Consider the following 133,033-nt stretch of genomic DNA (forward strand, 5'->3'; position numbering starts at 1 on the left):
TTTAGAAGCATTGGCAGAAGAGAAAGAAACATATCCAGAAAGAAGAGAAACGTGGGGTTGGATGATCTGATTCAGCAGAAGTAGAATTGAGCACCTCTGCATAAAAAAGCTGTTGATTAAAAACAGTTCAAATTGCCTGAAGACAACAACAAACCAAAGTAGGATTCAGTTGCAGCAAGGAGTTCTCCCCTAATTTTTTGAAACTTGACAATTGAAGTTTCTTTCTTTCTCACTGAACAGAAACAGATATACTAGTGGGTCATCTAGGTTAGGGGCTCTTACACCTTCTCCTTTGGGGAGGTATAGTGTTCTGATCAAGGGAAGTACATACTGTAGTACCACTCTATTCTGCCTTTGTCCGACCACACCTGCAACACTGGGTCCATTTCTGGGCACCACAATTTAAGAAGGATGTTGACAAGCTGGAACATGAGCAGAGAAGGGAGACCAAGATGATAAAGGAAACCAAGCCTTGTGAAGAATGGTTGAAGGAGTTGGGTATGTTCAGCCTGGATAAGAAGAGACTGAGGGGAGGTGTGATAGCCATCTTCAAATATCTAAAGGGCTATTGAGGGGGTCAGCAAACTTTTTCAGCAGGGGGCCGGTCCACTGTCCCTCAGACTTTGTGGGGTGCCGGACTATATTTTGGAAAAAAATAATAATGAACGAATTCCTATGCCTCACAAATAAACCAGAGATGCATTTTAAATAAAAAGACACATTCTACTCATGTAAAAACACGCTGATTCCCGGACCGTCCGCGGGCCGCATTTAGAAGGCGATTGGGCCGCATCCGACCCCCGGGCCTTAGTTTGGGGACCCCTGGGCTATTGCATGGAAGATGGAGGGAGTGTATTTTCTCCTGCTCCGGAGGCTAGGACCTGAACCAATTCAAGCTACAAGAAAGGAGATTCCAACTAAACATCAGGAAGAACTTTATGACAGTAAGTGCTGTTTGACAGTGGAACAGACTCCCATCAGAGGTGGCAGATTCTCCTTCCTTGGAGGTTTTAAAGCAGAAGTTTGCTGGCCACCTGTCATGGATGCTTTCGTTGGGATTCCTGCATTGCAGGGGGTTGCACTAGATGACCCACAGGGTCCCTTCCAACCCTACAATTCTATGATTCTAGATTCTATGATCCTTGCCACCAGACCCAGCTTCTCATGCAGGACACCTCCATAGATTGCCCTGCCCTGCCCTGCTCAGAAGTGTCCAATGAGTTCATTCTACACAGCTGAATTACATTACCCACATCCTGTTCATTCACAGAATTTCACAGCCTGCTTTTCTCTAGAAGTGATGTCAGACTAGGGGTGTGATCAGCAGTAAACAGGTGAGATATAAGGACCTGGGGAAAGCAGTAGGTAGAGGGACAATTAAGGAGTGGAAAGGCATCTACGCAACTTGAAGCAGGATGAGGCAGCGTAAGTAGTTGAGGCTGCTGGAGGGCACTCCGTTGCATGCATGTTTCCTTGGAAGGCAGTGTGGAGAGATGGATTGGGTGGTTGAGAAGTTTATCTGGGCTGAGCTAGTGGAGGGGAAGTCTTCTTCAATAAGCTGGTCTGTGGTGTGTGTGTTATGAGTGGGACAAAATGTTGAGGCAAGTGTTTGGGGAGATGGGAGGTAGGGCAGGTTCTGGATGTTTCCTAGAGAAAAGCCAGCAAGGGAAAGTTGTACAGTGGCTTGTGACTCTTCCAGTGCTGAGTTCTCTCAGTGGTGGGAGCAGAGTTGCCAACACATCTGTGATTTGTCATACTGAACAGCACTGGCGAGGTGGATTCTTGTTTGGGTGCTCGAGTAGAAGCAGAGATGTTTTTGTTTTTATTTTTAAAAAATCTACCCAAGGTGAGATGTCATTGCTGGATTCCTGGATTCTTCTGTTGCTATGCAAGATTTTTCTTTGAACCTTTGGGGCATAGTCGACCTGTGTATAAACAAAGGGCAAGGGTGTTTATCATGCTTTGCCCACTGTGATGAGTTAAACAAAACAAAAAAAAAGTTTGAGAATGCCTGAGGGCCTGCTGGGATGTCAACAAGGCTGTGCATGCTTATAGCAGGGGAGCCCTGGATTCCAGCAACAGAAGGCTGAGCATTTAAAGCACATTCCTCTCACCCCCCCCCCAAGGAGTCCTGGGAACAGTAGCTTGTTAAGGGTGCTGGGAATTGTAGCTTGGTAGCCATGTGCTTTAGATGTGCATTAAATGTGCATGGTTGCAGGGCTTGTGTGACTGTCTGACGAGCAGCAATTAAACAGGTGGTGCTCCCTTGGTGTGGAAATGTACAAGCAGAGGAACTCTGCCATGGGGGTGGGGAATGGAAGTGAGGATTTTGTTTTCCTCCTGGCAAGACTCCCATTCTTCTACATTTTCTTTTGCTAGCAGGAGTTCTGGACTTGGGACAGAACTGAGAGGCTCTAGGGAATTTTGGTGTTGGAATTTGGTTTGTAATTTAGGGTGTCGTTACGGTTTTGGGTCTCCCACCCAAACATGAAGTGCATTGCTCTTTTGAAACCCAGGTCTGCCCCCCTTTCTTGCATTTGTGGTTTTGTAAGCTGATGATCTGACCCACTCCCATCTCGCTAGAATGATGAGAGCTGTGGGGGTTTTATGGTCACTTAAAGCACGTGGCTCACCCCCTCCCCTCAAGATGTAATTTGTTAATGGTGCTGAGAACTGTAACTCTCAGGAGGAAACTACAGTTCTCAGGAATCTTGGGTGAGGGAAGAATATGCTATAAATGTACTTTAAATGTATGGTGTGTGCACAGCCTTTTGTATATGGTGTTAGTTTGCCTAGAATACCAAGGAAATGCAGGCCAGCCCTATCATGAGGCGGAATGAGGCAGGTGCTGAGGGTCAAGGGGCAGTGGTTAAGTGTTGGAGAATGAAGCTGTGCTCCTTAAAGTAGCCTGCTATCCCCAAGTGTGGTAGAGGACACTATCCCATGGAGCAGACTGCCCATTTGGCTACTGTACATGAAGTATATGTCTGTGTGTGCACCATCTTGCCCTTTGCCTCAGGCAGCAAAATGTCTTGGATCAGCCCCCGAGATCGAGTGGGCCCGGCGCATACCGTGTGCACGTGACATCACATGTGCAACACGCGTGTGGGATGTCACACGTATCGCACTTTGCATGCATGTGACATCCCGCACGCAATGCATGTGCGACGTCACATCATCTGGAGACGGCCGAGCGCTCTGGAGGAGCCAGCCACCAAAGTTGTGCTACACTCGGCTCCACGCTCAGCCTCCTTCACACTGAGGGGAGCTGAAGGGGCATGAGTTGGTATGAGGGGGAGCTCAATTGATGAAGTATTCAGAGAATTTGGCCAGGAAACTTCATGTGACACTGCATGTGACAAGGTAGGCAGCCTTGACTTGAACTTCACCATAGCTCTGACCTCACCAAGGTATTCGGCCTTATCTGCTCCTGGTAAAAGTTGGTGCTGAAATTCCACTGTTCCTTCTTGCCTGGCGGAGGGGGAAAGTCCCTCTTGACTGTCTCTGCTTCTGGGCACAAATAAGCAAAGTAGCTTCACATGTCTTGTGACAGCTACCTCTCAGGAGGGGAAATGTTGTCACTCTGCTACTCTGCCCCGTCCCATTTGATGCATGACATCTTGCAGCCACATTACCTGACTCACATTCCTAGGACGGGTTTGTGTGTGTGTGTGTGTGTGACACCCACCCTTACCTGTTGCTACCAGCAATCTGTCTCTTTGGTTTCTCATGTGACGGGTGCTGGGGGAGTGTCTGTTGGGTGATTGGAGGAAAAATGGCAGGAAATAACCCGTAAGTGCAGCCTGGCAACATATTTATCAATTTTTCTTCTCACAGCTGCATTCTTTTCTCATTCAAAACAGCCCCCCCCCCCTTTTAAAAAGATGTTTTGATAATCCCAGATTATTGTTTTTCATCTTTACTACAATCATACATGTCTGAAAAAGTTATTCTGGGTTTTTTTTTGTAGCCTGGTTACCAAAAAAGAAGGAAATAAAATAAAGCTAAAACCCACCCGCCCCTCCAGTATTCTGATACTAGAGGGCAGAAGTGACAGAAAGATACAGATTTTTGACCTACGCTTTAGTTGTGTGTTAGTTCCCAAGAAATTCCAAGGCCCATCTTAGGGCAATACCTTTATGAGGCCAACCCAAAAGTCAACAAATAATGTGCAAGATGAAAACTCTGTGGCTTTGTCTCCAGCCAACTTTTCCTCCTTGCTTTGTGCCTGAGGAAGAGTTCTGCTAAATGCATTGGGGGGGGGGGGAGCCCCATTGTACAAACAGAAGTTCTTGCACTGAGCTAAGTTCCACTGATGGGATTTGTTAGTTGAACCCATCCAATAATATATATATTTAAAAGTAAGTGCAGGCAACAGCTAGGGATGGAAGGATCTGTCTATTTCCGGTCTGTTTTATATACACATTTTATCTCAACGTGCACATTTCTAAACCTTTTCTTCCCTAAACTATGGGAGGTATCCGATGTACTTGTTCTGTTAGTGCAAGGATGCAATAGAACCTCCTGCCCTTTCCTCGCTCCACACCCTCCCCAAATCTGCTCTGAAGGGTTTGGGGATCCCCTACAACAGGGGCCATATGGTGCGGGGGGAGGAAAGTTATATTGTGGAAGCAGAAATCCTTGCACTTAAAAAACAAAACCCCTCTACTTTTCTTGATGCATTTTGGAATGTTTTTTGAACTGAGAATTGCAAATTTGGAAAAGTAAGGAACTTGAAACTTAATGGTGTTCAGGTGCATGTATTAATCGAGGAGGTACAAATTAGGTTAGATTGAATGGCATTTTCCTCCAACTGCATATATAGATTATGGTAGCCAGTACATACAAATATTTCCTCCCCACTTTTACTCCATGTGCCTAGAAAATGAACACTGAGTTTCCTCTACCCATTAATTTACAGTTCCCTTCCTGAATGACGATTCCTCTATTCAGAAAACTTTTCTAATTTCTGTTCTGAGTCACCCAGAAGGCTTTGGTACATGAGTATAAGTTTTGAGAATAAGTCTTTTGCAAGAGGAAACCACCCATCTACAACACTTCCCATTGAAAAAACTCTTAGTACCCCAAGAGGGCTATTTAAATTCAGGATAGGAAGAACCCTTGAGAAATTTGAAGCAGATTTCCAATTGAATTTCATCCATTTACCGGTATTTTGTATGTTTGATGTCACACTATTTTGAAAAGCATTTATTATAGTTTTGAAAACTAGGTCTACTCTGGTGGCATATACTGTGGAAGCTCACCTTATAGGGCCAGGCTGTTTATTTTCCTGTCAGTTTTATATTTATTTCAGTTATATTTACCCTCTCTTCATGGGGCTCAGGTTGACTTCCAGCCCCTTCTTATTTTGTGAAGGCACAGGAAGCCACCACCTTTATGGTTTGAGTCTGGTCTATGTCTGGGTGGGTAATCCCTTAGTAGGACTGGGCAAATCTGTCAATGCTGGTTTCTCATTTTTCCAATATAAAGTTCAGTTCAACATCAATTGGCTTTAAAAAAAATGCTATTGTGAAAATTCATTAAAAAAATTAGTGCAAATTTATCTCATTGGTATGAAATTTTGTCAATTATATACATTTTTGCACCCCTTAATACAATATATTTTATGCTATTTTCACCATTGCATGCATTGATATGCATAATCTACCTTCCTATATACTTTTTGTACACATCACTTGGCTGGAGAACTACACCGCAAAATTAGGCAAAGTGCAAATTTCAAGGAAAGGCTTCGTTCAATTCCTGTATTGTTTCAGAAAGTGTGAATTAGGCAGGTGTGTCTTTAAAGTCAAACTGAATTCAATTTCTCCCCACTCCTACCTACTGGGAACCAACCATAGGTATGCTGCTTGGATTCCATTACAGAAGAAAGGCGGAATATAACATTTAAATAAAAGGATGGATGGATGGATGAAAGGAGACATTCTCGTGATCCTTTTTTTTTTTTTTTTTGCAGTGAACCATTTATTTTTACAACCAGGTTATGTTTTGCTGGAAGTAAACTGGTTGAAAATAGAGTTCCAGAGTAAAACTGTTGTGACTGAGCATCCAATTGCATAAACAATATTTTGAAGCTTTGTTGATGCTGCATGCAGCCCGATGGAATTCTTATATGATAAACTCATAATGAGCAATATGTAATTCAAAATGGTCATGAGGAACAACCCCAAATTCATCCAGAACTATATTGGTGTCTCAATAGGTTTCTCTTGAAACTGGGCTTTGAAAAACCTGGCTAAAGTTTGTACTTTCTACTTTCCTGCTACCAGAAAATGATATTTCAGCCTTCCAATGCCTAACATAACATTTATAATTAAAGACTTCACCAGTCTGTAGGGGTTTATTTGCTGCAAAGCATGGAGAAAAGATACCTAGACATATGAAAATGTTGAGGTGCATGTTTATCTTCAACACCTTTAAATCTTGCTCTCTGTGTGTGCACTGCGGAAGCTTCAGTAAAGCTGTTAGGCTTTTACACTGCCCATTATATCGAGATTCAAGAAAAGAGCTGATTGAACCGATTCTGAGGAAACTGCCTGGTAGCATAGATGATACCTATACCAGACTTCTCCTAGCAGATAAAGACCCCGAAATCACCAGGGCTGTGGCAAAGTACTGTTACATCGCGACTAGAATCAGACGAGTAGTGATGTCAACAATAGACTTCGAACTTTAACCCCGATGGAACGATAATAGTTAGCAGAGACCAATGAATTTAAATTTTAAACACTAAAAGGCTGAAATTTGGCTTGAGTGTGGGCGTCGGTTCCATGAACTGGCCCGCATTCCTGTTTTTGTTTGTGGCATAACACAACTTACACTACTATGTGGTTTTATAAATTGCTTTCTGGTCCTTGACCGTAATAAAGATTTTACAGCTGTTAGGCTCACCAACACGAAACACACATTCTCTGTTTATACACTATATACATGTTGCAACGTAGGAGCCAACTTCTAGGGGTCAAGGTCCCTTTGCCCCTCAATAAAATATTTGAGGGAATTGAAGGGCATTGCCATTCAAATGGTGTGTGCTCATCAATACATTTGCTGAATTATTTCTTTAGAGCAGTGATTCTAGTCAGTATTCGGTCTTTTACTGTCAGTTATTTTACTATCTTGTCCAACTAACCAAGGATTTCCGTTTACACAATGGGATTTCCTCCCTCTCCTCCCCACCTGCATGCCTTGCGTCATTCCAAAACCAGCTGCAGGGTGTCAGGGGAAAGCCTAGAGGAGATCTAGGGAGAATGTTCTGTTGCTCAAGCAGAAATTCTCCCACCAATGGAACTATTGCCTTGGATACTACCTTTACTATTTCCATGTTCAAAACAAAATAAAAAAATTCCTTCCAGTAGCACCTTTGAGACCAACTAAGTTTGTTCTTGGTATGAGCTTTCGTGTGCAAGCACACTTCTTCAGATATGCACACGAACGCTCATACCAAGAACAAACTTAGTTGGTCTCTAAGGTTCTACTGGAAGGAGTTTTTTTTTTTTTTTTTGACTATGGCAGACCAACACGGCTACCTACCTGTAACTGGAACTATTTCCATGTTGGCCTTCTTGTGTGGAGATTAAGGCCATTAAAGCACCCATCCTATGGATACGCTCTTGAGAGTAAACTCTGGTGAATGCCATGTGACTTCCTTCTGAAGAAGTGTGAAATAGCAATTCACTGCACAATTTGTCTCAGTGTTAAGTCTGATGACGCAATCCTTATGTTTTTACAGGAAGGCACACATTTGTATATGTGGTGTCACTGATGACTGTACTTTGCAGTTTGAGTCAGGGATGCCCCACTGAGGCTGGACCGACATGTGCAGAAGAACTGCCCAATGCCATCTCCATTATCAGTCGCTTGAAGAAATGCCTGAGGGATCTTTACAAGACCTTAGTGGTATGTACGACAATGAATCACCCGCTTTCTGTGTCACTGCCTTCCTTTCTCTCTCCAAGGGGACCCTTCCTTCCACTCGGCTGAGAGTACAATTTAGTAGAGCCATTCCAGATGTTGAAGATTGTGGGGCCAGCAAAGAAATGTGCTTTGGTAAACTGGACCACCAGCTCAGCCACGAGTTACTGGCATTGTTGGCAAATGCTGATGGCTAGGGTGTCAGCTGAAATAGATCCAAATATTTTGGTTTGACTGGAATCGCTGACTAAAATTACGTACTATCTAACATTTAGTTGGCTTAATGCTGCTGGCCATGCGCTCCTGTGTCTCCGAGCAGCAGGCAGTGTCCTGTGTGGTGCACATGACTTCCAGGGCAGGATCAGTACCAATTTGTCCTATATTGCAGCAGCAGCAGCAACAGCAACAGCAACAGCTTCTAGATACTAAGAATGACCTCAGGTTTTTGAGTCATCATGCATAAGTATCCAAAACATCCACGCACAAGAGGGAGGTATCAACAGCCCCACATTTCGCAGAAGTAAAAAAATAAAATAAAAAATTTAGGGGAGTAAATTAAGGGGGTTTAACCCTCTTCCAAATGGCTAAGGGAGGACTGAACATGCTCAGTTAGTATGGAATCCTGGCTATTGAGTTGGGTTTTTTGTTTTTTTTAATACAAAATACTTAGTGGGAATAGGAATGGCTTGGAGTGGCTGGAACCTTGAACAGAAGCATGTCACACAGCAACATATTGTTGTAGGTCTCCCTTGTCCCTGATTTTCCATATACAAAGTCCTGCTTGTTCCCACATTCTGCAGTCATTAGGACATCAGCAGTGGAAGGTCAGGCATGATCTGAAGCATGGGGGACTTGCTTCCAAGTGAATGTGTTCAGGATTGGACTGACAGCCTTTAAGCTTCATACCTCGACCTTCCCACTACAATCTTGTGTGACGGGCCATTATTTCCCCACTCTTACAATTCATAGCTTTGGAAGGAAACAAGAGGTTGTTGGGTTCGGTCCTCTTTCACAACTCCCATCTGTTTCCACCTCCAGCCTATCAATCTGTAGAATCTACAGCGAGTTATTTTGGAGAACAAATAGCTCCACTTCACATGACTCAACAGAAAAACACAAACCACGAGTTGCAAAGGATGGCAGTTCTGCTGCCCTAGTGAACATTCCTTCCTGACTCTACTAGAGATGATGAATCAGATCCTAAATATAAGCAAAGTCCCTTCACCCTTATTGCATTTGTGGGATGGTGACTCCTTTAACACCCTTATTGAGTCTACAGGTGAATTGTTGAGTCCAGACCACAGGCAACTCTGCTGACAGGACTGCATTGGCTCTCAACATTTTACTAAAGTTTGTGGGGGGGGGGAAATAGGAATACTAAGTTGTAATAAAATCTTTCAGCTGTTTTAGCAGAGGAGGGGAAGCACATCAAATTTCATAAAAGTAGAAATAGTTTCAAATGCTTGAAAGACAAATAATATATAACTTATTTTTCACAATTAAAATTGGTTCATGCCAGCTCCGGAATCCAAGTTTTATTTTGTTTTTCAAATTTTCAGGATGATGGTTATGGAGGCAGAGAGCTCAGAGGACCTGTGTGCATCCTGAGAAACAATGGCATTGTGTCCCAGCCCACCGACCTGGTAAGGAGGCATTTGGCAAGAGGAAGAGTGGGCCAAGTATCTGTGTCTAGGGCAGGAATGGGCAAATCTGTCAGTTTTGGTTTCTCCTACTTTTTCATTATATTATTTCAGTATTATGTTCAGTTCTCCACATTTTCACATCAATTTGCAATTTCTTTTTAAACAACTTTGCCTAACATACATTTTTTTTTTGCAAAGCAGTATATATTTCAAGGGATACGGGTGGTGCTTTGGGTTAAACCACAGAGCCTAGGACTTGCTGATCAGAAGGTTGGCGGTTCGAATCCCCGCGATGGGGTGAGCTCCCGTTGCTCGGTCCCAGCTCCTGCCCACCTAGCAGTTCGAAAGCATGTCAAAGTGCAAGTAGATAAATAGGTACCGCTCCGGCGGGAAGGTAAACGCCGTTTCCATGCACTGCTCTGGTTTGCCAGAAGCGGCTTTGTCATGCTGGCCACATGACCCAGAAGCTGTGTGCCGGCTCGCTCGGCCAGTAACGTGAGATGAGCGCCGCAACCCCAGAGTCAGACACGACTGGACCTAATGGTCAGGGGCCCCTTTACCTTTACCTATATATTTCAAAGCAGATGGAGAAAAGTTTTCCTCCCTCTCTCATAGCGCTAGAATGCACTGACATCCAAATAAATGTTGGAAGATTTAGGACAGATAAAAGAAAGTAATTCTTCATACAGCATATAGTTAAATTTTGGAACTTCCTCACTTGGGAGGCAGTGATGGCCCCCAAATCTGGATGGTTTTAAGAGAGGCTAAGACAGATTAATGGAGGTTAAGGCTATCAATGGCTACTAACTATGATGGCTCTGCTCTGCCTCCTCAGTTGGAGGTAGCAATGCTTCTGAATACCAGGGGAAATGCTCTTGTGCTCAGAGCCTGCGTGTAGGTTTCCCACGGGCATCTAGTTGGCCATTGTGAGACCAGGATGCTGGACTATATGGGCTCAGGACAAATTCTAGGGGTGCCAGTTTCAACAGGAGGTAGGAATTTGGTAGTTTCATAGAAAATAGTATCTGAATGGGAGTTGCATGTTTTGTCCTGTTGTGGAGGCAAAAAAAACATACAGTCATACCTTGGATCCCGAACGCCTTGTTACTCAGATGTTTTGGCTCCCGAACGCCGCAAACCCAGAAGTGACTGTTCTGGTTTGCGAATGTTCTTTGGAACCCAAACGTCTGATGGGGCTTCCATGGCTTCTGATTGGCTGCAGGAGCTTCCTGCAGCCAATCGGAAGCCGTGCTTTGGTTTCCAAATGTTTTGGAAGTCGAACGGACTTCCAGAACAGATTCCATTCAGCTTCCAAGGTACGACTGTACTTACCAAAGCTGTGTCTTCTATGCCTCTGTTAACAGCATGGCACCTCAGCCCTGTCCTGAATCTGAGAGTTCTAACTAACCATGAACACTGCGCTTAACATTTCCAAAATGCAATCTGGCCGTGTTTGCACATTTTACACATAGCTGCTTAAATAGACTACGTACTCAGTAAAGGTGTCCATCTTTCTTGTGTGACAGGGCACCATTGACACGAGACTGTGTCAGTACACAAAATGCTTCCAGCATTATGCAGGGATCATCAGACCTATTGGCAGCAGAATGAGACCCAACATCCATAGGCAAACTGAATATTGCCAGAAGTACCTCAACCAGCTAGAAAACACTGTCAAGAAAATGAAGGTAAAAGAGCCGCTCCTTCAGGGCTTGCTTGTGAAACAGGCATTCCACAGTTGGTATATGATGCTCCCAGGATAACAACCTGTAGTTACATTAAACATCTCATTCCAGGGTGTTTCTTCCACAGATAGATGCGGATGATCAAGAGTTGGACAGGCTTCCTATGTTCCTCTGTGGGACTGGGAATGCCACCCCATATATGCAGCATTGCAACTCCCCCCCCCCCTTTTCCTGGCAAATGTATCAGGAGTATCTTTTCCCAGCAAGAATACAAAGTAATGGGGGAAATAACTACTGAATTTCTGCCTTTTAGCTGTTAATTGGACCAAAGTTCTGCCTGAAAAATGATGGACACCCCATTTGCCCATTACCGTCATCCTGAAAAGGGAAACCTAATTTTGGGTCCTAACTGATCCTTTAAACTTGTAAATGTTACAGGTGCACATAATGGAAATCTTTAATATTCAGATTTTTTAAAAAAGAATCATGTGTGAAGAATCTGAAACAGATTTCCAAGTTTATGAGACCATTAATCTGATTGCGAGACCCAACAGTCCTATATGTGGAGCATAGGAGCCAACTCCTAGCGGCCGAGGTCCCTTTGCTCCCCCCAATAAAATATTTGAGGGGTTTCCCCCAAAAAGGTTAATGAACATTAGCCTTCAAATGGTGCACTGTGTCTTGTGATCGATTATGCTGGGCGGGGCTTGCATTTATTTAAGTTGGCATTCCTGATGTGGAATGCTCTCCTACTTCAGTTGCAGGTGCTATTGCATGCTGGACATGCTGCATTTGTATGGTTGTGCTTTGACATTTGACTCAGGTTCTTCATGCCTTTCATTTCCAGCTCCTGCCCACAGCCCCATGTTCTGCTGCTTCCTGCAGAATCTCCTGGACTTTCACTGATCAATGGGACGAGCTCACTAAAGGACCCCGCCTCGCCCAGGAGCTGCTGGAGTATTTGGAGCACCTCAAATTTTCCTGCAGCTGAGATGACAAGGGCACATTCATGTGCAGACTCCTAACCGTGGACTGAGTGGGTACATAATGATTGCCTCAGCCTCCATATGTATGATTTGACCTTTGTCCAGAAGGTGGGATGTAGAGATGCCGTGAGGCTCTTCGCAAGAAGAGGGACAGTGCCTATGTGTCTGTGTGCAGGAGGCGTTCAAGCACTACGCTATACAAAACTGGGTCTCAGAGTGCGTGTCTGTGTACGGGAGGCAGCGTTGCAGTCATGCATCTTGAAGTGCAGAAACTCATCATTGCAGCCCCAATATCTATAGCCCGCAAGGAGAGTCCACATACGCACATACCCAAAGGTCACCAGTACCCAGCAGTAGTTTAGTGGTACCCTCTGAAGCACAGTCAGTCTTCATGGTCACTCCCTATAGCCACACCCCTAAAGAACAAACATGAATTTTTGACCAGATGTTACAGCTTCAATACAAAGCCAGCTTTTTCCTCATTCCCCACTCCTCCTGCTTCGTTGTGGAATCAAACACTGGCTCCCAATTTTGTGACATTTTGATTGGCGATAGAAAAATGACTCTGGAAATATATATTTTTAGGTTGCAGCTAAAGCCTTAGCCATGCATATTCATCTTGCAACCCACCTCTTCCTTTGCTTATTTGGTGGGTTTCTCTCTGAGAAAAACTTATTTATTTGGCATGTGGAGGACTGGCAAATAGCACCCCAGGAGATATCATCATCTCTGCTGCGGTGCCTGTTTTGCTAAGCATTTTCACAGAGTTAATTAGATTCACTGTTGGTCATTTGTTGTTAATATTCTTAGCTTACAGTTTAATGATGCTTTAATGATTTGATTGCATACTACTATGATTTTTTAATGAGCCGGTAGCATATAATTATATTGCACACCACCATTATAGATACATATGTATATTTATGAGTTATATTTTTTTATAAATAAAATAAAGTAGAATTTCTTGGTCATAAAGCTGAAATGTTAAATGTTAAAAGTGGTGGAGATTTCAAGCAATGGATTTGATGTAACCAATTTCAAGCCACAGATTTGCTTGACAGATTTCATGTAACAGTCTTCAGCTGCCAAGTTCTACTGCCAATAGGCAATGAGGACGTTATACGTTTGGTATGTGTCAACAAATGATTGGTTAATTAAGGCCACAGTATGCTGCAATTGGCTGGGTTACCCTCATGAATCCGGTGCATGGCCCTATTGGCTACCAACTGGTTAACCTATTTATGTACGATGATAATAAATTAATAATAATATTAATAATGTATTTTATTTTTTATTGTAATATCTTGTATAATATGAAGTTGAACATTGTGTAATATCAGTTTTTTAAATAAATAAATAAATAAATCAACTGAAGTATGTATAAAGAAATATCCAGCTGCACTTACATTGTGATGTTGGAGTCTGAAATTTTTAAATAAACTCAAATGCTTTTCTATGTGTCTGACTCCAGGAATATAACACTTTTTCCATTAGAAAATTATATGTGCTCCCTTCATTCTGGGGTCATTTGTCCACCTTTGGTCTCCACCCTGCACTCAGCTCTCACCTGTGGCTCCTAGAAGCTGTCAGCATGCGACAGTGACCACACCCTGGGAACAGCTTTGACTGGCCAGCTAAACCAGGTGAGGGCAGCTGATGGGTCTCAAACCCTTGGTGAGTCAGGGACTTCCCCTGCATGCAAAGACAGGCTCCAGGCAGATTGAGTGGATGAGACCAACAGCAGGTTCAACAGTCAAGAAGGCAGGTTTTTTGAAGTGAGGGTCAGGTCAACCTAGGAAGGTAGCCAGCCCGTCTAAGAGAAGGAAAACTCTTCTCTTGCGCGATATCTTCAGGAGAAGAAAAGGCTAAGGAGTAAATCCTATATAAACCAGGAACAGAGTCCCTGAGATGGTTGGAAGGTGCCTCATACAGTTCTTTCCAGCAACTCCTGCAGCCAAACGTATTGCTTTCCTTTCCTTTGGATCACATCAGTAAGGCCAAGGGGGCGGGGCTTGTTGTCTGGGCAGCCAAGCCCCCCCCCCCATACACTGCCCAGGCTTACTCTTTGCGGAGGTCACTTTGGTGCTGCTAACACAGTGGTTTGACTTCGCCGTTGGAGGCACACTCCATTTTCTCTTGAGATAGACGGATGCCAACGACAATTCATCTAATTCTGAGATGAATTGGGGGATGCGGGAAGCTTTCTAAATTAGCATCATTAACAAGGGATGGCCTAGGAAAGATAGGCTAAAGAGGCCTCCCTGTATTTTCACAACCCTTATTAGAGCAAGTGGCTCACTAGTCATGCTCTCCACTCCAGGAGGACCTAGCACTCCATCAGAGGAGGACCTAGCACTCGCTGAAGGGAACTATATGGAGCAAGAGATGGAGTTAGGTAGCAGCAAGGCCAAACCAGGCCAGTCAAGCCTTACAGCATCCCAGCTGCCACCATATCTGATAGACAGACCAGGATCAGAGGCAGAAGCTGAGCCACTTCCAAGCCTGAAGGACCACAGGCACATGAAGGTACAGTGATCTTGACCTCAGACTGTGGACCTTGGACCTTAGTCTCTGGTCTATCCTGTAAGTGTGCTCTGACTCCTGACATCCTTGTCTCCTGAAGCAAGGAAAAGCATAAAGGGCTCCCCCCCCCCGTTTTAGGCTCTGGGTTGTCCTTTTTTGCTCCAACTCTGCCCACTATGGGCATACAGGCCATGACACAATCCGCTGAGGGAATGTGGTGGTAGGTTCCCTTCCTTGGTCTGGAGAATCATTTAATTGGCCAAGCCTTCACTTGCAGCCTAAAGCAACACAACACAGGCACACTTCTGCCTCAGACATGGCAGTAACACAGTCCCGTGAGCCAATATAGTTTCGGTTTATTCCATATGAAGGCAAAATGGAAGGGGCTGAATGGTTTGTTGCAGTGGTTACATGGGGAAGAGGAGGAGGAGGAGGTGGAACTCTCGACAGGGGAGACCTCCTTTCCAGCCTGTTGCATAAATGGGAGCAGGTGGATTGCTCAGTGATACAAAGGAAGGACAAAAAAAATCACTGAAAAATGACAAGGGAGAGGGAAACCAGCTTTTTTATATTAAAAAAGGCATAGGAATGGGAGGATAAAATTATAATGCAAAAGAATAAAATGAGGGGAAATACCAAAGGAACATGTTACAGCCACTTGCACAAGGCTTCATGTGTAAAAAGTGAAGGTTGAGCCAGGGGCAATCCTGTGGGTGTCTGGCAGAAGCTGACAGGAGCAAGGTGGAGAACATTATGCTGCCTGTGGGTTGTTGATGCGCCCCATGAAGACTGGGAACCCATTATCCCTCATCACTGCAACAAGGAAGGGCTGAGACACTTCAAAGATATTGGCTGTGCGTGCCAGGGAGACGACTGTGGCAGCGGCCGCTTCCACTCCTTCTTCGTTGATTTCCAGCACAGCCCTGTGGTGAACACTGGACACGGCCAATTCATCATCCGTGGAGATCTCGCACAGATCGGCATCGTAGAAAAAGCCAAAATCTGAAAGAGAAAGTTGGATTAAATGCATAAAGATAATATTGGATAAAACCTGGACCCTCTTTTCCTTTGGCTGGAAACGGGCTTCAAAGCAGAGCTGCGGGGGAAGAGATCCCTGTACATGCCTGCGAACATTGTAGTAGTTCCAACACGATGCTTTCCCATAATTCGCTAGAGGTAGAATTAAAATGGAGGTTCCACACAGCATCCAATAGTGTTACATTAACCAGTAGTGCCCTTCCCCAAAGAAAAGATCCTCTTATAATGTTTACTTAAAAGTATTTCCCAGTCAGCAAAAGTCCCCAGCAACATTAATTAAAAGCTTCCCCTTTGCAGGTTTAGCCCAATTTATTTCTTCTTGTTTTAGCATAGGTAGGAAATTAGTGATGCATGTCTCCTGAATTAGCCAGATTCTCAATCTCTCTCTCTCTCTCTCTCTCTCTCTCTCTCTCTCTCTCTCTCACTCTCTCTCTCTGTGTGTGTGTGTGTGTGTGAGAGAGAGAGAGAGAGAGAAAGAATTGGTTTCCTTCAATTATTGTTTCCCCCTCTTCTTTCTTTATTAGCACCACAGCACTATTTCACACACACAAACACAGAACACCCCAAGAGGAAAAGACGTTGGCTAATCTAGAAGCAGACACAGGAATCTTTAAAAGGCATCGTGCTTTGCTTAGCCACACTGGATAGGTTGACAGGGCAATTCTTTTACAGCAAATATATGGTAGCAAATCAGGCCTCTGGGGAGAAGAAAGGACAGAAGGACAATACTGTTAATACTGGAATACATTGGGGTTGGTGGCTTCCAGCTGAGGCATTTATTGTGCAATAACTATGCCCTGTTAACTCATATTTAATGGAGGGCTCATATGACATGGTTCTTGTCCTGTAAACCACCACCCATGTTTTCCCAGTGCTGCTTCTATCTGTTTTTCTTACCCCAAGAAATCTAGTTTGGGGAGAAGGAGTGGAGTAGAAGAACTATCTCTCTGCAGTTGAGGACACTTAAAGCCATGCATGCAGCCAGTCCTGCTCTGTGAACAATGGTGTGAAATCAGCTTCTTCATGGGCTTGAGTGAATTAAATATACTGGTGATAGGGTGGTGGAGTGTGGGGGTTAGCGTTCCTTTCTATCACTGACACAACCTATCCTTCATGCTGAAAAGGAGCAATGCTTCTTTGCCTTTAGCTCATTTCTCCTCTCTCCAGCTTTATTTTTCTTACCCATATCCCCAATTATGTCCATGAGGTTCTGGGAAGTGTCCGCCTTGAATTTGGGTAGGTACACCACGGTAGGCTTGAAATGGGTGCTCTCCAGCTTGGTCATCACTGACTTGAAGACAACTGGGCTGAGTCGCTCCTCCACCTCGGTGAGATTTTGAGTTATGGAACGGGGCATGATGATGACCAGGCTCATGTTGTTAGACAGCTGCAGTCGGCCAACCTAGCAAATTAAACACCATCAGTCTCCTGCCTTTCTCCCATATTCTCGTGCACCCTGCTTTACAGGAGCACCCCACTTTTTCCAATGCTGTATTGGTCGAAACACAAGATTCCCCCGATTATAGATCCCACACACTGTTAAATCGAGATCTCTTTGAAACTATATCTACGTACTGTAAGTATCTGGTATGGTCCAGTGCTTTTTACAATCTAAAAAACAAACAAACCACAAAACCAGATGCAGCTTCTGAACTCATCTCACAATGAACAACTCACTGGGCAACCAGCACCACTTGTTGAGAAGGGTGTGAGATCCTTTTACAAAAATGACTGAAGTTAAAAGCCAGATGCACTGACCCATTGCACCACCTGGAGAGTAAGCCATCACACACACACACACACACACAAACACACACACACACACCAAGATCTAGGTTTGGGGCAAGTACCACAGCTGATATTTAAAATCACAAAATATGAAGCAAAATAAAGCATGGGAATATAGGCTGCTGGACCTTTAAAATATGCCCCTCCAAATGAGTTCCAAAATGTGCTCTTAAAAGTTTCTTCCCAAAGTTCCCCTTTTCCCCCCAGCAGAGGAAAAGACCACACATTTGGCAAGGTAAAAAAAAAAACACAAAAAACTTTACTTACAAACTCTCCAAAGGTCAGATTCATGAGCTTCAAAAAAGTCGCAAAGGCAGTAAAGCTTAGCTTAGTTACAAAGTGGTGAAAGTTCCTAAATTATTGGTATAGAAACTCAAGAGTGGCTTGGTTTGAGCAACCAGCTCAAACCTCTTCACATGTGGCAGGGACAATAGACTTGCTTATCTATTTCCTCCCAAGGCAAGGGGAAATGACCTAGAAGAAAACTGGTAGGACTGCTTCCACCATGGCATTAAACCCTTCATGCATTAATTAGACGTAAACTTGTTGCTTATATTAGACTGGCTATCCCACACTTAGGTTTTATACAAACCAGAATTGGGGAGAAACTGTGGCTTATATTCAGACCAATATGGTATAGCTCTAATTTGCTGCTTTCCATTTTCCCTCCTCCTCCCCCCTTTCCCTTTTATATTTGGAAAAGAAGAAAGAGTTCCGTGTTGGCTCAACAGAGTAAAGTTAACACACATACACAAATCATAAAATGGTTATTTATGTAAGGAACACTAAGCCTGTTTGGTGTTCATTCTCCTGTTGGATATGGGTTGCATGTTTTGGATTTTGGTGACTTTTTGGATGACTGCAATATATTTGTTCTGTATTGTTCTAATTGTTACTTGATTGAACTGTATTTTTGTGTTTTATTTTCTGTTCTACAAATTGCTATGGGATTTCCACCAGCTGCGAGAAGCAACTGACAAACCAAACTAGCCTAAGTCTTTACAGATGTGACCCAGTTCAACAGCAGGAGCAACTGTTCAAGGAGAAACCCAAGACAGGCACAAGATAGTCAAGCTGGTGGGACCACCAAAGAACAGGAATGCCTTAGGAGCTGAGGGTGTAAGAGCATCCCTGCACTGCAAGTTTCAACAAGTGTGAAACCAGTTTAACTTTAAGAAACCTGGAAACTGTAGTTTTGCTAGGAACGAAAGCAATTCTTACCACCTTAGAACTACAGTTCCCAAGGTTCTTGGATGGGACTCCTAAACATTAAGCCCAGCTGACTAGTTTTTGCTTCTATAGGTATGTTCATTGCATTAATAATTTTTTTAAAAAAATATATTGCTTTCTTTGTTGCAAGCCATCCTTACTAGAGTGTATGAACCAGGTCTTAGAAATTGAAAAAGTAAGCCTCTCCCAATCCCCATAGGCATTACCTTAGCCTGCAGGCTGTGGTCAATGAAGGAGGCCATTGGGTATTTCTTACTCATCATCATTTGAACATCGATGGGAGCTGGGCCTGGGCGGTAGAATTTTCCCTTATTTGTGTTTTTCTTTACAAACATTTCCTTCCACTTGGCTGAAAAGATGAAGAGCTTGGATCAGCTTATTGAGGCATAAACACCAGAAGAGCTCTGCTTGAATCCAACTAAAAAGTACACATTACAACCATAGGCCTCCAGGAAGCTTCACAAGCACAACATATAGGCATTATGCCTAGTGGCTATCATCACCACCGTCATCCCCATTTATATGCTGCTTTCTCCCCAGACTGAGGTTTACAGTTAAAACTATAAAAACACAAATATTCCATCCCCATGTCTTGGGGCAGTGAGTTCCACAGCTTAACTATGTGCTGCATTAAGAAGTACATCCTTTTGTCTTCCCCGAGAATCCTGCTAAGAAGTTTTGTTGGATGACGACATGTCTAGTATCATGAGAATCCACCCTGTCATCAGGTTGCAGAGTAAGTTATGCATTTTTGAAGACTGAAAGAAAAAGACACTATACCTCAAATTTAATTAATCTGCATCTGTAGGGGTAATGTTAAAGAAAGGCCCTGAACTTTCCTACTCACTCCTCTTTATACGTTTCACAACCTGGCATTGATGAAGCACAGTTCTGTCCCTACTAGAGTCACAGCTTGCCTTTTCCAGCCAAATACTGGCTACTTCCAGAATGGATTTGTGCTCGCCAAGCACCATTGTTACTAATTGTTATGGAGCAGGGAGGATCTACACTACTCCCCCCCTATATATATATATATATATATATATAGAGAGAGAGAGAGAGAGAGAGAGAGAGAGAGAGAGAGAGAGTAGTGTATGTGTGTGTATATATATGTATGTATGTAGATATATATAAGCATTCCCCTTTCCAGCTAGTATTTTTGTTTGGGTATGCATAAAGTGAGGATTCTGGTTGCAGGAGTGTCAAGAGCCCAGCATGTCTACATCTTTTGTGGAAGGCCATCTATTGTGTGGGATAAGAGCTAATAAGTCATATTCCTGTTGCTGGCTTCATTGCCTTCCACTTGTGGGGAGACCTCTCTACCAGTGTAGGCTCCCTGTGCAGTTAAGAATCCTAGAAGATGGGGGCTATATGTACGTAGCCCATCATCTTTCTCATCAGTCACACTTCTATTGGTTGTGGGCTTCGTATTTCTATATCATATATCTCGATTTTTGTTGAGATAAGTCAACCGATGGGAGGTCTCTTGAAATTTAAAGTGATATAAAAGCTCAATAATGGTGGGGCCTCGAGAAATGCAATGGTGTGGGGGAAAGGGGGCTAACTGGAATCTGCCTGGGGACCAGTGTTTCAGGAATTGAGTGCCAAAGGGTAAGGAAGCCAAACTGGCTTTGGGTGAGCAGTCCCTCTGGATCAGATGTTGGGTGACAGGAGACCCTAGAACCTTTCTACTTACAGTGGAAGTAGACAGCATTGAGGAGTATCATCTTGGCATCAGAATCCAGCTCATTCACAATCTTCTTGATCTTCTTGTTAGTATTTTGGCTCACCCAACTGTTGATGTCCGTCACATCCTGGTTGCTGTTATTAGTAAGGTGAGCCAGTTTGGTTTTATAGAACATCCTTGTCAGGTTGCGAAAATCATTTCCCAAGGGGAGAGCTGCGTATCAAGAAAAAAACCAAAGACAGAAAAATACTCCCTTGAGACATACGGTACTGCTTGCTCTTGTGGGTTATCTTGAGAGGACTCCTTAACCAATGCTAAACGGCAGGTATTTACAGAGCTGGCTATCATGGCTGTGGAACACATGGACATTTTCAGTAGTGGCAGGTCTGGTGGTGTTGCAGACCTGCCTTCCTGGCATTGCTGCTGCTGCTTATCTGGATGGGCTTTGGGCGCAGGGCAGTGGTGGGGTCAAGGGTGCAAGGTTGCACCTGCAGGACCACTAATCTAGCAGCCTCGCTGTTGCAACTGCAATGTCACAACCTTCAATGGTCATGCTGGTGCACATGTGCTGCTCCAATCTTGCTACCCTACCTCACCCTGCTAAGTAGCGATCAGGGCTGTCTTAAACATATTTTGCGGCGCCAGGGTGCAAAAATCCGCCCGGCACTCCCCCTGCTTTCTGGACGGAGCTGCTGCAGCCAAGGCTCGGTCGGATGCCAGGTGCTGGCGACAAGGAGGGGGTTACAAATCAAATCAAATGGCCAGCGACTCTGCCGAGCCGATTTCTTTGTTGCCTGCATTGCCCTCCCTGCTCACATGCTGCCCTCCGTCTCCAGCAAGGCGACTAAAATTTGGGAGGCAGAGAAAGGGAAGGAGGAAAGTTAAGGCTGGCAACCGCTGGGCACCCAAGTGGCAAACCTCTGCGGGTGGCTCACGAAAGCCTGTCCGGGGACCCGGAGCACCTGCTCGCTTTGGTCCTGTGCCGCGAAGGCACCTTAAGACTTTGACGACGATTCCGCCGTCAGACGCTGGGCAGGAGGGTGGGGAGTTGGGGTGGAGAGCCGGCCTGCAGCAGAAGAGCCCGCTGCGGCACTCTGACTGGTGGGCGGGCTCTTCCCTGGACTCAACTCTCGGGCCCCCGACTCTCGGCCTGGCACCCCTGAGAGAACGGCACCCGGGTGCCCCGCACCCCTAGCGCTTATGGGTAAGATGGCCCTGGTAGCGATGCCAGTGCCAGGAGAGCAGCTCTGCCCGACCACACATGCCCCTCCTAAACATGTTCCCACCATGTTTTCACAGGTCAGCCAGCCATATATTTAAAAGGCATAAATTGGTAGTTGACAACCATAACCAATTTAAACATTCCTTCCAGTAGCACCTTAGAGACCAACTAAGTTTGTTATTGGTATGAGCTTTCGTGTGCATGCACACTTCTTCAGATGTGTGCTACTGGAAGGATTTATTATTATTATTATTATTTTGTTTCGACTACGGCAGACCAACATGGCTACCTACCTGTAATTTAAACATGATTTATTTATTTTTTAGGTTCGTGTGAGTGGGGGTGTTATATAGGAATTGGCTAGCCATATAATTTCCTGTAGCAGCAGGTATTAACTAGGATCCTGCTCACAGATCCATCTATTACAACCTCCTGGTCTCATGAATGTTTATTATTTCTGCTCTACCGCCATACTTCATATGGGAGAGTTGAGATGTGCACCAGGACAGACTCAAATCAAGTTTATTAGCACTGCAGGAGGGGGATGCTTTAGCCCAGAGACTGGTAACCACAAGAGATTGAATATCTGATGTAAACAGTTTGGGGAATTCAGCTATAAAAAGGGTAAAGGACCCCTGGACAGTTAAGCCCAGTCAAAGGCGACTATGGGGTGCGGCGCTCATCTCACTTTCAGGCCGAGGGAGCTGGCATTTGTCCACAGACAGCTTTCCGGGTCCTGTGGCCAACATGACTAAACTACTTCTGGCGCTACTTCTATTTGCACTGGTGCTAAGTTGGCAGAAGCTGGGACAGAGCAACAGGAGCTCACCACTGTCAAGTGGATTCAAACCACCAACTTTCTGATCAGCAAGTCAAAGAGGCTCAGTGGTTTAGACCGCAGCGCCACCCTAACCCTTTAATTCAGCTATAATCCATAAATGGAGAATATGGAGAACATTTCAGCCATGTTCCATAGCTATAAAACCAATTTCCACAGATGTTTTCTGTTTTGAAACACACATCTGTCAGTGTGAATAAGACCTTACCTGAGAGAAGACGGTGTGTGGGGAAAGACGGCGTATGGGAATCTTGAACCTGGTAGTTTACTCACCTGGTTGGAAAAACATTGCATTGGCAGAGGTAAATGCCTCTGATTTCTGGAGACTCTCTAGTGCTCTATGGACACATGTGAATCCTTCAGGATAGAAGAGCAGCCTCTCAAGACGGTCCTTGGTTTGACTGCAGGTGCCTGGATGGCAAAGACAGGGTTGTGAGGAGCAGGTATCTGTCCTTGCATAGGCCATGGCTTCCCTTAATTTAGTGAGGAACCTATTAAGGAGTGAGTGACAACCCGCCCCACAACACCAACAGGACCAGGAAGAGAGCAGAGTGACTCAAGGGAAAGTGGGGTGCTGGCCATTGGTTATGTCCCCTCTAGCTCAGACCTGTCACTGACCCGAGGAAGCATTTGCCAAGCTGTGCTGAGCTGAGGCATCCATTGTTGCTTTTTGTAACACACGCTGGCACTTTTGGTTTGAGTGACGGAGCAGGTAAGAAGGAAAGCGGGGGAAATAAATTGAATTAATGATAATATATGAGGGGCTGGAGGTCCACCAGGTGAAGCTGAGAAGGAAAAGGACATGCTGAAGCTCTGGCAACACCATTTAGGGAAATAATAATGATATTAAATCATGTGGCTGGCATGTGCTGCAGTTTCTCATTGCCAGAGGAGCAATTATGCTGTACTTTGTACCTCTTGATATGTGCCCGTTTTTCTACACAGAGATTATTTCCATGCAGGGGAAAAAAAACCATATCAGATGCAGAGGTCTTAAGCCTGAAGTGATGATGTATGTATGGCCTTACCCAGCAATAGGTTGGAGAGCATCACTGCGACACTGAAGGGTGAAAAGATCAAGTTAGAGTCATGCTTCTCATGTCGGATTGCTGCTTTATAGAACTCCACAGAAAATTCAGTTAGAGCCTCAAACAACTTCTTTTCATCCTCTGTAGTGGCACGAACACACGTGGCCCATGGATTAATGCGTGGTTGGCACTGTTTGGATGTGCAAGGGGTACTTGCCGTTGCCTCTGGTATTGTTGTGGTTGGCTGTGCTGTGTTTGTGGCCCCAGCAGGCAGCTCTGTGTCATCCAGACATTCCTTGACACCAACCTCAGAGATTCTTGACTGTTTACATTCATTGTCCTCTGCTTCCCCATCTCTTTTGTTAGATGCAACTTCCAAACGAGTAGCTTCCTTTTGCTCATGACTCCCTTCTCTCTCACCTTCTTCTTCCAGCTTAGCATTATCTTCATTTTCAACTGGAATCCCCTGTCAAATAGTGTTAGCAATATACCATAATAGATGATGGTTAAAAATGCCATTTCAAATACTGCTTGATATATAAGAGGATATATCTTAGATAAGAGGTATAAAGGTAAAGGTACCCCTAACTGTTAGGTCCAGTAGTGGACGACTCTGGGGTTGTGGTGCTCATCTCGCTCTATAGGCCGAGGGAGCTGGCGTTTGTCCACAGACAGCTTCCGGGTCGTGTGGCCAGCATGACTAAGCTGCTTCTGGCGAACCAGAGCAGTGCACGGAAACGCCGTTTACCTTCCCGCTGGAGCGGTACCTATTTATCTACTTGCACTTTGGCGTGCTTTTGAACTGCTAGGTGGGTAGGAGCTGGGACCGAACAATGGAGCTCACCCCGTTGCGGGGATTCAAACCGCTGACCTTCTGATCGGCAAGCCCTAGGCTCAGTGGTTTAGACCACAGCACCACCCGCGTCCCTATTTAAGAGGTATACAGGAAGCTAAAGCAACAACAAATGTGACAAAAATACACAATGCAATATTAATACAAATTACTAATAAATCTATTCTTCCCTTCTTTTGACACAGCTCCCCACCCAACACCTCTCAGCTTCCTGACTCTTACCCAGGACTCTACCCATCCACCCTCACTCTCACCCAGGGCCCAGACAAGCTCACAAATCACCCCCAAAATCTCCCCAAAAAGAGGGTTCTTGGAACCTGCTGGCATCACCCTAGTTTCACCCTCTAAAGTTGCTTTTACTGGCAGGCACCAGGGTTGATGGAGCTGCCACATGCTGCCCACAGCTGTGTAGCTTGGTTCAACGCTATACAAAACGTGTTCAAAATCACTATTATACTGTTACAAGCTATCTCAATCTCCGAGTGGAGGGCAATTCTAGGCATTCCATGGTGGGTGCTTGCCCAGGTTTTTGTTTCCTTGGAATGAAGGCCAGCAGAGCCTAAGATGGGGCAGGGGGAGGGGCTCACAGCACTTACTCCCTAACTGATCTTGCTTCCTCATTAGGTTTCCAGGTGAGCCCCAGAGCCCAGCACCAAGCAAACATGTATCTGAAACATGTCTCTGTCTATCTACCTTCTTGCTCAGCTCACACACAACTACTCTTCCATTGTTCTTCTAACTACCAGCCAGGTGGGAAAGGGGAAGACCCATCCATTTGCTCTAGGCAGTGAGCAGCTTCTTTGGTAATACTAATGAGTGTACTTAAGCTAAGGCCATTATCTTACAGTTGGCTGGTTAGAACAGAATCCTCTATCAGATCTTACCCTTAATGGATACAGGACCCCAAGAGCTGGAAGGGACTAAAGGCATCATACAGACTGACTCACACACACACACACACCCCCACTCACAACAATACTTAGACCATAAATCAATGTTATTTTGGGTGGTGCAATTATTAAATGTGCTTCTTATTCAAATATAAATAATCTTAATCTGATCTTAATCTGGATCAGCTCTAGCAGCCAGAGCACTCTTGTCTTTTGTTGGAGATTGTGGTGGTGGAGTTGTATATCAGAGCTACCTCAGAGGTACCTTAATCATGCTGATAGCATTTAGATTAATTACTGAAAAGATATGTAAGAGTACAGCTGAGAGAGACTAGAAAGCTGAGTGTTAAAATTCAATAATTAGGGTACAAATCTCTAACGCAAAGCAAAAAGAAAAAGAAATCCTGATTAGCATTCTCAGACAACAACTAAAGTATAAACTAAACAGGAAGCAAAGGTGAAAGAAGTAATTCCCAGCAAAAGGCCACTTCCAAATTTTCCTAGGATTAATATTCACACCTGAGGGTACCAAATGTTAAACCACTTGCTGAGGAAGTGCCATGTTCCGGTTTCCTTGTTGTTGTTGTTGTTGCTGCTGCTAGTGGCCCGGGTTGGCTCTTCCGTAACCTCAGGACCCTGAAAGGAAGGACAATGTGCTTGAGGTTGCAGTGGATTGCTTTATGAAGATGTCTGCCAAAAGTTCGGCAGCTGCGAAAAAGGGGGAAATTCTATGCTGGGGATCATTAGGAAATGAAATGAAAATAAAAATGTTTACAGCACAATGCCATTATAGAAAAATGTAGTGTGACTGCATTTGGAATACCGTGTGCAGTTCTGGTCTCCTCACCTTGAAAAGAATACTGTTGACTTGGGAAAGGTTCAGAAAAGGGCAACTAAAATGATCAAGCAGATGGAGTGACTCCAGTCTGAAGAAACATTGCAGCTTCCAGGACTTTTTAGTTTGGAGAAAAGGCAAGTAAGAGGTGGCATGATAGAAGTTTATAATATTATGCATGTTAAGGCGAAAGATTTCTTTCACTCTCTGGTAACACTAGAACTCGTAGACATATAGCCAAGCTGAACGTTGTCAGATTCAGGGCAGATAAAAGAAAGTACTTTTTCATTATGGAATTTGCTCCTGGACCTCACTGCTGGACGACGAACTTAGACTTGGACTCAGAATGCATAAAACTGAGTGGTACATAGGAAGACAAAGTGAAAAAAAACACCACAGCAGATGAATTACATGGCTAAGAATGAGCTGAGATTATCCAAGAAGATACACACCCCACACATCTTCTTTTTGAAAACAGGGTAAGCATAGCCCTTAGGGCAGAAAGCACCACACATCTCAGGACTGGGCAAGCAAATGGGCATTCCTCCAAGTGAGTTGGACCTGTGAGGTTTGTTCATGCTGGCACTGGGGTCTCCATGTGCTGGGAGATGGAGGTGGAGTCAATGCTGGCTCAGTATCCAACTTTCTGTAAGGACCTTCCCAGAAGGCAGAGTTTTCTGACAGGAGGAGGAGGAGGTGGTGGCTACACTTTAGGGAGTTCATGACTAGAGGTGTCTGATAACACAGGGGTGTAATACCTCTCTGTCAACCTGCTTGGACTCTTCCCAGGATCCAGCTCCTGTCTCCCTTGATCACTGGCCTCCTCCTCTGGCTCAGACATTACTTGGAGGCCCAATTTCACCTCCCCCCAACCTGCTAGGATCCTCCTCTGAGCCATCAACCTCCCACTCTCTCCTCAGGATCTGACCATCCTTTCCATGACATGTCCACAGGGCTCGTGACACCCAGGAGCCAGTGATGGCCACGAGCTTGGATATTGCTTATACCCTGCCTCTCTGACTGGGATGCCCCATCCACTCTGGCCAGCTTCCAACACAGTGAAACATTCTGACATTAAAACTTCCTGATACAGGGCTACCTTCAAATATCTGCAGAAAGTTGTATAGTTGTTTCACTCTTTGACATCTGATGGGAGGGCATTCCACAGAGAAGGCCCTCTGCCTGGTTCCCTGTAACTTCACTTCTTGCAGTGAGGGAACCACCAGAAGGCCCTCGGAGCTGGACCTCAAGCTGGTTCAGGCAGGTCAGTTAACTCCCCATTCAAATCAATGCCCCTTCAGTGAATTTACTTACCATCAATTACCCACCCTGATGACCCTTCACAGTTGATTAATTTACAATTAATTTCTGACCCCAATTGTGCCCTAGAGGAGTCCCTCTCCAATTAACCCTCAATGCCCTCCAATCCCCACTGCCTCAAAAGAAAGCAAAACCTCAATCCTGGGCTTATTTTCCTGCCCAGGCAATAGAGCCCAGTTCTCCTTGCCTCCTACTTAAAAGGAGAAACTTGGATGGGAGAGAAGGATCTTGGAAAGGCAGTTGCTGTCCACTCAGTGTTCCACCAGCCAGGCTGCCTTGTATTTCCTTCACATACCTGTACGTTCCTCCTCATTGCAGTACTGAGGTTGTCAATGGAGCCTCAAAATAATGTGGCTTTAAAAATAACCCCAAACCTGAGCATGTGCATATTGATTTTTATAGAGTTTGGAGGGCTCTTTCATGAGGCATAAAGGCGCCATAAACTCTGGGAACAGGGAGCACCACCGTTTCTCCAGAAGCCACTGAAAGACTCCCATAGCTTTGCTGCTCTCATTGGCTTCAGCATCCCATGTGTTAAACATAAGCAGGACAAGGAGGAGCCTGCTGGGAGCTGGTTCAGCACTGCAATCTGAATGTGGATCCTAAACTGTCCTGGGGCCCTGCTGGACACACCTGTAGCAGCGACAGATTCCCACAACAGGCTATAGGTTTTGAGAGTTCGTTGTTCCAAACACAACTTGAAAACCAGGAAGTAACAGTGGTAAGGTTAGGCAAGGTATGAACCAGGAATCTCCCAGTCGGCATCTCGGCATGACTCCAGCGCTCCTTGGGACTGATATGTGTCCAGGTCAGAAGCCCTCTGCAACCAGTAGAAGGACTATAACCAAAACAAAGTAGTGCAGGCCAGGCAGGTGGGGGGAGGCAAGAGTGCATTTCAAAGGTGCAGCTTTGTCCTGCATGTTAGATTTCTAAAGGAGAACTAACAGTACTTCCCATTACCCTCCTCTTCCTGAACATATTTTCCCTAAAGCAAGTCCTCTGCAATTTGAGGGGAGTGAACTTTCAAATAAGCATGCTGTGGATTATTTAGGACAGGGGTGGACAATATTTTGTCAAGGGCCACATTTCCTCAGGGAATAAACTGTCTGGGGTTTCTACGTGTCAGTGGTGGGCGGGACGGAAGCTGACAGTGGGCGGGGTCAGAGCCCAAAGTGGGCATTCTATGCCCTTTTAAAATGTGGGGTGTTTTTTTTGGGGGGGGGTTATTGGGCTGTTGTTTTTATTTTGATTATATATTTTGTGGTTTTACATTCTGATTTTGTTCTGTGAACTGCCTTCAGACCTCTGGGTATAGGGTGGTATATAAATTCTGTAAATAATAATAAAATAAATAACACAACCATTGCCTCTTCCTCCTTGTCTAGCAGGCTGCAGGGAGAGGAATGGCTTGCTGTTGTCTTTCTGAAGCTGGGGAGGTGTATGTAATAACAGAACCGCAGAGCTGGAAACAAGGCCAGTTGAAGATACTTGGCTGCTTGAAAGAGAACAACGAATGTTGCCTCCTCCCCAAGTCAAGGTGCATAAATAACTACCCAAGACTGGGCAAGTTGCTTCGGCACCTGAGGCAGAACATCCCACAAGGAGCCCTCCCTCTCCTGGCAGCAAAAATGCACTAATAAGTTGTTAAATAAATAACCCATCTCCTGCTTTTCATGGCACTCCAAACCACTCTGCCTAATATTAGGGAGCAGGGGTGGGCCTGATTGGAAGGTAACCTAAGATGTCATCTAGTCCAATCCCTTTCTGGGTTGCTCACACCTCTGCTACTCACCTGTGAGAAGCTTGGTATCAGAGTTGCGGCCAGGCCTAGGAGGATCAGCCAGATCTTCATGGTGGCAGAAATCCTGCCAAAGAAAGACACTTGTATTTAATCCCGCAAAGAAGATGAATGCACTTGCTCCCTGCATGGGACCAACACAGTTCCTCACTGGAGAAATTTCTGAAGAATATCGGCTACAGTCAGCTGCTTCCTCTCCTTGCCCCCCTTCTCTGGCTGCTTGTAGGCTCAGCTCTCCCATCTTTCGCAATCTCGGATCACATGCCTAAAGAAAACATTAGATTCACTGACTTCGGGGGAATTCCAGTTCCCTAGTTCCCCTGGCTTGAGAGGAAATCATTAGAAGATGTGGTGAAATAAGAAAACTGTCAAAGGAGGGGAGGGCCGAGGACAGAAGGACTTCTCAAGTGGAAAATAAAGAGTTCAAGAAATTACCTTCTCTGTGGGGAATTCGTCAAGCGATATGGCCCAACTGTTGTGACATGCCTTATCTACTTTCTGAGTGGATCGTGGGGGAGGGAAAAAGGGGGGTTATTTATATGTCATTGGTTGGCTGCAGGCAGAAGTTAGTTAAAAATTAAGGATTAATTCTCCAAAAGACGAGAATTCCTGTAAATCATGAGGCAGGAATGGGAGCAGGCCAGCCTGGGGATAAAGAGGATTTTATTCATTTGTGGTAGGAGTGAACTAAGACGAAGGAATAATCGGTCATGGCTGCCACCTGCCAATATTACTAGAGAAATGTTTTAGGACAGGAGTCTTTTTAGATCTCCTCTTGTTTCTGTTCAATTATTGGAAAAACAAAACCTATTCATCAGACCCAGTGTCTGTATATTTAATCATGGTTAGGATGCTATATGCCAGAAAATGGAAAGATAATCATAAATCTAATGACAGGTGGGTAGCCGTGTTGGTCTGCCATGTTGTCAACAGGTTTTCCACACCTATCAGCTGATCACCCATTCCCACCACCCTTCTGAGTAATACCCCTCCCCACTCCCTCACTATATTTAAGGATCTGGTGACTTCTGTTTCAGTGTATCTGAAGAAGTGTGCATGCACACGAAAGCTCATACCAAGAACAAACTCAGTTGGTCTCTAAGGTGCTACTGGAAAGAATTTCCTATTTTGTTCCTAATGAATTCAATTTGATAAGGAAATTTCAGGAGCAATTTGGTATAAATAAAGTTGGCTGTAATAAGAGAAGTATAGAAGTATTCGATGGTTCAAAGTTGGTTACATAACATATTAAGAAGATGTGAGGAATTTCAGGGAAGAGAGTTTATTTTAGGTATATGTGATCAAACAGCTTCCCCAAAGTGGTGGTCCGGGTTGCAGTAAGCAAGGCTTGACTCCTGTAGTGTAGCATTTCTCAAACTGGTATAAACAGGGCAGCTACAAGAAAACAGCTCCAAAAAATAGGAACTGCACCCCACAAGTACAGAAAAAGGATAATATTTGTTTCACATTTGTATATGCTAATTATATGAGGGAGGAGAGTTATTTGCTTGTTTTTGTTTTTGTTTTGTTGTGTATTTTGTGTTCTCATTTTGCATTTTTATGTTGGGAACTACCCTGCAGCCTTCAGATGTAGAGCAGTTTACAAATTTTAATAATAATAATAATAATAATAATAATAATAATAATAATAATAATAATAATAATAAACTGGTGCCATCCTGACATTTTGTGTTGTCTGGAGCTCACAGCAGCTGTAGTCTCCAAATGTATGGAGACCATCAGGTTGGAAAAGGTTGCTATATGAGTATATCTGAGCTCTGCAAGTCACATACCTACGGTAAGTCACATCTCTCACCTTTATGCCCGAGAGCAGTTGAGGAAAGTTAGGCCAGTGCAGGCTTCCTTGTTCTTTCACTCATGAGAAGACTTTGCTAGAATAAAGATTTCCAACGTTTGTAATAAGTGTATGTTTTGTGGATAGAATCATAGAATCATAGTTCTCTGTATGGACAACAAGCATTTGCTTTCCCTGAGCTCTTTCTGTTCATACCTTTGTCAATGGGCTTCCATGCACAGCTGCTGTCCAAAAATGAGCTTCCTCACCTCTTTGGTGATGGGGAACAGCTGTAGTTCAGAGGGAGAGCATCTGCTTCACATGCTCCTCTGCTCTTTAAACACATGCACATCTGGTCTGCTCCTTTGGCCTTACTAGCAGAAACCAAGCAGAAGGTGAGTTGAAACTGAAAGTACATATTCGTGCATTGCATAAAGTCCAGCCTCCTGGTTGCTGGAAATGACGTAGGTCTTTAGCTCCTGGTTCCCCTGCCTGCCTGGAACACTCTGTGCTACTCACTTTGCCTTGTTGAGACTATGCTGCATGTTGGACCCTGCTCTCTTTGGTAAGTATTTTGAGAAAACGGACTGAGATCCTAGCTCCTGAAGCCCCCCAGGAGCAATAGAGCATGTCCCCGCCCCTTTTGCTGCAAAAAGAGCAGCACTTGTTGCCATCAGCAGAGCACTGATACCTCTTCCCAGGAGGGATGGCAACCAGCCATCATATTGCAGGTGCCATTGGGGCCTTTTATGGTAAAAACTGGATCTAACAGTAAGTCTGGCCCACCGAGGGGAGAGCAACTCTGTCCAGAAACACCACATTGCCCCGTCAGACAAATCACCCGCTGACAACACCTCCATCTTTTCTGGATTGAACATGAGTTTACTAGCCCTCATCCAGGCCCTAACTGAACCTAGGCACCAATTCAGCACTTCCACATCCTCCTCTGAATGTGCCAAAAAGGAGAAAAAGAGCTGGGTATCATCAACATACCAGCAACACCAGACAGACTCCAAATCACGCTTTCAACTCTTTCACAATGTGTGATCTCATCTGTTTTTCTCCCCGCATTTGGCACAGAGGTGTAATTTGGGGTGGTCAAAAAACAACAACACTTGTTGCTCGCTCCTCCTCGCACTGAGATGGCAGCATGGCCCAAGTTTGATTTGCTTGGGAGGAGAGAGAGAGCTGGAGACTGGTGCCATTTTTGCAACATTTGCTTTACCTACAAATAATCAAGTTGAAGAATACATGAAGGCAAATGGCATGTGCAACGGAAACTGCCCTACTTCAGATCCCAAGGGAAAGATCCTGCCCCTCCAAAATATTTTCACTGGTTCCCAGCTTTTTGTCGTTTCGCTGTGTCCTCAGGGACTACATTGTTAATGTGAAGTCCCGTTTGGCTGGTACTCTGCGCATGCCCTGAAATTAAGTATCTATTTTGGCCCCGCTTTGAGAAATGAGTGCAGCGATGTTGCAAATGAATAAGAGAAAGCAACATTGTTTAAAGTCAAGTCTCTTCCCACAGCAGGATCTGTGCAGCGAACTACAATTTAAATGCAAGCTGAATTATTCCCCGCTACCTTTGCCATGAGGGGACGCAGGTGACCGAGGGGATGCGGGTGGCGCTGTGGGTTAAACCACTGAGCTTGCTGATCAGAAGGTCTGCGGTTCGAATCCCCACAATGGGGTGAGCTCAAGTTGCTCTGTCCCAGCTCCTGCCAACCTAGCAGTTCGAAAGCACGTCCAAGTACAAGTAGATAAATAGGTACTGCTCTGGCGGGAAGGTAAACGGCGTTTCTGTGCACTGCTCTGGTTCGCCAGAAGCAGCTTAGTCATGCTGGCCACATGACCTGGAAGCTGCACGCCGGCTCCCTCGGCCAAGATGAGCGCCGCAACCCCAGAGTTGTCCACGACTGGTCCTAATAGTCAGGGGTCCCTTTACCTTTACCTTACCTTTGCCATAGCTAATACAAGTGGAACCTTAATATATCCCTTAGTTTTAATGATATATGTTCTCTGGAAAGCAGCTGCTGTTAGTTGGGCAGCTTGGTCGCCAGATGTAGGCCAGGAGGAGTCACCAGAGCTGAGACATGGCATCTCCCTTTCAGCATCAGGACTGAACCTTTGCAATGAAGAGCACATGTAAGACACATTTCCCTCACCAGAACCACAGAGACTTCTCACACATCACAGTTTAGAGGAGACAGAGCTAATAAATTCAAGAATTTCCAGGTTTCAGCTGCTGCAGAATTTTCTAGAGATTAACCACTTCACCTTCAAAATAAAAATGGTAGTATTAAGGATGCTTCTTAAATATGTGCTTAATATAATATTTATATTGTGCACTCTCTTTAAAAAAGCATGCTTAACACCAGTACTTTTATTTTGGAGGAAAAGCAGCCATGGGTCCCCTGATCTGGCCTGAACTCTGGATTTGTATCTGGGTTTCCAACTCACTTTCTCCCCTTGTTTGTACCACCACCCCACACACCCCGCCAAAAATGTGCTGTTTCAGCACTTTAATGCTGAAAAGACTTCACCTCCCAAATAAGTTATGATGATGCTATGGGCTCACCCAGTTGCCAACATGCAGGCAACCCGATTCACACTAGACACATAATGCAAGCTATTTCCATGGGCCATGCAAACGGGCAAGTGACCGGGGTGGGCTCAGTGGGGGCTACAAGTACTTGAGACACTGAATGTAGGAATGCCATTCCTTCTCAGGCCAAGCTCCTTTGCCTTATACAGGCACATGTTTGGCAAAATTTCAACAGGCCAGGCTCTTTCTTTTAATATTGTGTCAGCTCCATGGCAGGGGGAAAAAAACTGCTTCTCTGGAGTGTGTGGGGTGTGTGTTGGGGGGTGGGGTGGAGGTGGTGAGAAACACACACTAAACAGCAAAGGTTTCCATGCAAAATATTCTGCAAGCAGGGCCTGTCTGACTCATCTTGTAGCTCTCTCAGAAACATCTCAAAAATGCAACCCACCCTTTGTCCATGTGCGCCTTAAAGAAGCAAGCACAGTTGCTGCAAAGAGCTTCCTGTGGCTGGTGATTGCAACATATCAACTATTAGGATAGTTTGGAGCCGATCACAGCAGGTGATTAAGCTGGATTGGTAGGCAATTTGTCCAGTCTTCAAAACTTTGGCAGAATGTGTGGGATGTAGAACAGGACACTTGCGATGCAAATAATTATTATAAAAAGCAGGCATTCAGATCGGCGTCACCATGCTAATTAAAATATGAAGACAGAAGCCATTGTCAATGCGGCTGTACATATTTAGCACCAAGGTTGTGGTATTCTCTGCAAGCCCCTCGTTCTAGGTTGCCTTGCATAGGCACCGGGTGCCTGGGGCCTTAAGTGTTCCAGCCCCCACAACATTCCCCATGAAGGGGCCGGGCACCCACAAATTTTTGTGCCAGCGCATGCGTGCACACATGATGTGCGCATGCTGACATCAGGCATGCTGATAGGTGGGCTGACATCAAACGCCTGCGTGTGTGCAATGGGAGCATCCCTGGGAACACAGGGCTCCAGGGCCAAGCCAGTGGACCTGTTGCCCTGTACATTTTTTCCATCGAGGAGACTTTGCTGCCTGAGTTCTCTGGCATAAAGTAATAGGATTCTATGTGAGGGGCACCACTGCCCACCATTCGGCGGACATCAAGGCTGTATACACACTCCTGTTTACTCCGCACTCAGTGAACTCCCTTGTGTGTACATATCTGTATGTGTTTTGCCGCCTGAGGCGACAAGGGCATGTGCGTCTGTGGCTGAGGATGATGTATGGCTACTTGCCTTTCTAACAGAAACACCTGACTTATCCTTAGGGCAAATTGGAATGACTTACACAACCAAGAGACAGTATTTGTAGAAGGAACACCAGAGAAGTCCCATGACTAAGGTCACGGTTGGGGACAGGCGGAGGTGTCTCTGCTGTGATTGTCCTTGCACAAAAGCATCTGGTGGGAAACAGGGATAGGAGCAGACAGACACACCATTAAAGGAGGAAATGGAAGCACAAAAAGGGGAGAGCTTTTGACATGAGGTAATTGATCAGGTCAACTACAAGGGTGGGAATAAAACCAATTTTTTTTAGTCCCCATTTTAGAACAAATGCCTTGTCAATGAGCCGAAAGAACATGCCCTTGACTGATAAGAAACTGGGATCTCAGCAGACAATCCCTCTATTCCAAGTCAAATAAACTATAGCACAAGTCTGCAAGCTTTTATTGCCTCGGGCCGGTGTCTCCAATGATGATCGCGTGGTGGGCCAGAGGGTGGGGGAGTGCACACCTGCATGCGTGTGCACACGCTAATTCTGGCGCACTTCCGGGTCAGAGGAGCAACTGAAATAGCGTTTGCGCATGCATAGGAGGCCCCTGCGCATGTGCACAAGCTATTTCTGGTGCTGCTCTGATCCGGAAGTGGGTCCCTGTGCTGCACTGCACCAGTAAGAGTGGGTGGCAGGGGGCAGCGGCAGCAGGGGTCACCGCAGGCCAGATAAACGAGGGTCTCAGGCCTTATCTACAGTATAAGCTTACTTGCCCTGTCCATACTTAACTTTGCTCTGCATTACTGGGTCCAGGCCTTCCAGGTTCATATCTGAACATTTGTTTGTTTGTTTGTTTGTTTCCCTGGTGCTTTCCTTGTGAAACCCTGCACTTTACTGCTGAGTTGGAGCAAACATCAATCCATGGACTAAAATTGCCCTTTGTTTTGATTCAGTGTTTAATAGCGGGTTTTCGTGCGGAAAGTGGTGGGGTAAAAAAGAAAGTGCTCAGAAACGAAAATGCGGACCTGTGCCTAGAAAGTGCAAGGCAAAAGGTAAGTTTAGACGAGCCCTAGGCAAGAGTGGTGGTGATAGTAACAAGATGGGAAACATATTGTCAATGGTCTACGCTGCAGGGTGGGATAGTGGCCCCCGCTGCCATACTTGTCTCCACTGCTCATGTCACTGCAGCATTTGTCAGTGAAGAGGGAACTGCTGCTCAGGACCGATTGGCTCTAAACAGTGATGTCTCAAGAAATATCTTTGTGACATGAAGTATGCCCAGGCCTAGTGTTGTTTTCCTTTTATCCTTGTGTGCTTGATAAAGTTGCACTAAAATGCAGAAGAAATTAATTTGCTGTTTGTAGGACTGAGGGGAAAATTTGATTCAGTTTACATTTAAAGGGGAAGCTCCCTAATCTGCACTTTCCAAAGCAATTCCACAGCTATCCTTCAAAGTTCACACGTCTCTGAATTTTGCAATGTAGCTCTCCAGCCAAGTAACGTGTGCAAAAATGCATATCCCAGGGCAAAGTGTGTGTGTGTGTGTGTGTGTGTGTGTGTGTGTGTGTGTGTAACATAAAAATGTGTGTATTCATGAAAACAACACCCAAAAATGCATAACGTATGGGAACATTGCTTTAGAATAAAGTACGTATGATAGGCGAAATTGCATACAAACATGTATGTGTGCTGGGGAAAATTAACACTAAGATGCTGAGTAACTTTCATTAGAACTTTTACACATGAACGTGAAGAACTGAAATTAAGACTAGAAAATGAGAAACTCAAACTGACAGATTTGCCCATCCCTCCTTATTTGTCCCTATTCACTTTGGGGATAAATGTCACATAGCTGTTTCCCTCCATTCTTTTGGTTGTGGATAATCAAAAGCACATTGAAAATTTCAGATCACAGTTATGTAGTGCATCCCTATGCTTGCCTACTCAGAAGCAAGTCCCTAGTAAGTGTGTTTAGCATTGCAACTGTAGGATCGCTGGACTGCAGTACACAGCTGCCTACTGCTAACTAGTGGTTTGAGACTCTTAATCTCAGGGTCATGGGTTCGAGCCCCATGTTGGGTGAAAGGTTCCTGCATTGCATGGGGTTGGACTAGATGATTGCGGGGTGCCTTCCTTTTTGCCAATTAATATTTATTGTGTCCCCCCCCCAGTTATTTAACAAATCAGAGCCAAATGACATCAAATTTAATACAACATTTCCAAAAAGTTGACTTCATCAGGCAAGGCCTTCCTCCACCTGCCTTGTTCCACCCTCTAGTCTCTGCTTCTCAATTTGTATTGTATTATTTGATGTACTATGGCTTGCCGTCGTTTTATTTATTGTAGTTTAGAAATCATTTATTGTAACTGTTAAGAGTGAATCTCTGTTTAACTTTTGTATGCTGATATTATTATTTTATACTATTCTAATGATTGTTGAATTTTTTTTATGTACCGGTAGATTGCTTATTTTAAAGTTATGTTTTATTATCACATTTTTGTATTTCATTAGATTGTTATAAGATGTACATTTTTTGTTTTTTCAGCTTGTAAACCACCTTGAGTATTGTAAGATAGAAAGATGCTATACAAATTTAAAATGATGATGATGATGATCCTAGATGCGTCCCTGTCCCCCCCCCCCACTGCTGCGTGATGTTACATATTTGTCTCTGACTCACAATTCTCTCCTTATATTCAAGTCCCTTTATCCAATAGCTGTTGGTTCACCAATTGCTGCTCATACATTTACAAAACAATATTATATACCTTTAAAGAACAAAAGAGGCTACACGTCCCCCCCCCACCTATCTATTTTATACCCTTGAAGTCCCTTCCAACTCTATGATTCTATGATACACAGAGCCTTGGTGACAAAAGCAACTTCTGGCAAGTATTTCAAGAGATGCAAGCAGGTGCTGTTTGACTGGGATTGTGCAGCCTGTGAAAATTAGCAGGTCGTTCAGCTCTGATGTCTCTAGTCCTGGGAACACTTGAACTGCCTGAAACCTGCCTAACTGGGTTCTTTGCCAGCCGCTGCCAGCCAAGTTATGGAAAAGTTCAAAATGGCTGTTGCCTAATAGTGACAGAGTTTGAAAATAAATAAATATTTATTTTCAAACTCTGTCATGATTAGGCAACAGCCATTTTGAACTTTTCCATATGTCTCAAATAGGCTTCTATATGTGAAAGCAACACAGCTGAGTCCCCCCCACCCTACCCCACTTCTGTGAGGCGTGGCATCCCTTTCTTGGAAACAGACACTGCCCCATTCATTTTAGTTAAGACCAATTTGGTGGCCGCAGAATGTGGTAGACAGTGACTCAGGAGGCTTCAACTGCCAAAATGTTTTCAAAGCAGAGAGGATGGTCCACAATGTTCTGAAGGGTGCCTGCCTGAGTTATGTTTAGCACCCCTGCCCTACACTTTCCGACCCTTCTTCGCCTATTCCCCCCTTTCCTAGTTAACTAGTTATTTTTGGTAGATTGTTGTGTGAACTGAGGTACTTCAGCCATATTTCAGTCTCCTCTAGGTTGGCTCTGCATCCTATGAAGCAGATGGCAGTGAGGGGCAGATATCCAGCTGCTTTTAAGGATGATTGCTTCAACTGTGCCAGGCCCTGTCTTTTTATTCGGTACACAATATACACCCAAAGCACATTCAAAGCACCAGTTACAGGTAGGTAGCCGTGTTGGTCTGCCATAGTCAAAACAAAATAAATAATAATAAAAATCCTTCTTCAGAGGTATCTGAAGAAGTGTGCATGCACACGAAAGCTCATACCAAGAACAAACCTAGTTGGTCTCTAAGGTGCTACTGGAAGGATTCTTTTATTTTTTATTTTGTTTTGACATTCAAAGCACATTATTCACCTCAAAGGATTCTGGGTACTGTAGTTCATCCCTCACAGAGTTACTGTTCCCGACAACTCTTAGTAACACACATAAGTCTTTGAGTGCTTTAAATATATAGCATGTACACAGCCTCAAATGTAACTGCTTTTACACTCATGCTGCCATGCTATCTTTATTACATATGTTGAAGGGGGGGGGGATGTTGTTTGAAGAATGTGAGGATCCTCACATTCAGGTAAGCTAAGTTTTGAATCGGTGTGTGACTTCTTCACAGCCATGTCTTTGAGTTTTTCTCTGCAGCCATAAGGACTAGAAACACACACTTTGTATATAAGGAAAGGGGGGTATTCTACGGGTTGTTGTTTTTTTAAGCCTCAAGCCGTTTGATTGGGGATAAAACCCTGAGAGATGGCACCCTTGTATTATAGACTGCCACACATCACCATCCATGCACAAGAGGGAAGTACTAGCAGGCTTGGAGGAGCCCCAAGATTTGCAGAAGTACAAACTATTTTTAAGAGAAAAGAAGAAGAAAACCCAAAGGGGCAAAACCCTAAAACAACCCAGTGAGGACTAAGGACAGTGGCACAGAATGCTGAGTGTCTGGGAGGAGGGGATCTAGTAAGAACGGAGGGGCACCTTGAAAGCTCCAATTCCACTCTTTCCCCCTGGAAAGTAGCAACCCCCAAGTCTGATGGTAATCTGAAATATTAAAAAGAAAACAAGCTTTTATGCAATAGGTTGTTTTTTTGCATCCAGTGTGTGCATGTCATACATGATGCAAATATGGTTCACTTTAGGAAGTGATTCCGATTAGCTGAAGGGAGTTTATTTTGGAATCGGTGCTGCTCATGCATGCGGCGGGCGGGGAAATCCAGATCCTAACCCAGAGAGAGCTTTTGCCCGCTCTTCCGAAAGGAAAACCCTCTCCTCGCATCTCGAGGCTCACTCTCTCCGAGGCGCAGCAGGAGCGCAACTTGCAGCCAGCCAACCGGCGCACCGAGAAGCAGCGGCAGGAGGAGGAGCCTCGGAAGGCGCTCCTGGAGCGGCTTCAAGCGAAGATGGCGCCGGCAGCCCGCCGGGTTGCGAAGGTAGGCACGGTGGGCGTTGCGCCAGATCCCCGACCTTCTCGGTCCCGCGCAGCTGCTCTTTCACGGCCTCTGGCGATCTGCTGTTTAGGAAGGGCTGAGAGGCGGGCTTGTGAAGGCGGGATGTTCGAGGGGAGGGAGGGACACTTGCCCCTCTAGTCTTGCCGCCGCTTTGATCCAGCGACGGTTCCCGTCTTAGGATCGGGTTGCCTCTTTTCTGCCGGGGAAGGTTTCATGGACCCTCCACAGCTGGCCAGGTGACGGGCGAAGCGTATCTCGTCGCAGCACCGCTAGGCTGAGCCAAGGCTATACCTCTCGAATGCCTGCCTGCCTGCCGCGCAGTTGCCCAGAGCATGGAAGGTGGAAGGGGAAGGTGGTGATATGCGTACTTGAACATATAGAAATGCATAGGTAATAACGTGCTTTTTTGGGGGGGAGGGGTGCAACCTGCCCATCTCTCACTGTTAAAAACAATCAAAATCCCTTTAGAGAGATTTGTAAAACAAAAATAAAAATGGTGAGATGGGCAACAGACAGCAAACCCTTAAGTGCAACTTTATTGGATAACATTTGTTATTAAGGTGCAGTTCTGAATTCATTGTGGAACAGATAAGCATATGTCAAAAACTACCTACAGTTTGGTAGTTTAGTGAAGGTGCTGGGAATTGTGTATCTGAAGAGTAAACTACTGTTCCCAGGATGATGGTGATTATTATTATTATTATTATTATTTTAGCAGGGGAAATGTTGACTACAATTTTCAAACAGACTGAAGCTGAAATACTGGTTTGAAGGGGAAATGTCTGAAGGAGGGAGGCTGTGTAGCTGCCAATTCAGTTGCAGTGGAAAAATAGCTTTCAGTTTCTGTTACTGTTAGTTTAGAAGCTCGGAAAGAGCAAGGAAATTGCGCAAAAATAAAATGCTGTTGGCAGCATGTCAGTTGTCCTGTGGACGAGAAAAGCCATAAATTTTGAGAAAGGAGATATGCCTGCTGTTATGATCTAAACTTCTTGAGGAAGTTTCTGTCAATGAATTGAAACTTAAGAGGCAAGGAAGAGAGGGCAGGCCAAGGCACAGCTGGGACCAAATTAGGAAAGATCTTCCTCACTTTTAGAAACGTACTGATACCCAAGATTAATATTTTGCTATCTTTTTTGTAAGGCAGCTTGTGACTTGTTTGAGTGAGGGGAAGAGAGACAAAAATAAAGGTGGCGGATATAACTGATTTACAGGAAGTTACAGGTAGGTAGCCGTGTTGGTCTGCCATAGTCAAAACAAAATAAAAAATAAAATAAATCCTTCCAGTAGCACCTTAGAGACTTTAGTTGGTCTCTAAGGTGCTACTGGAAGGATTTTTTTTATTTTTTATTTTGTTTTGATTTACAGGAAGTAAATGACACAAACACAGATCCTGTGTCAAGCATTTGGGACACCTGACATGTGGAAATGGAGGGTGAGGGTCTCACTTGTTCTTGCCTCCAAGTCCTCCATGATACAGCATGAGTAGAAGACCAAAATGAAGGTGTTCAGAAGTTTTATGCAGACATTGGCAGCATTGAGATGTCACAAACCATGGTTTGCCCAGGAAGGAGAGGTGAAAGAAATTGGTGGCAGAGTATCGGAGATGGGAAAAATACTTTGAGACACGTGAGGATGGGATATGAAAAATATAAAAGAAAAAGTCGTCTCCACTTAGTGCCTCTGTATCAGCAAATTCTTCCTAGAAGTGGGAGGCTGTCAGAATACCTTCTGAATAAATGTCTGTACTTAGCTTGAGGAAAGCCGAGCTCTGGTGCTCCTTGCTATAAGTGAAAATACTAGGCAGGAATGAAATAATTTACAAAGATGGATTATATACCTGTAGAAAATGATGTCAGTAATGCCAGTGGATTATGCTAAACTCTGCCTCTATTTTGTGGCTGGTGGGCCTCTGTAATTTTCAGGCAAGTGGTCCTCACTGGAGGTGAAAAGTTTGAGATCCCTTTGTCCAACAGGATGGCCATGCTTTGCTGGGCAATTGTCACCACTAGGCCTGGGACCATCTTTTTGCTTTTTCAGGAGCTGGATGGAATTAAGAAGTCTGGGTTCCGCTGCCTTCGGGATGTTGAAGTAGATGTGAACAATGTCCTGCTGTGGAAGGGACTTCTAGTGCCGGTGAGTTTAGGGAAGGCAAGGAAATGGCTGGGCCTGAATAGCCTCAAAGGCTCATAGAGAGCAATGGCTCATAGAGAGAGCTTGGCCTTTGGGGTAGGGTGAAGTGACTGCCTCAGGCAATGTATTTGAGCATCGTTAAAAGGCAGCACCGTATCATTTTATTTTACAGAGGAGGATCCAGATTTTCCTCTCGCCTTGAGGTAGCAGAAAGGGTCTGCTTGAGCCTGGGCTTTTACTTTTTTTAGATCCCCACAGCCCACCTACAGGGAAGCACCATTTGCTAGCCGCACTGTGAGGTGACTACTGCCCTTTCCTGTCCTTGTGCTCAGGATGACCCCCCTTACAACAAAGGCGCCTTCCGGATTGAGGTCAGCTTTCCAAGCGAGTACCCCCTCAAGCCTCCCAAGGTCACTTTCAAGACTCAGATCTACCACCCCAACGTGGATGAGAAGGGCCAGGTGTGCTTGCCGATCGTCAGCAATGAGAACTGGAGACCTTCCACCAATGCAAAGCAAGGTAGGGCCAAGAAAGCTGTGTGTGTCAGTGCGCAGGGAGAGCCAGCCGGCTGTTGGATGGCCACGGCTCATCTGTCCATTCTGCTGCTGCTGCTCACTCACTCTCTCTCTCTCTCCTTTACGTTATTACATACGTTATGCTCTTTTCTGACCCTCCTACCCTTTTCTGACCCACAGTGATCGCGGAACTGATAGCACTGGTGAATAAACCTGATCCAGATCACCCTTTGCGCGCTGACTTGGCCGACGAGTTTATCCAGGACCGCAAGCGCTTTTTGTCCAAAGCTGAAGAGCAGACCAGCAAATTCAGTGAGAAGCGGCCATGCGAATGACCTGCTGCCCTCCTGAACCACTACCTGCCTCACTGGCTGGCTGGGGAACCTTCCACATAGGCACGGTCCCAGTGGGATGAAATGCAAGTGGGACCACGGAAGCTGTCCCCACCATTGCATTATCAATAAAGGAATGTACACGGTGGGGTCCTGCATTGCTCTGGCTCATGACACTAATTCTGCACCTGAGGGGGAGGAGACTTCAGCCCTGGGGAGGAGAGACTTTGGTTTGGACTCTGCTCTTGGAAGTGAAATGTTGTGCTTTCTCCTTGCATTCGTTGGGGTTTGGATGACCTTTCTTGCTTTCTTACAGTTTTGCTTTTCACTTTAACACCGTACCCTGCTCTAAACATTCCTGGGGAGAGGCACAAATGACTTTCTTTAGTTTGTCCAAGGCAGCTTTCTCATTGGGCATTTACTGTAGAACACTTTGTCACCCATTTTTTACATGACATGTGCATGCCATTTGTGATCAAAATGCCCTCCCCCCATGTTTTCCCTGTTCATCTTCCTTCCCTGCCTCCTCCTCCAAGCTAAAAAAATAACAATCAAACTTTTTTTTTTTTAAAAAAAAACAACAAATGATGGAGCAGCTCTACAATTTCCTCAGACGATCTGTTATGCAGGTGTTCTGGTCTTTTGCAGGCTGGTGATAGGCTGTACAGTCTGTGCTGTAACCACTTCCTTCTTGATAGTTTGGATCTCAAAAATCAACTTGGCATTTTAATTCTTCCCTTTCCAAATAGAACTGCCTTGCAGGTATTTCTTGTCTCTCTCTGACCCCAAATTGGAGGGAGAGGAGAAAACATCATAATCATGAGTTCAGTGAGGAAAGGGAATCAAAATCTCCCCCCACCTGCAACATTTGGGGTTGAGGAAAGGGGGGGGGACTGCCTCTGTTTCCAGATTTCTAACACTCTCTGAGCAGCCACTCCACTTCCACATTAAAACACAGCAGTGAGGACTGAGTGCTGCTAATTGTCCACATCCGGAACTGGAAGCAGAGATGGCCAGTGGCCACTGGGACTCTTGGGACAGAAGGCAGAGGGAGCAGTAAGTGGAGTCAGAGCCTTTGATAGGCGAAGGCAACTCATTTTAGTTTTGACCACATCCTCCTTCCTGCTGAGTCCTACAAGGGTAACACTGAGTCTAAGAAGGGGGAAGCTGGCTGATAGGAGCACTCCCTGGACTGGTTGTAAGAAGGTAGGCAGGTGGGGGACAGGTTGAGGGCAGACTGAAGTTGGTGGGCCAAAGCACCATTCTCCCTAATGGGCAACACTCCACTGTCTGGAAGCACCCTAACTTAACTTAGCTTGGAGATTTTGAAATAGGTAAGTAATGATGTGATGAGTGAGCTGGAAGGCTCTTCCAAGCAGAACAGGGCAGAGATGTGGAGCTGGCAAGCAATTGGCCTATGTTGCCAAAAAACTGAAGTTAGATTTTATTTTATTTTTAAGCCACTTAAGCTGTTCTGTTCTAAGCAGAACATATTTAAAGGCAAGTTCTTGCTTCAGTGGGATCTTACTCCCCAGGAAATGGTGGCTTCTCATTTTTGGAATGCCTTGCACATGTATATGTGAGTACAGTAAATGCATTTCCTAATAAAAATGTTCTTCCTTCTGTTGTGGCAGCTGGTCTTTCTCATTCTCTCTCTGCTGGACCTGTTGCTGTTGGGGTTATCTGGCCATATTCCTACCTGGCCACAGTCTCTCATGGCAGCTTGTTTGCTAAACCTTTTCCTAGTGTGCTATCCTAACAGCCTGATCTTAGCCGTGCCTACTCCAAGTTGCACAGGGACTTTTGTGCTTAGGACTGAAGCATCTGTTTGGGAGTAACTGAATACTGTGGGGCTTCCTCCCTAGTAAGCAGGCATCGGATGAGGTGTTTTCTCTGTACGCTGCACAGCTCTAGTGTGCCTTGTGCTTAATATCTTTAAGGAGAGCTGTTCATACTATCTACTTGGTAACCCCACCATTGATTGATGGGGCTTGAACTGTAGTTTGCTTTTGGGGGGCGGGCAGGAATCACAGACACTGCCTAGTTGCCTTGGACTTCAAGCAGTTGTGCTTTAATGATGCTCGGTAAGGAGAAGTGAGCAAGGTTAAAGAGAAGCGCAGCACGGGTTGGAGGAGGACTTGCCAGCATTTGCAGCCAAGTGAATAGTACGTGAAATGGGCAGTGGTAATTTTCTGGAGAGACTTCCTTGTTCCACACCATGCCCGTTTATGACAGAGACTTTTGGTTCCTTGGAGGCCAGATTGCTGAAGGTGACTAGAAGCACCTACAGGACAGAGTTAACGACCCCTTTCCCCCACACATCTCAAAAGCACACCGGCAGAAAGTCTGTGTATAGCCGACTTAAATGCTAGAGCAAAAGCCACTTTCGTTTGATCCAGTGCAGCACACAAGAAATGGCAGAATAGAGACCAGGGGACACCCCATGCCGCCTTCTCTCTGAAAAGCAAAAAAAGAAAATCCTGAATCTTGAGTCCACTTTAGCATAAGAGAAGCTGTAATTTCCATTGCAGAGGAGGAGAATCCAAAAGGGTTGGAGGGGCATCTTACCTGCAAATAAGATACAGATGGACCACACCCATAATCTGCATCAAAAAACCCACTGGTTTGTTTGCCCTGGTTGGGTTGGAGGGGGAGACCAGTAGTAGGATTATGGTTAGCAATGCCCCTTGCTTCCAAATGTTGTCTCCCACTATCCCATCACCAGTGCTGCCCTCAATTGTCACTTCACACACACTCTTATGCTGGGCACCCACTTTCAGCTCATAACCTCCCATTTTAAGCCCTCTCCCCACTAGCCACTGCCAGACCTCCAAAAGCTTCTTGCATGCCAGAACACCTGCCACCAGCCAAAACAGCTATCCATCATCACCCAGTCCTGCCACCTTTAATGCCCCTGTCATCCAAATATCCTTTTCTACTGACCAGATATCACCAACCAACCCTTGGCTGCAGACGCCATATGCTTTGATATATTTGCTGCTAATCTAAAATGGGGTGTGGGGCTAATTTGAGACATGCAATTGGTGGGTCATCCCTTTGTTCTGTGCACATCATTCCCAAGCTCTGGAGGTGGTTCAGCAAATTGTGTAGCATGAGGTAGGGAGGCCAAAGACCTCACTGGGGAAGTCGCAGGACTCAATAAGATAATTCTGTTTGGCAGCCCTGATTTAAACCATGGCTCTGTCTTCGACATCCTCCTTGAGCTTTTTATAATTTACCGCTCTGTAAGCCACCTTGGGTGCTTCAAGTTGAAACTGTAAGGCATGGTATAAATGTTAAAATAAGGTTGCTTCCAGAGATGTGATAATGACTGAGCCAGTGTCCTGTCCCCCATTTCTACTAGCCGTTACATATATAAAAAAGGTAAAGGACCCCGGATGGTTAAGTCCAGTCAAAGGGAACTATGGGGTTGCAGTGCCCATCTCGCTTTCAGGCAGAGGGAGCCAGTGTTTGTCCACAGACAGCTTTCCTTGTCATGTGGCCAGCACAACTAAACTGCTTCTGGTGCAACAGAACACCATGACAGAAGCCAGAGCACAAGGAAATGCTGTTTACCTTCCTGCTGCAGCGGTACCTGTTTATCTACTTGCACTGGCATGCTTTCGAACTGCTAGGTTGGCAGGAGCTGGGACAGAGCAACGGGAGCTCACCCCGTCAAGGGGATTCAAACTGCGAACTTTCTGATCGGCAAGCCCAAGAGGCTCTGTGGTTTAGATCACAGCACCATCCGTGTCCCCTACTGGCCATTATATTACATTCTCACTTAGTGAAGAGGTCCTCCATGGAGCCTTCTCACCTGTTCTGCCAAACCTTCCCTCCAACTTCCAGTAAGCCTCAAATGCAAGCCTGCTTTCCGTTCTCATTTCTTCTTGGTCTTCACAAGCCCTTTCTGCACCAGGCTGCGATAAAGCTCCTGGACGTAGGTGTAGATGCATTTGCTGTCAGGGACACTCATGTGCACCATGTCGGACACATCCAGAAGCTGGGCACAGTCAGCAAGCTCCCTGGGAAGAAGATGTCAAAGAGCATCCAGATTTAGCTTGCCACCTTTTTCACCTTCACAGATGCTACAGGGAATCTCTTGAACATAACACTCTTAAACCAAAAAAACTGTCAAGCCGCCCCACCCCTTTGACTTCGGAAAGTTGGCACGGGATGGAAGAGGACTGTGATCCAAAGCGGGGGTGGTGGTGGTGGTGGTAAACGTGCAGTGCTTTGGGTGCTGAATTCCAACTCCCATCATCCTTGGCTGTGCTGGTTGGGGCTGCTGGTAGTGGGAACCCAGCAACACCTGGACGGCAACAGGTTCCCCGCTCATGAACAAACCATAGCCCATATAATACATTACATGCTAGGGTACAGATGGCGAGATGTCCCTATTAGTGCTTTTTGACTCTGGCTTGGTTTACGCCATGTTCCTCAGGCAGGTGCAGAAGGTGTAAAGAGACCAGAGGTTGTGGACTACAGCTCCCTACGACTGGCATGGCATAGGAAAGGCTGTCCTACTACCAAACAAGCCTATTTGCATGCAGAGATTGCCTTCCGAGGCCCTTCTCCAGCTTCCCCTGCTTCCAGAGGTCAAGTGACAGGAGAAAAAGCTTCCTTGGGTATAGCGCCCTGTTTCTGCCCCCCCCCCCCCCCTTTGATATTTCTTTGGTGCAAAGTGAAGACCTGTTCATTTGCCCAAGTGTTGTTGTTGCACTCTGATATTAACCTGTGCTGAAATGTACAACTGTTGCTTTGTTGTTTTATGTTGCTCGGTTGTTTGAAATGGTTTAGCTGTGCTTTGAATTGCTGTTATCCACACTTAACTTTTCCCCCACAGTTTCCAGGCACAAGTCCACACTTTATTTTTTTTTTTATAAGAATTTATTGGCATTTTTCTATAACAAACATATACCCACACCCACACCTACAATTAAACAAATGCAAAACAGATAAAACAAATACAAACAATGTCAAGCTTTCTTATTGCATCTTTCTAGAAAAAAAAAATTTCTAATTCCATATCTTGACTTTTGACTTCCCCTGCCTTTTCACCTTCGAGTTTGTATCCTTGATCTATTTTATAACCATTTCTCCTACAAAAAAAAAACCATTAACTTCAATTGTATAATTACATTCAATTATATCTTCAACATTTACTAAAAATGCATCATCATAATAATACCTCACCATTTAATCTTCTAAATCCATAAACTTAATCCACTTAAATTCACTTTGCTTATACTCCACCTCATAGATCTTCGCAAATCATTCGCATCTAATCTATCTCTTCTATCCTTAAGGTTGCTGCTAGTAACGTAAAAACTTGAAATATCTCCTTTCATGTTCAAATAAAAAATATAACAAAATGTTGTTGACAGTATTCACCCTCCGATTTCAATTTACCATATCAGGCTGCTTAGAGTTTACTTAATGCTTCACCCCACACCCCCTCTGTCCATTATTCTTCTCCTGATGGCATCAGCACTGAACTTCCATATCTCTTCCCTCTCCAAGCGTCCACAGATCCAGGCACAGTCCAAACCTCTCCTTGCCGCGAGTTCAGAGGTGTCCCTCTCATCATCTCTCAGCTTCTTCGGTTCTTTGTAACATTCCTTTTCTTCTTGCAGATGCCTTAATTCTCTGTCCCTGGCCCCCGAGCTCACACCTCGGGGACTGGATATACGAAATCTTAACGTCGCCTTGGGGCTGCCACCCCCAAAAGGCGATTTTCTTCTCCGAAGTAGCTCATTCATTTCACTCCATCTTTGCATCCATCCTCTCAGCTCTTTGGCAAGGCTTTCTTCCAAAGTATCAAAAGTTTTGTAAGCCTCCTCTGTGGGCAATTGGTTCCATTTCAGACCCCCACACAAGACTTTGACTTTTCTATAAAGCAGTTCCACCTTCAAGGCAGTGAGTCTCTGTTCGTCCGTTAGTCCAGAGTTCAGTGCCAGTTCAAGGACGAAACCCAGCATACTGGCAGAGGAGGAGGAAGCGGGTGTCATATTTCTACTCCCCTCTTTGTTCGTCGCCATTTTCCTGAACTGGAGCGCAAATACCGCAACTTTAAAAGGAGATATTTTCCTCTAGTTAACTTCCCAAAAGAAAAGTTTGCCAGTCTCCTGTGTCAATTTTAAATACATTGTAACCAGTTCTGTAGCAGCAATCACTCAAATTGGTTAGATTCTTGAGCTCGAAGGGAGGGAGGGCAGGCTGCCATTCTCCTTCCCCCCGGATCGTTCCAAAAGCACAATTTCTAATCAAATTCTTTACTCACGACCACCGGGTTCTTTTAGCTCCATTCTTCACAGGTAGAACTTGGACGCTCACCGCGGGCTCTGTCGCCGCATTTGCATCCCGGTTGGGGCATGTCCCCGAAGCCCGGCTCCGTTTGCCCTTCACCCCCACTCCCCCTTTACAGGGGGGGCAAGGGAAGGGTTCAGAGCCTCCGCGGGCGCAGCCGGGGAGCCCAGGGTGCGGGACGCTCTTCCCGCACCCCAACCGGAGCCGCGCGCTGCGGTAGCGCGGCTCCTAACCCCCGGGATGGACAAGGCGCTTCGGACCCGAAGCAGCCTTCGACCACCCGGCGATGGCGTCGCCGCCGGAAGTCCACAAGTCCACACTTTAAAGCTTAGTGTCTGAGTGCCCCCCCTTTTTTTGCTTTGGCATTTTCCCAGTGAAAGCCAGTTCTTTAAATCTGAATCTGAGCAAACAACAATCTGTGGAAAACACAAATTGATGTTTGTTGCACTTCAGCTTTAAAGAGTGGGCTTTTGCGAGGACACGGAGCTTTAAAGTGTGGGCCTGTGCCTGGAAAGAGCGGACTTGGGGGGGGGGGAGGTAAGTGTAGATAAGGCCTAAATGTTGTTACATGTACCAGGCAGAGGGCCTTCTCGGTAGTAGTGCCTGCCCTGTGGAACGCCCTCCCATCAGATGTCAAGGAAATAAACAACTATCTGACTTTTAGAAGGCATCTGAAGTCAGCCCTATTTAGGGAAGTTTTTAATATTTGATATTTTATCGCCTTTTATTCTGTTGGGAGCCGCTCAGAGTGGCTGGGGAAACCCAGCCAGATGGGTGGGGTAATAATAATAATAATAATAATAATAATAATAACAACAACAACAATAATTTATTTGTACCCCACCCATCTGGCTGAGCTTCCCCAACCATTCTGGGCGGCTCCCAAACGAATGTTAAAACAATACAGTATTAAATATTAAAAACGTCCCTAAACAGGGCTGCCTTCAGATGTCTCTTAAAAATAGGATATCTGCTTATTTCCTTGACATCTGATGGAAGGGTGTTCCACAGGGTGGGTGCCACTACCGAAAAGGCCCTCTGTCTGGTTCCCTGTAACCTCACCTCTCGCAATGAGGGAACCGCCAGAAGGCCCTCGGCGCTGGATCTCAGTGTTGGGGCTGAACGATGGGGGTGGAGACGCTCCTTCAGGTATACAGGTACAGTATAAATTTGTTTACATGTTCACTGCAGCAAACAGCAATGCACCCACAATCACCAGGATGTGGGTATGTGAAAGTGTGGCCTGGCTCTTCCACCCAACCCAACCTGCCCTATGGTTGTGGCGTCCTGGGGTCTGGGAAGGTGCTCACTCTGCAGTGGAGAAGGCCAGAGTGAAGTTCTCTTTGCGGTTTGCTGGGTCAAGTGCAGCGTAGTCAAACGCATCTGGGAAGAATTTGTGGATGAGAGCGCAGAAGGCCATGCCACTGCTCCAGCTGGAGGAGAAATTCTGGATGTCCACGTGCTGGGAATGAGAAAGAGAAACATAAACAGGGCCCACCTGTCTTCTCTCCTTGGGCTTATACTCAATCTCTACACCCCACAACCCAGCAGCTGCAACAGGCGTTTATTATTATTATTATTATTATTATTATTATTATTATTATTATCAGAATGTCTACACTAGTTTGCTTATTTGTCCATCCCATTTATGTCCCTCCTTTCTTCCAATCATTTCAGGATCATGTGAATGGAGTTCTCATTTTTAAAAAAATCTTTATAACAACCCTGTGACGTAGGTCAGGCACCAAATGATCATCAGGACTGAGTGGGATTGGAAACATCCAAACCAACTCATGAATATGCATCTGTTTGCGCTGAAGATGTCTGGTACAGCTGTGGTCATGGCATTACCATGTATAATACTGAAATGGTTGGGAAAGGCAGGTTTTCTTCACAGTTAAAAGACTGCCGTACAAATGTGTAGAAGGAACGACTGCTGAATCTGTAATAAATAAAATTACTTGCCTGCTTAGCAAGTGTCTTAAAGTCAGGAAAAAAGACTTGCACGATTGTTAGTGTCTACCAAAGCCCCTTTAAAGCCAAACAGCAGTTCAGACTGCTTTTGCTCCTTGATAATCAGTTGTGGGAATACAGTATTGTAATTACTGCTTTGAAACAGAAGTTCGGAAGTGACCAAATGGAACTTGAAAGATGCATTACTATTTGCTTAGATGATTTTTTTTATTATTATTTATATTAAAAAAACCTAACAACCTGTGGGTGGAAATCCCATGAATTTGTCATTGTGGCTGGCACCTCTGTGTAGAGAGAATCTCAGGTTTGGTTTATAGGTACATTTTCTCCAACAGTTTGCTTTTGGCAAGATTGCACTGTTCTGGGGTGTGTATTTGTGTGTGTGTGAGAGAGAGTGAGACAAATAGTGCTACTATTTTGAGGAATTACAAAATGTATCTGAGGGTGATAAGCACAGAGTATTAACATAAACCTGAGGTTACGTTGTGCCTATTTATAACCCACCACAATCTGAAGTGTAGGGAAATGGTAGCAGTTACATAGCCCTTCTAGAACGTTCCAAGTGCTTCATTTTTCATGGACATTTTCTCAATTTCCAGTGAGGTTGCCATGTCAGTCTGTTGCAGCAAACACCACAAAGAGTCTTCGGGCATCTTTAAGGAATTTATCAGGGCAGCAGTGTAGCAGTTCATAAAAGCTTATGCCATAACACATTTGTTAGTCTTTAAAGATGCCGCATGATTCGGCTGGGTCTGCAGTCTCTCAGCAACACTTCAGACAAGCCTGTATGGTCAGTAATTTTATGTCAAGGCACTCCAACACGCATTGCAGGGATCACCAGCCTTTGGGATCAATGGGCACATTTCAAATTTTTGAGAGTGCTGTGGCTGCTAGTCATAAAATGACTGGCATGGGGGGCATGGCCTAACACAAAATGAGAGAGACAGCCACCTTTGACAACCTGTTGGGACTGATTGTGGAGATCACACAATCTTGATCACACACTGATGCTGATGCAATCTAATAAGAACAGGGAACATTCCTCTGTACCAGAAAAAAAAATACACACACATTTCACAAGAAATCATCTTATTGTCATATAACAGCTGATCACACACACACACAAGTTGCATGATCAACACCATCCTCACAAGGGAAATGAGGGTGCCTGCTGCATCCCTGAGGAACAGTGGGGTCATGAGCTGAAGGACCACTTAAGGAGGCATTGAGTTTCAGAGTTTATACAGACTCATTACCTCATAGCCACGGGTCTTTGCCTGGCACCACTCCAGCAACATGGTCTTCACTGTGTTGGCACCTCCTGTCTTCTTGATATTGGGGGCAGGACCGGTTGCAGCCCTTTGGAAGGGAAGGAGGGAAATGACCAAAAGAGGGAGAAGATAATGAGTGACTAGAGCCAGAATAAAGACATGCTTCTCAGGAATCCACAGACTATATAGAATTTAACTGATTTGATTTACATTTCCTCATTCTTCTCTACTGGACAGCATTGGGGGCACAGATCTGCCTCTTTAGGATGAATTCCTATAACCTCAGGCTAGATGGATAAATGCAGGCCTTTGTCCAGCTCTTGGGGATCTCCCCTGGCTACACCCCTCACCATCCTTTCCTTGAGAGCTTTTGTCTGACTGGAATGTGCCCTTGAACTCTGATAATGCCTCTTGTTTACCTGGCTGCAGAGTGATGTGCATGAACAGAACCTGCTGGCTTCTTTGCTGTTGAAATGTAGCCTACAAGAGCCCCATCTTTTGCTCTACCCACTATTCCCTCTTGCCCCATTTACCCCTGGAACGTGGAACCTGGAATGTTGTCCACACAATAATAAGGTTCCTCGTCTGCGGCCTTTTCTCTAGTTGATTGCGTAGATTCTTATCTATTCACTGATCTGCCCAAGAGAAACCTCTTTATCCAGGCCAGTTGTAGGTTTGAGGGCCACCAGGGCAAAGTGTCTTTTGCTGGGTCCCCTCCTCTCTCTGTGTCCCCTGGCCAGAGGCGCCATCTTCTCAAGACGATTGAGGGGGCCCAATGCGACGTCCCAATGCCACATGAGACGTTTCAAGGAGCCAGTGATGTAGCTGAACACCCTCTGAACATTGAGGGGGCCCAGCCACCTCAAAAACAAAACAAAACAAAACAAAACAAAACAAAACAAAACAAAACAACAAAACAAAACGTTGAGGGGTCCCAAACAGCTTTGGCCCCAGAAAAAGCAGGAACAAGAAACAAAAAACTAACTCTGACTGGCCAGAACATGGGAAGTCTTTTAAAAATATATAAATTGGAATGTATAATTAGCTTTATTATTTGTGTTATGATGTGGCAAGATTTGGCATTGTATCAATTGGAGTATTATTAATGAAAAATTAATAAAAATCATATATATATAAACTGCTTCGGCCCCTAGGAGTTGGTGCACTTGCCTTTGGCAGGCTTAGCTGGTTGTGGTGGCAGTACTCCAAGCAGTGCTGCTGCATGTCTAGGTCTTCTTACAATGTCCCAGAGCAATGCTTAGATGTGGGGACACTGTGTGAAATGAAGAGGGTGACTAGATCCAGCCACCTGTGGCAGAGGCAAGGAATCAAAAACTGAGGGTGGTTCAGGGCAGCATACAGCAGTGCCAGAATGCTGAGGGCCCTGGCAGTTACCTGAGAAGGACAGGTGGTGATGCTGGCCCTGCACTTTCTCTTTAACATGGAAGAATCTGTTTTGCAGTCTCTTACAAAGCTATCTTTTAAAGCTGCCTTCTCTACCTTGTTAGGCTGTCCGTGCACCAGAATAAATAACATGCTATAGTTCAGGCCTCTTTTTTTAGATAACGATTTTTAATATTTTGTCTATTGATTTTAATTATTGCACTGCTTTTATTCTTGTGCTCCTCCTGGAAATGTTTATGTGACAGGCAGTAAATAAACATTTTGCACTATCTAGGAGTTGTAGCAGAAGGAAGCATGCATGCGCTACACAGGAAGTACAAAGGCTGTGGGGCAATGAAGAAAGAGAGAGAAAGAGGATTGCAATGGAGGCACCCAGTGGTGCAGTCCCAGGCTTACCCTCCAAACTTATCCATGATGGCCTTGCGGGACTGAGCTCTGGGTGGCATACGAGGCCTCGTCATCTCCCTTCTGTCAAAAGTGGGCCTCTTCTTCTTCTCCTCCTTGGCAGCGGCTGCTCCCTCAGCAGCTGGCAGTTGCTCTTGATCCCGCTTTGGGACTGCTTCAGTGCTGAGAACCAAAAGCAAGTAAACAAACAAGCAAACCCAAGAAGGCTGAGAGGTATTGGATGAGGCCATGGCAGTAGGTAGACCTGTGATCCCCTCTCAGTCTAGCACTTCTCAAAATAGGAGGAGGAGGAGGAAAGGCCAAGATGGCGGCCAGGAGAAGGCCCTTCCTCTCACCACTCATGGAAAAGCATCCCCATCAGTCCTGACGAGAGCCACTCTGAGGGAAGGGGTAAATATTATAATGGTAGTGGTCCTCCATGGCAAGAGCGGGAGACCTATGGTGCTCCAGATGTGGTTGGACCCTCATCAGCCCCAGCCAGCATGGCCAATGGTCAGGGGTGATCTGGAGGTCTGCAAGTTCTCCATCATTGCTCAGTATAGTTTTTGCTGGCTTAAAATCTCAACCTGGTGCTCTTTGCAGGGCAATGTTTAAAGTTCCAGTCCCCAGGCCCAAGACACAGGGCTGTGGTGGTGGTCTTCCCCCCTCACACCCCAAATCTCTGGTCCCTTTCTCCAACCATATATCTATCATTGCTTACAAGGTGTCTGGGTGCATTGCAAAATGCAGTGCTGGTGAGACCTCAGCAACCTGGCATCTTAATATGCCCAGAGGCACACTATGGACATTTGCGTGTTGTGGGCTTGTGACTGCCTGGAGCCCGTTAAGTACCTAGCAGCACTCCTCCATGAGGCAACAGTTATTGTTCAGAATCTTTGTCATCACCATCATTGCTGAGCTGTGCTTTCTGTGTACGTTGCCCCATGGTAGGAAGGGGTCACACAACACAGCTCTACTAGGCCAGGGTTGCTCTCAGAGACTCTGTCTCACCTGGTGCTGTTCCCCGTGGCAGCTTCAGGGGCAGTTGGGCCTGAAGGAGTGCTTCCTAGATGAAATTACAGAAAGTTATACCTTTTAACAAATCACACTTGTGAGAAATGGCATGAGGAGAGGGGAAGCAACACAGAGACACCCAATGCTTCTCCACCACGGTTCTCAGCATTGCCTCTGCACCCATCCCCAACTTGTGAAATGTGACTGAAGACTGTGAGGGATCCCATGCAGTCATGCAGGGAATTCCCATATGTAGGAAGTGAAGCTACTGCTTGCTTTCAGTTATGCCTTCAGAATGATGAGGGCTAGAAACATGCTTTAAATAAAATAAAATTGAGTTTCTCAGGATTCTGTGTCTGTTGCCAGATTCCATGTAAGGTACCTTTTCAATCAATAAATCAAGAGTGCCACCTAGAGCTTTAATCTCAAGTGTATTTCGTAAATGGGGAACCATTTTTTTTGGCTCAGATTCTTCTCAGGGACAGATTCTTCTCAGGATCAGCCTTGCAGGCCCAGTCTGAGAACTGAGTGGGGGCCAGACACCTGTCAATCCTGTGATGTCACTGTGATGGTATATAACTGACAGGCAGGCAGGGCAGACCACCTGTCAAAATCCACTCTGTGGCTTTGCAAAGTATCCTTTGATCCTTTAAAGGAGACAGGAGCTGCTTCAAACAGCACTGCTTCGAACAGGTGGATGGCAACAGTGGAGAACTGTGACCTTGAATAAGTGGGTGTGGCAGCCGTGGTTCACCTCCCAGGCCCAATTAAAAGAAAAGGGAAAGGGTTTTAATCTCTGCTCATCAGCTCATGAGAGAATATTAAATCCTGCTGCCTAGACTGTGTGATCCTGCTGGGAATAGGGCAGCACAACCTAGGCAGGATTAAAACCTGTCCTCCCGCCCATCGACTGATGTCACTGGTTATGTCAGCCAATGGGTGGGCTTGGCCTGGTGAAAACAGCCAGGCAGGTCAAGATTGGCCCATAGGCTGCAAGTTCCCCCACCTCTGCTTTAAATTTTCAGTGTGCTGAATCATATTTTCCTTACCCGTCTCCACGTTTTTGAACTCTGTGGGGCTTTGTGGGCTCTGTTCAGGAGAACTTGGAGAGAATTCTGGCCAGAATTCTTCTTCCTCCTCTGGTTCTGGCGAGAGAGGCTCATCTGAAGTGCTGTGAGTTTGGCCCTACATGAACAAGAGAGAAGGGACAGGCCAAAACACATTTTCAGTGTCGTTATTGTAAGCTCCACTGTCTTGTGGGATAAGGAGTATACCCTACATTAATCTGGAGTGAAGTCCAACATCTAGGGCTGAGTGCTGTATCAATACATCGTCCCCAATTGGTTTGAAGTCCACATCGTGATAACGGTTTCATAAGATTTGACATAATTTCATTATATTTGACATGGCGATCAACTGTGAATCACAGTGTGTGTGCGCTATGTAAAAAAAAATCATGATGTGGGGGAAACCAAGAAGCCGATCATCACTTCTCTCATGATTCCTGCTACTCCTGTTGCTCTGTACTATAAAATAACAGTTGTAACAATATGTTAACAGTAAGTAAAAGTATATTGGTTTTAGACCCCTAAGCAGGAGCAGTTGCCAAGACATTACCCCATTCATTTTTGCATAGTTCCATCCTTATTTCAGACATTGTGATATATCGGTACATTGTGATGTTTAGTTGATGATATATTACAATGTTGAAAACCAGCGGTATCGCCCAGCACCACCAACAACCAATTGTAAGCTGCCTTGGGGCCATATGCTTTAAGACAGAACAAAAACCTTATAAATAAGCCAAGCCCTGTGGATAGTCTCCACAAATTGTAGGGCGAGACATTTACCTTGTTTACCATTCCCACAGCATATCTCTGTTCTTTCCTGCATCCTCAGTGTTTCCCAGAAACTATTTTGAAACCTGGTGCCTTAGCTTTGCAAAGGAGCCACTTACACACGGAGACAGAAACGAGTGGCTTACACAATTGTATGTGCATAAATTCCTCCTAAAATCAGTCTCGCTTGTCTTCTGTTTTTCTTTCTGGCTCAGACGGCTGGTCCAGCCCCCTGGCAGTTTCATGGCCTGCTTTGCTTTTGCGTCTGGCCACTGCTGGGTTGGGGGACCAGCCAGAAATCCCATGGACACCAGCTTGAGTTCCAATATGGGGTTAAAGGCAGCATATAAAGCTACTAGCTAACTATTGGGAGTCGCATGCTAATGGAAATACAAAAGGTCTCATGGAACCTTGAAGACAAAGAGGTGCAATGGACCTACACAGAATTGGGGTGCTGGCTGGGGCGGATGGGAGTTGTAGTCCAAAACATCTGGAGCAGTGAAGGCTGCTATAAAGGAAAGAAACTAACATATACCTGTAAGCTAACAGAGAGCAAGACAAGCCAGCCAGGGGAATGATATGCACAAGACAGGGCGTGAAATGCACTCTGTTCCCACCTCTGCGCTGGAAGTGCTGGTGTTTCTTTCCAAGGCATCAGCTTTTGCTCCTTTCTCTTCCTGCGGTTCTTCTGGTGTTCCAGAAACCTCAGCTTTTTCCTTGGGCTCTGCTCCAGAGACACCCACGGCCACTGTATCCTCAGAGGCTGCCTGGTTGGTTTCTCCGGCTTCCTCTGCTTTCTCTTTGGTCTCAGATCCCAGCATCTCCTCGGCCCCCGGAGCCTTTCCTGCAGGCTCATTGTCATCCTTGGTCTTCTTCCCAGCAGCAGCCTCTGTTTTCCCAGCCTCAGTCTCTCCATGAGCCTCAACCTGAGCATCTCCTGACTCGCTCTGTTGCTCCAGTCCATTGATCTGCTGGCTCTCCTCCTGCTGCTTCTTAGTGCCTTCGGCCTCCATGGTGTCAAGTTCCTCTGGCTGCTTCAGTGGAGGATGAAGCTGGTGGCCTCTTCCAGCTCCAGTTCTGGAAATTCACAGGGCAAGGGACAAAACGTGAAAATCAGAGGGCTAAAATATGTCACTCTTTGATACCAACTGATGCAACTATTAGGGCAGGCACACGGTATACATTTTACGCGGAGCACATTTAAAGTGCATATTTAAAGCCAGCATAGCAAAATGGCTAGGAATGATGGGAGTTGTAGTCCAGCAAATATCTGGAAAGCTATGAATTCCCACATCCCTGCTATAAACCTTTTGGAATACAAATACTTCCTTCTCAAGTTTCACCAAGAATTCCACCAGCAGTACTTGGGGGGGGGGGAGAGCAAAAGGGATGCCCTCTGCTGGGTGTATGTTATAAATAGTCTTTAAGAGCTATGGAAATATTAAGCTACACAGTAGGAGCCCAGCCAGGCCAGGGGTCTTGCTGTGTGTGATATAACTATGTGAGAAGGTAATTACACTTGAGGCAGTGAACATAGATTCTTGTTTCACGCATGGTGCTGCTTTAAATGTCTCTGTCGCATAAGGAAATGGTGTGACTGCGCCTTCCCCACAATGTGGTAGGCAATAATTTTCAGCCAGAAGGTAATATAGAATACTTGGGTGTTTTAGAACAGTGTTTTTCAACCTTTTTTGGGCAAAGGCACACTTGTTTCATGAAAAAAATCACGAGGCACACCACCATAAGAAAATGTTAAAAAATTTAACTCTGTGCCTATATTGACTATATATAAAGTAATTCTCTTGAATAGGAATCAAATAAACAATTTTTTCCAACGGCACACCAGGCAACATCTCGCGGCACACTAGTGTGCCGCGGAACAGTGGTTGAAAAACACTGTTTTAGAATAGCATCTGGATAAGCTCCTTGCTTCACAAATTCCAGCGAAGGGTGCACTGCATTGATGTGAATCAACCTGTGTTGAAGCAGCCTAGCTTATAGTTCAGGAATCCGGTGGGCTCAAAAGTATGGCTTTTGCGTAGATCCTGCCCAACACGTGTCCTAATCCAGCTTCTTTCTATGGAGACAGGCAGAGCTACGCAGAAGGCTAAATTAGTCACGAGAATCCATGGCAAGCCTTGCACCAGGACTGTGCCAATACGTGTTGCTGCCCAAGGTGGAGCAGCAAATGGTGAGCCCTCTCCTCAAGTCGAGGTACATAATGGTCTCAAAAGCTGGATGAGTTATTCTGAGCATGTGGGGCAGCAAATCCTCTGAGCACCCCTTCCAGACAGAAAATATATTACAATAAATAAATTAAGTAACTAAAAATGTGCCGCCCATTCATAATAACACCCAAAATCAGCTGCCTCAGGCAGCCACCTTACTCTTGGGCCAGCCCTGCAAAACAGCAGCCACCTATCTGAAGCAGGACTTCACAGATCCTTTAAGGCTTGGAGGCAGGGGCGAGCCCCTACCCACTCTTTTCTTGTCACTTAGTAAATCATCTTTAAATAAAACCTGCTGACAAATGCCAGGAGCAGCCAGTGATTCAGGGATGTAACGTGCAAGAGGAAATTATAGGGAGAAGGGGCAGGTGAGCTACGCTGTCACCTGCTAAAAATAACCCTCTGACATTTTCAGATACAGTCAAGAGGTCAGGATGCCCAGCACATCTGAGCCAAGAGTGGCTCAGTCTTCCTAAGGCAATGATCTTACATGTTCTTACCCGGGAATAAGTCCCATTGAACTCTGTGGGACTTGTGATTATGTATGTATGTATGTATGTATGTATGTATTCATTCATTCATTACATTCATATCCCATCTCTCCTCCAGGAAGCTCAAGGTGGTCCATATACCCCTCCCCATTTTATCCTCACAACAACTCTGTGAGGTAGGCAAGGCTGAGATTGAATGAGTGACTGGCCCAAAGTCACCCAGGGAGCTTCACAGCCGAGTGGGGATTTGAACCCTGGTCTCCCAGGTCCTAGTCCAACACCACTATACCACTAAGCACTACCTGTGTGTAGGATTGCAGTGAAAATGAACGGGCTCTTTCAGTTAAGGAGGCCCCATATTCTTATCACTCTTCTGTAGCTCTTGTGCCATCTTACAGTGCTGTTAAGGAACCATGTTTGGGGTTTGTGTTTGGAGGGGAGGGGAGGGGGGGTTGATTGAGGTATGGGTGGGAATATTGACATTAAGACTGTGTGTGTGTGTGTGTGTGTGTGTGTGTGTGGATGGAATTGGCTGGCTAATGCATTTAGATTGCTGGGTTGAATCACATTCACCCCAGACTTCAGTTTACTGACAATTTGTTTTCACTACTCCTCAAATAAACACTCTTGTCATGAACGTTGCTTCGTTGTCAGTGCAGCCCACGCTTAAAGGGTTTGAACACCGACCCCAGTTCTTTAACGCTTCTGCAGTGCTGTTAGCACAGTAAAGGACTGTCACAGTTGGTCTGTGGAAAGCATTCTGACACTTTCAGCGAAGTGGAAGAGGAAGCTCTTATACAGGAAATGAGGATTAAAGGCAGCTCTGTTGCCAGCTAAAACTGTGCAATTTATCCAATAAAGCTGTATCGGCAGCTGCAGTATAAAGACATCTGAGCAGTTATGCAGAAACAATCGCCTACACCCCTCCAGTCCTTCCTGGTCAGCCCCTGCTGTGATCTCATGTTCCTACAAATGTCCCTCAGTCTTATCGTCACCCACCGGTTGCTATTCCATTCTTGGATTTCCTACAGACACCTACACAATTCATTGGCACCCTGAATTCTCACACAATGGCAACTTAGGAAGCTGCCTTATACTGAGTCAGACCATTGACTGACCTAGCTTAGTGTTGTCAACACTGACTGTAAGTGACTCTTTGGGATTTCAGACAGGGATCTGCCAGTCCTGCCCGGTGATGCCAGGGATTGAACCTGGGACCTTGTGCAGGACAAGCAAAACACCTAAGGGGATGGAACAACTCCTCTATGAAGAAAGATGACAACATCTGGGGCTTTTGGGTTTGCAGAAAAGGCGAGTAACATGATAGAGGTGTGCAAAATTATGCACAGTGCAGGAAAGCAGACAGAGAAAAGTTTTTCTCTCTCTCATAACACTAAAACCTGAATGTGAGATTCAGGATAGACAAAAGAAAGTACATCTTCCCACAGTTAATTGTTAAAACTATGGAATTTGCTCCCACAAGAGACAGTGATGGCCACCTTCCATCCTTGCTTTGTCTGAAATTGTTTGGTGTTCTTCAGACATGGGAATCTGCTGAACTAGACCGACTGCGAATACTATACAAGCATTTTTTCCCCTCAGAGGTGCTCAGTGGTGGCATGGCTGAGTGATGGGAGCAACTTCGGGTGGATAAAATGAAGAAAGGAACCCTTCAAACCAGTATGGCTGACCAGTCACAATGAATAAGAAGGTTTTCCTAGAATTGAAGGAAATAGGATTGTTAGCTGCTGTTTGAGCTCATGGATAATGGGGTGAACTCAGGAATTTTGGGGCTCTGCATCAAGTTTGCCTTGATTAGCGCTGCCTCAGCTGATTTCCCTGTAGAGCTGAAAAGCTGAAAAACCCCCAGAGACCCTCCTAAAACGCCTTCCATCAAATTAAACTGCTCATTAAGAACAAAGGAAGATGCCTTACACCAGTCAAACCAACGGTTGTCCAAGGTTTTAGACAGAGGTCTTTTCTAGCTCTTCTTGGAGTTGAGTGACTAGATGAAAAAGAAGCCAGGGCCCCTATACCTTGAATAGTAGTGTGAAAGAGGAAATTTATGTAACTATACCTGCTGAATCCCCTCCTTTTCACCTGGGCAGCCTAACCAGGAGATTCTGGGAGTTAAACCTGGGACTTTTCTCACATAATGCATTTGGCCTTCCAATGAGCGACAGGCCTTCCCCAATTCACAGACTGCCCTTGATGTTCAGGGAGCAAGGGAGCAAATGTTTGGCATGGCCTTTGGCCATTGGCCATATATACAAAGGATGCCTCTTTGGGTTTGCGTCATTCACAGTCTGCCTCCGCAATCAGAGGCAGCATCCTTCTGGGTACCACTGGCTGGAAACCACGGGGGTGGGGGTGGGGACAGTGCTGTTCTGCTCTTATCCTGCTTGCAGGCTCCCCACAGGCATCTGGTTGGCCACTGTCAGGACAGAGACATCTTTCCCATTGGTCTTAGTGGTTCATTGCGCCAGGGCACTGGCCTCTCAGGAGTGCCCTAGCAAGTGGGGGAGCTGCGCGGCTTTGCCGACAGCCTCCCCTTTCCCTGCACGCCCGCCAACTGCGCCCCGCCAACTATATGGCTGGCGGGCACGCAGCATCCCTCCCAAGCCTCTGCATCTGCTAAAGATGGGGTTGTTGTCCTCCTTCATGGAGAAAGGTGGTGCGCAGCCTTCCCAGGCGCCCCGACGCAGGAGAGCATGTCTGCCAACACATTTTCCTGCCGTCACGCCAGGGATCGGGGTGGTGGGGGAGGCAGAGGACATTTTTCACCGCCCCCTCCCTTGTTTTGGAGTTGCTGGGGGGGGGTGCCGGAGGGATTTTTGCACCACGGCACCAGATATGCTTAAGACGGCCCTGCATGGGCCTGATCCACCAGGGCTGTTCTTATGTTCATAACCAGATTGAGCCTGAGGAACTTTGGCATCTCTGCTCATCTTTTCCCTGTTAATATAGGTAGTGGGTGACTGTACATCTTCCAAGATTTTGAAATGGATTATTGGAGGCATAAGAAAACTAGTCGGCCCGTTGAGATTTATTCAAGCTCAGCTCCTTGTACTACCAGATAGTTGGAGGCAGATCATGAAGGCTGAATTATACGCACTTTCCTGAGAGTAAGCCCCAATGGAAGGTGTTTCCAGACGGGGTTTATTGTGAGATCTCTGTTCTTCATGCATGCAAGGTCTTAGCAGCCAATTTGTTGCCATTAAAACGCCAGCCTATATATCCCATTTCATCTGAAGTTACCTCTCCCAGGGAAAAGCTGGTAAATAAAAAAACCCCAACAACCCGAAACCCCAGCTCTGTTGCCAATATCCCATTTGCAATATCTCAGTGTCTCGTTTGCAAATTAAGCCTCTGTCTGGAAGCAGGCTGTCTCCAAGTACCTTAATTCCCAATACATACAAATAATGATAATAGGATTTTCTTGGCTTGCTGGCATATGTGCATTTGGAATCAAATAATGGTTTAGGGCAATTGTGGCCAATATGTTTAAACCAGGCCAATATGTTTAAACCAGAGCCAGCTCCCACCAGCCTCAGCCAACACTGCCAATGGTCAAGGATGATGGGAGTTGAGGGGGGGGCAACAATGACTGGCAGGCCCCATATTGGCTACCCCTGCTTGAACCCACTGTGCAACAGCCAGAAATTCAGCAGGTGCAGTATTGCACATTCCTGCATCTTTCCACCAGAAACCACTTTAAACTGTGACAGGCAAAAATTCAGAAGGTGAAGAAATAGAACCTTTGCCCATAAAAAAACGAGACAACTCTAATATTCATTTTAGGGAAACCTACCCAGTCTTTCATTGACTCCCAATTTAAGGCAAAGCACTTAAGACAACAGGGTTTAAAAGAGCATCATAAAAGCAATCTGCTGAAGTGTCGTAATGTTCAGATTGTGGGACTGTGAACTGGGAGACCAGGTTAAAATCGCCACTCAGCCAGTCACCACCTCTTAACCTAACCTGCCTCACAGGGTTGTTGTGAGGGTGAAATGGGGTGTGGGGAGAACCATGTACACCACCTTGAGCCCCTTGGAAGAAGCAGGTGGTATAGACGTTAAATAAATAAATACGAGGAGCAGATGTAAAAATAGGTTATATTAAAAAGCCTAGGGGTCTTTGGCAACTAAATAGCATCAGCGTAGACACCAGGTAAGCCTCTTTCTGGGAGTCTATTCCAGTGAGGGAGTCACCGCTGAAAAGGCCCCTTCCACGCCTGAAGAAGGGCCCCACACAGCCTCATCTGTAGCCCTACTTTTGTGGCTGTTTCTGCTCCTTGGGCCCTGAATGAACAGGAGAGCAATGCACAGGGCGGACTTTCCTTCCACCTCTATCATTCTCTCTTGAGTGTCCAGGAGCTGTACTTGGGACCTGAATATGGCTCCAGAGCCACCATTTGGCCATCCCCAGTGGCAGAGGAACCCTCTCCAGCACCCGGGGCGGCGCATGTGCGGCACCCCGTATGGACTGCGCATGTGCGGCACCCCACGCACGTGCACTCCGTACAGGATGCCGCACACGCGCAGTCTGTACAGGCTGCCACTTGCGCACGGCGACTGTACGGACGGCACAAGAGAGCAGCAGCCCGTACGGACGCTGCGCCCTTGGCTGCTCTACACCTGGGGGGTGGCAGGGACCATCTTGTTGCCCCTCCCAGAGTGGCACCCGGGGCGCTCCGCCCCCCCTTCCTACGCCCCTGGCCATCCCGGCATGTTTGCAGAATGAACACTTATCTAGACACATGCACACAAACAGTTCTTTTCGAGTACTGAACCCCTACAGTGGGCTGCTGGGAAAAGAGGGGGCTTTGGAAATGAGGCTGCACCTACCAAGCTGGTCTTCTGTTCGGTCTCTCCCTTGCTCTCTCCTTCTCCTGCTTCCTCCTCCTGGCCTCCTCTCAGCCTCTCTTCCCCCCTCCACTGTGCATGCTGTGCCTTTTCTCATTGTTTACTACTCTGTTGATACACCCACCCTCCCTACTGTGATGGGTAACTGGATGCTCCTATTTTTATCAGGAGGCCAACAGGTGCCTCTTTCAATCACAGCTCCCACTTCTCAGAAGGGGCAGATGGAGCCAGGGCAAGGTGAAGAGAAGTCAGTTCTCCCAGCAGCCTCTGAGCAACTCCTGTGTTGGTGAAGAGAACTACAGGAAACATTTTTCTCCCCTATAGGGGAGAGTGCTGTCTAGTGTCCGCTAGAGACCCGATGCCTTGAGGCACTGCCCACGTGGAGGTACATTGGGAACGAGATGTATTTCATTGGTGGCAAAAGTCCTGGAGCTCTTAGCAACAGGGCTACTCTTTATGAAGCATGAGGCATTTAGATGAAACGCAGAAGAGAGGGATTCAGAGACCACTCAGATGAAAAGAAATGGAGCCAGCAGAAAAGAATGAAACAATACTTTGAAGAGAGCACACATGAAACAAATGAAAATCAGGAAGATCAAAATTTTAATAAGGAATGGGGGAAATTTATAACTTATCTTAAATACCATTGTAAACAGTTAAAATCATTAGTAGGATTGGAATATCACTTGTAGTTTAATGGTGAATTTTGGATACAATGGAGAGATAAAAGATTTGATTTATTATAAAGATGCAGCAGCAAATGACTAACGGTAGGAAGTCCAAGAGATTCCTTGGAATCTTGTTTTTATGTTGTATGTTGGATATGTGACTGTAAAATTTTAATCTGAAAAACCAAATACATAAATTCCTAGTTCCTTTTAAAAAAAAGTTGCAATGCACTGGCTGAAATTAGGATTGCAATTTGTATACCCATGCTGTCAAAACCTAAATAAATAAGAACAGAAATCTGGGGTTCTGTTTTCATATCTGGGCCTGGAAGAAGGCTGGAACAGGCTGCTTCTTTATGCCTCATTTCTCCACTCTCTCACATTATATATTATATTGTTCCCACAGCAAGGCCCTAGGACCATCTCTGTCCTAGGAAGGTGAGGAAATTCTACAGGAGCAGAATGTTTGGAGGCAAGCTGAGATATAGCTGCTTCATAAAGGCACATTTCCATCTGGGCCAAGGTGTTTGTTCATCCTTGGGATGGGGTGAGACTTGTATAGGTCCTAAACCGGCTCGGCACAAGACAACAGTATTTTGCTGTGATATGAGAGCAAAGCAGCCGTCTGCTGAAATGGCTGTGTGGCATGTGGTATGTTGGAAGCACCCACTCTTCTAAGAAGTAAGAGCAAGCAAGCCTTGTGGTCTGAACCTATCCCCCCCCCCAAAAAAAGCTGGTCAGAAATGGCACTGAATTCAACGGAATTTAATGACTAGCAAATTTATTTAGGGTTGCAACCTTATTTCCATAAAGGGACAGATTATATAGATAATGCTTAACCATATAGAAAATTTACTAATAGCCTAGGGACAAGACCCCAAAGCATTTTAATATTCTGACCTGAGCAGTCCCTAGGAATAGAATCCCAGTCTGTGTCAATCCAGCTTCCTCTGGGAAAGATCTTCCTCAATGACAGAGACCTAAAGAATGTTTCGTTGGCAACACAAGCTACACAAATATTGCCACTGTCCTTTTTTGCATCTTTCACAGCCTGACAGAGCATGTTTCCTATAAACATTGCTATGGGAACTAAACTGTGATAGTTCTTAGTTGGGAGAAACCCATGGTTCGAACGCCTTGTTTGCCAAGGACTTTATCCTTTCTAAGCCTGTTTTAAAATGTCTTCCTAGGGTGACAGTGAAAACCTGGTGAAAACTGTGGGATTAACCTCTTCATCACAACACCCACTCAATCCACTCAAGTAAACACTCTTCCCACCGCATGTTTTCATTTCTGAAGCAGCTCTGACCTCTTGTGGCCAAATAGAGACTGAATGGGTCCCTAAACCAGGGTTGTAACAGGAGCAGGAAGGGGGGGTGTATAGTGAGAAGGAAGAATTGGACTGTGCTTCAAACAGCAGACAGTCCTACATTTAAATATCACATGGCCCTTTGTAACCTTCAATAGGACTGGCAGATTTGGTAATGTATTGTGAAGCTTTTTGTTTTATCCTGGTTGCACAAACTGTGTTTGTGAGTGTAGGATATGTCTGGGAAATCTGTCAGGGCAGAAGAAGACTCACTTGTGACCAGTGCTGTATATCCAATAGCTAATAAAGGCACAGGAGAAAAGAACAAGAAAAGTTGTTTATGTTCTGTCTGACTGATTTGCTGTGTGATTTATGTTAGGTCTCCTCCCTTTTCCACCATGCCTGTTTTTTTTCCTAAGTAAATGGAGAGTAACCAAAGTGATCGAGAGGGAGCTTCCCATCAAGGCAGGAGACATTGTTGGCTCATGGCAGAAGTTGCTTTATTCACTGCTTGCATAACAAAGCAACACAAAGGTGGGTTCAAATTTGTTTCCAAACAAAATAAGAACCAAACTGCTGCATGGCTAAATATAACCATGTAGCAAAGAGTTGACTCCTGCCAAATTGTTGAAAAATGCCTCAAGAAACGTCAGCGCTTGCACTGCTTTGGCCCACAAGCAGACAAGATTCCAAGTAGCTGGAAAGAAAACCAAGCCAATTTGTCACTTGGGTGTCAAAATTCAGCCTTGATGAAAATAACTCTAGTGACACACTTCATACAATTCACCTAAAAGCTTGGCAGCTGTCTGCGCTCAAGTCATGAATGGAAATAAATGACTGCAATTTGCCCAATCTAGATTTCCCAGCTCAATATAGCAGGCTTCCATGTTACAACTGTTACAATCTGAAAATGGCCAGAAATCCTTCGAAAGCAAGTGTGAATTCAACCCACAAATGCAAAGAATGTCACCAGAGTTCCACACCAGTTTCACTATTAATGGCTGTCCTGTTTAAGTCAGTTAAGCCAATGATGTAAATATGTCATCAGTTGAGCAACCAAGTACAGCACAGGCCTTTTTCTGAATACAGTGGTACCTCGGGTTAAGAACTTAATTTGTTCTGGAGGTCCGTTCTTAACCTGAAACTGTTGTTAACCTGAAGCACCACTTTAGCTAATGGGGCCTCCCGCTGCTGCTGTGCCACCAGAGCACGATTTCTGTTCTTATCCTGAAGCAAAGTTCTTAACCTGAAGCGTTATTTCTGGGTTAGCGGAGTTTGTAACCTGAAGCGTATGTAACCCGAGGTACCACTGTACATAGTGTTCAGGTCTTTGGCAATGGTATACTTACGATGAGATAAATATGAACCCTGGGATAACATCGCTGTTTCCTTCTTTGGCATTGTGGCACCATGTATTGTGGTGAATGTCAAGGGGTGGGTGGAAATCAGAGGACTACAATGTGCTTCAGGTTTGTGTTGCACTGTATGGTCTCTAAGGCTTGCATCACTTAGGCATCCGATTCTCGAAACTGCTACTGAATTAGAAATGAATATTAGCTTATCCTGTAACAAAAATGGCTGTCCCTTACCACGGTGCTTTATTTTCTTCAAACCTTGTCAACAGTATTTTTGCCAAGTTTGTGTGGTCACAGAGTGCGCTGCACATTAAATACTTTCAACGCGAAAGAGAAAGGCAAAAAAGAAATGAGTCATGTAGCATCTAAAACACTAACAAGTTTCAGGAACCTGGATCCACTTCATCAAATGCATGAAATTATATCCTCCGCTAGCAGATTACATATCTATGAACACATGTGGGTGCAAAGGAAACAAATATTTGTTTTATTTATTTAATTTTTTTCTAACTTATTACTTTTATATACCACCTTTTTTCTTCCAAGTTGCTCAAGGTAGTGTACATGATTCTCCTCCTCCCCCTTTCACCCTCACCCTGTGAGGTAGGTTAGGCTAAGAGATGGTGACTGGCCCAAGGTCACCCAGTGAGCTTCAGTTACACACAAAGCAACAAAGCTAGACTCTAGCGGCAACTCATATACAGTGGTACCTCAGATTAAGAACTTAATTCACTCTGGAGGTCCATTCTTAGCCTGAAACTGTTCTTAACCTGAGGTACCACTTTAGCTAATGGGGCCTCCTGCTGCCGCTGCGCTGCTGCTGCTGCATGATTTCTGTTCTCATCCTGAAGCAAAGTTCTTAACCCGAGGTACTATTTCTGGATTAGCAGAGTCTGTAACCTGAAGCATCTGTAACCCGAGGTACCACTGTAAACAAGGTGAACTGCCTTGTACCAAGTCAGACTATTTGTCTACCTCCTTCTGTATAGTCTACTAGAATTGGCTGCTACACCATCTGCTACTACAGAGCCTTTTAACAGGATCCAGGGACTGAACCTGGGATGTTTTGTGTGTAAAGGAAGTGCTGTACCATGGAGCAATGGCTCCACCCCAAATCATCTTGCTGGTATGACATCAGTTTTTGTTTCAGCCAGAATACGAACAGCATGACGCAGGAGCAATCTAGCTGAGTTCACACATACAACCTTAGTGGAACTAACACACCATTTTTGTCCCCAGACTGTTTTTGTGTCATTTTATGTTTTACAGGGGTCATTTGCCCATTTCAGGGCAGTGCATCGAGAACTGGGCAAACACAGCTTCTGTCTGTGCCCACCTCATTTCCCATTGCAGAAACAAATCAGCCACAAGCCAAATCAAATTTCATCCAACACTGACCGACAGCAAACTTGGAATGCGGAGAAGCATCTAGCCTCAGAAAGTAATTGTGCAGACAGTCTGTCCTCTCTAGGCTGTCTCGTTACAGGTTCAGAAAAGCAGAGCAAGGGCTCTTCATAAAAGGATGAATCTGCAGAGAGCTCCAGCTCAGTTAAGCAGCAGGGCATAAGCTACATCAGAGCCAGGAGCCCAGGGTAAAGTTTTAAAGTCTCAAAATTAATAGCATTTCCCCAGACATTATGGCTCATATTTTCAGATTTCAAAGTCCTGGATTTGTTTTTCATGCAGACAAGTCATTAGGTTTGCCCTAGTCCTGAGAAGACAGTGTCCAATCAGAACTTTGAGGTATAGGTGGCACATTAGAGTTGGAATATAGATTTTCCTGTTTTTCTTCAAAGTCATATGTTCTGTTTCTACTTTAATATGGCTGCTGATCCTTTTCTTCCTTCTAACACCATCAGGACAGAATACATAAAAGGCTGATAAACAAAGAACCTTTTCTGACTGTACTGGCTTGCTCCTTTTGGGGCCAGTATCACCAAATATCTGGGCATTTTCCAGTTGTGCCTTCAGTGACTTAATACCTGCCACACTCCTTCTGTCCTTTTTCAGGGGATTATCACACAGATGCCTCCAGGGATTTCTGTTAGGCAATCATGAATTTTGGGCATGCTTCCAGAAATCTGTAGGAGAGTAAGAACATCTACTTGCACTTGATAAAAGAAATGGAAAGGTTTAGGATGGTTATGTTTCCAAAGGTGTCGGCTTATGAATATAGCTTTTTCTTTAAGCCTGCATATAAGATCAGTGAAACTATATTAATGTCCAGGTCCGATATTAAAAGCTTGCTTCAGGAGCTGACCAAACAAAAAACAAACAAAAGCACACCTAACTTTACATGTTTTATAACCTATTATAAATGTTTGCTTTCTGAGAAGTCTTGTTGTTCAGTGTAGTAGGCAGCACACAGCACAAGCCTGTGCATATTTACTCAGAAGTAAGACTACTACCGGTAAATCTAAAGGGCCATAGTCAAATAAATATTCATACAATCATAGCCTTTAAAGCTGCTGGAATATGAAAAGAACTTACTGCATTCCTATTTCAGATGGAAATAAACATGCAATTCCTTTTTAGAAAGTAATCTGTTGAAAATCCATTTGCACTCACAACTGCCCAAGTGTCTTTTATTATTTTCTAGCTAGGTAAACAACAGCAAGTCCGGTGGGTCTACTGTAAGTAAAAATGAGTACCACCCATGGAGTACTTAAATATGTAAATCAAACTGTTTCCCCTCTCCTTTTGATAAGTTATCAAACAAATGTTTGAAAGGCAGCATATTTATTTCATCTTATAATTCGTTGCTGTAATGAATTAAGAAATAGCGCGCGCGCGCGTGTTGCACCTTTCAGCTTCTGCTGGATTTCATAAAAATAAACACATAAAGAGGTGGAGGGAAAACCCCTCCTGTGAACTGCTGCGTTTTCTTGTTGCCTAGCAGTGCTCCATGCATTTTTATTTGTAACCCTTCGGCCTGCGTTTCCAGACAAAGGCAGACAAGAAACGCACTAAATAATACACAAGGTAAATAATGCAGGCATGAGGCAAGAAGCCCCTCCGCGGTGGGCGATGACGTAGCCGCTTCTAATCCCTTGACAGCTCAACTGAGGAAATCCCGCCTCCTCCCCAACGTCCATCACCCCCTCCTGAACTCTATGGCAACACTGGCCGTGGTCCCTCTCTGGGGAAAAGGAAAAACAGGCTGCCTAGAAAGGCATTATATCTGCCAGGAAGTCTCTATGGTTTCCCTGAAAGGCGCGCTGCGGAAGCGCCTGTTCCTCGTGCTTCCGGTTGATATCTGCGGCTGGAGGTGAGCGTTGCTCGTGGTGAGGTAGACATGCTGTCCAACTGGCGGGAGTTGATGGGCAGAGCAGCCCAGGCGGGGGGGGGGGGCGGGGCGGGGGAGGGGAGAGGACGGGAGCTGCCTCCCGTGCGCGTGTACGAGAGGGGTGTACGAGAGGGTGGGGGTTCACCCGGGCTCTGAGGAATGAGGGCGGTGCGGGTGTCAGGTTGGGAAGCAGTGAGCCGGCGGGATGGACGTTGCCACTTTTCGTTTTGGAAAGCAAACAGAGCAGCAGCTCCTGTGCTGTCCTTTTGGGTCCATATTCCCACGTTCCCTCACCCCAAGCAGTGGTCTTCTGCATCCAGGTCAGACATCCCCTAATGCAGGAAACCTCTGGCCCTCCAGATGTTGCTGCACAGTAGCTTCCATCATCTCTGGCTATGGGCTGACTATCTGAAGGGCTCCCTGTCCCTGCTTTAGTGGGTCAGCGTCTGTTCTTGCCACAGGCTCACGGCACTGATCTTGTTAGGTGGGGCACGAACCAGCTCACACTTAACCGCCCTTTTACTGCCAGGACTGCAGATGGACCTGACCACTGAAAAAACTGAACAGCATTCTAAAATACCGACTAAGTGGCAGCCTTGTTGATAATGTGTAAATACAGTGGTATCTCGGGTTACAGACGCTTCAGGTTACGGACTCCACTAACCCAGAAATAGTACCTCGGGTTAAGAACTTTGCTTCAGGATGAGAACAGAAATCTGGCAGCGGCGCCGCAGCGGCAGTGGGAGGCCCCATTAACTAAAGTGGTGCTTCAGGTTAAGAACGATTTCAGGTTAAGAACGGACTTCCGTAACGAATTAAGTACGTAACCAGAGGTACCACTGTGGAGTCATTGGGTTCTGATCTTTTGTGTTCTCCAGCAGTGTCAAAGACAAATACTTGAATGTGTGATGGATCCTGTGAGGGCTCAGCAGCTGGCGGCTGAGTTGGAAGTGGAGATGATGGCTGATATGTACAACAGGTACCGACTAACCACAAGCATGAGGGCACTCCTCAGTGGTGCTCATTTGAAATGTGCAGCATAAGAGCTATGAAAACAATACGGGCACTGTATGCTGTGACTTGTGTTTTGCTTCTCTCCAGGTACCCCAGACTTTCCAAGATTGTCCTTCTCCCACCAAAATGTACTATTTTAGGACCTATACCTTACTAGACATTGTACAGAACATATTATTAATGTATACCACCCTTCATCCAAAGATCACAGGGTGGTTCACAACATAGAAACACAGGATAACATCATTTAATTGCTTTATAAAAAAAATATCTGATCAAGGCTTCATGTGGTTGAATTGGGAAGCTCACAAGTAGGACATACACGCAAAGCATCCTTCCCTGTTGTCAGTCTAGCACCTGGTGTTCGCAGGGGTACTATATTTGAACATAGAAGTTTTATTTAACCATAGTCGTTGACAGATCTCGGTGTCATAACCTGGTGTCCATCATTGCATCTTCTGCCTGAGAATTCCTTATTGGGTAAAATATTTCCTTTTGTCCATCCTGAACCTACTGTATGTTAGTTTCATTGGGTAACACTGAATTTCAGTATAATTAGAAATGGCAAAAGATCACTCTGTTCATTCAAAATTTGATAAGTCTCTACCATGTTCCGCTTAGCTCAATTTAAAAACCCCAAGTGCTCTAGTTGCTGCTTGCTAAGTGATCTAGCTGGCCCTGCGCAGGGGAAATTATATCACAAATTATGCTTTTATTGTGTTTTTATTATTATGCTCCATAAAATGTGTTCTTAATGTTGTATACTACCCTGGGATCTTTTGATAAAGGGTGGTATTTAAATTGAATTAATAATAATAATAGACATCCAGACAGACAAAGGTGGGGATTTCAACAATTGGTTTAAAACATGCTCTGCCACCTTTTTGTTTTTAAGCACCAACGATCTGGCTTAAATGGAACCTATTCCTTTTATACAGGCCCAACTAATCCAAAGACATTCCCCAGTGCCTGTCAAATCCAAAGCCCTCCTTCAAATGCCACCATTTCATGCATGCATTGAGACCACACAGCTGTTCCTGTCTGTGCATGTCAGAGAAAGCTACTTTGAAGTTCTTGACTCTAAGCCTCTTAGCTAGCAACCTAAATTTCTCTTTCAGGATCACACAACTACTTTTCTCTGTGTCACTAGTGCCAACGTGCACTATGGCCACTGACTCCTCCCCAGCAGTGTCTGCCAGGCTATCTAGATGCTGTAAAACCTCCACAACATTTCCACGTGGCAGACAGTTCACTCTGCAATCTGCATAACAGTCACATCCCCCATTATCTATATCTCTAATGATTGAATCACCCACTACCAGGATAACCCTGTCTCCACCTGGAGGTGTATCCTTGGCATCAGAGGATAACAGCTTATACCCCAATGACTGGGTCATTCTAAGAGATCATTTTCCTCTTGCTCAGAGTGGTGCACTCCTTCCCCTAGAGAGTCATTCTTATGCCAGCAGGGGAGTTGTCACCTTGGGACACAGCATGCCCCCAGAGGCCTTGTCCACCAACCTCTTTGCCTCTCTTGGCTTTAGTTCAGGTCATCTACCTTGCCCTCAAGGGAACAAACTGAGGACCAGGAGCTCATTTTACCAAGCACACATCCATTACTTTTATCCAAAAGGAAGATAGCTGTACGTGTGGCATTCTGTACAATTTATTGTTTGTTTACTTGGGAGCTTGGGACGTGTTAGGTCACTAAGGGGCAGGCCAAAGTATTTTGCCCTGACCTCATCCTGCTGCTGAACTCACTCCCTGATGAGGCATCCACAGGGGCTCTCCTCTTGCTTGTGGACCAGGCTCCATGGTTAGGTGGTTCCAGATTTATGTCCCTGGCTAGCTTTCCCCACTTGCTAATGCAGCTAGTTAGATCAGGAGGTCCTCATTTGAAAAACACCAAGTTGTAACACAACTGCTGGGCTTGTTTAAATTCCGGTCAGTAGGAATTTGGAAGGGGGGGTGAATTTAGGTCATTTTAACACCCTGGATATGGAGATGTATTTATTTTTTAATCAGGGGGTGGACAGTGATTAAGTGGGGATTAACTAGCTGTGAAAGTTTGCTTTTAAAACTGAAAATAGCTTTTAACTGGAATATACGGAGCTGAAGCCAATTGTTTGACTTTAGCTTGTATGCTGCACTTAATAACCTTAAAGCAGTGCTACACTGCACTTGTACTGTGGCTTTTTAAAGTGCAAGTTACTCCGTAGTCTTTAAGTTGTAAGTTACACTTTAGCTTTGAAAACCTGAACTAGTTTTATTTAAACTGAACTGAAACTTTCAGCTGAATCTTGCCCTTGCGCATTAGCTTCTATACTGTCCTTTTCTACCATCCTTTTTAACTGAAGTCTATACTATACTGACCTTGATCTAAAAGTTAAGCCCGCTTTTTAAAATCTAGGCTTACTCTGTCACTAGTTTATTTTTGTTATTTATTTATGTATTATTTGTTTAAACAATTTGTATACTGCTTACGTTCAATACTCTCTAAGCAGTTTAAAAAGAGACAATCCAAAAATAAGTATAAATTAGAACTATACAATCAAACTACAATTAAAATGCCTGCTGGATTTTTTTTTGATTTTTTTTTTTTAGTCCTCAGAGGTTCAGCTGGGATGGGGCCTGTCTGACCTCAAGTGGAAGAAGTTCCATAAGATTGGGCCCATAATACTAATGGCAATACTGGTGGATACATGCCTTGCATCTGAGCCTTAGGGAACCATTAACAGTGACTTCCCCAAAGTGATTTCCTCAGTGATTAGACAGGAATCTAAGCCATTAGATGGTCCTTCAGGTATTCTGGACCAAAATGGTTAAGGGTTACTCTGTTGCATGGGGAATCATAAATCTGAGGTTGATTTTATGTTGTTGTTTAATACCACCTCTCTAAAATTGAATTTTTACCTAGGTTTCTGGTATACTGTGGCCCTGCTTGAGTAGAAATGAAAGCTAGGTTTCTACAGACTTACTACAGTACTGCTAGAATTTATAGCTCCTGAGTTCTAAGTTTTGCAGGATTAAGCTCTTAGCACACAGTGGTCTTACTGTGTTGTTTAAACCCATGATTTATATAAAAGGATCGTACTTACGGTACCCTGTAGTTGCTCAGCTGTTTAATTCGCTTGTTGGCTTGACACTGGAGCAGAGACACTTTGTTGCAGGGAATCTTTCAGGCACCAAATAAGGCAAAGGAGTCAAGCAGACACTCTGACTACCACAGTCTTCGGCTGGAGGAAAAACATTTATTGAGATTTTTCTAGCCTGGAAGGCATGCAGTCTGATCCTATGCACATTTATTTGAATGTTCGCTGGGGGCTTATACCCAAGTAAGTGTGGAGGGACTGTAGCCATGCAAACTGATTCCATGCATGTTTATTTGGATGTAGCAGCTTAGATGTCCCTGAAGCTGGTTGGCTACTCAAAAACACTCCTTCTCTACCTTAATATACGTCTTAATCATTTCACTGTAAAGTGGACTTTGTGTTCCTGACAAAATGATTGCCTAGGGCTCAGTCTGTTAGTTTTTAAATGTGTCTGACAATATTGTATGTGTTTGTACAATTGGTTAGAATTGTAAACTGATATGTTATGTTTGGGAAATAACTTGCAGCACATTCCTAACCATGTCTACTCAGAAAGTAAACCCTATTGAATTTAATGGGTCTTACTCTCAGGTAAACAGGGTTAGAATTATAGCTTTAGAATCTTACACCTGATCTGCTGAAGAAATAGTCTAATTGACAGAAGTTCCCTGCAGTATGTGAAGGATGTCATTTGGGAGAGACAGTTGAAGGATGATGAGGGTTGTAAGAGAGACAGAGAGGAGGAGGATTAGGAGGAGGAAGTTAGAGTGGTGATCAAGGGGTTATAGGGGAAAGTTGCCTGAGTGGAATTGTTTACAGGTAAGATTATGCAGACAGAAGATTGGAACTTGCTGCAGTAGAGAAATAGAGGTGTGTTAACAAGTTTCTTTAATCCCAAAGTTCATGATGCTGATTGACATTCGGTAGTCGTTATTCTGTGAACCACCCTGAAACCTTGTGATGAAGAGCAGTGTATGAATTTAGTAGATAATACATAAAATAATAGAGTTTTGCAACTGAATGCTTCGGGGTTTTTTTTTTTTTTTTTTACTAATAAGGTACTGTCCTTTATCCCTATATCCTGGGGCAAAATTGGCAGCAGGTGAGTGAAGTGGTGCTGCCCATTTTGCCAGAGTGTCAGGCAGATTAGGAAGTCCGGAACTGAGATAAACCAGGTTAATCTGTTCTGTGGAGTTATGTACACTTCCTAAGGGACACCAGACTTTGCACGTGTTCAGAACAGCAGAGGCAAGGCTATTGGTAGCCTCAAGAGTGGCATCTCCTGCTTGAAGTGGCAGGTTGCAGAACTTTGGCACTGATGAAAACGCAGATAGATTTCTTTAGGATGACTGTGTTGGTGATCATTAGAATTTGGGTGGTGGTAGGGGAGAAACATCATGGTTTTTTAGGCATTGATAGAGAGCTTTTAGGCAAGAACTGTGGCGTGCTTGTTTTAGCTGAATTATAAATAAAGCCAGCTCGGAACAGCCAAAAGATGGCCACTTCCTTCTGCTCACGCTCTGTTATTTCCTTGCTGTGCCCCAGAATGACCAATGCCTGCCATCGCAAATGCGTCCCTCCACACTACAAGGAGGCTGAGCTGTCCAAGGGAGAGTCTGTGTGCCTGGATCGCTGCGTCTCCAAGTATTTGGACATCCATGAGCGCATGGGCAAGAAGCTGACGGAGCTCTCGATGCAGGATGAGGAGCTGATGAAGAGGATGCAGCAGGGGGCTGGGCCGGCGTAGCACAAATAAACACAAACACACACTTTGGATAATGGACAACATGCCCATGTGCTTACCACCCCCTTTCCCCTACTTTGTGCCTGGACTCTGTTGATCCCTCCTTTTGCCAATAAAATGTTGAACATTGTGTTATCTGTTAACGACCAGGTATGCTGGAGTTTTCGTCTTTCCTTTCTAGGCCTGATGGAAGATGGGGGGCAGTCTGCGATTCTCTTGCCAAGGGAGATCCTCTTCACCTGTGGGGTCCGATAGAGCTTTCTTGTGCCAGCACATAAAGTTGGAGGCTGCAGAGAGACTGAATGCCTTTTGGCACATTCCGTTCTTCTGGGTGGATTCACTTTCCTAAAAGCCGGTTTCGCAGGTGGTTTTGGTGACTTCTTGCTGCTCTCTTGCAATAGCAGAACGGTGGTAGAAGCAGAGTTTATAACCTTTCTTATTTAGGTAATGCTTCAATTACAAGACATGCTATTTAGACTAAAAGAGTTGAAATGCAGTCCAGTGTTTCCCGCCCATGGCCCCCTTCTGGTTTCCTTCCTGTGGCCTCCCCATGGCTGCAGCTGGGGCGGGGCAGCCCCCCCAATAAGTCAAAATCATTATAAATCTGAAGTTCTGCCCCCCTAACAAAAGCCTGCCTCCCTAACAAATTCTGGCTATGCCCATGCCCCCCTCCCCAGTCGTCCTAGTAGAAAAAATGTTTTGTTTGTAAATAGAACTTTTTTAATAATTTAAACAAAATACAATTACATAAAATGATAGGAACATAATGAAATATTGTTGAAGCAGAAAAACAGAATCAGAGAGCTGGAAGGGACCCCAAGGGTTATCTTTTTGCAACCCTCTGCAATGCAGGAAACTCAACTAAAGCATCCATGGCAGATAGCCACCCAACCTCTGCTTAGAAACCTCCAAGGAAGTAGAGTCCACAACCGCCTGAGGAAGATCCACCTTCCACGTATTATTATAAGTTAACACTTATTTGACCCCAGTTATTTGACACAGGGGGAAACCTACAGATACAGTCCAAAAGGCGCACATGGAGTTCTGTATATATGGGGAAGTTTTAAAATGCAAATGGTCTGCACTGACCTGGTGCAAAAATATATTGTCATCCGGAGGAACCCTTGCTGCCTAGATAAAACGCTATAGCACGTGTGGCCTCCCCCCCCCCCACTTACCTGGGAGTAAGGTGCACTGAACTCGGTGCAGCTTTCCTCTGAGTAGACAGTTATTTACTAGATGCAAGTCAGCACCAGACCCCGATCAGCTAGGTGCTGTGGTGGATTTCACCCTGCGCCTTGCAGAGTCGGGCCAACAGTGTCAACGGACTCAGCAACCCTTGGCAACATCCAAAGGCCCTGATCCACTAGGCGCTGGGATGGATTGCACTCTGTGCCTTGCAGAGTCAGGCCCAGGCTGCCACCAGGTCCAGCACTGGTGGCAGCAAGAAGCAGCTCTGGCTCGCCCAGCCCTACCCATTGCCACCCCACCACTGCACTTAACTGACCTGGGGGTTCTGGATCGTGGTCTCTACTGGTCAAAGCAGGAGCCTTAGCGATCGCCCAGGACTGCTCAAAGAAAATGCACATGTGGCAAAAAGTGCTAGGCTTTGGTGGGCTGCCCCCTTACCTGCTTGTGATTGCCAAGCAGATAGCCAGCCAATCGGGATTTTTTATTTTTTTTTAAAAAAATCCCCCTTTCCCTCTGTGGCCCCCTAGCCTTGTGCTATGGCCCCCCATTTACACATTTTTCACCATATGGCCCCCTGTTGGGAAACACTGATGTAGTCTATGCCCTGCTATTTGCAAGATCCTCTGCCCATAACAGTGGGAGAGCAAGGGTGCCACATAATATTGTTAGCACAGAAAATCACTTCTGGTTATTCAAGCAAGTGAGGAAAGCTACAGGGGAAGTCCAAAAATAAAAATCTGAAGTTACCTGCTGAGCTAACTGCAGAAATAATTCCTAGCTCTGTATGAGGTGGTTCAGTGTCCCGAGTCTTCTTCAAAAGAAGTTTTGAGTAGAGTGTGATACACACATTACCTGGCAGGCTATGCATGTTAGCATAGTTAATTTTAACTATAAAAAAAATTGAAATGAGCATTAGTGGTCACACTGCTGTTGGCAGGGCACAAAAAATAAAACAAAATTGAAGCTGCCTGCAATTGCAGAAGGCAACCACTAGAGGGAACTAAAGCCTGTAAGATTGATTTTGTTCATATTTATTTACTTTTCTGTGCCTGCAGCAGTAAGGCACAGGGTTACGCAGAAGTTCAAGGGTGATGCTGATGAAGGGATAAGCGTGGGCGGCATCTGTGTCTCTGCCAAGAGCAGAATGTATGTCAATCTTAATAGGTGCACTTGGAGGAGAAGGCCATGCAGAAATTCTGACACATTGGAAAACTGGATATGTGAGAAAAGAATAATACAGTACAGTAAATGGCTAAACTTCCAGCAGCCCTCACCATATTTGCTAAAACTTAGTTCTTCCTATGTGCTTGTTAAGCCACCTCCATTCTTGTGCTTTTCGTTGGGAGCCCTCAAGCCACTTCTCTGTATGATTTGAACAGGAGATCCGACCTCCCTTCCCTTTGATCCTCTGCAAAGGAGGAGGCATGTTGCTGTTTTTCATTAAACTCCCGCCCCTCCCTCTCCTAGCATGATTGTAACCAAATGGCCCATGAAGAAGTGTTTTGTTTCTGAATTTAAACATTTGCTGTGTTTTTCATAGTGGCCAGCAGGGGCATTGCAAAACACGTGCCTTTTCTTTCTTTCTTTCTTTTTTTACCGACAATATGCGAGTAACAACTTTCAGGCACTCTTACTGTTATTTTTTTATGAGTATACCTCATAATTGGGGCCCTTTGATTTCTTACGGCCTCATTCTGCATTTTCTAATTAAATGCCAGCTGTGTTTAGCCAAAGGGTGACTTATTCAATTAGAGCTGCTTAAAGCAATTAGAAGTTATTTAAAACCACATGCTGGAAGTTATTTGGCAAGCCTTCCTTGCGGTTTGATGCCTGCGCAGGGCCAAGGCGTTGAGCTGCGGCTGCTTTGGCAGAGCTCTCGAGTCCACCCCGTGGCGGCTGGAAAGGGCGAGGGGGAGCTACAGGCGCAGTGGCGGGAGCAATTAAAGGAGCTAGTAAAAAAAAAAAATCAAGACTTCTCACATCCTCAGCGGGGCTCGGGTGTATTGGATGTTAATCCGTTGCTTATTCTTCCTCATGATTTTCCGCAGCGGTGAACTTCAAACGTTATACTTCCAGGTGCTGCTTCCTACATGGATGGGAATGCTGAGGAGTTCCTGCTTGTTTTCCCTGGAGAGCCAGTGTGGTGTAGTGGTTAGTCACTAGACGAAGGCATGTCCAACAGGTAGGTCGCGATCTACCGTTAGATCGCGGGGGTGTCCCAGGTAGATCGCGGTATGAAGTTTAGTGGTTGCCTTTGCCCCCCCCCCCCAAAAAAAACCCTCAACAACTCATGGCAATGACAATGGGTAGATCACAGCCGGTCTTTTTTTACTGTGAGTAGATCGCAGTCTCTTGGGAGCTGGACGGGAGTGTTTAGGACCTGGGATACCAGGGTTCAAATCTCCACTTGGCCAGGAAGCTCCCCCCCACCCACTTGGGCCGGTCATGGTCTCTCAGCCTAACCTAACAGGGCTGGGAGAGTTAAATGAGGAGGGGGAGAATCACGTATGCCACCATGAGATCTTTGGAGGAAGAAGGTGGGGTGCACATGCAATCAATAACAAATATTCTGAGCTGTGGTCTAGGGCAGACTTGGGGGTGTGTGTGTACTTTGGTTCTTATTAGAACACTAACACAGAAGCAAAAAAGTGGCTAAAAGCTGCAGTCCTGCCTACTGGGGCTTGGGAACCTGTGGCCTTCCAGATATTGAACTCCCAACTCATCCCTGACTTGGTCACGAGAGCTGGAGTGCTTGCTACATACATGCATTTACCTGGGAACAAGTCCCTATGAAGTCAGTGGGGCTACCTGCCATGTGGTCTTTCAGAAGACGCTGCTCTAAAGGGGGATGCAGAGAATACACTTAGAAATAAGGAACAGGGAGGCTTTTAACACTCTGAGCTGAGCCCAGGGATGGGATTTGGGCACCAGATTTGAGCTTTCTGTTCTTTTCTCCAAATCCCCACTTCTGCACACCCCCTTAAACACTCTTCATTAACCAGCTGAATTTGGGGCCGCGGAACCAGACTTTTGCATCCAGTGGGAGTCCAATTGCTTATTTATTGCAACCCATCCAGAGGTTGTCTGGGAAATCTTGATCTATTATTACTTTCACACTTTTGTTTTAAGAATGTAAGTCACACTCCAGTTACCGGTAATAATTTTCAGCATCTTACAAATAAAACAGTAAAATACATAGTAATCTACCTTCCCTCCCCCCGCCCATGTTCAGTTCATACAGGTACTTGCTTGGGACGGAGAACATCAAACCACGAGGCCCTCCAGGCTACTTCCCCCATTGGCCTTGCTTTGCATCCCAGCCAGAATGTGCCCCCTGGTCCTGGGACTCTTCAAAGGGAGCTGGTACTGGAGGAAGAACTGTGAGGGGAGAGACTCCATCAGGCAAGGCCTCCTTCCACCTGCCTTGCCCCACCCTCTAGTCTTTGCTTCTCAATTTGTATTATTTTATGTACTGTGGCTTGCCTTTGTTTTATTGATTAGTTTAGAAATTGTTTATTGTAAATGTTGAGTGGATTTCTGTTTAACTTTTATATGCTGGTATTATTTTGTATTACTATAATAATTGTTGAATGTTACTTTTTGATGTAGGTTGCTTATTTTAAAGTTTGTTTTATTATCACATTTTTGTATTGCATTAGATGGTTATAAGATGTACATTTTTTGTTTCTTCTGCTTGTAAACCGCCTTGAGTATCGTAAGATAGAAAGGCGGTGTACAAATAAAAAATTATTATTACCGTATTTTTCGCTCCATAGGATGCTCCGGACCATCGGGCGCACCTCATTTTTAGAGGAGGAAACAAGGAAAAAAAATATTTTTCTGGTTTTCCTCCTCTAAAAGCCCTGTTTTGTTTTGTTTTTTGTTTTGTTTTTGAGGATCAGCTAAAAGTTTTGCAGCTTTTTTTTGCAAAGGGAAAAGCCCTGGGGTTTTGGGGTTTGATTTTTTTGGAGGATCAGCTAAAGGTTTTGCTGCTGTTTTTGCAAAGGCAAAAGGCCTTTTTTGAGAATCAGCTAAAAGTTTTGCAGCTTTTTTTTGCAAAGGGAAAAGCCCTAGGGTTTTTGTTTTTTTTTTAGGATCAGCTAAAGGTTTTGCAGCTTTTTTTGCAAAGGGGGAAAAGCAAAGCTCCTTTTGCAAAGGGGGAAAAGCAAAGAGGAAAAGCCCCATTTTTATGGGGTTTAACTCACATTTCTGAAAAATCCTAAGGAAAGGGAGCCATTTCTACTGTTTGTAGACAGATAATCTAATCAGCCAGTCACATGTCCTGGGGAAACAAACAACCTCCCTCTGCAGCACATTCAACAAAGGAGGGCGGGGCTGAAAGGGAGCCAGGGACTCTTATCTCTCTCCCGATCTCTTGCTGATCAGCTGCTGAGCGGGTCCTTTCAACACTCCCTTTTCTCTTTGTAAAATAAAAAGCACAATTTGCTTTTGGCCCCTGGGCAATTCAGCTCCAGGGACCACCATTCGCTCCATAAGACGCACAGGTATTTCCCCTTACTTTTTAGGAGGAAAAAAGTGTGTCTTATGGAGCAAAAAATACGGTATTATTATTATTATTATTATTATTATTATTATTATTATTAAAACAAAATAAAAATTTCTTTCCAGTAGCACCTTAGAGACCAACTCTAAGGTGCTACTGGAAAGAAATTTTTATTTTGTTTTGACTATGGCAGACCAACACGGCTACCCACCTGTAACTATTATTATTATTATTATTATTATTATTATTATTATTACTACTCTGATAATGCCTCTTGCTTGGCTGGAGGGAGGAAAGAAAGGGCTCTGTAACTGTGTGTAGAAACAAGCCTACTGTTAAAAGGAGAGCATTCATATTCATGACTCTGCCCACCACTGACGTGCGGCCCTCAGAAGGTTGTGCAGAAGAGAAGGTGGCCCTTGAGGTGGGTGAGGTTCCCTTCCCTTTGTCCTAGACTCTGGGCCTCACCATCCTCTCTCACACCCACCCACCTCTTGGCAAGTTTCAGAAGCTTATCTGTGGTTACATATGTTCTCATTGAAGGAACCCTCCCAAGTTTTCTAAAGAACATTGTCCTGTGGGCTATTCTTGGAATCTGCTGTCATGTATATTTTGGCAGAAGTGTATCAAAAAGGAAGGGACTTTGCAGAGTTTTTTTTGGAAGCCTCCACCTGCAGCCACCGATGCTTGCAATCTGCTTTTAATTGGCCCAACTGGTTTTACTTCCTATATGGCTTCCTCAAACAAGTTGTTTTCCTGGCATTTCTCCACTCCAAGGATATGCCTTACAGCCCAAATGTACAGGTCTATTGGGGTGACGGCAGCCCAGCTGATCCCATTGCTGGAACCAGCATGTAACTCTGCCATGGGACAGTCCCCATCGCCTTCTGGCATGTAACCCTTGTGTTTGTGCCCATTTATGCAGGTCTATCTTTCCACTGTAGGGGTTGCAGTAGCTCACAGGGTAGAGCTTTTTGTGTCAGCTATACTTTCCACATGTACGATGCTTCAGGAAAGCAGAGCTGTGTTTGTTCCTCTGACATGAACGCTGCCCCATAAGCTCCAGGCTGACTTGCATGATACACATCCAATTAGGCCTGGAGCCACTTCCCTCGGGCTCCTTTGCCTTCCTTGGCATTCATATGGTACATAAGCGACACACTGCTGGTTATAACCTTTAAAACCCTTGTCTGCATATGGGGGCATGTAGTTCTGTTGCCCAGCTCACCTCCCTCATTAACTAGCTGCCTTGATTTCTCCAGACCTGCCCTTTCCAGAATCCTTCGTTGCATTTCCAGCTCCGTTTGCCCTTCCAATTAATTTGGACAGGACTAACTCATCATTGCTTGCTTCAAGGTTATTTTGAGCAGCTATTTTATGCATTCTGTCCTCATTACCTGCCGGTGCTGCATCCGGCAGCAGTTTTCTCCTATGGGCCGAAGGCATTTAACATCTTCACTGCATACCCAGGAACCCTTGGAGGGGGGTTGGACAAAGGATCTTATATGTGTTCAGGATGTTGAAATTGCCTGGAATAGGCTATGTTTCTTAATTACAGGGAGGAGCTTTGAGTTATTTCTCTTCTGGCATGGTTCCACATCACATTGTCATAAATAACATGGAAAGAAAGAAGGTGGATTGGAAAGCTGCCTCCTGTAAGGTGGGGGTATGTGTCGGGTTGCAGAAAATGTGCACTCAAAATGTAGCCAGGAATGAATCGCAGCAAATGAAGGAGTAAGGGGTTTTACAAAGGAACAGCTGTGGGTCTTGCTGCTGCATTTGCTGTTTTAATAATGTGCACAGAGGAGTGTGGAGGATGCTCATCTAGTTTGCTAGGAATACAAATCCACAACTCCAGGTTCAGCAGTCCAGGGGTTGCCAATGTGGTGTTCTCAATACAAGGCTGGAAAACAATTCCCACTCTTCCTGACCATTGGCAATGCTAACTGGGATCAATGGGAATCAAACAACTACTGGAAGGCACTGCATTGGCTATGTCTGGACTAGACCAAGGGTCAGCCACCTTTTTCAGCCGTGGGCCAGTCCACCTTCCCTCAGACCATGTGGTGGGCCAGACTATATTTTTTTTTTTGGGGGGGGGGTAAGGATGAATGAATTCCTATGCTCCACAACTAACCCAGAGATGCATTTTAAATAAAAGCACACATTCTACTCATGTAAAAACACGCCGATTCCAGGACCATTCGCGGGACGGATCAAGAAGACGATTGGGCCACATCTGGCCCGCGGGCCTTAGGTTGCCTACCCCTGGGACTAGACTAGACAATGACATAGATAAACTAGAACATGGGGCTGGGGGGAAAAAGTCCTCCAGCTAGCAATGTAAGAAGAGCCCTCCTGGAGCAAAACAAAAGACCTACCTGGCTCAGCATCCTGTTTCCTGACATGGCCAGCTGGACAATACAAATCTTATGGTGCGCCCACATTTGGAATACTGAGTACAGTTCTGGTTGCCTCTCCTCAAAAAGGATACTGTAGAGCTGGAAGTTTCAGAGAAAGACAACCAAAACAATCAAGGGGAGGGAACGACTCCTCAAGGAGGAGAGGACATTTGGGGCTTTGTAGTTTAGAGACAAGGCAAGTAGGAGGGGACATGATGGAAGTGCATAAATCTATGTATGGTACATAGCAAGTGGACAGAGAGAAGTTTTTATCCCTCCCTGCATAACACTAGAACTCGTGGGCATCCAATGAAGAGGAATGTGGGAAGTTTCAGGACAGACAAAAGAACGTTTTTCTATACACAGCACATGGTTAAACGATGGGAAACTGTTTATTTCAAACCAAAGCTCAGCTCCTGCACTTCAGTGCAGTAGGGTTGAATGTATGCAGAGAAGAGAAAGGGGAGGCACAAGGGTGTTCTGAGTTGGATTTTTTTTTAAAGCAAAAAAAAACAAACAAACCAATGACTCAGTTACACAGAGGAACGGTTAACTTAGAAACATGCTGTCTTGCGACATTCCCTGCACCCTATGCATTTAATCCAGCTGCATCAGTATACATACAGTATAGGCAAGGGTTGAATTTGTAAGCAAGCTTGCTCTGGAAAGCTTTTCAGTATTTACCTCTTTTATTTTTATTTTGAAAATACTTATTTCATATTTGCACACAGCACCAAGGGGTGCATATCTGCACCTGCAATATGAAAAGTAATAGGCGTTAGTACAAATTCTACTCAGTTGCTGCGCGCAATCAAGAGCTGCAGGAGGAAAAGTCCTGCGAGGTAGTTCAATTTTATTTCCCCCATGGGGGCGAGAAGAGGGGAAAACTCACAAAGTGCTCACATAGCCACCCAGCCCCTGTGTGTGTGTGTGTGTGTGTGTGTGTGTGTGTGTGTGTGTGTACATACATACATATACGTGCACATACTTGGAGTCCCGACTCTGTAGCCTGGGGCAGTGGTGAATTCGAATCCTGCCCTTCTGCCCCTGGCTACAAAGCCGGTCCTCTAGCGCCAACATCCCACCCGCTTATTGCTCCAAAGCGAGAGCGAGGGAGGCGGGCATGAAGCGCTCAGAACACAAGAGGCTCTGTGTGTGCGTGCAGGCTGGGGTGACGATGCCCCACTTGGAAAGTGCTGCCGCGCTCCTTCTTTTCCCTGCCTCGGGCTCTTTTGCTCCACTTTTCCCGAGTCCCATGTTCTTCACCCCCTCTTGACTGACTGACACAGAAACACACACACACACACTCCGATGGCCTTATAAAGTAACACGCGCCTCCGGCTCCCTCTCCCGCCCTCCCCCGAAGGCCAACACTTTCTGCGCGGGCCGCTCGCTGCGCGCCCTCTCCGACCCTCCAGGCGCGCAACACGCTTGTTTCTCCGGGGCGGGCAGGACCAGCCACCCCGCGGCCGCCGCTGGCAAGACCCACCAGCGCAGCGCGGCGCGTAATCTTCGCCGAGGTGGAGGGCAGGGCCAGGAGGAGATCCCCCCCCTCCAGCTCTCCACCCCTCCCGAGCGCAGCGGCGGCAACACCTCGCCGAGGAAGAGCAGGCGCGACTCCATTGCCGCCCGCCGGAGATCCGGCGCCCAGTGTGAGTGGCTCGAGGGGCGGGAAAGGGGCGCTGGGTGGCGAGTGGCCCGGGCGGGGCTTCCCCCTGAAAGCCTCCTTTGTGGACTGCTCTCCGGTCTCCAAGCCGCTCGCCTGCTGCCAGGCAGGGCTCTCCTTTCCACGTGGCAGCCGCTTCCTCTAGCCTGGGCTGGGGAAAAACAAATAACTTCGGCCATGTGTTGATCCTGCCAGCCAGAGATATTTTAGGTGTGCGGGAGGAGGAGGAGGGGGAAGCAGGGCCGGCCCAGGCCTGGCCGAAAGCTGGAAGAAAGGGGGTGGGGGAGAAGGGAAGGGGTCGCTTCAAGGGGGGATAGAGTCGCTGGAAAGTGCTGGGAGGGGCGGGTCGTACTAAAGCCAGTTATCTCCCCCCTCACCTTCCTGATAGCTACCAAAATGGGGTGGAGATAAGGATATTCTGATCGCTCCCCCTCCACCGCCCCCATTTCCAAGTCGACGGGCGTCCTGGAAGGGAATAAAGCGGCAGGATCTCCGGAGGGCACAGGATACTCCTAGGGTATCTTCGGCCCCCCAATAGTATATTTGAAGGCGCTGGGACCCCCAAAATGGATGAGCATTGGCATTCAAATGGTGCTTGAGGAGCACCGCATCTTGTGATCGATTTCGCGAGGCGGGGTTTACAGCCCCCCAATTTTTTAAATTCAAGTTGGCCCCCGCATACCGGAGGGCTTTGCGGGGTTCATAAATGGGGTAGGCGAGGTCACCGAGGAATTGGGACAATCCCTGCAGTGCTTGGAACATATGTGGGTTTTCTTAGGGTTATCTCCTTCCTACCTGTTGCGATGCCCCACTTTGCTCCTTTCCTTGTGGGTGGAGAGGCGACGGGGGGCATGGTTTGGGTTAAGTGGGGGGCGGGGTGTCGGCCAGGGCGCTGTGGGGAACTTAAGGACCCCTTCCCCCCAATCAACTGCCCTTTAGCAACAACTGGATTCCCTCGACTTAAATCCTAACAGATGTTCTTCCCTCTCCTCTTCTTCATACCTCCGGAGACTCCACAGTTTCCTGGGGCAACTTCTTCCTCCTTTTCTCCCCTTTAGGGCGCTCTGTCTGATGTTCTTCCCCCGGGAATCGCATCTTCCTCGAAACTCTTGCCTTTTGTTCTCCTCCCCCAAACTTCAGCCCCTGGCACATGGGAACTTGCAGCTTTTCTTGTGCTCCTTGTCCCCCCTCCCCAGGATGCAGATAGAACAGGCTCTCAGCTACAGAGGGGGACCCATTCGCAAGGGGGCTGCACTAGACTGCTTGGTGTCCATTGGGCAGAAAGTGTGTCGTCCCCCCCCCAATAGTCATAATAACTGACAATCTGCTGTTGTGCAGTGCTGCCCAAATGCACTAGCATGCCTCTTCTCAGACCCTCAGATCCCTGTGCTGTCTGGAGAAGATGAAAACATTTCCAGCCTAGGGCCTATGCTGGGTTGATGATGCCCAGCTAGAACCTGGCCCTCTCAAAAAACAACAATATTCTCCACAGATTTCCCACCATAATCTTCAACCCTTCTGTAGGGGAGAATGGGGTCCATTGGACATCTTGCCCTCCTCTTCCTAATGGTCTTTCTTAAGTCCAAGTCACATTATTCCTTCTGTCTTGTTGGTGGAGAGTTTCTCATGCTCCCTCGCACCTTACCACAACCAGAGCCAAGAAATGGTTGTTTGAAGGTTTGTGCAGACATCTGAAGCAGCCACTTTGGGGCATGGCAAACCCATTCACCAAGTACATGCTGTCATCCAGCTAGTGTGAGCGAGAGAGCATGTGTTGATGCATCCTTGTTTTTAATACACCTGGATGACTGACAGATTGGCGAAGCCAACATTTTAAATTGCAAGTTCCTTGGTGCAGTGACTTGTCTTTCCTTTCCCCTTTTGCTTATGTTGAAGTGTCATGCACACAGATGCTACTTTCAAATATGTGTGTGTGTATGCCTAAATATAGACTTCTGGAGAAGGTCGCTTCCAGGGTTTGGAATGAATGATGATGCAACTTTGTTTCGATGTTCTTACGTCTCACTATTTGTTTTTATTGCAACCTTGCGATGGTCATGTAACTTGTAGAACTTCTTTCCCCCTTCTGAAGTTTTTTCCAGCTAGAGTGGCTTTGTGCAAAGGAGGACAGCAGCAGAACTTTGGCAGGACACACAGTGTTCAGAAAAGCCGAATCTATTGAATCCCCCTCTTCTGTTAGACATCTAGGAGCTTTGCCTTCGTTTGCAATTTGATCGCCTTACCTTAAGGGGTGTGTGGAGCACAGGAAAGCAGGAAAACTTAGATGGACCGCAGGAGATACAGGCACAGTAAACCGTGGGGAACTGTGCAGAGTGCAATAGCCTCTTTCTCTCTCCAGTGTTTATTTCAGCTCCCATCTTAGTTAACAAACACTGGTGCCCAGATGTCTTCCAGGTTTTCCTTTGCCTCCATAAGAACAGAAGCTTGCTTTCTTTTAAAATGAAATTTCAGAATCTCTAGGGTGGGTTCAACTGAGTTGTTGCACTTGCAGGAGCCAGCAGAACAAGTCACGCTAGTGAAATGGGGCTGCCTCCCTCTGCAAGGGTGGTCTGGAGAAGAGGGAAAGATTATTCTGCCTGGCAAGCAGAATATCTTGTGCTAATAGAACAATTGCCTCCCCGCAACTTTGAATTCTGAGCTACAATAACATGCAACCCTATAGCCGATCAGCATATTTCACAGCGATTTTTCTCTAACGCTTCTGGAAGAGACAGGGGAAAAATATTTATTTATGTATTCTTTAGTTCTATAATTCATACCCTTTCCTTCTATAACAGGATGTACTCAGAGGAAATAAGAGAATAAAGACATGGAAACGTACTTCTAGTCAAATGGCTCAGCCTTCTCACCTGTCTTTGTAAGCCAATTGCCTGAGGAAAAATTATGGGGCAGCAATAGAAACATTCCACCCTTGGAATTCATTTCTCTTTAGGGCAGGAGTGGGGAATTTTTTTTCTGACCAGGGGCCTGGAGTGGGTGGGGCCAGATCGCACGGGGGGGGGGGGTGATGCCAGACACATACATTATCACACACCCTTAATGCACAAATGCACACATACATTGCTCCTGTGTTCCCTCTCCTTATAACCAGACAGGCACACACATACAACACACTTTATACACACACAGACCCCTTCTTTTTCCTGCTCAGCTTCCCTCTTCCTCAGCTAATCTGTGTGGAGTGTGTGTGCATGTGCTTGTGGAGTTATTTCTATTATGAAACTAATGCGCACAGTGACAGCCACCAACTTGGATGGCTTTAAAAGTAAGTTAAGTAGGTTCGTGAATGACAACCCTACCCATGCCTACCATCCATGGTTCTATGTTCTCTCTCCACTGCCAGGGCCCTATGCCTCTGAGCACCTGCCAGTTGCTAGGAAGGGCACTGTATGAAGAGAATGCTTAACAAAATGGCCCTTGGGTTTGATTCAGTGGGGCTTTTCCAACGTCTTTAGCAACATCATGGTGCTAGGATGGGGGTGAATCCTAAAGTTTAGAGTTTACCTACACTCACCTGGAACATTCAAAGTGTCTCAAAAAGACCACCTGTGCTCACCTTGTCTCCTCTCATTTCTGTTGAATGGGACACCTTTTCAAAAATAAATAAATAAAAAATTCCACCATGTTCCCTGTGTTCGACAGCACATTCCCGTAACGGCAGCTTCCTAAGCGCTTCAAGCAGCAGTTGCTTTCTGGAATTGTTTCCCAAAGGCAACATCTGTGTTTATGGCTCCTCTTTCTTTTGCTTCCATGCGAAATCTTGTGGTGGCCACATTTCCTTGGTCTTCTTTCTTGTTTTGGATCTATCCTCCGTCCCCCTGACGTTGCTTGTTTACAAATGCTGCTGGGTTGAGTGTCTTTTCTGAATTCCATTGCCAAGCTGTTTGCTTCCCTTTCTACCTTACCACAGGAAGCGTTAAATCTTCTGGGAGCTCCGCTGTATCTGTCAAGCTTCAGAAGTCTCAGCCCCAAATGCTCAGAAGGAAAAGGCTGCCTTCAGGACTCGGGAGCCCAGCATAACACTTGGAGCCCTTACAAGTAAGGATAAGGTTCTGCGGTTGGGCAATTTGGCTGGGGCACTTGTAGTTAAGTCTCATGAGGGAGTCATGTTCTCAAGCTTTCCTTTGCAGCTCCTAACATTTGAGCTTCCTGCTTGCTCATAGAACATTTTGCCTGCATTTTACAACAGCGCTTTATGAACATGTGGAAGTCCTCTCCTTTTGGGTTTTAATTCCGCGTAGAACAACTACACAAGCCACGATGCTATTTTGTTTTCTCTGTCCCTCAAGTTCTGGATGGCTATATGTAAATCTTTTCAATTTCACATTTCTCCCTTTTTAAAAGGGGAGGGGGATTTCCAGAGTGGTTTAACAATAAATCTCTTCTCCCAGGGAATTCTGGGAATTGTTGCTCTCAGAGGGGGCTTCCTAAGAACTCTCAGCACCCTTAATAAACAGCACTCCCCAGGAATTTTAGGGGGAAGCCATGACTGTGGTAGGATACTGCTTTAAATGTAGAGTATATACGGGCTCTGAGAGCAGTCAGTGCTCTGCAGCAGAGAGTGGCCGGCAGATCTGCCATATGCTCTTGCAGGGGGGGCGGGGTTGCAACTTTCTTTTAAGTTCTTACCCCTCTGAATGGCTGCTGTTGCCAGGATCTCCTTCCCTTGCATGAAGAGCCACAATTCAGCTGATGATGCAGCTCAGTTGTCTGTGGGAGAGCTGGGCACCAGATCCCAGCAGCCGTTGGTCCTCTGGCTGATGGCTGGGCCAAGAAATGCACTTGTGACTTGGTGGGAATTGCATGCTCTTAACCCTGCTAGTTGTCCCCATCCACTATAATAATAATAATAATAATAATAATAATAATAATAATAATAATAATAATAATGCTGAGTGTCTACCCCCACCCTGTAGGCAGGATGTTGCATCAGGATTAGTGTGGAGAATAGAATATTTTGTTTTCCTCATGTTTGGATTTTTCAGTCCCTTCCTTTCTCCCTTTCTGAATCAGGACACAGCACCTGTTGTTCTGCTTTGCACCTGTTCACTTTCCTGCGTCGAGATACATCCCTGGTCGTAGTTGTCAGTGGGGTGCCAAACTGCACACTACTCCCCCATCTCTGCTTTGCTTCAGCGATGGCTGTTTCTCATGCCTCTGATAAGACTGCCGGATGCGAGGAGTGACGCCCACCTTCCTTTTCTTTTCAGCCTGGTCTCCAAGTCCGAGGGAAGATGGCGCCAAGCCTGCAGCAGGCGTACCGGCGGCGCTGGTGGATGGCCTGCACCGCAGTGGTGGAAAACCTCTTCTTCTCTGCCGTTCTGCTGGGCTGGGGCTCCTTGCTCATCATGCTCAAGCACGAAGGGTTCTACTCCCATATATGCATAGGTGAGACAGGGGAAATCCCAGGGCGCTGCTTGCACATTTATGGTGAGGGAGAGAGTGGGGTAAGGCAGATGAAGAACGTGGTAGCGGCTGGGCAGGGTGAATTTCAGAAAAGATGCTGAGCAGAACCCTTGACCGATGGTTTCTAAAAAGCTCTGCAGAACCCCTTCCTCACACTCTGCTCTTTTGAGATCCCTAATCATCACAAGGAGGTTTCTAACCAGGTCAGGCTTCTTCTGGCCGTGGGTCTTGGTTGGAGCAGAGTTTTTTGTGAACTGGCCTGATATAGAATGTTGTACTGTGTGCAGTAGAAACTTTGGTGTGGATATGAGACCAAGCAAAAGGACACATCGGCTTCAGCCTTGGTAGGGCTGGCATTCAGCTGCCTCTGGTTCTACCCTGACTTTTTGACACTGCACACAATTTTCTTTTATTCCTATTTTTTTGTAAATAATTTTTATTAGTTTTCAATTACTAAAATCCGATATAAACCGCATTTTATCAATACCAAATTGCAATTCAAATTCAAATATAATTAAAATTATTAAATTAAAAAGCCAATTGTACATTTTGTGTGACCCGCCGAGCGTGCTAGATTTCAAGGTAAAATAATTTTATTTCATCCTGCTTCTGAAATCTTATTTAATCCAATTACATTCAGTCTTGATCTTAATCCCTTATCAACAGCTACAGAGTTTTTGACTTCCATTTGTATTAACGCATCTAATGAATTTTATTTCTGCAAAAGGAGTTCTGTATCCTTGCACACAATTTTCTTGATTGTAATCTGTTTCTGATACTGTGTTTTTATATCATAAGCCGCCCTGGGACCTCTTGGAAAAAGGTGGGTAAGAATTCAAATATGTCCTGGTACTACCACTACTAGAAGGATACCTAATTCGTGCGTCTTCCCCACCCCCTCCTACCCCCCACATCAAGCATGTGGGGTTTGTGTGACTGACTGAAAGTCAAAGCAAAGTGGCATGTTAGACTTATCACATGGAGGCTGTTTGGGAGCTTCCAGACAATGCCATACTATTGATACCATCATAGCACACAGAGCAGGACACCATATACATCTACATCATATTTTTTATCCTTATTTATTTAATCCAAATCCTGTTCCTCTCGAAGGCGCCAAGGATGTCAGACACAGGAATGGTAATTTATTAATTATTATTATTATTATTATTATGAAACATGAAAAACTGTTAAGAAACATTCTAAAAACAGTGAAAAACTTTCACAACCTGTGATCTCTGGGTTGCCGGGCACAGTATCTTACTGCCATCAAATACCAGGGTAAACAAGAATGTTCATAAATTCCTCCTGAAAGTCAGTGATGAGGAAGTCAGACACGCCTCACTAGGGAGGGTTCTCCACCAATGGGGGACCACCTCTGTAAAGGCACTGTCATGGGTCACCACAAACTTGGCAGCCCTCTGGAGTTTCCCCACACTGAGGTCAAGAGTGGTTACGGCTGGTGGGGAGACATTTCACACATTGTGGAAGCGCAATATGGCAACTACAGCTACCCTTTTGGGCAGTAGTAGGCAGAAGTGATCACACAGAGGCTGTTTCAAACATTCTCCACGTGATAAACATAGCCTATGGGCCTGTCTTGAAGTGAGAGTGCCTGGTTCCCTCCTACAGGCCTCAGGACAAGACACTTGTTCCCCTCCCAGGATGCTAATTTGCAAGCCACAGATGGCCGTCTTATCTTACTATGGGGCAAAACTTTAGAAACACCTGCCCCCATCATAAATCAAAGTGATACCCGCCCTTCTCCAAGCCCTTGCCCCAGGGACCCACTTCCCCCTCACACTGATGCTTCCCGTGATTCCATATCTCAGGTAGATTGCTTCCCTTGACCACAATGTAAATGAGGCGACCTGTCTATAGCTTTACAGGTCCAAGACAGAGCTGGTGTTGGGCCCCCAACCTTATTCCTCCCCAGGCTCTGTTGCTCACCCTGCTGGTGGAGCAACACAGATTCTGCATTTCCTTCAGCACACCAGGGAGGGGGAAGGATGAGAAATGGGACGTCAGGGGTAGAGAGCAGCCTGTTTGCCCTGGGACACTGTGGGTGTGAAAGCGAGAGATTCGTCGGAGAAGGGCCGGTCTCTGACCCAAGCTGCCTCTTTCTCTTCCTAGGTGTGAATGACACCAATGCCACTAACGGCTCAGCTGCGACTACCTCGTCTCACCCTTGGCCCAAGTGCGTGGAGCAGGAGGAGATGCTCAACCTGGGCTTCACCATTGGCTCCTTTTTACTGAGTGCGGCCACTTTGCCTCTGGGGATCCTCATGGACCGGCTTGGTCCCAGGCCACTGCGCCTGGTTGGCAGGTATGGATCAGAGATCGAGAAGAAGGAATGGGGAACCTTTCTTCAACTGGACAATGTTCTGAGGGCCACTTTCCAGGGGTGGGCGGGGCCAGTGGCAAAAGTGGGTGGAGCCAGTAATGTACATTTTACCTTTGTATGGTAGGTGAGTTTCTAGACATGCCCCTTTCTCTTCTCTATCTGGATAAGCAAGAGGCATTAGCAGTGTTCAAGGACACATTCCAGCCAGGCAAAAGCACTTGGGGGGTGAAGCAGGCCCAGGGAGGGCTGTGGCCTAGGGAAAATTTTGAAGGCCAGATAGAGAGACCTAGAAGGCGAGATTTGGCCCCTGGGCCTGAAGTTCCCCACCCCTGGTCTAGGGACAGTGACAATTTTTGCCCTGAGGGTGCTGGCAAGTGGGTTCTTGTTTCAAAGGGGTCTAGAATAATAATAGTAATAGTAATTTATTTATTTATACTCCACCCATCTGGCTGAGCTTCCCCAGCTACTCCAGGCGGCTCCCAATAGAATAATAATAATTAATAATAATAGCAATAAAACATAAAACATTAAAAACTTCCTTAAACAGGGCTGCCTTCAGATATCTTCTAAAAATCAGATAGTTGTTTATTTCCTTGACATCTGGTGGGAGAGTGTTCCACAGGGTGGGTGCCACTACTGAGAAGACCCTCTGCTTGGTTCCCTGGAATGGCAGGGTGGGGTGCACTGGGGAGGCCATGGAGAAACTGAGAATGGGTTGTGGTTTGGGGGGATGACTTCCTGACATGGTTGTGGGGCATCTCATTGAAGGCATGACTTAGCCTTGCATTGTTCTCATGCGTCTGTCTTGCTTTCTCTGCAGTGCCAGCTTTGCTCTTTCCTGTTGTCTCATGGCCCTGGCAGCCTACAAACCACTGGGTAAGACTGGCCATGTGCCACTTTACTTTCAGTAGCAGTGTGGAGAATTCCCCCTCCCTCCCTCCCTCCCTCTCACCAGCAAGGAGGATGGTTCTGCAGCGTCACCCCTCCTGACCAACTCCCATGGCCCACCCTCCCCCTCCTGCTGTGCCTCCACAGTAGGCAGCATGTGGGCGTAAACAATGCGGCTTGCAAAGGAGAGTTGCTACAGAAGCCATGGCTGGATCCCCCTTTCTGGCTGCAGGAGCCTAAAGACGATGGGATGGTTCTCTAGGTTGCAGTCTGTTCCACCCCCTTCCCTTAGTAAACTCACTTGGTGCTCTCAAGCCCTGTGGACAACATCACCCCACTATTTTTTGTGCCCCCCATTCTTTGCAGCACCCCACTATCTCCTTTGTGCTCACCCCACATTTCTGCTCTCTTCCCGCTAGTTCTTTCACCGCTGATTTTCCTTGGCCTTTCCCTGAATGGCTTTGGTGGGATCTGCCTGACCTTCACTTCCTTAACTGTAAGTATGGGGGAAAGCGACAGATTGGGTGGCGATAGTAGGAGATACCGGAACAATATTCTTCACCCACGTTCATTCCGAGGACATTGGAGAGCTTTCCATGTGGCCTGAGTTCAAGCTGAGTTTTAGGTCAGGGGTGGGGAACCTGTGGCCCCCTGGGTGTTGCTGGGCTCCATCTCCCTTCAGCCCCACCCAGTAGGACCAATGGACAGGACCAATGGAAGCTGTAGTTGAGCAATCTCTGAAAGGTCACAGATCCCTCATCCCTCCTTTAGGCAAAACAAAATAAAAAAGTGGCACCATTTGAAATTTTATTTTTATTTTTATTTTTTTACTATGGCAGACCAACACGGCTACCTACCTGTAACCCTCCTTTAGGGTCTGTCTTGTACTTGGTGGCCTCTCTCCCATTTTCGCAGTAGCTGAGAGGGGTGGGTTACATTGCCAGAACTGTACAGCATCCCCCTCCTTACCTGTCCTCCTTAAAGACCTTCTTTGGAGGTCTTTAAGCGGAGGCTTGACAGCCATCTGTCAGGAATGCTTTGATGGTGTTTCCTGCTTGGCAGGGGGTTGGACTGGATGGCCCTTGTGGTCTCTTCCAACTCTATGATTCTATGATTCTAATAATACCGCCCCAAAAGCCAGATCTCATAAAACCTGAGGTGAAAAATAAATTGCTCAGAATGACATTGTTAATACATAAACTTTACAGTTTAAATATGTTTTTATTGAAAGATTTTTCATAGGTAACAAAAGTACATTCAATGTCTCTATTTTCAAACGGTCAGTTGCAGTCAGTTTGAGACTTTTTTTGTAGACAATGTGGGAGAAAGAGAGGTGGGGAGAGAGAGGAGAGAAAAGAGCGAGAGAGAAATAAGAGGGGGAAGGTTAGAGACACATTCAGCTTTCATTCATTACATAGTACTGTATATAAGTGAAGCTTTTTGTCAGCGTCATGGGGATAGGCGGTATGCAAACACATACGCACATTTATTGATCTGTGTTATTTGGTTTAGGCTGGGATTCGGCTTCATCTATTGCTTCATCTTTTTTTAAAAAGCACCGTCCTCATTGAACTCGGACAACCCCCTTCCTCAACCTGATGCCCTCCAAATATTGCTGGACAACAACTCCAATCATCCCTGATCACTGGCCATGCTGGCTGGGGCTGATGGTAATTGCAGTCCAACAACATCCAGAGGGCACCAGGTTGGGGAAACTGCAGATGATAATGGCGCAATTCCCCTGCCAGGGAGATCAATGAGGACAGGGCTTCTGGTGGAGAAGTACAGCTTTGGTTCACCCGTGGCTTTCCAAGCAGGGTGTGGCGTGCAAAAGTTGAACCTGCCAAAGGCTCCCTCTTTTGTACGGCTATTAAGCATACAGAAGCCCTGTCCTTGTTTACAATTGGTTGTCCCAGGCGGTAGCTGCTACTTGTTTCCCAAGGAACAGGGCAACCAGCAGCAAGAAACGGGGATGCACACAATGATTGGCTCAGAGGCAAGGCGTGGCAGGGGCAGGGCACTGCACAGGACTGGCAGGGTGCCTACCTATACTTTGCAACAAGTATTGCTGCAGTCCTGTGTCAAGGCTGAGTATGTGGCTGCAGGAGTACTTAAGAGAGGGCAGAGCCGGCTTCCTTGTCATTTGCATTTCCCACTGAGCTTCGCCGCGTCGCTTAGGAGTTATGTTTTTCTTCTTTGATAGCACCATTTTGATTTCTTTCATAATTTCTGATAACTTGAGGCAAGAACTTGGGTAACTGAAGCGCTGGGCGCCTCTCTCGTTTCAAACACAGCTGCATACTTGCTCATATCTGAGCTTAGGCGTCATCTTTTATTCTGGGCTAAATATACTGCGTTCTGTGTATAAACACCTACTGGGAATCTCAGCCCCGCTCCTGCAGTTGAGGCTGCGAGGAACCCAGGAGGCGTGATTTTTACATGGGGACATCCTGTATCCACTCTCAACCACCAGTTTACCTCTGTGTTCACAGTCTGCTCTGTGATCACCCATAGACCCCACACTTCATGTCACTGCCATGGTGCAAAAAACTAGATCGGATGCATGAATCCTCATGACATCTAAGAGGAGATACCAGAGATTTGCTGCTGCTGTTAATGTGTCAGATTTCTGAGGTCTGCATGTAAAAGCCATGATGATCCATGAAATCATAGAATGGAAATTTGGAGGTTAGCCTGTTTTGCTCAGAACTTTATATTTTATATTAGTATTTATTTGTCAGATTTGTATACAGCCCTGCATCCAAAGATCACAGGGCTGAGTGACAGGTGAGACTCTTAAGAACATAAGAAAAGTCAGCTGGATCAGGCCAGTGGCCAGTCTTGTCCAGCATCCTGTTCTCAAATCCTGCTGCCTGGATTTGAGCATAAGAATCTTCTCCCCTCCTGGGGTTTCCAGCAACTGGCATTCTGAAGCTTTTCTACCTCCAACTGGAGGCAGAGCCGAGCCACCAGGGCTAATAGCTATTGATAGTCCTCTTGACTTTGTATTGTAAACTATGTTCCAGATATGCACAAGTCAGGGGTTGCTCTGTACACACAAACACAACCCTCAACCCCCATTCATGCCACTGAGATGCATGTGCATTGTTCAAGGACATGTTCCAGCCAAGCAAAAGAACTCAAGGGGGTGAAGGGAAGGACCAATGACAAGTTTGGCCTGGGAAGAGTCCCAGAGGTCAGATAGAGAAGTTAAATCTGCCCCTGGGCCTGAGGGAGTCTCATGTGTCTGAGCACTTTCCCATGGAATTAAATCTTTGTACAGAGAAGACAAATGACTCACATCGTCTTCACACTCCTCTTTGTGTGGAGGGCCGTTAAGTCATGCCGTCCTCCATCCACATTTTGAGGTTGTACTGTCCAGAAACAGGCTCCCCCCCTTCTTTCACTGTATTTAAAAACAAGCGGGATAGCAAAGCTCAGCTGCCATATGGGTGGGTTTGTGCAAGGAAGGACACCTACGCAGGATAAAAGCACGAAGAAATAAGTAGTTTCCCTTTGAGACCATAATTAAAAGCCCAGGTGTTTGTTTTCTACTAAATCACTCCGTCCCGCTAGTTCTTTCACATGCCTTGTTTCTCTGCGCTGTGGTATAATTTGCATGATTTATGATGGAAGTATTGGCAACAAGTTAATTTGAGGAAAACCCGCCCTCGTAAAACTCAGCAATTAAAGCGATGCAAATCTGTGTGGTGGAACTCAGCCCTGCAGGTTGAGACATCTCTCTGCTCTGCATGCGTGTCTTCTTTCCAAGTGCAGAGAGTGTTCGTGTAAAATGTGAAGCCCCTTTTACTGGTTGCAAGAACACCTCTCTCTGTGTGTGTGCACATGTGCAAGCCCACAACTTGTCTGTTTTGGCGTAGGGTGTGCGTATTTCATTGCGTAATCCATCTCCTGTTCAGGTATTGGGAGGGACATGTGTGCCTTCTCATTCCTGTTGTGTAAGATTCCAGGGACTGCAAGGTTTTGAGGACAGAGCTCTGTGGGTGACATGACCTGGGAGAGGTGACCGAAGACACCCTGTGCCTTTTAGAGCCATGTCAAAGAGGGCATGTTGTAGGCATCTCATCATCTGGGACTGAGAAGAGCTGTACTTACTAGAATTCCCTCTTATTATACTTTTTTTAAAGGCACATGAACCCTTTCCTCCTGTGCTATGGTCACCCTAGCACAGGGGTCAGCAAACTTTTTCAGCAGGGGGCTGGTCAACTGTCCCTCAGACCTTGTAGGGGGCCGGGCTATATTTTGAAAAAAAAATGAGCGAATTCCTATGCCCCACAAATAACCCAGAGATGCATTCAAAATAAAAGGACACATTCCACTCATGTCAAAACACGCTGATTCCTGGATTTAGAAGGCGATTGGGCCGCATCCGGCCCCCGGGCCTTAGCTTGGGGACCCCTGCCCTAGCACAAGGTTTCCCCAACTTGGGTCTCCAGCTCTGTTGGGACTACAACTCCCATCATCCCTAGCTAGCAGGTCCAGTGGTTGGGGGATGTTGGGAGTTCTAGTCCAAAAACAGCTGGAGACCCAAGTTTGGGAAACCCTGTCTAGAAAAACCCATGTTGCAAGGTCCATGTCATGGGTGGTGATCATGGTAGGAAGAGTGGCAATCGTCTCCAAGAGTTTGTTTGTCCCTGTTGTGCCAAACCAATCTGTGCTGGCAGAAAGAAAGGGAATATGATATTTTTTTGGGGGGGGAGATATCCTACCTGGTGCTTAACTTCACTCCTTTTGTGGTGGTGTTTGTGTGCATGCTCTGATTATTTCCAGTTCTTCTCAGAACACATTAGGAATGGTGCTTGCCTCACTATTAGATCACAGTGCCTTTTTGTGCCTTCTTGTATTCACAGGGTACATATATATGAGCCAGGAAGGGTAGTATCTGGCCAATCAGAAGGCAGGGTCTAGTGCCCCACCCCCTTTCCCTTTGCCTTTGGCAAGGGCATATGTTGAAGAGCTGGAGTGTGGCAGAGTCTCCCTGTATGCCACTGTTTACCCAAGCAAAGTGCTTGGTTGGCAGCACGCCACAACCCCGGGGCTGTTGCAAAGGAAAAACAGGTGGATAACTAGAAGGTCCTGCCTCCAAGTATAAGCATATTTTCTTGGGAGTGGAGTACAAATAGCTCAGTGGATGTAAATATTTGGCACTTGGAAGGTCCCAGGTCCAGCCTCGGACATCTCCAGTTGTAACGGTTCTAGTCATAGGGCTGGGAATTTTATTGGATGGTCTCTGGTGGGTCAACAGCCTGGCAGAATAAGGTGACACCATATCTTCAGTTATCTCTTTCTGATGCTGGTGCAGCTTACATCTTACTAAGGGTTCTGAGGGCCACAGCTGTTCTATACCCCACCTTGCATTTTTAAGATGCTGCAATCAGTCTAGAAATTGGAGTTTCCCTTCCGGAACAGTAAAATAAATGGAAGCCAGGTTATTATTTCTCCTGCTCCCCACTGACTTGTACACATTCCTACCTGGAGTTTTCTTAACTCTTCACAACACCTGAACTCCCCTCCTGATAAACAGGTGGCTTTTTTGGTGCTTCTGAGACACCCAATAGTTTTACCAGCCTCTGCTCCAGTGCCTTAAACAGCAGCTTGATTTGCAGAGATTAGAAGACAATAGTGTTTATCTTTTCTGCTCTTGGAAATTAGTCACATCTTTCTCTGCTTTGTTTTACTGTGGATTAGTAAATCTGGGCTAATGACTGTCACTTCCTCGTTCTCCACTTGCAACAAACCACATGTATCCATATCTTCTGCATGTAGCCATATACCATTCATTTTCGTTCGTGCATTTACCATCCATTTTATTTGTGTGCCACTTTTCCACAGACAAACACACACACACACACACACACACACACACACACAAAATCATGCTCAAAGTGGCTTACAACAAAGAAACAGGGATGCATTTCAAACAAACACGACAAAAACAATATCATACTAACATAGCAAAACAACATAGCAACAATTTCATAGCACAGCAAAACAAAAACAAAAATTCATAATAACACGGCAAATAGCAAATATAATAACATACCAAAAAACCACATTCCAAAACTGTAAATACTGTGTAGCATTCCTTAAAGAACATGCAGCATCCAATAGCAAAAATGACAAGGGAGCTTCACATTTCCCTCTTCGTCCTAGAAACACCCCTCCCAAGATGAATTGAAAGAGTGAACTAAACCCTACTTTTTACATTCTGTGCACTGAACTTGGTTAAAGTTGCAACACTTACCTGGGATTAAGCCTCCTTGAACTCTGTGAGAAATACATCTAAGTAGGCATATATAATTTGGGCTGTAACACATGTTGGATAATTAAGCTGTGATACATTTATGTAGAATGTGCCTCATCTATAGTAAATGAAAGCTCAGAATGAGAGAAGCAATGAGAATTTGGAAAATAAACAAGATTCCAGCCGTTTGGTGCCTGGAGTGTGATAATCCTCCAGCACAGCCTTTGGTGCTTCCATGGTGTTCTGCGAAGTTCTTGAATAAGGCAGAAGAGGGACTCAAGCAGCCCTATAGAAGAAGCCCTTGAATTGGAGTGGATGCAGGACATTTCTGCTAATTGTTTTCTCCTTTTGTTTCTCCTTAGCTGCCCAACATGTTTGGACACCTGCGGTCCACTTTCATGGCCCTCATGATTGGCTCGTATGCTTCCTCTGCTGTTACATTTCCCGGGGTCAAGGTATGTAGCAAACCTGAATCACCCCAGCTGCCTAGTGTGGAGTGTCCCACTATAACTTAGGACTTGAGGCAGCTCCCAGATCTATGCCTGTGTGCTTCTCTCCTGGCTGACGGAGCCTTACAATTGATTCAGAGATAATATTTCCTCCATTAGACCTGTTAGGGGTATAGGGCAAGGCAGGGTAGAATCCAGGAGGCATTGGTTGAGTTCATACTTAACACTAAACCATAGCTTGCTTTAGCCATGGTTAGTTCAACAATCCACAGGGTGTCTCTCACATGAGCAAACAAACCATGGCTTTCTTCTCTGATGCTTGTCCCCCCCCCCCAGTTGTTCTTGCCCTGTTCTTCTGTAGCTTGGCAAGTGTCTAGGGTGGGGTGGCCAAACAAACCATGGTTAAACAAAGGCTGTTGGGTTCAGACAGAACACCACACTTAGTTAAAGCAACCCATGGTTTCTAAACAAACCATGGTTAGTGCTAGATTGGGTTTGATGCTCAAAGAAAGGACACTTTGGCTAAACCAATTGTGGCTTAGTGTAGGGTAGCCAGTGTGGTGCCCTCTAGATATTGCAGGCTGCAGCTCCAATCTTCTCTGACTATCAGCCATGCTGGTTGGGGCTGATGGGAACTCTGTGTTCTCCAGGTGTTCTGGACTACCTTCCCCCCTTGATTCTACTTTGGGAGACTGCCCAAGCCCACCTGAGGCCTCCTCTGCTGCCCTCTCTCTTCTCCCACCCCTTCATTTCTATCTCCTGTCCCGTTGCTGTTAGCTGATCTACGACAGTGGAGTTTCCTTCATCACCATTATGCTCGTCTGGTCAGGCCTGGCTTGCCTCATCTTCCTCAACTGTGTGATCAACTGGCCCCATGAATCCTTCCCAGCTCCCGAAGAAGTCAGCTACATGTAAGTAGCAGCCGGTTCAGTCTTAACCAAGGAAGGTTGCTCCTGTTTCCTTCACCTGGGGCAGAGAGAGCTGCTTTCTGTGAGGGAGGGGGTAGGTGGCTATCCCAGCCGCTGCAGCACTTCTGTTATGATGAGTGGCCTTCTCTGTTTGGGCAAACTTGGCAGCTGTGTTTTTTATTTTCTAGGAGATGGGTGCTATGGGAAATTAAAAGGGTGGCTAAAACCAGCTCTCTGGTGCTGCTTGGAGTGCCAAGCCAGAAAAAAACCAAAAACCAGGCAGGGCAGCAGCAGCAGCAGCAGCAGTGGGCCCTGCCAGTCATGGCACATGGCCAAGGATGCCCGGTGCTGCTGCTGAACCCTGACCCTGAGACACTTCTACCACATATGCCTGTTTCCACTCTAAGCAGTCCACAATATCTGAGACTCAGTTTTATCCCCCCCCCCTTCAGACCAACACAGCTCATATTTGGGCCTGGGCCCATTAGGCTCTCTCACTACTCTAGAGGTGGGCAGGCTTTAGGCTTGCGGGATCCACTTCATTTTCCACTAGAGCTGTGGCAGCGCGTCCTGTTTTGCCGCTTGAGGCGAAACCGGAAATGCCGCCTTTGCCGCTGGCGGAGAAGTGGCACTGGCATTGGCGCCAATTTCCCGTGAGACAAGATGGCGTCCATCATAGTGAAACATTGAAGTTCTCCTATAGGCTTTGCCCAATGTGGGGGGGGGGCAGCAAGCATGTAACCCTCCCTCCATGTCCCTGAGATAGGAAGAAGATCAAACTGAGCAGCTTAGCCCTCGACCACAAGGTGACGGGCGACCGGTTCTATGTGCACGTGACGGCCGTGGGGCAGCGGCTGAGCCAGAGAACGCCCTATATCGATGGGCTCTACCCACCTGTGGAGGACCTTTACCGAAAGTCTGGGAAGTCTTCTGATCGTGAGTGCCCCCTCATCACACCACCACAGCTCCCCAAGAAGGAAGGGAATCCCAGCTCCCCTTGGCCTGTCGAACAAAGCCTGCGGTTTGGTCTGGCGCCCGTCTAGTGTTTCATGGCTTGCACACAAACACACACAGGTCTCTTGCAGGTCAAGGGGCTTCCTCGAGGCTTCCTGAGGGATGGGAAGCACTCTAGATTTATTCCTGCAAGGCCTTGGGCCTCTTGCGTCAGGCTCCGTTCCTGGCAGTGGCTGCAAGAGCTGAGAACAGGCCCTGGCATCTGGCTCCATCTATCGGCAGGAGCAAGCCACTGCCGTTTCCTTTTGACATCTGTCTTGCTCTTGTGAGGAAAAACAACTTCTAGGGAGTGGCTGGGCTTTCTCTGCCTGCATAATGTGAAGGAATTAAACTCAAGGAGGAGGTTACTCTAGTTCATAGCAGAAAACAGGGCTGAAGCCCATTCCTGAGTCCATCCTTTAAAAACACACAACAAAAACCTTTCCTGTATTCAGGCATGGTACACTAACTACACACTGTCCCCTTAAAGAGTCTCACCTCCCGTCCCATAAACCCCTGCTGCAGGCTGGAGTTAAGAGTCCTGCCGGGGAGATGTATATAGCCTTGTAAATAATCCAATGGAAGTTGCCAGCAACTGTGTTGAGCCTGAATTCAGAAGGTAAAGGTTTTACCAAACAAAGCCACCCCCTTCTTGTTCTCTAACAAGACATAATATACAAACCTTTGAGTCTCAGAAGTGCCTCTGTGTCTACTAAAGCTCACAATTTTCCAGAGCTGAAATGATAGTGAAGCTATTGCTTTTCTATGAGAGCTGGAGACTAATCTTTCCCAACATCTTTTTTGGTGTTTGCCAACCTGCAGGGCTGTTCAGATGAAACATCCTATGCCTTCAACGATGATGGACAGGGAGCAGAATTGCCCTGTGAGCCCAACCAGTGTGCTCCATGTTGGTGTATGGGGATGGGCAGCAAGTGGAAAATCCCACACCCCCATATACTTTAAGCGGGTGGCGCTGTGGTCTAAACCACTGAGCCTCTTGGGCTTGCCGATCGAAAGGTTGGCGGTTCGAATCCCCACAATGGGGTGAACTCCTGTAGTTCTGTCCCAGCTCCTGCCAACTTAGCAGTTCAAAAGCATACCAGTGCAAGTAGATAAATAGGTACCACTGCAGCGGGAAGGTAAAAGGTCTTTCCATGTGCTCTGGTTTCCGTCATGGTGTTCTGTTGTGCCAGAAGTGGTTTAGTCATGTTGGCCACATGACCCAGAAAACTGTCTGTGGACAAATGCCGGCTCCCTCAGCCTGAAGCAAGATGAGCGCCTCACCCCATAGTCGCCTTTGACTGGACTTAACTGTCCAGGGGTTATTTACCTTTTTAACTTTACCTTAAGTGAACACAAGATTTTGCTCTGCTTTGTCCATCTGCACAGCCTTACTAGGTCCTTCTGGCTGCTGTGCCACATCAACCCTCTAAATTAGAAAGGGGAACCTACAAATGATTGGCCCCATAGGCCCCAGCCCAGCATAGCCAGTGGCAGGGCTTGTTGGTGTTGCAGTCCAGGGAAACATGAAGTTTTCTCCATTCCTGATCTGTATTCCGTGCTCTGTTTGGCTCCAGGTGCCACCCCCTTCCGCCGCAGCGTCTGCTCCCCCATCTTTCTGTGGAGTCTCTTCACCATGGGCATGACCCAGCTGCGTGTCATCTTCTACATGGCAGCCATGAACAAGATGCTGGAGTTCCAAGTGACAGGCCGCCAGGACCCTGGTGAGGAAAGATTTCCCAGCTGCCAAAGGACACCAGGAAGCAAAGGGGAGAAAGATGGGAGTTGGGAGAGAATAAACAACATAGTAGGCTGGGAGAAGTATTGCTTGCAGGGTGACCTACATAATAATTGTGTAGAGTTGCTAGGGGAGTGAATCCGGGTCTGTTGGGACAAGGTCCTGGTCCAGTTACTGTGATGCAGTCTTATTCTTTCCTTCTTCTTTTCTTGGGCATTCCAGTTCCAGAAGAGTTGGCGGATGAAGCTGAGAAAACAGGTAGGAACCCTCATGGGAGACGAGCCTAGTGCAGACCTCTCCATGTATGTATGTATGTATGTATGTATGCGGTAAACAAACCCTCTGTTCATCACTCTGCCTGCCTGGGAACTTCCATTTCCTAGGAAACAAAGCCTAGACAAAAGGGATCCCATGTCTCCTTTTAAAATCTCAAAGCCGCTTCCCTGCAAACATAAAATGGTTCTCAGCCTGCTTTGGAAAATTTAATAAGTCCAAGTAGCAATTTTTCACAGTGGCAAGTTATGAGTGCTGATGGAGCACAACTGGCCCATCTTGACTGATAACCGGAGCTGCCTCTGCAGCTGCTGTTATTAATAAATGAATTACCTTTTACCCGTGTCTCAAAGCAACTTACAAACAAGCCATAAGAACAGCTAAAAATAATTTTGAAAATGGTACGAAGCAACAACTGAAGCAATACAAAATGAACACCTAAGGCAAGAAACCTTTTCTTCTAGCTGGAAAAGCTTGTCAGAGCAAAAATGTCTTCAGTTGTTTCTGGAAAGTACAGATAGTGCTGTATCTCCACAGGGATGCTGTTCCACAAAACAAGGGATAGTCACACTGAAAGCCCTGCTCTGAGTTACTTTACTGTGGGGCAAGCTTCTGGTACTTTTGGCACTTTAAGGAGAAATTCTGCAGCTGAAGGCACTGCCCTTCTGGGTATATGAGGGAATAAGACAGTTTCTCAAGTAACCTGGTGTTGAGCTGTATACAAAATGGAGAGTCTGGAAATGGGGAGAAGTAAGTTTTATCCCATGGGAGGAATACTGGGTTTCTGGTCCTTTGTCCAACATAGTAGGTGATGTTAGGAGCTGTAGGAGCTGTTGAGTGGTAGTTTATTGGCTTACAATTTTGTTATGTTCTTTTCATCTTTTGATTGTTAGTTGCTTAGGATGGGCCCTTTGCCCCGAGAAGTGGCCTAGAAACATTTTTAAATAAAAAAGCTTACCTGGGGAAAGTGAGGGCCAGACTGGATTAGCTGAGAGAAATAGAATGGGAAGCAGGGACAAAGGGGAAACGGATGAAATGCGGAGTGGTGAATTCATGCTGTGTGGACAGGCCTACACCAAAGCATTTCCCCATGGCAATTGGTAAATACTTCCCACACCATCTGCACTGGGCGCAAAGGATTATTATTTCTCATATGTTTGTTCCACCCTGCCTCCAACGAGTTCAGAGTGGTGTGCATAGGGCCTCTCAGATGGCAGTCTAGTCTCTGTTGGTTAGCTTCAGGCGAGGAAGTCTTTCAGACTGTTCTCTCATTCCTACCCCCTTTCTTTTTGCTGGGCAGTTGGCTTCTACTCCTCCATCTTTGGTGTCATGCAGTTACTGTGCCTTCTCACCTGTCCCTTCATTGGCTATGTGATGGACTGGCGCATGAAGGACTGTGTGGATGCACCAGGGAACACCAACAGCTCTGGATCGGCAAGGTGAGAGTCACAATTCTTCTAATTTCAAAAGCAGAATCGGTACGAAGACAATACCTGAATGCTTTCGGTGTGAGGATGTTAATGCAGTCACAGGGGGGCTGACCGTTCTCCTTTTTTTCTTGTTAGGACCGAGACAAAAGGAAAGCCAGCCAAAGTTCGCTACTGTAAAATCCAGAAGCTCACCAATGCTATTCGTGCCTTTGTCATCACCAATCTACTGCTGGTGGGATTTGGTACCACTTGCCTGATCGACAGCCTCCCTCTCCAGGTAACTTCTGCCCCACTTCTCATTTCACCCATGATGCTCCTTGACCCTGCCCTTCATCGAGTCAGCCCTGTGTGGCTTCCTTCATTTTGTTTCTTTCTCCACAGTTTGTGACCTTCATCTTTCACACCATGGTGCGTGGCTTTTTCCATTCTGCCTGCGGAGGTCTCTATGCCGCTGTGTGAGTTATGCCACTGTGTGGAGCGCCTTTGCCCCCCCCCCCCAAGCTTCAGAGTGGGAGCAAGGTTATGGTCAGCACCAGCTTCCCCCCACAACCTTGTGCCCTGCCCTCCAGATGTAGTTGAACTCCCAACTCCCATCAGCCCCAGCTAGCATGGTCAGGAGAGAGGAGAACTTCTTCTTATGCTACACCAGGGATATGGAAGTCTCAGACCAAATAAGGCCTCTTATCAAATTCTTTTGAATGTGGATACACCCTGATTTGGGTCTAGTTTTAGTTCCCCCTCCCAAAGCTATGTGGCTAAAGCACAAGGCATGGGGAGAGTTCCACAGGAGGTGGATGAAGCAGGAGAGACGGCCAAGTGTGCTCCTTTTTCGTTCCTAGTAGCAGCTTCCGTTTTGGAGCTGCAAAGCAAGACCGTACAGGTGGGGGAGAGGGGGGGGCCCTGTGTGTGTTTGCATTCTGGTAGGATTGTCTGCCACTCCAAAATCTCATGCTGTGACACCTGCTCTCTGGCTCTACTCATTGGCTGACAGGCAGAAAGAGAGCTGGAAGGGAGGAGCAGATGCCCTATTGGTCGTCTTTCCCCATCTCTATATCTCTAGTTATCTTTTTCTAAAGGCAGCATATCTTCCCTAACAGTTGAGAGTTTGAGGAGGAGGAAAGGAGCAGAAATAAAGAGGCAGTTTATATTTCCGTTTCTGTTGCCAAACCTTAAAGCGGTTCCTGCTTTTCAGTAGAAGCTGCTGTTCATTCACTACTAACTTTGTCCATTCACACATTCTTTTCCTCTTCCTGTTCATTGATAGACATCCTTATGTGTTTCACATGTCCTTTCTCAGCCTCTGCCAATCTGGTGCCCTCCAGATGTTTTGTACCGCAATACTTTTTGGGGGGATTTTAAACCCAAAGCAATATGGAGGGAACCAGGTTGGCAGAGACTGCTTTAAAATATGGATAGTTTTTAATATCTTTTGAGCAGCTGATCCACTTTCCAGATATCTGGAAGGCCTGTGCAGTGGGTCTTGGGAGAGGGGGAAGGTTGTTACTAGCTTCTGCGGCATTTTGAGTCTCACCGTCTGTACGCAATTTCTGGTTGCCAGGTATCCGTCCAATCACTTTGGTACATTGACCGGTCTACAGTCCTTGATCAGTGCTGTATTTGCTCTCCTCCAGCAGCCACTCTTCATGGCTATGGTGGGACCACTACACGGTGATCCCTTTTGGGTGAGTTATGGCTTCTTGGGATGAAGACTGAGGTTGCTTTCTATGAGGGATCGCAGCAAACTTTTCACTTGCAGTGTGGATCCAGTTTATACTTGTGCACTTCTTTTAACAAAGAAACAAGCGTAAGCATTTGTGCATTCACCCCACATCTTGCAAAAAATGAAAGATTCGCTAACATTTTAAAAACAGTTACAAAACTACTCTGACAGTGTGGGGAGGTTGGTAATGTCACACGTGCTGAGCAATAGGTGCCTGCTGCAGCCAGCTTTGTGCTCTGACCCTTTTTCTAGCATGCTGGTGCAGTGCGGGAAAAGGAGCAATCACAGGATGGTGGCTGAGTGGGCATCTGCCTGCGCATCATTACATTGGCGCCTAGTACGTTTCTGAGCACAATTCAAAGTGTTGGTGCTGACCTTTAAAGCCCTAAACAGCCTCAGTCCAGTATACCTGAAGGAGTGTCTCCACTCCCATCGTTCAGCCCGGACACTGAGGTCCAGCTCCGAGGGCCTTCTGGCGGTTCCCTCCTTGCGAGAAACGAAGTTACAGGGAACCAGGCAGAGGGCCTTCTTGGTGGTGGTGCCCACCCTGTGGAATTCCCTCCCATCAGATGTCATGGAAATAAACAACTATCAGACTTTTAGAAGACACCTGAATACAGCCCTGCTTAGGGAAGTTTTTAATGTTTGATGTTTTATCGCTCTATTATTATTATTATTATTATTATTATTATTATTATTATTATTATTATGTTGTGAGCTGCCCGGAGTGGCTGGAGAAACCCAGCCGGATGGGCAGGGTATAAATAATAAATTTACATGTGGAAGCAGCAGGATGCATCCATCTAATTCATTAATGGGAGGACATTAAAAGTTTCCCTTCACTTGGCTTCCTTTTCTGAGTTGGGACTTTACAGTGAAGACAGTATTCCACTTTAAGGGCGGGCCAGGAGGTGGAGCCAGCATTTGCTCCACCCCACACCAGCATTTAGCATAAGTGTACAGTGGTACCTCGGGTTAAGAACTTAATTCGTTCTGGAGGTCTGTTCTTAAACTGAAACTGTTCTTAACCTGAAGCACCACTTTAGCTAATGGGGCCTTCTGCTGCCGTTGTGCCGCCAGAGCACAATTTCTGTTCTTATCCTGAAGCAAAGTTCTTAACCTGAAGCGTTATTTCTGGGTTAGCGGAGTCTGTAACCTGAAGCGTCTGTAACCTGTACATCACTCCCGTTACTGATTCTCCTTGCCCTTCTCCCCAGGTGAACCTTCCCCTCCTCATCTTCTCTTTTGTGGGCTTCCTGCTTCCCAGCTACCTCTACTTCTACCGCCACAGGCTCCTCCAGGAACAGGCAGCCAAAGAAGGGATTCCAGATCAGGCGAACGGTGCCCAGACGAAACTCCAGGACAATGCAGCCACCAATGGCTTGTTGAGCAATGATGCCACCACTGTATAAGCCAGGGACAGGGGAGGTGGGGAGCTTGTGGGTGACAGAGAACAGAATGTGGAATCCGAGTGCTGAGCAGATGGAGTGAGACGCTATTAGAGAGGGGAGGGGGAAATACTGTGACAATTTTATATTTGGGAACTATGAAAATAACCGAGGTGCTTTTAAATCTCAACAAATGCATATCTATATTTATGTCTATATTTTATATATATCTATATACAGAAAGAGAACTCTATTTTTTTTGCAGAGTATTTTAAACGGCCCTAAAACTTTTTAATAGATGTTAGGGCAGTGAGCATTAGAGGACTAGAATAGTTTATAGAAAGGTCTCTCTCTTGCTGACAGGTGCCAGATCATGGTGTCTATGTCTGGTTCACATCACTTAGCCAGCACTTTCCAATCATAGTCTCAACGTTCTGAGGCTGTGCTGCCAAATTACCCTTTTCGTTCCCTCCTCTCTTGCCATGGTGGTTATTGCAGATTCAATCAAGGGATGAATGAAGCCAGCCTTCCCCAGCCTGGCACCTTCCAGATATTTTGGTTTTCAACCCTAATTGACCTCATTTGTAGATCTGGAGGGCATTAAATTGAGGAAGGCTGAATTAACGCACACAGGTGTCTGTCCAAGTGTAATGCTTCCCCCCCCCCTCTCAACTGACTCTCATGAGTCAAAAGATGTTTCCTCAGCTTCCTTGTATTCTGCCAGCTGCTGTTGGGGATTCAATATTGGGGCATCATTTTACAGATGACACTGCAAGTCCTCCCTCCAATCTCCTAATCCCACACCAAGCTTTATGAAAACAAGTTTATCTTGTCCCAAGACTAAACTCCGCTGACCTCTTGAATGCTATGTGTCTCTCTACGGGTTTGGGCCTTCTCTTGACAGCAGTTATGACAAGATGTGCAAATTACAGAACTGGCTCTGGATTACGCTGAGGAGGATGTTAATGTAACAGGATTTGTAATAGAGGAGAACAAGAATGTAATTTTTAATGACTTTTAGCTGAATTATATCCTAGCGAGAGCGACTATAGCAGTGCTTTATTGAGGCTGGATTTCAGGTATTATACCAGCTATATTGCCAGACTCCCAGCAAAAAGACTTATTTATTTATATTTAAATTTCTAGTGTTGCCTTTCTGCCAAAAATTGTCCTCAACATGGCTTACAGCAAGACAATCAATCAACAATAAAACGAAACCAGTTTTGGTTCGATTTTATTACTAGTAGTATTTAAGCTTCTTAAGTCGCTTTGTACAAGTCACTCAAAGCACCTTACATTAAAATACGCAATACAATATATGAAACACAAAGTAATTTAAACCAAAGCACAACACGAGGTAATCAAATCATAAAAGCAATACCTCCATGCTACAAACTGTTGGAAAGGAAAAAAATAAATAATGCTAAAATTCCTAGGAGAAGAAAAGCAGCTTTGGCACACAAGCATTCTGCTGGGGGCACTACTATGCTTTACACCTAAAACGGGGGGGGGGGGGGGACGACGACGACGACGACTTGGTGGTGGTACTCAAGAGATGAAAAGTAAGACTAAAATGCATAGAAACTACAAAAACCTGGTAGTTCTTACTAGTCACTAGTCTTACTAGTTTTGTGGGACTGGCAGGTCTTGCTTGTGGATGAGAGAGCCAGCATGGTGTAGTGGTTAAGAGCAGTGGACTCGTAATCTGGTGAACCGGGTTCGCGTCTCCGCTTCTCCACATGCAGCTGCTGGGTGACCTTGGGCTAGTCACACTTCTCTGAAGTCTCTCAGCCCCACTCACCTCACAGAGTGTTTGTTGTGGGGGAGGAAGGGAAAGGAGAATGTTAGCCGCTTTGAGACTCCTTCGGGTAGTGAAAAGCGGGATATCAAATCCAAACTCTTCTTCTTCTTCTTCTTCTTCTTCTTCTTCTTCTTCTTCTTCTTCTTCTTCTTCTTCTTCTTCTTCTTCTTCTTCTTCTTCTTCTTCCATAATGCCACAGCTAGCACTGAAAACACAGCTGATGTTTTCCTGTCCAAGGAAAATGTTGCTGGTATCTGGAGAAGATATTTTGTAGCAGCTCTTAATCCACTGGAGGTGATTGGGGAGGGGTCAGGTTAAGGACAGAAGTGCACATAAGGAGGAGGTGCTACTGAGGTACCCCAGACTCAGGCCATTCACAGCTCTAAACAGAGATGAGGAACCAGATGCTCTTGGGACAACAACTCCCATCAGCCCTGTCTGTTAGCCATGCTGGCTTGGGCTGATAGAAGTCCAACAACATCTGGAGAGCCACATGTTCCCCACATCAAACCCAGCATGTTGAACTTTGCCTAGACACAATGTGGTAGCAAGTGCAAGTTTTTGTGTGTGGAAAGGATTAAGTTATATGTACCCTGTGGCCTATGCCAGCTAAAAGCAAAGCTGTCATCTTTTGAACCACTAACTTTCTGAACAGTTTCCAGGGACAGCCTTACTTTTAGCACATTGCCGTTGTCACTTAGGGAAGTTGCCAGAATGTGCACAACAGTGGCCAAGCCTTTAGTCTCCAGAAAGAAGCACAACTAGTGGGGGACAGGAGGAGGGCAGGTGTGGAGGATTCCCTGGTCCTGAATGGGGTAACTGTGCCCCTGAAGGACCAGGTGTGCAGCCTGGGAGTCATTTTGGACTCACAGCTGTCCATGGAGGCGCAGGTTAATTCTGTGTCCAGGGCAGCTGTCTACCAGCTCCATCTGGTACGCAGGCTGAGACCCTACCTGCCCGCAGACTGTCTCGCCAGAGTGGTGCATGCTCTGGTTATCTCCCGCTTGGACTACTGCAATGCGCTCTATGTGGGGCTACCTTTGAAGGTGACCTGGAAACTGCAATTGATACAGAATGCAGCAGCTAGACTGGTGACTGGGAGTGGCCGCCAGGACCATATAACACCGGTCCTGAGAGAGTTACATTGGCTCCCAGTATGTTTCCGAGCACAATTCAAAGTGTTGGTGCTGACCTTTAAAGCCCTAAACGGCCTTGGTCCTGTATACCTGAAGGAGCGTCTCCACCCCCATCATTCAGCCCGGACACTGAGATCCAGCGCCGAGGGCCTTCTGGCGGTTCCCTCACTGCGAGAAGCAAAGCTACAGGGAACCAGGCAGAGGGCCTTCTCAGTAGTGACACCCGCCCTGTGGAACGCCCTCCCATCAGAGGTCAAAGAGATAAGCAACTACTTGACATTCAGAAAATACCTGAAGGCAGCCCTGTATAGGGAAGTTTTTAATCTGTGATATTTTAATGTATTTTAATATTTGTTGGAAGCCACCCAGAGTGGCTGGGGGGACCCGGCCAGATGGGCGGGGTACAAATATTATTATTATTATTATTATTATTATTATTATTATTATTATTATTAGTGAATCGGCCAACGTGGAAATAAACCAAAAGCCAAACCCCACACTCCTGGCAATGGCTATTGGCTCTCTGTGTTAAAGTAACACTAAATCCAGGATCGTTCCCAAGCTGCGAATCTTTATGGGAGAAGGAACGGGTAATTCCCCTGACATGTGGATCAGCAGATCTTCCCATCATCAGCAACTTCATTTTGCCTGCATTGAATTTCAGTTTATTCACTCTCGCCCAGTCTATTACTGATTCGGGCAGTCATTCATCAAGCGCCCTTCCACACCTGATGCAGAGGGAAAAGAGAAACACAATGGGGCACCAGAAGCATACTGATGACACTGTGCCTGAGTCCCGTGAATCGCTTATCCTAGCGGTTTTGTGTTGATGCTAAAAGGAGACAAGATGGGAGCTTGACGGACAATTCCCATAGGAAAGAGCACTTTCTAGAACTTGGCTGTGAGGGGGAGCAGAACTCTTTAAAAGTCACTCCTGCTGCTCCCAACATGTGCAAGTATTTCAGGAGGACACTGTGGTCCCAGAGATCCTGCAGAATCAAGAAGGTCCTACTGTCACCCTTTACGGCAGGGGTGGGGAACATGTGGCCCTCCACACATTGTTTGGACTCTCAAAATCAAATCTAGAGATTAAAAAGTGGCAAAGGGCTATGGAAAACGACCTGATGAACTGAGTATGAAAAGATGGTGGCCATAAATGGGTGGAGGGTCCATAGGAATGTTTTAGCACTGTGAAGCCCTGAACATGCCAAAAATGTTCAGATCCAATTATGGAGGTCCAGTTTAGAGGTTCTAATTGGAAGCTCCATGTTGGTAAATAATGTTAATTTCAGAAGCAGGTTATGGTTTGTAAGGGTTTGTGTGGATTCCCAGACCATAGTATTATCTGAATCCATTTTACACCTGAAAAACTGCATCTAGAAATGGAAACTACCATAGTAGCCATTATAAAATAGAAGAAAGAAGAGAAGAGCTTTTACACACACACTCACACACACACACACACACACGTGCTAATGTTGAGGATAGGGCATATCCACGCAGGAACACACTTCAATAATCTGTCTTTGCAGCCTTTTAGTTGTGACTTGGGAGATAAAATGGGCTTTGTACCAGCTTCTAATGAAGTAGGCATTACTCTTCAACTGCCAGAATAAATCAACCACTAAGGCACCACAGCACTTGTCATTGTCGTCTTTGTCTTATTCAACTAGAGAAGGCTTCTGTTTGACACACACCATCAGCTAGAAAAGGTAGGGCATGATAAGCAGTGCCTGACAGTGCAATCCTAGGCTTGCCTGACTCCAAGGTCTCTCATATGGAGTTCAATAGGACGTTTTTTTTCCAAGCTAAGTGTGCATAGGATAGCAGTCTCTGGTGCCTTAACGATTCCAGCAAGCTAGTGGTCTAGTCGCTGCACTGCTGGCAATGAGCCTTGGTAGGAGGAGTGACAAAACGAGAGTGAGCAGGGGAGCAAAATGAACTCCAGTGACAAAATTTGCAGCTCTTGGATAGTTAATGTCTGATTGGACTACAATATTCAAGCATTTCTTTTTGTTATTTTTGCATCCTTGAGCTTTGGAGCATAGAGCAGCAGGAGCAGGGGTGGAGCAAGGCTTTTTGCTGCTTTAGGAAAAGGAGAAGCCCCCCCCCCCCCAATTCCATGTATAGAAACTGACTGGACTGGCAATTTTAATCTTACTTCAGCACTAGCAATGGGACAGCATTCTCCTCTCCACCTGAGGGCAGCAGACTCATTAAAAAGGTGAATGGCATGCTGAATGGAGCCCAGCTCTGATCTCCCAACAGAGGAATGACAACTCCGGAGAAATGGCTGGGGTGCAGGGGGGCTTCTGTCACCACCTGGGACAATTGTCCCACTCTGCCCAACGGTAGGGCCGGCTCTGAGCAGAAGCAGCGAGAATTAGTGGGAATGCAGTACTTTTGGAGCTCTTTGAGGCAGCTGTTCAAGGAGGAACACAGCCTTTTCTCCAGATGGCGCCCCCATTGCTACCGCGACTGCAGCATGAGAAGGAGAGGCCGTGGCTCAGTGTCAGAGACCATGCTCTGCATGTATAAAGCCCCAGATTCAGTCCCTGGCACATCCAGTTAAAGGTTCTCAAATAGCAAGGCAGAAAAGAGCTCTGTGTGTGACCCTGGAGAGCTGCTGCCAGTCAGCATAGACAGATCTGGGTTATGTGAATAATTGGTCTGACTCTGTATAAGGCAGCACCTTCTGCTTAATTAATTACTATCCCATCTTTCGGATCCAAAGATCCCCCAAGGCAGCTCACACACACACAAAACCCCAGTATAGCTGTAGTTAACGAGGAGTCTACAGGTGTCACAAGTGCCGACTGGATATTCCCTGTGACACATAGATTGACTGGCAAAGCAAGTTCCTCTAACCTGTCCATACCCTTTTTGGGTCCTTCTGTTTAAATATAGAAAATCCACCTTGTTACTGTCCTCCCTCTCTTCTTCACCATCCAACTGTTTTGCGAACACCTTTTCTATGTTGGATCTTGCTCGTTTGTCTTCTTCTTCTTCTTCTTCTTCTTCTTCTTCTTCTTCTTCTTCTTCTTCTTCTTCTGTTATTTAAACAGGGGGTGATGATAGCCTGGCTATCCGTGGCCCCCTCCACTACGTGGAGATAGCATGTCTTATCATTTCGTGGGACTGAGGCTTGTGGGATTATCATATAGATTAAAAATACAGTTGGGGGATGCTTCATCTGAGCAGGCTGCTAAACAAAAATAGGCCATTGGGGAATGAAATCTGCTTCATTAAAAGTTTGGAAATGCAAAAATGTACTTGCCACTCCCCCGCCCCCGCACTTGGCAGAGGCTCTATGCCTTTTTTTTTTTTTACAGCTGAATGACAGGCAAATTATTCAGCAGTTGAAGATGAAGTGAAGGAACTCAACAAGTGTAGCTTCCCATATCTATCAGGCAGCCGTTAATGCAGTATCAGTACTTCTGACCTTTTGTTTAACCACAACAAAAACACACACAACTGAATGTGTCTATGAAAGGGCAAGTACCGGTAGCTAAGATTAAACACTTGTTAGTTTGCTGCCAGAGGTGCAGCAAAAATCCCACCCATCCCCACCGCCCTCAACTCAAGTTATATAATATATTATCCAATGTTTGTTTTGGCAACTGAGAAAATCTCCCAAGCACTTCCCTTCCCTGGCAATAAAAATACAACGATGATTTAAATAACTAACAACCTGCTGCCCTTTCATGACACCTCATATGAGGAGTCTGGTGGCATTTCATGCTTGCAGGGACGCCATCTCGCCCTCAGGATTGTGGGTGCTCACCGCCGCAATGCAGACATGCGACGTCACATGCACATCACGCACACTATGACATCACACGGCATCATGCACACTATGTGTAGGCATGTGCATGTGATGTAGCATGTCCACATTGCAACAGCCAGCGCTGGCAGCTGGCTGGCTGCGGAGGATGGAGCTGAACTGCTTTTCTCTCGGAGGCAGCACCGCTGCCGCCTGCTGGCTTTTTTCACTGACTTTGTGGGTGCCTGGCCCCCCACAATTCTATTATGGTGGGTGCCCATACACCCATGGCCCCCCGAAGTTGGCTCCTATGATTGGGAAGTGAACTGAGAAGATGAGAAGGTGAGACTGGAATGTGAGTGGTAGCTCAGGCTCCATGCAAAATAAAACACAGGAATGCAGGAAGCTGTTTTACACTGAGTAAGACCATTGGTCCATCTAGGCCAGTATGGTTTACACTGATTGGAAGCAAATGTCTTGGGTTCTAGGCAGGGGGCTAGCCCTACCTGGAAGGATTGGCAGAGATGGACTCTGGTGCCTCCTGCATGCAAAGCAGATGCTATGCTACTGAGTTATGGCCCTTCCCCAACAGACCACTTCTTCACTGATTTACTTCTACAATTTGTACTCGGCACCTTCATTGCGACAGCTAACACACTCCATTCATCTGCTCTTGGTGAATGAGATAAAGAGGAAATAGATTAGCAGCCTCTCTAGCATGTGTAGGCTCTTGAAAAAAGAGAAGATAAATATTTCCCCTCCAAGGTGCTTGAAACAGACAAGCTAGGTTTTGTTTTTCTTCTTTAAACTATAAACCCCCATGATGAATGAAAACCTTGGTTTCAGGAACATTTGACAGCATCTTTCAAAAGCTGTCTCTCTCTCTCCTCCACAGTCACACACCCTTGTTTTCTATGAGAAGCAACGCTTGGAAAATGTCAAGCGGCTTTGCTCCGGTTTCCATTATTCATAATAAAAGAGGGAATAGCTCAATTGAACCGAAAGGCAAAGTGTCAGAAGAAAAATTATCTCAACAGAGGGCACAATGAATTTGGGGAACTTCTGGCCACAAAAGACAAGAGACTTAGAACAGGAGGATTTAGAAGAGAGTTGGGATAAGACTTTCATTGGGACAGAAAGCTTTATCAGGGCTTACAACAATAAACATTCAGTGTTAATTACACAACTGGGGCATCTATATTCCAAAAAGGAAAGCACATTTTCCCCATTGAGAGGGTCTAAAACAAAGTGATATTCTGCAGGTATGGCTTTCCTCACTGTTCTAAACAGGAAAGGCTGTGTCTGTAAAAATTATAGCTTCTTCAGAAGTCCTACCCATTTTGGAATGTGGTTACATCATCATCATCACCACCATCATTATTCCCCATCCATCTGGCTGGGTTGCCCCCCACCCCAGAACCATTTGGGGACCCTGAGACCCAGGGAGCTGAATACATTGCAGGGGTTTGGACTAGATGACCCCTACTGCTTAGTGTTAAACAAATCCGCTTATTGTACAGCTGGCCTGCATCTTATATGGGAGTTCAGTTCCAACTGTAATGTGTGAATGCGAAAAGCACATATAGCCAAAACCACATTACCCTTGCTTTTCTGTAAGGCAGCAGGTGATAGGGAGAGAGGCAGTTTCTCTACCAGTCTTTTTTCATGCCAAGGCAGCTTGGGGTTACCCAGCATGAAAAGAGCTTTTAAACTCTGCACACCAGCTCTGGGATTGGTAGGGATGCTCTCACGAGATCTCATGGGGCAATCCTACTTCTCGTGAGATCTTGCGAGAGGATCTCCATCATGCACACATATTGCTGAAATGGCACAAGTTACATGTGAGTAAAATTCAAGTGTACTGTATATCCAAATCATATAACGTTTTTAAAAATAGGCTGGATAGAAATATATAAATCGAGTGATTCCATGGAAGCTCACCGTGTTTTGGTCAAAAGTACAATTTTCTCTTCAGGGTCAGTTTCAGTCAATACCAGATTCCCCCCCCCCCCCATTTTCCAGTAGAACTGGCTGTGTGCAGTGTTTGTTTGTTTGTGTGTTTGTTAAATTTATATATTGCCCTTCATCCAAGGATCACAGTGTGGATTACAGTACAAAAACACAGAAATACAAAACATAATAACAAGCAAAACAATACCCCATCCACACAGTTTAAAAGGTCATAAAAAAGGTAAAGGACCCCTGACAGTTAAGTCCAGTCATGGACAACTCTGGGGTTTCAGCGCTCATCTCGCTTTACTGGCTGAGGGAGCTGACGTTTGCCTGCAGACAGTTTTTCTGGGTCATGTGGCCAGCATGACAAAGCCGCTTCTGGCGAAACCAGAGCAAAAGGTCATAGATTGTTTAATTAGCCAAAGACCTGATTGAAGAGGAATGTTTTTGCCTGGCGCCTAAAGATATGTAATGAAGGCACCAGGTGAACCTCCCTGGGGAGAGCATTCCATAAACAGAGAGCCACCGCAGAAAATGCTTGTTCTTGTGTTGCCACCCTCTGGAGTCTGGACCCCTCATGGAGGGGGCACACAAAGAAGGGCCTCAGATGGTGATTGCAGGGTCCAGGTCAGTTCCTATGGGGAGAGGTGATCATTGTTGTATTGTGGTCCTGAGCTGTTGGTTGGTTGACTAGTGCCTGTGATATCATGAAGCCACCTGCCCCCCTCAACTGAAAAAAGCTGATTGTGTATGGGTGTGGAGGTGTGTGTTTAAGTGCTAGAATGGAGAAACATGCAAGTACTTCTTTTAAGCAGAAGAGGCAGAAAGCCAGGGTAGGGTACAGTGGAATGGAAGGTCTGTGTGGTAGATCAGCATTCAAAATGGAGACAAGTACTGTGGTACCTCGAGTTACAAACGCCTCGGGTTACAAATGCTTCAGGTTACAAACTCTGCTAACCTGGAAGAGTTACCTCGAGTTGAGAACTTTGCCCCAAGATGAGAACAGAAATCGTGTGCCAGTGGCGCAGAGGCAGCAAGAGGCCCCATCAGTGAAAGCACGCCTCTAGCTAAGAACAGTTTCAGGTTAAGAACGGACCTCCGGAACGAATTAAGTTCATAACTAGAGGTACCACTGTACTGTTATTGTTTGCATTGTGGAAGGTGGAGACCAGGGCTCACAGTACAAGAGAGAGAGAGAGAAAGTGCTGATCCCTGCTTTCAGATATGGATCTTCTGTACAGCTTAGACAGGGCTATTTCACGAAGCCACTGCAGTAAGGGTCAGGGCAGTGAGACTGACAAGCAACAGATGAAATTACACTTCCCTAAATACATGCTGCATTTGGCCAGGCAGTCCTTTTTCTCAAACTCTCTCAAGGTCTCCTTTCAGCTTGGTAAGGTGGTGCTATAAGGGGGAAGTTGTGGTGCCAGGGGCATCCTCTCCTTTGAGCCAAAGTAGACTCTAGAGCTTACTGGAGACGGTTGGTGGAGATGTTTCAGACCAGTACATTGATAGAGATGACTGTAGGAACCTGTCCATTGTGAGGCTGGAATTAATCTCATTACAGACAGCTCTACAAGATGCACTACTTTCATCTGAGTTGGTTTTTAGCATTCCTAGCCCAATCTGTGGCCACTCTGCAGAGGGAATCAAGATTTTACCGCAAAACCACCTGGATCTCAACTGCATCAGATTACAATGCTCCAGCTTGTTAATGAAAAAAGGTGCTAAAGAAACAGTTCAACAGCAAGTTAAGAATTAGCTTAACAGGCTTTGTTAAGGACTGGAAGGCACAGATGAAACCTCACTGAGCTCAAAAAGACTGCAACCATTGTCTCTCTGGTTTTTCTCATGTTGCAGCTGAGCAGCAGCCCTGACCTAGCAAGTGTCATCAAAGTGCAGGCAGGTTTTTTGTGATCAGGGTTGAAGCTGCACTGTTCTCAAAAAACAAAAGAGGTTCTTGTTTAAAAGGAAGCGGCTCCTGCAGCTGTAGATCAGGCAGATACAGAAGATGGAAACTATTGAGGTTTACTTTGACACAAAAAGAGAAAAAAGTGGGGCTGCAGGTGAAGTGGAAGGCGAGCACAGCTGCTTCTTCTTGCCCTATAACAGAGCCAGATTAAAGATGATAGGAGCCCCAAGGCTATTTGGGTTTGCACACAGTGGGGAGCTGACTCAGATTCAAAGACCCCTAGTTTGGCTTGTGTGGCTTCCTCTGTGTATTTTTAACATCTGCTTAAATTGCCACCTGGTAGACTTCCACACTCCAAAGTCTGTTACAGTTAACCCTAGACCTGTAAAGCATGCTGGTATGTTTAGCCTAGCTATTTTTTTCAACTGTCAGCAAGGCAGAACTGTTGCTTAGCACTGCTGCACAGAACATTCTGGCACACCAGTAGAGCATTGTGGGTAAAAAGTCCCCTCTTGTCATATCTGCCAGATGAGCTATGCCAGAAGGATTTTGGGGGGGACCCTTGGCATTTTAGTGGCAGCTGGGCAGCAGTTGCCCACCATTTAAATTTACTCAGTCATACATTTTTTGGGTCTATAAGCCAGGGCATTACATTTTGGATGCATTAAAAGGGCAGGAGGCCACTACAAATGGGTGCCAAGCTTCACTCTCATTCAAAAGTGGCAGCGTCCATATCTAAAAGAGCCATTTAGGTCAGTGAGAAGCAGTGCCACTGGGGCTGGCTGCTGAGGGGCTCTTCTGAGCCCCTGGAGCCATTAGCTAGTGCCTGACTTGGTACTGGGCCTGTAGGCTGGTCGTGCAATGAGGTGTTACCATCAGCTTGTTGACACCCTGCTTTACTTTCTCCCTTTCCCCATAGGCAGAAGTGAAATTCCAAGGGAATTGGGGTATTTTTTTGGGTGGTGGTGGGAGCATCCAGCTTTCACCCCTCTTCACCAGAGAGCAAGGCTGCTTGCTTTTCTCTCAAAATCCCCCCCTACTCACACAAAAGCATGACACAAAATAAATGCACAAACTCCAGCAGCAAATTTTAGGAGGGTTTATTAATAATAAATTTAAAGAGAACAAAGGGTAAAGGCAAAGAAGGTGCTTAAAGAAAATAGCTTAAACTTTAATGCAAGAAACAAGCTTATTCTCTGGAATCATATACTCACACAATACAAGGGTCACCTCAATAGTAAACACACGCAGCAACATTGATGGTGAGGAATGAGGGACCACACCATAGTTATGTCCTTCTATGTTGATGGGGTTCAGGGCTTTGTGACTTTGAGTGATAGGGGCTTCAGGGAGGCACAACCTATGAGATGGAGTTGCAGGTAAGCAAGAAAGTAGGGTTATGAACCTTTTTTAGGCCTAGAAGATGACATGATCAAGGTGTCAATGGCAAAGAGATGCAGCTACCAAAATATCCACTATTGCTGGAGCAATTTAGCTTCTCTGCTTGACAGCAGGGTTTTTCACCTTGTGTGTTCAGAGGAGGAGGGACAGATGTGGTCTGTCTGCCTCTATGAAACAGAGGTTGAAGGAACAGCATGTTTTTAAAGAGACAGGTGTGGGTAGGGTAGGTTTCCATGACAACCTCCCAGTTCAAATGTCACCTCAGCCACAAACACACTGCAAAACTGGTCTTGTCTCAGACTCGTCTCCATTTTGTAGCTGAGGAACCTATGCCCCAGTTGTGGCACTCCCTCCAAAAGCAGGTTGGGCTGGTGCCTTCTCTGTTGGCCTTGAGATGGGCAGGCAAACCATTTCTTCAAGGTTGCCCCCACACCCGCCCAATTTTATCCTTACAACAACTTTTTAAAGCTGACTGGCCTGATGTCACCTAGTGCGCTTCATGGCAGAGTGAGGATTTGAACCTAGATTTTCCCAGCCCTAGTCCAGCACTCTAACCACTACACCTCAATGGCTTCCACTAGGACAATTTCTCCCACCACCACCTGCCTCTTCCCTGCACTAGTTCTAATGCAAGTATCCCTTTGTAGTCTCATCCCCATTGACTATGGTGATGGAAGCATAGTATGATGCTTGTGTGTGCCTGCATGACTAGATATCTATCTATAAAATATTCCAGTATGTTTTGGGGAATCTGCTCTTCCAGCTGCTACACTCTTCCTTCCCTTGCCACTTCTATTGAGACCTTGGAATGCAATGTGCTGCAGGGCCATTTTACATTGGCTCCCAGTAGGTTTCTGAGCACAATTCAAAGTGTTGGTGCTAACCTTTAAAGCCCTAAATGTCCTTGGTCCTGTATACCTGAAGGAGCATCTCCACCCCCATCGTTCAGCCCAGACACTGAGGTCCAGCTCTGGGGGCCTTCTGGTGGTACCCTCCCTGCGATAAGTGAGGTTACAGGGAACCAGGCAGAGGGCCTTCTCGCTAGTGGCGACCGCCCTGTGGAACACCCTCCCATCAGATTTCAAGGAAATAAACAACTATCTGACTTTTAGAAGACATCTGAAGGCAGCCCTGTTTAGGGAAGCTTTTAATGTCTGATGTTTTATTATATTTTTAATATTTTGTTGGAAGCCACCCAGAGTGGCTGGGGAAACCCAGCCAGATGGGCGGGGTATAATTAATTAATTAATTAATTAAATTTATTATTATGATACTGATTAATGAACGCAGGAGAATAGGGAAGCTGCTTCATGCTGAACAACCCCATTGGTCCATCTAAGTGAGTCTAGTGACAGCAGCTCTCTGTAGGTTTCCGGCAGGGGGCATGCTCAGCCTTACCTGGAGATTGGACATCCATCTAAATACAAAGCAAATGCTCTACCACTGAACCACTACAGCCCACATCTAACATGTGAAGTGCATATAACCCCAGAATTAATTAGATATGGGTGGGATTTAATCTATACATGAACATTTGAGAGAGGTTGTGTGCCTTTAACAGGAGGTGCTTCTGTGTTTCCCCCCAAAACAGGGGATGCAGCAATGAGGAAAGGTGCACATGAGGAGCTTCCCATCTTGTTGGATTAATAATTCCCAACACAGTCATGCAGAGATAATAAAATCTAGTTCTGTTTATTGTTACACAGGAAATTTGCTCAAGCAAAGAAAGAATTCAGCAATTTTTCAAGTGACCAATGTAGGTCCTCAAGATTGAAGAGCAGATGAGAAGGAAGATGGGAAAATGTCAGAGAAGAAACATTGAGGATCCACACTGGGAATGGCCTCCAGCTGTTAGCGGATAGGTTTCTTGACTTGAGGAAGAGCTCATGCTTCAATACCAGCAGGAAGACACAGAGCCTCTCCACAGCTCGATCAGAGACCTATAAAAGAAAGAGATTCAAAGGTCGTAACCCAGCAAGGCAATGATCATCAGTGCAGGATGCACCATCAACTCTGTGTGTACAGTGATATATGAAGCAAAGCTGAACAATGTGTGGAAGGTTCTCAAATTTCCAAATTAGATGGCACCATTAACAAGGCATCTTGAGTCAAAACAGATCCTGAATCATTCTGTGGCTTGGGAAATGCTCAGAGTTCAAGAGGGGAGGGAATGCAGAGCTGGCAGAGGGATCTTTTGTTTTGATGGACAGGTTTTGGGGAGGGATTAAAAACAGTGTTTCTTTTGTTCCCATGGATCTACTCATTCGTCAATGCAAGTTAATGGAGAAATCTCCATTATGCCCTAAAAAATTGGGGAGGGGAGTGCACCTCACATCAATGACCCCTGGGGCAATAAGATCCTTATTGGGGTGACATTTTCCTTGCTCCAATATTTCGTGTAAATTCATGTTCTTCCTCCCATCATTCCTTTTGTACCTATCCCCAAATACTAAAGCCTGTCCCAGCTGCAGAACCACTGCAGCTATCATTCAGAAATTTGGCAGGTTATTTACCTCCTTAAAAGCTATGGCCACGCTTGCAATTTCCATCTAATTCTGGTAGAATCTGAAATTTTTAATATACTTTTCCTTTGTTCCCTCCCCTTTAAAAATCAAAATGTAAAGATGGCCGAAAACACCTGGATTTTTCCTGCCTACAATTTGGTGGGCTTAATCGACTCTGGAGGGGCCCCTATGCCTGAAAACTTTATCCATTTCTACAAAAAGGGGAACAAATTATGGGTCCCAAATAATTAATAAATTGGAATGACACAGAGTGGCTCCGAAACAGAACAGGCAGCTTCCCAAACCTACGGATACCAGCTGAATCTTGTGACTGATGCACACCCCTACTGTTTACATATATCCTGCCAAATTGTTCCAACTAAGTGGGTAGGGGCTTTCATTATACACTTTGGATGTCACCAGGGTCTCTGGATACATGAACAACGGTTCCCTGTGGCCAAGGAAGTTGTACCCTTCAGATTTCCGTAAGTAAAATGGGTCTCTTACCTGTTTTCTTCTTACAGGCTGTGTAGATTCCCAGAGCAGTGCCATAGGCAAAGCTCTTAACCACCAGGAGCAGGAAAATGATCTGCCCTGTATGAAGGCTGCTCTGCAACTCCAAGACAGTTGAGGCTGACGTGAGAGAAAATAGAGTCAGAGGCCCACTCACCTTCACCAAGATGGACATTTCAGACTGGCATTTTTAGAGCACACCCTCCCTAATAATAATAATAATAATAATAATAATAATAATAATAATAATTTATTTATACCCCACCCATCTGGCTGGGTTTCCCCAGCCTCTCTGGGCAGCTCCCAATAGAATATTGAAAACATGATAAAACATCAAACATTAAAAGCTTCCCTAAACAGGGCTGTTTTCAGATGTCTTCTAAAAGTCTGATAGTTGTTTATTTCCTTGACATCTGATGGGAGGGCGTTCCACAGGGCAGGCACCACTGCTGAGAAGCCCCCCTGCCTGGTTCCCTGTAACTTCCCTTCTTGCAGGGAGGAAACCGCCAGAAGGCCCTCAGCACTGGACCTCAGTGTCCGGGCAGAACGATGGGGGTGGAGACGCTCCTTCAGGTATACTGGGCCAAGGCTGTTTAGGGCTTTAAAGGTCAGCACCAACACTTTGCATTCTGCTCGGAAACCTACTGGCAGACAATGTAGGTCTTTCAGGACTGTATGATATGGTCTCGGCGGACACTGCCAGTCACCAGTCTGGCTGCCGCATTCTGCATTAGTTGTAGTTTCCGGGTCACCTTCAAAGGTAGCAACATGTAGAGCGCATTGCAGTAGTCCAAGTGGGAGATAATTAGAGCCTGCACCACTCTGGCTGCAGTTTCCACCCTAGCAATCAAAAATGAAGTCTAGAACCTTAAGGGTACGTCATTTGTTTTTGTAAACTGTCATGAAGGCTCTGTTGATTTACATGGTATATATTTTAGATAAATAAATAGGAAATAGTAGGGCTGCCTGGCCCTGCCATTAGACAGAGTGGAACAGCTGCCTCAGACTGCTAATTTTTGATGTCGTGAAAGGGCAGCAAACTGTTCATTTTTTAATTGATTATTGTTATGTTTGTACTTCAGGGAGAGTTGTTTGTAGGATTTTCTGCCTCAGTTTCCAGAACTAACCTTGGGCACTATGCCTCTTGTGGGAAGGTACTGTATTCTTTCTTCAACACCTAGCACACAGTAAAATTAGCAACCATTTAAGACATGAGTAGGCAAACTAAGGCCTGGGGGCTGGATCCGGCCCAATTGCCTTCTCAATCCGGCCCACGGATGGTCTGAAAACCAGCGTGTTTTTACATGAGTAGAATGTGTGCTTTTATTTAAAATGCATCTCTGGGTTATTTGTGGGGGCATAGGAATTTGTTCATGTCCCCCCCCCAAAAAAATATAGTCCGGCCCCCCACAAGGTCTGAGGGACAGTGGACCGGCCCCCTGCTGAAAAAGTTTGCTGACCCCTGATTTAGGAGCACTTCAAATTATATTTGGGAGAGGCAGAAATGCTGAACCCTTAGAGAAATCAGCCTCCAGTTGTGATAAAACTTTATCTCTCAATCCCTCCCCCTCTTTGTTTGCTTGATTATCCATCAGGGTGACCATACACAAATCCAAATTGAGGCAACATCATAAAATAAAATAAAAATTAATCAGAAAACTAAAACAGCAAAGAAAAACACCCCTGTTTTGACCATCTGCTCCTGAAGAAATGTTTGCTGCTTTTCCTTTAATCAGACCTGTATTCTCAACCTTTGACCACCAAGAGGAAGAGGGCACCTTCTGACTACTTCCCCCATCAATCACGTAGGATCTCCAAGCTGGTACATGATGTAATTGCCTCCACCCTAGTCCTTGCTTACCTGACTGCTGGCTCGGCTCCCTCTCCATCGACTCTTCAGCCTCGGCTATGTTCCCTTGTCTCACGTGGCATGAGTACACATGCCTCTCCTGCCACGCTGCAGCTGTCATCGTCAGGCGACTGGAAACCCCAAAGTTGCATGGTGCGCTGTCCAGTGTGCGGACGGGGTCGGTGGCGACAGAGAAGAGAGTCACCTCTTGCCCATCACGCTTCCAGCTCACATCAATGGGCCACGCATAGGGAAAGCCCTGGGCCACACACACGAGTGTGACGTAGTCCTTGTGGCACACGGGACCCAGAAGATGGACAGTCGGCTGTGAGCTTTGACAAGTTTCATCTGCAAAGGGAGAAGATGTTTTCTTTGTTCCATGAGGGCATATAATAAGCAGAAGGCCCAAGCTGATCAGCCCTGTGATCAGGAGTGTGGGTGGCTGGGGAATGAGTGTGTCTTAAAAGTCTCTATAACAAACCCACAGATAAGCACTTACTCCACATGACTTGATGCTGATTAATTGTACCGTTTTAATCAACTTGGGAAACAAACAAAAAAAGGTGGTTTATAAAGGAGATTTAAAAGGTGCAATGGCAATCTTAATTCAAGTGCATTATGATAGGCTTCAATCCTATGCATGGAGGTCTATGAAGTACATGAGAAACAGGATTTTTGAAGCTAAGGTTAGTTAACCCAGATATGTGATTTTCTAAAGGTGGCACCTCTCTGTTCAGTTGTGATACTACCTGTTTCTTTCTGCTGTGCCTGTCTGCCTTTTAACACACATATACACTGTCTTACTCTAATTTAAAGACAATCAGACTTCTTAGCTTGGGTATGCACCATGCATTGGAAGCACACACACCCTAAAGATCCTGGAAACTGTAGTTTACCCCTCAAGGAAGTCTAATTCCCAGGACCCTTAAATTACAGCTCCCAGGATTGTTTGGGGTGGTTTTTTTGGGGTGCTTTAAGTGTATGGTATGTACATAGCCTACGTCAGGGGGTTGCTTCCCAAGCATGTGCATATAATACACAATTATTGTTACTGCATAATCACTTTCTATGAGAAAATGGTACTTATTGCAGCTGTGCAGCAGCAACAAAACCTAATGTTGGTGGTGCTATACAGGTAAGTTTAAAATGTGAAACTGCACAATGCACATGGTCTGAGTAGTTCTATTTTAACCAGAGTATTTTTTTTTCCTTTGGGTTTCTCAAAGAAGTGTGTGTTGTGTGCATCACAACTGCAGCACATGGCTGTGGGGAGCCCATAAGACCAAATTAAGTCTAAAATAATAAAGCATTACTGGTTTGAAACAATTTGCTCATCTGACTCTCAATGTCCCAGCTTTCAGGATCCGGAGCAAACCTCACCATACTAGCAGAAACCTACAGGTATACCTTCCACCTGGCTTCTCTTCCTCGTTCCAGCTAACGGATCTCTTTCTGAAGATTAGATTCTAGTCCTCGTGGATGCCAAGAAAGAGCTTCTTTGTTCTAGAGCGCCGGCTTTCATTGGCTCCCATAATGTAGTAAATTTTGGCTTTGTTGGTGGACTGCAATCTTCGCTCCCACCCCACGCTCGCCCCGCGAGTGGTGGTAGTGATCAGGGAACTTTCTTGTATCCGGGCAATTTCTCTCTCTACTAGATGCACTATTTATGCCCCGAGCATTTGGACGCTGACCTGGCTAAACACTCCTTGATGGGCTGTGGTAAAAAATGACGCGCTGTTTGGGGATGGTTACGATCTCCACACCCAGCCCCGAGCTCCAAATATTTATTTAGAGTCGTTGCAAGGCAGAAAATGCAAGCATCCATTCCTCCACTCCAGCCATTTGGAGCGAATTGGAAACTCTTTTCGATATTTTAACCCCCACCCCCCACGTGTCTTTATTTATTTAGTTATTTAAAGGAGAGCTGGGACTTGAGACAGTGGCTGAATCTGGGCTCCCTCGCTGGCGATCTATGGTGGGTTTTTTTGGGGGCAGGATTGAGAAAGGAGGCAGGGGCAGAGTGACTAGGGCGGGGGGGGGGTAGATTTTGTGCCTTGGGTGGGACTGCCATGACTCCCCGCCGCCCCATCTAAATCAACTTCCCACCCCAATTGCTGCCCATTTGGATCCTCTGCCGCCGCCCCACCCGTCGAAGTGACCGAACCGGCCTTGTTCTAATGGGACATAATGAAAACGGGGTGGCCGGTGAGGGTGGAGGTGAGAGCCCCCTCCCCGCTTCCCCCCCACCCCGAAGGTGGACGCGAGCGCCTTCCGACTGACCTTTGACTATGAGCTGCGTCCCGGTATCCGCGAAGTAAGCTTGCTCACACAGCACTGCCGCCTCACGGGCCCCCCTTGCAAAATCTTCCCGGCTGCTCCCGGCTCTCCGGAACGGCTCCTCCCTCGCCCTCCTGCCCTCCTTGGTCTCCGACGGCGAAGCGACCTTTGGGGCGGTGCTTCAAGCCAAAGGCGGCCAGGGAGCAGCCGGACGAGGGCTGCCCAAGCCCCTCGGGACCGTCCGGTGCCGTGGAGGGCCGGGAACGCATCTCGCTTGAGAGGGAGAACCTCTAGACTTCTCCGGAGCACCTCAATCTGTCACGATGGCCCCACAGCGGGTTTTTTCTCTGGGGGCAGCCGCTTGGACTTGCTGCCCATTCCCTGACCCCTCCATCGCCTCCTCCAGGCGCCCGTCGAGTATTGGGCGCGGCGTGTATCATCGTGGCGCTGTTGACACAGCGGGACGCGATCGCACAAAAACTCTCTCCCAGCTCTCCTGGTAGCGCCTACCAATCCCAGCGGCAGCCTGCTCCCTCCCGTCCGGTCCCTCGATAACCAGAGGCACTTGAGGCGGCTCACTCTAGTGTCCTGCTGCACTAGACCAGGCGGTGATCCCCACTTGCGCCCCCGCCACCTCCTTCTCGTTTCTCCAGTCGTCTGCCTTCCAGACAGTTGGGAACGCTCCGCATTGAACAGCCGCCCCTCGCCTCGGCGTTCCTGATCCCAGATTGGTACCGATCTGGAGGCAGCTCCCTTCCATTTCTGCTAGGAGGTCAGTCAAGTCCCGCTCCGTCCAGCCGAGTAGCCAGCCGCCCTTCTTTCCGCAGCCCTGAAGGCTCCGTGCAGCAACTGCTGCTCCTTCGCTTTTCGTGGCTGCAGAACATCGCTCTCTTTGCAGGGAGGGGAAAGGGAGTTTCTTCTCAACTTAGTTCTCCAGCAAGAATCTGCTCCCTGCTCAAACCTTTCTGCCTCCCATTCGAAAGATCGTTCTATTGAGTGTCCACATTTGCACTCAAGGTTGCGTCTTAGGACCTCTTTATTCCTGGGAGTGAGCCCCCCTACTGAACACAACTTACTTCTGAGTAAATGTGTGCAGAAATGCATATATTCGAGAAGCGCCAAGTAGAGTTGCCAGCCTTACTTTTACTGATCTTACTCTTGTGTCTTTAGCCGCTGCAGCTGACTTGACACTCAAAAGCATTAAGAGGACGGCGCTTTCCTCAGTCCCAGCCTCTGTTTGCATCCTACTGGCTCCGATTTCAATAGGACACGCTCGGCAGCTTAATTCCATGTGGAGTTAAGTACATCTGAACTCCCTGGTTACACCCTTTTGGAACCAAACAAAGGATTTGCGTAGTGAAACAGCTGGCAAAGAAAGAGTGAAGTGTCTCTAACCTGCTTTTAACAAGCAATACAACACAAGCTCAGATTATTCCGGGGAAGAAAGGGTTAATTATCTGCTCTCTCTCTCTCTCTCTCTCTCTCTCTCTCTCTCTCTCTCTCTGTGTGTGTGTGTGTGTGTGTTTTTCCTGCCTTTTCTCGTTTTTTTGTTTTTGTTTTGCTTTTGGAAGACCCTTCAAGGACCCAAGTTTTCATTTTTCTTAGGGCAGAAGGTTTTTGTAAAGGCGCTCCCTGAGATTGCATCACAGTGCCCCCCTGTATAGCACGGTGGTAGAATGCTTTGCAGAAACTCCAGAACCTGGTCATGTTCCCTCTGAAAGTAGTTCCCTTAGATTCAGTGGACCTCACTCCTATAAGTAAGTGCAGAGGTATCCCAGGACTCCTGTACCTCAAACAGGTTCACAGGGATTTATCAGCTGCCTCTTTAAAAGGCAGTGTGTCCCAGCGAGAGAACTGGCAAAACTTAGTGCAGCCTTTCTTAATCTGGTGCCTTCCAGATATTTTGGATTACAATTCCCATTAGTCCTTGTCAGCCTTAATAAATTTCCAACCATAGATATTTGGGCTGGGCAGCATGAATGAGACTGAAGAGCTGCAAAGAGAGTCCTGCCAATTCACGGGATCCTCTAGTTAACGGAGCTGTAATTTATGTGAGCTGCCCTGAGATCTACAAATGAAGGATGGTATGCAAATTTAATAATAAATAATTTCCTTGACACCCCCCCTTTAACATTTTGCTGTTAAAGTTCCATTTGTGAACTGCTGAGAGTTTTCTTCTGAAATGTGAAGTGGTGGCAAACACACCAGAGATAAAACATCGGGATGCAATTCCAATACAGATGTAAACTGGGAAATATCTCTACATTTAAAAGGCTTGCTGGAAAAGGAAGTTCATTAGAAGATGCCAAAAAGACAACAGAGGTGGTGGCACCTGCCTGATATGAAACAGGTGAGAATCAAACCACAAGAAAAGTCTGATCCCTGTGGAATGGACCTCCTGCTAACATGGGATCTGCAAGAGGCCTTTACTTTCTGAGCCCAGGGATCAAAAGGATAGATAAGGGCTGAGAAAATTAGCAGCATTTTAAAGAACAATGTGTATGAGGCAGGAGAGGGTTTGTTAGGGTGGCAGAACCATCAGGATTGTTCCTTGTAACACTCAGCCATACAGAGCTGGCCAGTGGGCGATGAGTATGCAAGATGCCTCACTAATAATATGCAGTGGGATGTAATGCCACTAATGTACAGAGAGGACATGTTTCTCAGCAGCACATGGAGGAGAGACATATTATTGTTTGGTTTTAGGACAGCTCCTGGTGCTGCTACAATCACTGTGTCCTTGGAAGCACACAGATATTGCCCTGAGTCAGTAAGCTGGAGGTCTTTTAGGTACAAATATACTTTTGTGCCAACCCGTTTGCCACTCAGACGACTATTCAGATCGTTTTTTGGCATTTCCTCCAATTTGTCCGCAGTAGAGTATACAGTCCCGAGGTGCTCTAGAGTAATCTCTCCTGGGCGTTGGCGGTACCAGTAGTAATGATAGTAATTTTGATGGACATCGCAGCTCAGCTCCAGGGTCTCGCCCTGCCATTTGTTGGCCTGTGGTGGGTGCTGGGTCACTTCCACTCCAGAGATGCTGGTTACTAGGCCTAGGAGGAGAGAAATGATGTCCTGTCAGTAAGAGATGATCACCAGGTACTGAGGACAACCTGAAACAAGGGGAGACACTGGAGCAAAAGAAGAACAAAAAAATAAATAAATAAAAAACTAAAAAAATAAAAAAAATAAACAGAGATCAAACCCATATTACCCCCCCTTCTGCTTCCCCCCAAACTTCCGCTGTTTTATTTTGTCAGGTATTTCCGCGGTTTACCC

At 45.9% G+C, this 133,033-nt stretch overlaps 6 protein-coding genes across 14 annotated transcripts in view; 3 read left to right on the forward strand and 3 right to left on the reverse strand.

Moving 5' to 3' along the window:
- Positions 1-15,342: 15,342 nt before the first annotated feature.
- SERPING1 (serpin family G member 1) lies at positions 15,343-29,816 on the reverse strand. 4 transcript variants are annotated; one of them, XM_033158181.1, is made up of 9 exons: positions 29,732-29,816; positions 29,291-29,363; positions 25,863-25,979; positions 23,601-24,066; positions 22,846-22,983; positions 20,522-20,725; positions 19,032-19,174; positions 16,990-17,209; positions 15,343-15,771 (listed from the first exon to the last, which is right to left on the reverse strand). In XM_033158181.1, the coding sequence occupies exons 2-9, from the start codon at positions 29,348-29,350 to the stop codon at positions 15,521-15,523; spliced, it is 1,599 nt and encodes a 532-aa protein (XP_033014072.1). In that variant the 5' UTR covers positions 29,351-29,363; positions 29,732-29,816; the 3' UTR covers positions 15,343-15,520. The 4 variants fall into 4 exon arrangements, with proteins under 4 accessions (XP_033014072.1, XP_033014078.1, XP_033014080.1 ...); XM_033158187.1 differs by lacking the exon at positions 29,732-29,816 and adding an exon at positions 29,448-29,681; XM_033158189.1 differs by lacking the exon at positions 25,863-25,979.
- Positions 29,817-39,563: 9,747 nt separating this feature from the next.
- LOC117051644 (ubiquitin-conjugating enzyme E2 L3-like) lies at positions 39,564-42,971 on the forward strand. The gene is made up of 4 exons (XM_033158222.1): positions 39,564-39,818; positions 41,874-41,969; positions 42,299-42,485; positions 42,662-42,971. The coding sequence occupies exons 1-4, from the start codon at positions 39,579-39,581 to the stop codon at positions 42,814-42,816; spliced, it is 678 nt and encodes a 225-aa protein (XP_033014113.1). The 5' UTR covers positions 39,564-39,578; the 3' UTR covers positions 42,817-42,971.
- Positions 42,972-44,857: 1,886 nt separating this feature from the next.
- SMTNL1 (smoothelin like 1) lies at positions 44,858-64,657 on the reverse strand. The gene is made up of 9 exons (XM_033158209.1): positions 64,574-64,657; positions 57,625-58,084; positions 56,219-56,354; positions 55,167-55,221; positions 54,168-54,338; positions 52,353-52,455; positions 50,433-50,584; positions 46,631-46,838; positions 44,858-45,270 (listed from the first exon to the last, which is right to left on the reverse strand). The coding sequence occupies exons 2-8, from the start codon at positions 58,018-58,020 to the stop codon at positions 46,694-46,696; spliced, it is 1,158 nt and encodes a 385-aa protein (XP_033014100.1). The 5' UTR covers positions 58,021-58,084; positions 64,574-64,657; the 3' UTR covers positions 44,858-45,270; positions 46,631-46,693.
- A 6,454-nt stretch (positions 64,658-71,111) lies between these two features.
- Positions 71,112-77,210, forward strand: TIMM10 (translocase of inner mitochondrial membrane 10). 5 transcript variants are annotated; one of them, XM_033158239.1, is made up of 3 exons: positions 71,112-71,191; positions 72,088-72,188; positions 76,861-77,210. In XM_033158239.1, the coding sequence occupies exons 2-3, from the start codon at positions 72,118-72,120 to the stop codon at positions 77,060-77,062; spliced, it is 273 nt and encodes a 90-aa protein (XP_033014130.1). In that variant the 5' UTR covers positions 71,112-71,191; positions 72,088-72,117; the 3' UTR covers positions 77,063-77,210. The 5 variants fall into 5 exon arrangements, with proteins under 5 accessions (XP_033014130.1, XP_033014156.1, XP_033014125.1 ...); XM_033158265.1 differs by having other exon boundaries at positions 71,121-71,191; positions 72,091-72,188; XM_033158234.1 differs by having other exon boundaries at positions 71,133-71,212.
- Positions 77,211-86,529: 9,319 nt separating this feature from the next.
- On the forward strand, positions 86,530-111,888 carry SLC43A1 (solute carrier family 43 member 1). Of its 2 annotated transcripts, XM_033158278.1 has the most exons (16): positions 86,530-86,808; positions 90,754-90,881; positions 92,054-92,231; positions 94,383-94,575; positions 95,414-95,469; positions 95,901-95,977; positions 102,109-102,201; positions 102,973-103,106; positions 103,870-104,039; positions 105,674-105,820; positions 106,057-106,092; positions 107,408-107,546; positions 107,673-107,814; positions 107,919-107,992; positions 109,096-109,219; positions 110,475-111,888. In XM_033158278.1, the coding sequence occupies exons 3-16, from the start codon at positions 92,078-92,080 to the stop codon at positions 110,667-110,669; spliced, it is 1,734 nt and encodes a 577-aa protein (XP_033014169.1). In that variant the 5' UTR covers positions 86,530-86,808; positions 90,754-90,881; positions 92,054-92,077; the 3' UTR covers positions 110,670-111,888. The 2 variants fall into 2 exon arrangements, with proteins under 2 accessions (XP_033014169.1, XP_033014178.1); XM_033158287.1 differs by lacking the exon at positions 90,754-90,881.
- A 12,392-nt stretch (positions 111,889-124,280) lies between these two features.
- LOC117042408 overlaps positions 124,281-133,033 on the reverse strand; it is a 10,699-nt gene continuing 1,946 nt past the window's right edge. The window contains exons 2-6 of the mRNA XM_033141989.1: positions 132,569-132,807; positions 129,758-129,920; positions 127,490-127,897; positions 125,623-125,748; positions 124,281-124,551 (exon numbers count right to left, since the gene is read on the reverse strand). Coding sequence (XP_032997880.1) covers positions 124,544-124,551; positions 125,623-125,748; positions 127,490-127,897; positions 129,758-129,920; positions 132,569-132,807 — 944 coding nt within the window. The 3' untranslated portion in view covers positions 124,281-124,543. The remainder of the gene's footprint in view (positions 124,552-125,622; positions 125,749-127,489; positions 127,898-129,757; positions 129,921-132,568; positions 132,808-133,033) is intronic.

This window comes from Lacerta agilis, chromosome 1 (assembly GCF_009819535.1).
Source record: "Lacerta agilis isolate rLacAgi1 chromosome 1, rLacAgi1.pri, whole genome shotgun sequence".
Lineage (NCBI taxonomy): Eukaryota > Metazoa > Chordata > Lepidosauria > Squamata > Lacertidae > Lacerta > Lacerta agilis.

Coding starts and splice junctions, on each gene's coding strand:
- SERPING1 (XM_033158181.1), bottom strand. CDS start 29,350: ATGAAGATCTGGCTGATCCTCCTAGGCCTGGCCGCAACTCTGATACCA. Junction 25,980..29,290: donor TGATACCAAGCTTCTCACAG/GTGAGTAGCAGA, acceptor CCTTCCTTTCAG/GGTCCTGAGGTTACGGAAGA. Junction 15,772..16,989: donor GGACATAATTGGGGATATGG/GTAAGAAAAATA, acceptor TTTCTCTTTCAG/ATTTTGGCTTTTTCTACGAT.
- SLC43A1 (XM_033158278.1), top strand. CDS start 92,078: ATGGCGCCAAGCCTGCAGCAGGCGTACCGGCGGCGCTGGTGGATGGCC. Junction 104,040..105,673: donor GTCTGGGAAGTCTTCTGATC/GTGAGTGCCCCC, acceptor GTTTGGCTCCAG/GTGCCACCCCCTTCCGCCGC. Junction 107,815..107,918: donor TCGACAGCCTCCCTCTCCAG/GTAACTTCTGCC, acceptor CTTTCTCCACAG/TTTGTGACCTTCATCTTTCA.
- LOC117051644 (XM_033158222.1), top strand. CDS start 39,579: ATGCATGCGGCGGGCGGGGAAATCCAGATCCTAACCCAGAGAGAGCTT. Junction 41,970..42,298: donor GGAAGGGACTTCTAGTGCCG/GTGAGTTTAGGG, acceptor CCTTGTGCTCAG/GATGACCCCCCTTACAACAA. Junction 42,486..42,661: donor TTCCACCAATGCAAAGCAAG/GTAGGGCCAAGA, acceptor TCTGACCCACAG/TGATCGCGGAACTGATAGCA.
- SMTNL1 (XM_033158209.1), bottom strand. CDS start 58,020: ATGGAGGCCGAAGGCACTAAGAAGCAGCAGGAGGAGAGCCAGCAGATC. Junction 55,222..56,218: donor GTTCAAAAACGTGGAGACGG/GTAAGGAAAATA, acceptor AATTTCATCTAG/GAAGCACTCCTTCAGGCCCA. Junction 54,339..55,166: donor GCCACGGGGAACAGCACCAG/GTGAGACAGAGT, acceptor TTTGGTTCTCAG/CACTGAAGCAGTCCCAAAGC.
- TIMM10 (XM_033158239.1), top strand. CDS start 72,118: ATGGATCCTGTGAGGGCTCAGCAGCTGGCGGCTGAGTTGGAAGTGGAG. Junction 72,189..76,860: donor ATGGCTGATATGTACAACAG/GTACCGACTAAC, acceptor GCTGTGCCCCAG/AATGACCAATGCCTGCCATC.